Genomic DNA, 120,550 nt, shown 5'->3' with positions numbered 1-120,550 from the left:
TCCTCAAGCACAAATCCAAAATGACCCGCAATTGTGGCGATTCCAAATTTCTCCGGCATAGTCTGGACAGGACCTAGGACTTCAAGCCTCCGTTCAAGATTGGCAGCTTAGTTTATCTTCAATCAACGGAATAGTTTACCTACAAAAATGGTCGGAACTGGATCTAAATGTATTGCGAAATTCCAGTGCAAGGCTTTTCAGTTGGTTAAATTGTTAAATTCTATACTGAGGAGATCTTTCTCCAGCCCGAATGAGGTGATCTTCGTGCTTTTAGGGGTAAAATTCGTGACATATCGTGGCTCGATACCACTCAGAGGTGGGCGTCTTGGTATGTAAATCTAAAATAACCATATGTTGTCGAATATGGACATGCTGCGGGTTGATAGCCCCGTAACAAATCATTTCTTTAAAAATTATACTAATTAACCACTAGTAACTGAGTATTTGCTGGAAATAAAATACATTATCAGTTCCAGGGTCTTCCAGCAAATACTCAGTTATGTACAAGGTGTATTTTGATGTCAAAGCAATTCTTCTTACAAAGAGTGTCTGATTGACAAGACTGACAGTATGAATAAAAAATCAACTTGAGTGACATCAGTTTTAAAAACTTTGTATCTTTGTTGCCAGAGATTTATACGAAGGCCTTTTCTCAGTTATGTACATAGTGTAGTTTAATGTCATCCTGTTACAGCAATTCTTCATGTAAAAATGCCTCATTGACAAGTACAATAGGCATTAAAAAATCAACTTGGAGGTTGGGGTTTAAAAATAAGGAAGCAAACAAAATAAGGAGCTGTTTGTTATTAAACGGGATGAATTTTTTTGTTTGATTTAATGTTTTATGTATTTTTATATACATTGTAATTTTTTTTCATACTCGGTCAGTTTTTGTCTAGAAGCAATCGGGAGAGCTATTGCTCAGTTCATCCTCGAAAGTTTCTTGCTCGCTTGGAGGGAATGCAAAATTGCAGTTAAGTTGCTGTGGGTTTACTCTATGTCCAACAAATCGGATTCTTTTTCCGTGGATTCTCGAGGGAAGCCTGGATTTGAACATTTCTTTTAATTGCTTGACGATTCGTCGAATCGTCACAACACAGCAGTAAGCAATGTAAATGAAGACAGCCGCCACGCCTCCAAACATCAGTATTGGGACTGCAACAGTGAGGAACGGCACCAGTGATATCACAAGTACTCCTTCGAATACTGTTAGCGCTGTAAAGAAGATGACCACAAAGGAGCCAAATACGAACGATAAGAAGACGATTATAGGGAGGAAGCCAAAGCCGAAGACGACAGCCAGGAAGATTGCGATCACGGGATGTGAGTGACTAAACTCCTTGGCTTGTGTGTATCTGCTCAAGGCTGGACAGTTCTTCAGGTTGTCCAAGCAGTGGGCTTGATAGATCTGCAGGCTCTCCCAGTGGTCAGTCAGCCACTGTAGAAGGAACTTGTCAATACCCATGAAGAGAAAGAAAACTTAGGAAGAGAAAGAAATTCACAGTTATAATGGTATTATTAACCACGTTCGGAAAATATGGAAACTGTGGTAACATTCCTAAAGCATTGACCAGTAGGAGAGGAGCAGTTTTTTCACTTGAAAACAGGACAAAAAGGAGCAACTGTGTAAGACAAAATGGAGGCTTTTTGTTCTTCTTTCTTTCATGTGCCGACTCATCGGGTGCACGGAGCGATTTTCGTGTTCCCACCTTACCATGAAGGGTTATAAACGTTCCCTCTAACAAATCAAGAGACTCCTAAATTGGAACTGATTTGCATTCGCAGTTTGAGCGTTTGGTCAGATTCCATCTTACCTTACAATTAGTTTTAGTTAGTTTATTGTAATCATATAGTAAATTAACTTAGTAATATATAGTTCTAGTTAGCAATTAATTAAATAATTAATTTTATTGTAAATCTAGGAATTGTAATCTAAACATTTTAATCGTAATTTTAAATTTTTAGCAAAGTTAAATTTAAATACACGACCCCACAAGCTTTTAGCTTTAATTGTTATCGTGTTTAAATAAAGTTTATCTATCTATCTATCTATCTACCTGACAGTGTGTATGATCCCACGCTTAGAAAACTCTCTTCTCTTTGTTATAAAGCTAACTATAAAGGACTACTCCAAAAAGTGACTTTGCTGGATAACCCGCGAACTAAGCCGAGAGGAATGATTTGATTACGATATTATGATTCATGACGCACAGTTAATAATTACGCACCTTTTGGTCACACGTAACACCACGCACGCGCAGCGTTTTGATTTTGGTCGAGCTGCGATCCTGTTTCTAGGTAACCTAGGATCAACCTTTCCTTTACCACTTTGAAATGAAGTAACAAACGAGGGTAACGTGTTCACACGAGGAAAAACCAAGGGTAGAAGAGGGCAAATGGAGTGCGACTTTTGTACAGCATTGTATTTCACCAGAAGCATATCACCTCGATGTGGTATGCTTCTGATTTCACCCAATCAACGACGCGCGTTTTTCCGCCCCTGGCGATGTAGACTTGCCCCAAGCACCAGAAGCACCAGAAGCATATCCCCTCCAGGTGATATGCTTCTGATTTCACCCAATCAACGACGCGCGTTTTTCCGCCCTTGGCGATGTAGACTTGCCCCAAGTCTACCTCATGAGTTTCGGGGTGTAATAACTAAGCGAGCCAAGGGAGCTACGAGGTTTTAGGCGGCTAAGCGGCTGTGTGATTGTGAAAGTCGCGAAGCGGGTAATGAATAAACAAGACGAAGGATTTTTCTGAAAGTATATTGTATGTCGAAAGTGTCACGTGATTGGCTATTTCCACGCGTGCTTTTAATTAAAGCAGATCGCCCACACGAATCGATTATCGCTTAAGACCGTGTTTGACCTCATTTCTAATCACCTCAAATGTCGTCAAAAATATTCCGCAACGTGTCGTAGTTTCCACTCTCCTCTCGGTATTTGGAAATGTGGTCAAACACGGTCTTTCGTGTTTGATATATTACTTCAAAAGAGATTTGCAGAAACATGGGTACAAGTTTGAATAATCCTTTTGGTTCCAATTTGAAACTGATGATTCATTCATTTGGTAGATTACAACTGTGAAGTTTGCCAAAAGCGAATGATTGCACGCGAGTACGTACAAACAGAACAATATTTTTACCTCCCAAACGAATCATGACATGATCTGAATTAGGTGAAAATGAGAATGTAAACACATTATCTGCATCTGCCTGTTATGTTAATAAAACCCACAAGTGCTTGACCAGTTAAATGAAAGCTGTTGAGTAATACTTTCACGAGGCCACATTTCTATATTTCGTACCCTGTGAAACAGAGAGTTCCTTCTGTTTCTGCTCTGCTCATGTGGCGACAATTTTCAATCAGTTTTGGATTTTGATCATTTCAGTAAAACTGAGTTCATTGCAATAGCTTAGTAACCAAGGTGACTGAATAAATTTTTATACTTTAATAAGGTTTCTAGAAGCAGTTAGTTAACAATAATTATTATAGTTTGTGAAAAATAGCAAACATAGTTTGTATCACAGTCTGTTTTAGCAGTATTTGGACATAAGGGTCTTGTAATGTCCAAGAATGGAATTTACAAGCTAAATTAAATTGCTTGTTGTTTATCCTCGCGTGTATTTTCCCCATATGTGAAGCATGAAGACCGAAGCAATGAACAACAAACTCATCACCAACACAGGTACTGGACCCCTATGAAGTACACAAAAAGTAAGATGTTAGAGCTGTGAAGTGACAGTAATGTGTATACATGAACATGTGTATGTAGATTCCAGAAGTGGATCCAATCCTCCATAGGAAAAAAGATGGCGGCTGTACATTTTACCACAATAGCATGTGAGCTTAATACAGCCCGTAAAGTACATATTTAAAGGTATCCGTTTTCGTCTCAACCAAAATGAGGCAAAATATTTTCAACCACACTAGCATTTTCGTTTGTTTTTACCTGTCCACACAAATTGATTTTCATTCAAAAGCACATACTTTTTGATGCATTTTCACCTATCACCCACACTAAGATACCCCAAAACACTGATGGAAATGACAGCATATGACGCTTTTTTCTGAACCATTTTCAAAAGCCTCCATTTTCACGTAACCACACTAGAAACTGAAAGTTTTAAAACTATGCGTTTTCAAAAGGCTCCACTTTTGAAACCATTTTCAGAAGCCTCCATTTTCATCAGTGTTGTTGATCATTTTAGTACAGATGATAGGCAATGATAGGTGAAAAAAGTATACCTTTTCAAACAAAAATGCATTAGTGTGGTTGGGGCCTTACTCACATGTTTTCCCAATGCTTAGTATGAGCTGCAATTAAATGTATCTGCTTTAAGCTTTGATTGGTTCAATGGATTGTTTGGGTCCTTTATGATCGGCCAGAGTGACTGCTTTAGTTTTGGTTTTATAATACGTAATTGAAAACCCCTCAAGTAAGACCACCCTAAGAAAACGTTGTTATGCCATAAGGAGGATGAACTTACACTTTGAGTCCTGGTGAGTCTTCAGTGTAAAATCTCCACATTCCACTGCTACTGGCTGCTGTGCGAGATCTTGCTGCTGGTGTAGTGCTGCCACCTTTCCTGTTGATCAACAAAGGAATTCTCATTACCAATTGGTATAAATTCATTTTAATGTTAGTTTTGACAGTTCATTGGTACATCAAGACAGTTATCCACTGCTGACTAATTACAGTATTCTCATTACCTGTTTGTTTTAAAATGCATTTTATTGAAACGAGAATACATTATTAGAAGTTGATCACAAATTAGAACTAAGCATAAAGTGGCATTTCCACACATTTCTGTCCTTTGTAAAGGGCTACAATGGAGAATGCTTAAAGACGAACCAAAGTGGATGCGAAGAGAACATCAAAACCTTATGTGCCTTATGGCATGGAGAGATATATAGGTGTAGGTGTGGGCAGATAAAAAGGTTATGCCCGTGCTTAGCACAAATAGACCCTTTTAGCTTGGGCAGTTTGTTGCCCCATTTCAGATCATGTGATGATACTCTTGAGAATTCTTGCTTTAAAATGTTCAAATAGTAGCGTGTATATGAATAAATAATATTTAGATGAATAAAAGAACAATTTTCTAGAGAATATCACATGGTCTGTAATTCAAAACAAATCGCCCAGACTAAAAACATCTATTGACCACCAGCACCAGAGCTAAAGCCGGTTTCTGTAGCTTGCTCACGAAGTAGGAGTTTTGTGACTCCTTTACAAGGGAGGCTAGTTCACTTGCAAATATCCCTCAGTAATTGGTCAGATTTCCCTAACAGTTTTACTCCTCCGAGAAGAGAGACAGTTAGACAATAATGAGTCCAGTATCTGAAGTCTAGCACACTAGGTAATAGATCACTAAAATGTGTCACAGCTTTGCATTAGTCTTCCAAAACCCAAGATAGCTAAAGATCATGTGAGCTTAATTCCAAAGATTGGCAAAGCTTCACCAAAGATTCTGAAGATTTACCAATGACCACCAGATGACAATGAAAGATTACAACAAATGTTTGCATAAGAGAACATCAGTCTACACAAAGAATTAAAACCTAGTTGTTCTTTACTACACAGTAAATGTGAAATAAACAAATCATGGCATGTTGAAAGCCTATACATTTTATTTCGTCTTTTAATATCATTTGCTCACTACACTGAAGGCTTGGCTTGCTTGCAACATGGCATTAAAAGTGCATGACGAAGAGCAGTGTCAAGATCTTGTCATATAATAATCAGTATTTATTACATGTTAAGAGTGGATATCAAAGTGACCATGATTTGAATAAAATCTATACAATCAGCAAAGGACTATTGTATCATTTCCCCAGAAATGATAAACTGTTACTTCACTGGTTGAATAGACATACAAGAATCCTCACTCACTCAGTCTTGCTTGTTTGCGATATGGTATTAAGAACTTGTAAATATGAATAACATGAGGCTCTTTGTCTGTGATAATCGAAATTTATTTCTCTAAAATTGCCTGGAGTCCAGTCTAGTTAATTATACTATTGATTGAATCTTTCATTTCAAAATTCCTACGAGTTATTTTCAATCAAGTTTTTTTGGTGGGTTAAGAGAAATTGTCATCAATTGTAATGAATAAATACCCTAATGACGACCACAACAATGTCACTTAAAAGGCAGTCAGTTCTTCAGTTAATACTGTAATAAAGTTCATTACAGTTGCCCAGATCTTGTGTATAAACATTGAACTGAAAAAGTTGACCTGAAAAACACCTTGGAAATGGTTCATTTCCGATATACAGCGACGTTTAAAATTATTTTTCTTCTGGAGTGACAAAATCAGCACCAGCTATGGTTTTGCTCGAAAATAAATTTCCCAATTTGGACCGGTACAAAAATTGCCTTTTTTCCCAACTCACAAGTTCGAAGAATCACGCAAATATGAAGTCAGCAAACTTGAAAAATAAAATACAAATTTAAGAAATGGAACCATAAAGAGCAAGAAAACAAGGTTGACTTTATATTTTCTATGTGTAATGACTACGTGGATCTGAGAAGATTTACGAAATGATCACTCTTTACCTTTGCTTCACTTGTGAACCGCCAGACGAACGAGGGGTAACAGATTTTGAGCCCGATCTACCGGCTCCGACGCTCGTGGAAGAAGCTGATTGAACCTGTAGTTGAACAAGAGAAATACATTAAGAAAATGCCTTAAATTTATAGATTTATCGTGAAGAAAGCCGTGATTTTCTTCAGTTGTAATTCAACGTTCTCACCATTGTGATGACTCGTCTTTAAGCACACAAAGAGGAAGAAGAAACGTGACGTCAGGGGTCTCCCATCTGTCATTGCGATACGAGTGCTGGTGGGGATTCGGTACCAGGCTTCCGATTAGACTTCGTACTGTTGGTTCCAGTGTTTCAAAAAAAAAAAACATATTGAAGATGTTATACTGCACGTACCTCGGTCCGCGGATTGAAGTACTTTAAAAAGGATTAAATTTAAAATATGCGCCAGTTAAAAACATAGGCCAATATTTAGTTTTTGGCTGTAGTGTGCAATCAGTTTACACTATAACGAGGTATCAAATTTCATGTTTAACTTCTTTTTTATTCTTTTCTTCTAATTTTCATTTGTTTGCTCAAGACTACATTAGCTCGTTTCTGAAACCCATCTATTGCAAAGATTCTGCAGGGGATTGACAAGAAATTTCGCCACCCGTTCATATTCATCTCTTCACACTTTTCATATGACCGTATAAAACCAATTTGAACCAGGCGGAGTGTTTCGGCTAAATTATTTATCAAGGTTGAGCTATCTGAATGATCATGGACACGAGGTGTAAAGACAAACCTGAACGGATGTTTGTATCGACATGTGAAATCCAAGTAAGTCTTATCGAGACAAGGAGTTTTATATCGCGGTCTTCGCGCGCAAGCTCTTATTGGCTAGAATCCAACAAGACAGTTGTCCCTACCGTGACTTCTTTCATTTATCACCTGTTTTCAACTGCAGCTCAAAATGCCAGCTAATCAAGCAACTCTAGGCCGACTGGAAGCCGTGTTGGCTCGTTTGGAAGTCGTAGCGGCTAAACTGGGCGTCGAGGGATCTTTCAAGAAGGGTAGCTCCCAAAGCGCGTCAGATATCAAGGCCTTGGTCGAGCGCCTAGAAGCTGCCGCGGACAAACTCGAACAACAATCTGCTTCAGGCGGTGAAGGTATAGATATTTTTTGTCTTCGGAGGTTTCTTTAATTTTATTCGAAAACAAAAAAATATAACCAAGAAGAGGAAGCGTATTATAACAATTTTTAATTGCTTCTTCGCACAGGATCAGGGAAGATCGTTGAATACTATGACGAGGTGAGAAGTGCTTCCGAAGAGTTGTGCGTTCAGCGTCTGTTTATAATAACCAACTTCACGGATAAATTATAATTAAAAATTAAATTTCTCTCATTTTTTTAACAATGTCTTGTAGTTTCTGAAAGGAAAGCTCCAATCCTTTTTCAAGTTATCGGATGAATTGGGAGGCGATGTGAAAACCCAGGTATGAAGATTTAACTTGCGTGACTTGAACTGTCTAGAATATTTTCATGATGTTTATTTCACTTACTTCGCTGTTTATTTCACTTTCAGGCTGATTTGGTAAAGAAAGCCTTTCAAGCACTGAGAGTATTTCTCGTGAAAGCTTCAAATACAAAATTACCGTCTAAAGTAAGAGAATTTTATGATAAGTCAGAGTAAAAATCATTAGCCAGCAGACATGCGAGGTATTTAAATTAGGGTGTCAATAGTATGGTAATGTTTTCTTCCAGTTTGTGATTGGCCAGTTTTTCTGGTCACGATAACATCGTATTAAACAACGTCACGATGTGATGCAAAGGAGGCGAGCGTATGTGAAAGCCGGAGCAAGAAAAAAGAAAGAACTGGAAATGAACAAATGAGGTCCTGATCCTCGGTTTCTTTCGCGCGCAGCCGTCGTTTTAGTGTCTTCATGTAACGTAGCCGTTCGTGGGGGAGGAAAGTCCAAAGGGCTTCTACGTAGGACCGTATAGTCTGCAGAACAGGCAAATTAGCGGGGCATAGAGCGAAACGCGATACACGAGCAAAGAGCGCGAGCACGAGCGCGAAGCGCGAGACGAAAGAAATCCATTTTCTTTCGTCTCGCGCTTCGTGCTCGGGGTCGCGCTCCGCGCTCGTGTCTCATGTTTCGTTCTCTGCCTCGTCAATCTGCCTGTTCTGCAGGCTAAGGAGTGTAACGCTACCTACATACGTTTATGTGGGGACTAGTAGGTGGGGCGTTGCGTGACGACCCTACTCGGCGGTGTCAAAAAAAGAGAAATTTTAGAGTTGAAGTGAATTAAATTGAAATTATCACCAGCAAAAAAAAAAATAATGTAATAACGCGTTGGCTGTTTTTTTTCTTTAAGAGACAATATTTTCTATAAGAAGAATTCAAAGCCTACATGCAGATATACAAATATAGTTTTTTGTTCAACTAAGTTTACAACTTGTTCCTTTTTTTTCCAGAATGAGCTAGTATCAATGATACAACCCATTGCTCAGCTGAGAGAAGAAATAGAGGTAGTAAGCGTTTATTACTTGTAACTGTCTGTTGGCCAGATGGGGTAGTTTAAATCTTCCACTTTTTATCAGTTCTCGTACCCAGACGCCTTCACGCTCGGTCAAGGTCTGTGAAAACTTGATGCCAGCGACCAACCGCTGATCATTAACGAGCAGAAGACTCTAAGGGTGACATTGAAGTGGTTTAAAGAAGTAGTTTTGCTATTAAATTAGCTGAATCGTCCTCATTTCTTTCGGGCACGAAATGAAAATTGAGTTGTACTAATGTAGTCCCGGAGCGCTGCGGAGTCAAACTCGGTTCTGTTTTTATACATTGAACTCACTATCTCTTTTCTGATTGGCCAAAAGCGCACAGTGAATTTTCGAAATCGGGGCCTGTGAGTCATCTAGCTGCTGATTATACAATAATCATGTCAAGGACACTCAAGGTCACGGGTAATCATGTCATTTACATGATTTCTAAGAGTAATCATGTCAAGTTCGCGCGTTTTGTGTTGCTTGCCGTCAGTGAAGAAGCAAAAACATGACTTCCATGTCTTGTTTTCGTTCAATGTGTAATAAAACAATCATTGGATGAGGTTTTTGTCATATCCAGAATAATCAAAGTCCGGGAAGGGCTATCAGCCTCAGCCTCCGGCTTCAGCTGATAACCCTTAGTTCGACCTTGATTATTCTGGACATCACAAAAACTTCATCTAATAATTGTTTATAAACAGAACATACTTCCAAATGCCATTGATAAATCTAAGATAGAGCTTTAGGTTTTAACGGAATATTTTTGACAAAAATGAAGCACTTCCCTTCCTCCCAGCTTCCGACTAAATCGTTGAGCACAGTTCAGACAACGAAACAGTGCTCGGCAGTAGTCGGAAGCTGGGAGGAGCCACCGAACATTTGATTGACGGTAGAGAAAAACGCATTTGTCGGTTGAGCTTTGAATTTTAGAGTCCGCATGTTATTGAAAGGCGAAGTAACGCTAATCCAGGATTAAAAGTTAAACAAGTATCAATTTTTCTTGTATAAAAATTTTTATCACTGCTTACTTGCTAATTTTTTTATTTTGTTTTTTTTTATTTTTTTTTTTTTTTTGCACTTTGAGATTATTCAAACTCAAAACAGAAGAGAAGACAATAAAAACAAAAAACCTCACCGAAAAGCTGCAAAACTGAAAACAAAATTCTCGCTGATCCTGTGTTAGCTTAATCGGGCTTTGAACAGCCCGTATACGCTTTGATGGTTGTTTGACTACCAGACTTGGGAACAGCTAAGTCAGGCCCCTTTTATATCGTAGTTATGTCGAACGAGGACAAATAGAGTGCTTCATCTGATGAGCACTATTTCTTATTGTAGGCTTTCCGTGACCATAACCGTGCAAGCAAACAGTTTAATCATTTGTCCGCAGTCAGTGAAGGCATGGAGGCACTTTTATGGGTCGGGGCGGTAAGTTTTGTTCTCTCCTTCAGTTTTGTTCAACGATTTTCTTTCACCTAAACTTCTGGTTACAGACAGATGATCGAATTTCTAGGGCGAGTGGACTGTTAAAGGTGTTCAGGTAGTTAAAAATTGCGGAGCAACGAAAAGAATCACTAGGATCAGAGTTAGGTAAACATGTGGACCGGCACACTGAACGAAAGCCGACTCCATATCGGCACGATTAAAAATGTGGTAAATAGTGTACATGAGTTATAAGTCATCGGCTCCAGCAAAGTCTAGCTTGTGCATAATTGTAAAAGGTAAAAGAAAACTTTTGTGAAGATTAGATCACTGGAGTCAAAGGCTCTCTTGATGGAGTCGAACCATCTCAGCTCGTAATTCGGTCCCATCGTCACCAATATTTGCTTCCTTTGCGATATCTATACTGCACTCGAGAAGGTGAAATAATAAATATTATTTTTTCTTCTGCAGCCCGGGAAACCTGACATCTTCGTGAGGGACAGGAAAGATGGCTCTGTTTTCTACACGAATCGGGTTCTCAAGGACTTCAAAGGGCAAGTTATTCCAGTTCAGATAATCCCAACTTGTGTCATTTATAACTAGACGGTGGTAGTTTCCTTTCTTCCTCTTTTTATTTTCTTTTCTTCTTTTTCTTTAACTTAGTCGTGTAATAATGATTTTTATTCTTTGATTCTTTTGTTTGTTACAGGGATACACAGCACAGTGAATGGGCTCACACCTTCATCGGAGCTTTGATTGAATTACAACAGTATTGCAAAGAGTTTCACCCAATGGGAGTCTCGTGGGCATCATAATCATCAAAATTATCATAATTTTATCATAATTATCTAGGATGTGAGCAGTTTCACTGTATACTATCACAAGTCATGCAGTATTATCTTGGCGAGGTAGTGGGGAAGAGGAAGGTCAAAACTACAGCTAACCTGTTAAACTGGTTTTGTGGAGTAAAAATATTTGCACTCACTTTGTAGGTTATTTCAGCACCGAGTACAGTTGAATAATAAAATGGTAGTGGACAACAAAACGGTAAACGTTATAGGGGTAGCATAAAACTTCGTTAGTTTAACAGTATTTTAGGTTTCGCTGGTTTTTTTTTTTTTCGTAAAAATAAGTATTAAGTCGAATCATTTTTTTTTTTAACAATATAGACTACGAGTAGTCTTTCTTTCGCTTAGTCCGTAGAGCGAGACCGTAAAAAGACCGCAAGGAAAAAAATGACCGCGCGTAATCTATTAACAATAAGGAACCGTTTCTGTAATGGATGAAAATCTTTTCTTCCAATAAAGGAACTCAATATAAGAGGAGCTGATGAAATTCTAGCCTGTTCTACTACCCACATTTTATCTACTGTTTCCGTGGATTCTACTGTGCAAACCTCCCGTCGTCATGAAGCGCTAGGAATGAATGATTATGCTGATTCAAGTAGCCCTGATCAAAATAACTACAGTGCTGTGTGTTTAATACCGCTGGGCAGCCTAAAAACTAGGCTCAATTTCTGCCGCTCTCTTGCGTCCAGTTTTCGTTCCTCCCTGAGAAGAATGGGAGGCGGGCTTGTTCATTTACTGCTGTTTGCTTGCGATTAGCATTTATTTACTGTTTGCTTGCGGTTAGCATTTAAGGAAAGAAGGAGAAGGCGAATGTATGTGTCCAACCATGAATTATACTTTTTAGGGGTTAAAAACGCGGTTTGTAACCTCAGGGGGGGTATTTAGCTACCCAGGGGCCCTACTCAGCGTATTTAGCCTCAAAAGGTCCTCAGCGAGAGCTTTTGCGTTACCTTTTAGGGTATTGAGCCAAAAAAAATATGACAGGAGATGTGTCAGGTAAGAATTGGTGCCTCTTAGGGGAGAAAAATTTCTTCAAGCCACGCCCACAAAACAGGATCTTGGTACCTCTCAGGGGCTCTTTTCAAAATTTCCGACGACCACCCCCGTCTTTTTCATATGGGAGTCCCCCCGGAATTCACCTCCTTTGTTACGGAAGAGCCGGTATTTCTGATATTCATACCAAAACAGTCGGCAAATCAATCAATTAATCATTCAATTTACTTAAGTGAACAGTACGGTTAGCTTCTAAACATGTAATGTAATAGCAAAACAGAATATTTTTCCATAACATAGATACATACACACATACAAACTTTATTGATGCTCCCTAAGTGGGTTTTTCAGCTCAATACAATTACAATTACAAATTTAATTGCTTGCATATAAGCGACCAGTTGCCTCTGCTTCAGGGCCAACGTCTGCCTTGATCGTCTTGTGAATCACCTCAAAATTCAACTACAAAGGCAAAAAGTATCGTCAGTATTCCCTGCGCTAACCACGTCACAGTTTGGGTTCCAGTGATATTTAACAATGGCTTTTGTCGCTATGTAGCACGAGTCATATTATCAAATCCAACTTCGCATTGGCCATCACGACTTGCAAATGAACAAACAAAGTTTGGGAAGTATTAAGTATTATTGCATGGCAACTTGTCCAAGATGAATAGCCTGATCACACACTATAACACGTAACTCGCTAACGCAACCACAAGTTAAAAACTAGAAATCTCACTTGCTCCCCGTAAGAATTTTGCGATACAGACCGTTCGTGAATTAGCCAGAGGCTGGTTGTTTCAAAACTTTGCACAAAATAAAACAGCTAATATAAGCCTCTTACCGACTGAGCGTGTGGGTCGTACTGGAGAATACTGACCGAAGGACGTGGCAGTAGACCCTGCACAGGTCCTACAAAAACGAACTCCACCGAAAATATTTTCCAAATATGTGGACCCACGTACAGACATGTTTATAATCCATCAAATATTTTTGCTTGCACGCGATTGGTCCAAACGCATCACATGACTGAATATGAATGGGGAATATGTTGCAAAATACATTTGAAGGTTAATATACCCAATAGCCTCCATTTGACTCTAAAAATATGAACGTTATTTGTTCCTCAAAGCTCACAGTTTTTCTCGAGCTTTGCTCTTGGAAAACTGTTTGCCTCTGGAAACAGAAAACGTCTGCAGACAAATATCTGAGCATATTTTTGCACCAAATGGAGGCTATTGTTTATATATGTAGTATTTTTAAAGATATCTTACTTGGTCGAAAAAAGTTTGTGATTGGCAGCCCATGCAAGTCCATTGACAGGGAAGAATGTAGTTAGTAACTCTGCACTAAGCCTGCCAGCTTCTTTCTTTCCAGGCAAATAGCCTGCTTGCAAGCTTTTTCGAGTAAATAAGGTACACGTAACATATATGCTGGTCAAAATTTTGAGGAAAATCTCTCAAGGCATAATTTCCTTGCCATCGTACGTTGTTCCTGTTGTCTTTACTCCCTACCTCATCCAAAGAGGTATAAAAGCACGCAGCAACTGAGAGAATTTAAAATGAAACTCGCTGGGAGATAGCAAAATACTAAAACATAATTTTAAAACCCTAATTAAGTACAAGGACTGATTCACATTAGATACAGTGTGCTCATCCCAATCTTCATCCTTTTCTGTGCTTGCGCTCACTCTGAAAAGCCATTATTTGGTCCCGGAGGGGAAGGGGGTACTCCCAGAAAAATTGGGTGGGGGTGTGCGGACAAAACCCTTACCCTATTTAAGACCAAAATCTGCGATATTCCCTACCCTATTTATGACCTGACCAAAAATTCAAAACCCTATTTATGACCTGACCCTTAAATCAAAACCCTGTTTCAGACCTGCGTTATAATTAGTTCCCCAGTTCAGACCAATGTTAAATTACCGTAAACATAATTTGTGAGCAGCTTTTGTTGATTTTCTTTTCAATAATGATGAAAAAGTGGCTTCTTCTTAAAAAACATACCCATATCAAGGCTAGAGTCCAAAAACCATACCCTATTTATGACCAAAATGGGCCAAATCAGCTAAAATCGATACCCTATTTATGACCAAAACGCCTGAAAAACCATACCCTTTTGGGGCCGCACATACCCATATAGCCCATATAAGGGAGTACCCCCCACCCTCCCCCCCGAGAATTGGGATCAAGAAGACCAGAGCAATTTAGTGGAAGCACGCCATTATAAATAAACATCAAATGCTTCCATGCATAGAAATCATCTCACCTAAGCCATAATCATTCTCTCGATCATCCTCTGATTCCCACAGGTCTTCGGAATCTGCATAATCAATCTTGGAATTCTTTTCATCTACAAGGAAGTTTAAAACCTCTAGCTTGTTTTCACTAGTCTTGCCATCAAGCTGCTATGGAAGTCTGATTGTTGTGCTCCTCCCACTGGTGCAGACCCCTGCAGGCACTGTGATTGATTGATTCTTCCAATTCTGCTTCTAGCTCTGACAATCTAGTTTTTCACAAACTAAACTTTCCTACTCTGATTCTGTCGAGCTTAAAAACTCCCCTTACAACTCTGTTTTGCTATTCTCACTGATTAAAAAGAACTCTTATGACTATGACTATGTTGCTATAGTGACAACCAGCCTTTTGATGATGACTGGTGACCTGTGTCAAGCTGAGTCACATAGTTACACTGGGTTTGTTGTGTTGCATTTATGATCAAAACAACTGAGTTTAAGACAGAAGGTTCATAAACAAAGTTTCTGAGAGGGGTGTACTGAACACATCCAGATTGATTATGTGTTCAGTGTTACAATTAAATGTAAGTTATATGTTGATCATGAAATTCTTTGCAATAATGAATCACAAAACAGTAATGTTTGATGTTTTTGTGGCAACCATGGTGTTGAAGGTTTCGATAAGTATTCAATATATACCTTGCCTTTTTTACTCTATCTTTCTAATTTTTGGGTAACTAGGGATAGAACATGCATGTCATGGTTTAATGAATTACCGTAAACTTCCCAAAGTAATGAACCTCTTTGCTTTCCGAATTGGCAGCCTTTGGGGCTCTTTACTTTTTGTTTTGTTTTGGGGGGGGGGTTGGTCGTTACTGTCAGGGGGGTGCTACTTTCTGGGAGCAAAAAATGTTACATGAAGTTGGTACAATAGAGCTCTTTTTTACAAAATTAAAGATGGAAATTTGTAAATACCATTTTTAAAACATCAAATTAAATTCTTCATTTCATTGTAAAGCTATGTTGCTGCCACAAGGGTCGGCTCTTCATGACTAGACTGTGTTGTCAGTGGTCAGCACGAAAGCCAGGCAGATACCATTAACTGTTTCAACTTCCTGATGCACTGCTGTGTTTAAGTCTGCTTTAACAATATCTCAGTGTGTTGGTTGAGTTTTCAATTTAATTTGAAGAAACATTCATTTTACATGTAATACGCTCTTGTTGAAAATGATACAGAGTCGTCAATTTTAGTTTAAAGAAAAGTTCCTGTTAGTACATTCCTGTTACTTGATGAAATTCTACGGTTTTTGTTTTAACACAGCGTAACCTGAACTGACAAAGCATGAATTGACATTTTACGTACAACGCTTCATGGCATAGGCGAGACCTTCCTTTGTTGTAGAGTGCCTGAAATCAAGTAATCGTATGGTAACTTTCAGCTGACTAATGATTGGAAGAATAAATATACCACTGAACGTTGGTCTCATTATTTTCAGGTTTGGGGGGGGGGGTGGGGATTTTGTTGGGCTTGCTACTTTCGGAGGGCTTGCTACATTCTGATGTTGCTACTTTTGGGAGTTAATAGCCACCACAATTTTTTGACATCACTTTCAGGAGCTGCTACTTTTGGGGGGTCATTACCCTCTGAGGCTTACGGTAAACCCCAAAAATGTTTTTGTCTACAAACCATTTGAGTCATAAGCATCCTCGTAACTGACGAGAGCTTCTTCTGTTTAATGGAAAATATAGAGGTAAATGAGACACTAAACTGTATGTCCCTTCAAAACATACACATAATCTTTGTATTTATCTTCTCTATTATAGGGAAAACTCTGTTAAAGTGCTACTATAATCAAATTTTTAACCCTGGAAGTTTTTAGCTGCCTATAACATAGAATTCCACAAAAGATTAAGATTACAGTAAAAATATAAGAAAAATGTGTCTGAAAATAATATAGTTTAAAAAAACATATTATAGGACGATGGCATGCCATACGCTAATTTACAAAAGTAAGTGACTACTTACTTCCAATGGCCTCTCTTGCATTACATAATTTTACTGACTGTATGTAAACAGGTTTTTCAAACTTGTTTTAAGTAAACTCAGTCTTAGTAAGCCTTGTATTAAGCACGAAAAATATAATCTAATTTTGGCTTTTGATTTTTGAAATGTGGCCATATGAAAATGTCCTGATTGAAAGTCTAAAGTAAACTGAAGACACACCTTCTTCTTCTTCTTCTTCTTCTTCTTCTTCTTCTTCTTCTTCTTCTTCTTCTTCTTCTTCTTCTTCTTCTTCTTCTTCTTCGTCTTCGTCTTCGTCTTCGTCTTCTGCTCCTGCTTCTGCTTCTTCTTCTTCTGCTGCCTCTGCCTCTGCCGCTACCTCTGCCTCTACTTCTGCCTCTACCTCTGCTGCTGCTTCTTCTTCATAAACAAAATATGAATTGTTTTCATAAAAAATGCAAACTAAGTAACTTAATTTACACAAAGAAACTTTGTAAAAAGCTGCCTACTCCATTTACATTGGCTCCCTATAGTTTTACAACCAAGTGCATGTTAAGAATGAAAGCTTCGCTGTTCTTTGCATGCTCAAGGGAAAATCCCAACCTGAGGATTTTTTTGATATTTTATAATGTCAGCAAGACCACAAAAAAGCTAATAAATTGAGGTTAAATTCAGTAAAATGTAGCAGCGGCCTGGTTACAACTATTTTCCTTTTCTTGTCGATTATTCTATCTGTTATTTAGGTTAACAAAAAGGAAAAAGACATGAATAAAAGGCAATTAAGAACCTGCTAATACAATCTCTTCATTTATCATGCTTAATATTTGTTAACTGGCTGGCATGGAATCAGTGTACAAAGAAAATTTTGGATGATTTCACAGAAGAAAATTCACATCCATCCCAAGATACCCAATCTGAGTCCATTTGTCTAAGGCATTTGATGAACAACAGCAACACTGAAATAAATAAATGCAGAAAATAGCCCAAAGAGAGTAAACTCACTGACTGGTTAAAAATCGTGTATCTATTAAACAATTAGGTTATGAGCTCAAGATTTCTACCACACATAAAAGTCGAGAGCATATAATCTAACTGTTTTAGAATAAATCTACTAGTCATTCAAAACTTTATCTAAAGACTCTCCACAGACACTTCGAAAACGCCAAGAAGGGGACGTCATTTTGTGAACAAGGGTACACTGCTAAGCCACTCACTATCTATCACAGAATAGATAGTGATTAACGTAGCCAATCAGAGAACAGCATTCATGATAGAATGCTAGTAGATTTATACTAAAACTTGATAGAAACACAGAACTAACATGAGCTGTTGACATAATGGTGTGAGCAACGAGAATTTACATTTTGATGATCAAAGTAAACAAGTTGTTTTCTTTTTTCAACAGGGTATTTTCTAAAAGAAATAGAAAACTTGTTCTCCATGTTAATTAGTTATAGAAACACTTGTGAAAGTTTGGGAGAGCTTGAAAAAGCTGAGGAAACACTCACCTGTCAGCTCGTGTTCCCACAACATGTATGTTTTCTATTTCTTAAATAGACCTTTTCATAGAGCTTTACAACTGTACAGCAATATATCTTTTTTCTTGTGCTCTTAAAAACCAAAACTCCCTCTGTGTTTTTTTGTTACACTGACTCTTGAACTACTAACATTTCTGCCGGCCTTTCAAGAGTATTGCAATGGAAACTAGTGTTAACTTGTAAAATACTCAGGGCTGCAGGGCTCGAAAAAAGAGCCATCCAGTTGTCTGGGACAAGTAGATTTTTCTCTTGCATGGGCAAGTAACTTTTCATTCTCACTTGCACACTGGGCAAGGGCCCAGGCAAGTTGTCTGCCAACTAAATTAACAAAAATGTAGACTAGGACTTGCCCGGGACAAGCAAAAATTGGGTGCTGCTTTTCCCAAGGGCAAGAGCCCTGGCTACATCATAAAGCTAAGAATTTTCAAAATAGTGCATCCTGAGTCAATAATAGTTGCTCCCCCTCAGTGGTTCTGTGCACTTGGGCACAGGTGCATATTTTTTCCTCTTTCATCTAAGTCATATACACTGCAATATTTACACCACGCACCCCACCAGATAAAAATTGTCAAAACAATGTGCTGATCAATTTGAAGTTTCAACATCCCTCCAGGCAACCCACAAGCATTTGACTGTCGTCCGTGCCCAAGCAGTAGGGAATTTGATACAAAAGGCCTTCTCAAGGGTGGAGAATTTGAACCCCGCCTGGGTGGAGTGGGGAATTTGAAGTCTTTCCAGTGGAATGCACGTGGTTGTTCCAGGTACAGAGAAGTTTAAAGGAAAAATGTGCACTTTCATTAGTGAATGGTTGACAGGCTGAGGGCTGCAAAAGCTTTGCAGCATTTTTGAAGGTGTGTTTAAAAACTAAAGTGTATTTGAGTTATGTGATCCTCAGCGACCAGTTTTCCAAAATACCAAATGTTTCCGAGTCAAATCACTATATTTGGAACCTCTTGTAAGAAACCACACACATTTTTAGAGCTAGAAGTTTGAAATTTTCTTTTGCTTTAATAACCTCCCATAAGCAACCACTTGACAGAGAATAGAGCAGAAATTGGATAGTAAGGCATTGTAACATAAGCATATTGCTGGTAAGGAACAAAGCAAAGTGCAGGAAAAAACGAGTTCCAAAATTAACTTTTTACACGAATAAAACATTTAAACTACGAGGTAAGTCTCTGTAGTTACCATATGCTAATGAGGCAAACTTTTGACCCAATACGGTCTAAGCTAGAGCTCGTAAGCGACCACCTAGGCATGGCATTTTGGGTGGTCGCTTACAGGAGGTTCAACTGTATTACTATTACTATTAGTTTAATATATTACTATTACTATTATTATTATTATTGTTATTGTTATTGTTGTTATTGATATTGTTATTGTTAATGTTAATTTGTTATTGTTATTGTTATCACTATTATTATTACTATTATTATTATTATTATTATTGTAAATTTATTATTATCATTATTATTCATTGAAGTCTCATGATCAACCTCTATTCTGGGAGTTTCAATATAGCTACATAAGTTTTATTTGTCACTTGTCCAACATAAGTGACAATGATAGCTAGTCTGTACAGGATTATCTGTTATACTATTAATCTTAACAAAATAATAATAATAATAATAACAGATTTATATAGCGCTAAAATTAAACAATATTCTAAAGCACTTTACAATGTAAGATTAAGATTACAGTAAAAATATAAGAAAAATGTGTCTGAAAATAATACAATTTAAAAAAGTAAGTGACTTCTTACTTCCAGTGACCTAAATAAGTGACTCCTTACTTTCAATGACCTCTCTTGCATTACATAATTTTTCTGACTGTACGTAAACTGGCTTTTCAAACTTGTTTTAAGTAAACTCAGTCTTAGTAAGCTTTGTATTAAGCACGAAAAATATAACATAATTTTGGCTTTTGATTTTTGAAACGTGGCCATATGAAAATGCCCTGATTGATAGTTTTAAGTAAACTGAAGACACACCTTCTCCTTCTCCTCCTTCCCCTGCTCCTCCTCCTCCTCCTCCTGCTCCTGCTCCTCCTCCTCCTCCTCCTCCTCCTCCTCCTGCTCCTGCTGCTGCTGCTGCTGCTGCTCTTGCTCCTGCTCCTGCTCCTGCTCCTGCTGCTCCTTCTCCTGCTCCTGCTCCTTCTCCTTCTCCTCCTCCTTCTTCTTCTTCTGCCTCTGCCTCTGCCTTTACTTCTGCCTCTCTCTCTGCCTCTGCTGCTGCTGCTGCTTCTTCTTCATAAACAAAATATGAATTGTTTTGATAAAAAAATGCAAAGTAATTTAATTTCCACAAAAAAACTTTGTAAAAAGCGGCCTACTCCATTTACATTGGTTCCCTATTGTTTTACAACCAAGTGCATGTTAAGAATGAAAGCTTCGCTGTTCTTTGCATGCTCAAGGGAAAATCCCAACCTGAGGATTTTTTCGATATTTTATGATGTCAGCAAGACCACAAAAAAGCTAATAAATTGAGGTTAAATTCAGTAAAATGTAGCAGCAGCCTGGTTACAACTATTTTCCTTTTCTTGTCAATTATTCTATCTGTTATTTAGGTTAACAAAAAGGAAAAAGATATGAATAAAAGGCAATTAAGAACCTGCTAATACAATCTCTTCATTTATCATGCTTAATATTTGTTAACTGGCTGGCATGGAATCAGTGTACAAAGAAAATTTTGGATGATTTCACAGAAGAAAATTCACATCCATGCCCAAGATACCCAATCTGAGTCCATTTGTCTAAGGCATTTGACAAACAACAGCAACACTGAAATAAATAAATGCAGAAAATAGCCCAAAGAGAGTAAACTCACTGACTGGTTAAAAATCGTGTATCTATTAAACAATTAGGTTATGAGCTCAAGATTTCTATCACGCATAAAAATTGAGAGCGAATAATCTAATTGTTTTAGTTTAAATCTACTAGTTGTTCAAAACTTTATCTAAAGACTCTCCACAGACACTTTGAAAACGCCAAGAAGGGGACGTCATTTTGTTAACAAGGGTACACAGCTACGCCACTCACTATCTATCACAGTATAGATAATGAGTAGCGTAGCCAATCAGAGAACGGCATTCATGATAGAATGCTAGTAGATTTATACTAAAACTTGATAGAAACACAGAACTAACATGAGCTGTTGACATAATGATTGTGTGAGCAACGAGAATTTCCATTTTGATGATCAAAGTAAACAAGTTGTTTTCTTTTTTCGACAGGGTGTTTTCTAAAAGAAATAGAAACATGTTCTCCGTGTTAATTCCACTGAGTTATAGAAACACTTGTGAAAGTTTGGGAGAGCTTGAAAAAGCTGAGGAAACACTCACCTGTCAGCTCGTGTTCCCACAACATGTATGTTTTCTATTTCTTAAATAGACCTTTTCATAGAGCTTTACAACTGTACAGCAATATATCTTTTTTCTTGTGTTCTTAAAACTAAAACTCCCTCTGTGTTTTGTTACACTAACTTTTGAACTACTAACATTTCTGCCGGCCTTTCAAAAGTACTGCAATGGAAACTAGTGTTAACTTGTAAAATACTCAGGGCTGCAGGGCTCGAAAAAAGAGCCATCCAGTTGTCTGGGACAAGTAGATTTTTCTCTTGCATGGGCAAGTAACTTTTCATTCTCACTTGCACACTGGGCAAGGGCCCAGGCAAGTTGTCTGCCAACTAAATTAACAAAAATGTAGACTAGGACTTGCCCAGGACAAGCAAAAATTGGGTGCTGCTTTTCCCAAGGGCAAGCTGGATATTCAGGGGTTTCTTCGAGCCCTGGGCTATATCATAAAGCTAAGAATTTTCAAAATAGTGCACCCTGAGTCAATAATAGTTGCTCACCCAGTCTTTCCAGTGGAATGCACATGGTTGTTCCAGGTACAGAGAAGTTTAAAAGAAAAAAGTGCGCTTTCATTAGCGAATGGTTGACAGGTCGAGGGCTGCAAAAGCTTTGCAGCATTCATGAAGGTGTGTTTAAAAACTAGAGTAAATTTGAGTTATGTGATTTTTAGGTTTTAAAGCTTGAGCAGCCAAATCAATTGCTGGTCAATGTGTAGAAAATCACGGCTGCTGATCTTGTCCCATGCATAAAAAAGTAGTTGTCCCCAGAGGATGAACTGCTTTATATGAATAGCGAATGAACAAATGCTGTAAACATTTTTCACACCGTGGGATGATGCTTGCATGTGAAAACCCTACAGTGGTGCCAAACACTATAAGTGACTGCTAAATTTTACAACATTCGTTGATCACACAAGTAATTCACACAAAGAATCCTTCAATTAAAAATTGTTCAAAACGCATTTGTTAGAACCAATCTTCAAAAGTTCAAATGCCCAGGGGGGTCCCTGAGGGGGATGTTGAAGCTTCGATTTGATCAACCCATAAGGTCATTTACCTTTGGCATTATCATTGTCATTTCCTTCAACTATCGTTTTTCTTTGAGAGGGTGGTTCAGCACCTACACAGAATGAAGTACATTAAGTGTGTGACATGTAATACAATAACAAAAAGCATAATTCGGTAGCAAAATTTCATAGGTCATCATCACCATCATCATCAGAACCTTTGGCATTGTTACTCTCGTTCCTTATCTTTTTTCTTGTACAAGGTTGTTCAGCATCTACACAGTATGAAGCAAATTAAGTGTGTGACATAATACAATAACAAAAAAGCAGTATTTACGGTAGAAGCAAAATTCCAGAAGACGATCGGAAAATCAGCCGCTTCCAACAGCAAGACCGATCGGAAAATGTCAAAACGCAAACAAAGCAATCAACAAGAAGATGCAATACCGAAGAAGAAGCAATCGACTGTGTCTTCGTACTTTGTAGTTGATTTTTCCATCATACGAAAATAAAATTTCAAGCAGCCGAAACAATTCCGCACGAAAACTTACAGCTACGTTTAAAAATACGCAAGGGTTGCACACTTTAGAACTGAAAACCTCACCTCTTACTCCTTCTTCCCGAGTATTATGTTCCTCTAAAATAGAATCCTGCATATCAACAGCATTTAAATCTTCCTGCGACCACAAAATTCGACGGGCCATTTCGAAAAGTTCACGAATCAAAATACAGGTCTGGAGGAGGTCTCCGTGTCACCGCTTTATTCCCTTTTTTCTCAGCTGATGGTCCACTTTGCCGCGCGCGAACTTTCACTCGACAACATGCAACGTGATTGGTTGATTAGATGTAAACCTTGATTACCACTGCCTATATGTGGTCATCCTTTGTTCTTACTTCACGTCAGCGAAGTTGATCGTAACATAGTTAGTAGAGGAGACTCCCCTACCAAGTCACGGCATAGATCGCTGTATCGTGGTGACATCTGGTGATATATAGGCTTGTAACTACTGGAGCACAGAGAAGAAACATTTTCTTGTTCTTTTGTATGTGCCTGTTTCTTTTTTTCGCTTGAAAACCAAGCTGCGACCATCTCTGCGTATCAGATGATTCAATGCAGATTTGATATCTTGCAAAGCCGCGCCATCATAATTCGTATAAAGTATTCTTGAGACACTTCCATGCCTTGCACCGTGTTAAATGTTGTTAAAAAGAAGTAGAACTTGTACCAGTTTCCTATGGTATTGAAGAGGCCCAGTGGAATGACTTTACAAGCGAGCACTTCACTGAAAAACTCGATATAACACAAACTAAAACCTGCTGTTAAACCTGCTCGGTTCAATCTCGTTCCCAGAGTCTTCGTTCCCCTTGACCAGCGGTCGGAAAACGAGCTCGCTCTCCTCGTCCCCAGAGCCCACCTGTCTTTTGGTCAGCGCCAAGTCACGGCGCATGCATGGCTTAGGTTAAAACATGGTAATCTCGTTCCCAGAGCGCACGTGTCTTTTGTACAAACAGCGGATCTTTGCAAATGGCTATTTGTCTGCATGGGTGCTCACTGTAGCATACCTAATAACAAGTAAGAAAGGATATAGAGCAGTTTTGAGTGTCGTGAAACTAAAACCAATGTAATGCGTCTGGCCAATTATTAAGGACACAGGCAACCCAATGAACCAATCAAAACTTGACGTTAAAACGTTGCTGACGCGAAGTGCGGGAAAAGTTTGCGAACGAGTCAAATGGCTTTAAATTTACTTCGGATTAAATGAAAATGTAGTGCGAGTCTTTTTAAGGGCCCATGAACCGATTCATGCGCGCGCTCGCGCGCGTTGCTATAGAGGTGAAATTTCACTTCGGGTCATTTACGTCAGCCTGAGCACGGAATATAAAAACAACTCAAAAACTTGCAAATTCGCATCCATTTTAGATGTTTTTCTTTGTGTTTCGCAAAATGCAAAGTATAAAAAGTACAAGCAAAGACAAAATAAGAGAAAGACAGAAAAACAAGAGCAATAGAAAGAGAAAAACTAACTCCGTGTGGCTTTGTTTGATCTTACCAAAGTGCGCTGGAAGTAGTGTAAATTGCGCACGCGCTGATAGGGTAAATAAATATCGGGCGCACTTCCGGTTTCTTTAAATGCTAAAGGAAACGCGGTTTTTCATTAAATCCAGCCTTGTTCGACGAATTTCGATTAAAGCCAACGTTGGCAACATAGCTATGCATTCCTTTTTCGAAATCATGCTTTTTTCAGAAAATTACGAATTTTTCAATATTTTGAAATGCTCTCAAAATCTGACCTTTTAGAAATGAAACAAAATCGATGCATAGCGTAATGAGGATTTAAATTAAAACATTAAATCAATAAGAAAAAACCGAGAAAGTAATTTGCCTGGGAGCCTTTGCATTTTTTCTGTATTAGTCACATGACCATGGACGTGGCCTGATGACGTCATCACTAGTGTAACTGGTCATGAAAAAGTTGAAATAACTCTGAACTAAATGAGGAGGTTAGATGAGACTAAATTTTCCTTAGCAACGGTTCGAAAAGATCGGTTAATGGCCCTTAAACCAGGCACGCATGCGCCGTGAAACCGGAACTCCTAAAATCTTGGAGTCTGGAAATTGATTGCCGGTTTTCACATGACGTCACTAAAATTCAAACTACAAAACTGTTGATCCTCCTGACATTTTATTTCCATGACGTATAAGAGCAGCTGAAAACTGATATTCATACAAATTTTTGCTTCGGATGGGTTCTTGGTTTTGTGATAGACTACGCTTGAATTTCTAAGCGTTTGCGCGATGCGGCATTTACAAGACGGCCGAGAGAGTTGTCGTGCTGGTTAAAAATGTGACTTAACTCGGGTAATTTGGCTATCTGAACAATTCTTAGCTTGAGCTCCTCGAGGAGCTCAAAAACATTTTAATGTTTTTGAGCTCCTCGAGAGATAAATTCACGCTTTTGTAGCAAAACTCAGTGACAGGTGTTTCTGTTGGTTTCCGGTCGCCATGTTGGTGCCCATCCGGATGGGCATCAGCATGGCGTCTCCCTACAAATCTCTATAAATTTGTGTAAAAAGTTTCTCCGCATATCTTGCATAAGAAAAATTGCTGAGACCTGAATCTTGACGAGAGTCTGCGCATATTTATTTTCTTCCTTTTCTCAGATTCTGGACTTTATCTATTGAACAGTTTTGATTTTTATTTTGATCTATTTTGAATGGCGTGACACTGAAAACCAACAATTATTCCAGAGCTCCGTGTCTTGGCGCTGACCAAAAGACACGTGGGCTCTGGGAACGAGATTGTCCCAGAGCGAGCTCGTTTTCAGACCGCTGGTCTAGGGGAACGAAGACTCTGGGAACGAGATTGGCTCGGTCCGCACAGCTTCAAATTTCCACTGAGCAGATTACCATAGTAGACACGGCTTCTGATTGGCTAACTGCGAATCGGCGAGACGGAAAACCCCGGGTGGAAAACGAGAGATGGGGCATCGGGATCGGGATCCAGGTATCCCGGGAGTTTGTGGAAAACACGGCGTGTGGAAAACATGGGATGCGGACGGAAAATACGGGATCTAGGTGGAAAACAAGGGGTTTCTGCGGAAAACACAGCGTTCCGCGTTTTTTCGCTAAAATATTGTTTTGTTGTAGAAAAAAGTAGCACGCAGACTGCGCGGGTGACAAACACTACGATAAAACGTATTGTTGAGAAAAAAAATTATCTTGTTTGATTTTTATGAAAGTAATATTCAATTATTATTAAATTTTGTTAATCGATTCAGCATCTTCGTGAAATAAGTTTTTTGATCAAAAAAGCGACACATTTTGGAAAAATCTTGTCTGCGTACTTTTTCTGTCCTGTATTTTATGTGAAATGTATGTTCCTGTGTATGTTACATGTCCTATAAAATGTAAGTCTGTCCGGAAAACGTTTTTCTTTTCTTATACGTGTTTGCTATTGGCTGTATGCCGGGTTTTCTCTTGTTCTACCCTTAATTCAAAATACTCTAAATGCTATCTTGGGGGATCCCGGGCCGGGGACGGCCGTTTGACTTTTTCCTGAGCCGACTATCTGCCCCTGGGGCGGTAAGATGAGAGACCATGGGAACGAGGTTGTGGGACTCCAAGGATGGGGGATTATGGTCCACCGGATAAATCGCTATACAGCGGATAAGACAATCTTCTCCATCCTTAACCATCCTTGTTTCTTTATGGTTTATTAATTAATTATTATCTCTTTGGTGTTTCTCTATCTCTATTTTCAGGTTTCCCTCAGTTTAGAGGTAATTTTGCACGAGACCAAAATATCTCAAAATACCGTGATTGAGCTCCTTTAACATCTAAGAAAAAGCATACGGGACTAGTTTCCTTTTATTACATATTTCTGTTTTTATTATCGTACTGTTGAACCTCTCTAATGCGGACTCCGATGGGAGAGAACGAATCGAAGTGTCCGTATTAGAGAGGTGTCCGGTCGATCCGTATTGGAGAGATCACTATCATGACGTCACTTTGAAGTCTCCACTGACAGTTTGGAGTGTTAAGTAACTCAAATCAGGCGCAAAAGTGAGTGCCTTGCGAATTTCTGATTCTAAATTGATTAACTTAATTGTACTTCTCAGTTGCGTGCTATTCATACAAATTTTGGAACAAAACGTATATTATCGACACCTGGTCCCCGGAGTGTCCGTTATAAAGAGGTTTTTAAAATTAGTATGAATTTGCTCCCTAGGGCCGAGATTTAGTATCCGTTGTCCGTTTTAGAGAGGGTCCGTATTTACAGAGGGTTATTTTAGAGGAAATGTAGGAGAATTTTGTCGGTACATAGGAAACTGTCCGTGTTAGAGAGGTGTCTGTATGGAAGGTTCGACTGTCAGTATATGGTTTAGCAGTCTGCTGTCCAGTCTCGTTTTCAGTACCGAGCACCAACAATCGTCGGGGACCCCTGGGTAATATCGGAGGTTAATAAGAAACAACAAACTGCGGTGACAAACACCTTTTCCTTAAAATTCTGAGAACCAGCGTTGCATGGCTGCTGGCCATTAAGTGTGTTTAGACCATACAGTAAGTTGAGCTTGATAACGAATTTTTCGTCAAACACATGCAATGATAAAGCGTTTTTACTCACGTGGCTGGCACATGCAAATTTATTGAAACAAAAGAAAGCGTTTACGCGCGTGAGTCTAACCTTAAATTTGTCGAGAACATGGCAATTTTATGGGTCGAATCAGCAACCTCAGGAAATTGGTCAGGTAAAAGACCAAAATGACAAACATGACAATAAAAGGCATGTCGGAAAACAAAATTTGTCAGTTCAACTTGACGTTTCGTATGTTTCGACATACATGTTCAGAACTGACCGTTGAGAATAAAAGTAACAACTAAATTTTAATTTTAAGATAAGTAACTAATTAACAATAACAATGACAGTAGTTGAAAAATTTGCATATTACAAGATGGAAACTAATAAAGATAAAGCTTTTCAGAGATCTTTCTTTATTAAGATCTTGCACGCTTCTCTCGGTCAGTAGTGGGAAGAGCTCGAGCGATATTCTCCCAGAACGGCCAACGCGTTCGTCTCGAGTAATTATATTGACTTCTGAATCGTTCTTGACCATATGTAAAAAAAAAGTCGGTACACGCGGAGTCCGTTTAATGGTAGTGAGCCAATGTGAATGCGTTGAGTGGGACTGGAGAAAGGCGCTGAAGTTTCAATTCTGATTTTGCCTTGTGCAAAGCCACAAAATGAAATCTGAAGTCCAGAAACGCCAGAAAGGAGAGAGACACTAACCAGCCAAAAATGTAGTGGCTAGTGTTTTTTCCTTCTTCTTCTTCTTCTTCTTCTTCTTCTTCTTCTTCTTCTTCTTCTTCTTCTTCTTCTTCTTCTTCTTCTTTAAGGTTCTTCGATTAATTCTTAACTCGTCTCGATCTTTCAAAATACTTTCCATTTTGGCCATTATTGGTTCATTATTTGCTTGTTAGTACTCTTCTACCTTTTTAATTTAATTTGTTATTTTCAGGCTTCTCCCTATTTAAAGTTAGGTTTGTGCAACGCACAATGAATTATAGATCGTGGTATTGCTGACTTACTTGGTTGTCAGTGCTTATAGCGCATCCAATTAGCTGCCGTGATATATTAAATCCGATTAACCAATCAGAGAACTCGTTGTAGAACTTGTTTCATATTTTGTTTACCAAGTAGATGTCTCTGTAGGAAGGTGGCTTTAATATCACGTGACCTGGGGTGCTCTGTTAAATAAACCATTTGTCAAAGTCATGGCTGGGCATTAAATATATCTGTAAGCATTGTCGCAGGCCGACATCACGCGAGTGAAAATGTCAGAAAAAGATTCAAACACTCACATAGAAGTTCCAGTTGTTAGTCAAATGGAGTACGAAATGCACGAAAAAAGTAAGTGCATTGCTTTGACAACAATGTTGTAGGCAATTTTAAACATTGTCTTTCATTGGTCACTGTATTGTAGAATCACAGTCGTAGTGCAAGTATGAATAAGACGTGTATGCGTATAATTCGCTCGGTCAAAGATATTTGCGTGTTTCGTAGTTATTGTGAAATTTCTCCATTTGCTGGGCAATTTAGCTCAAAAGCTATGCGAATTTGTCTTCTCTTTAGTGCAACTTAGCTTGTACTGATTGAAGTCATTTGCGATGCACGTTTAGCCAAGCAAGCAGGCACACGAAAAGATAGCAATTTTGCAGGGACCTTTTATTGGTCTTTATAAAAAAATTGTCAATGATAAAACTTATCTATTAGAGGTAGAAACATAAGCTACAGAATGTGGTTTACCATTCCTAAAAGATTGAAGATTAAATAAATGAAAGTCAGGCTACATCACTGGCTACCCTTGAATAGATCGTTAAAGTTTCCGTTCCGTTGATGGGCTTCGTCGCGGTCAAGGAAATAAACATGGCTTGTTTATACGGCACAGTTTCATTTTACTGAGTGATAAGATTGACCAAGTTTAGACTTGACCAGATTATTAGATACTGCAGTATATATTTTTCAGGCACTGTTTCGATAATGGCGAAGACAAACCCAGGTAGTAGTTCTTGTAACGGTATATTGAACAAGATTACCAACAAACTTCCGAATTAAGAATTTACAGCCGGTGTGTCACTTTGATTACTTATACTTCTCTGAAGTAGACAAATCAATTTTCTGCTTTCTACGGAAAGGCGTTTGGAAGGTATTTCATTAGAGCAATTTTTACGTTTTGCTAAAACTGAAATCCACGATAAAAACCCGAAATGACTGAGGATAATAATATTTGTGCACTGGCGGCACACTTTTGCATATGATATGTCGCAACGTATTAGCAAGGAACTGAACAATATTCCTGGTTCAGTTGAAAGGCAATTTTGCCACCGTAGTCAAATACATGTACACAACTTGATGGAGGAATTTTGATTAGTTAATATTGCTCAAAAAACTTGAGTGGCGCGTGATTGACAATTGCATTGGTTTCCTGGCAAATCATGTCGGGTGAATTAAGATACCGAGAGAGCACAGCGGTAAACGTATAACTTTTTTTATCAGAAGGATAAATTTCACGGGATACAAGAATTTGCCTTACCAGTTATTTGCAAATCGATTTTTACTTGAAAAGCGATCTATATCAATGCTCTTAAGTTGCCCAGTTTGTATAATATCAGATTTTGTCGGGCACTGAGTTTTGTTTAAAAGTTTCGGTGGATTTCAAGTTGCCTGAACAAGTCCAAATCGAGCATGAATTCACATTTCGTCAAAATCTACACAATTATGGCGAGCTTTGAAAACATCAGTTCTCCACAACATGGTATCAGCAGTTTTTTTCATTGTTGATTCTCAATATAGCTTTTACGCAACTCAATATTGCAATGTAACGATGAATGCCAGCTTGCAATCTTGATGAAAATCTTTGATTTCCTTTTAACTTGCTATTGTTTTCTACTAAGCTAAAGACTGTAAAATAAATGTATGTTCAAATAAACTTCCGTGTCTTCAGTTCAGAAGTCTTTTCCAGCCCAATTTGGTGATTTAGAGTAAGTTTGTTTAAGTGACGGTAAACAATTAAGGCAACATCTTGTAGGTAGAATTGTTGAGATACGCTAACATAAAAGTAATGTAATATCCAGCGAAGATGTCATTGGCTTCCAGAATTCTGGAAAGAGTCAACAATCTTGGTCGAGATCATTGTTGTACAGTAGCAAAGAGGAAAGCTTTCCCTCGCGCACCTTAGAATTAACTGAGAAACAACGTACTTAAAAGATGGAAAGCTCTGATCCAAACAAACACGGTGATTTATAACTCCAGTAACTTTCTTCGATATGCTATTAACAAAAGGCTTTTAACAAAGTTTTGATACCGATTGAGTTTTGGTTGATAAACTGACATCGCGATGTTACGACTGTTAATGTTTGATCCAAGCATGTGTAAAATATAAATAAATGAATCCATATTCCAAATCACATACAATAATAAACCATTTTGAGTATTGAGCGTGAACGCTGTTGCTGTTAATAATAGCTCTAAACTTCCTGAAGAAAAGAAAAGAAAAGAAAAGAACATAACGGTAGTTGTTAACAAATTTGTAATTTACGTCAATTAAAGCTGTCAAATTTCAAAAAAAGAAGTTATGGACGTAATTGGTCGTAGATAAATAATATAAAGAATTCAATACACCATGCAAGTCTAATATAAATATCTGCGTTATGCATGACACGTTTTCTTTTAAAATGTACTTTGAACACGCCAGCTAATACTGAGACTGTGACTGCATAAGGAATTAAAAGGAAAAAAAATGAATATTTGTGAGTTGATTATTCTCAGTCCAAAAAAAAAAAACTTTACCTTTGACCCGCTTCTTTCAGTCAAAATAGTTGGATAATAACATTCAGTGTATTTTGACTCTCAAGTTTTTTTTAGCTTGTTGAGGTCCCCGCGTGATCATCGTAAACCACAAGTGTCAGTGTGTCAGGGAAAAATTATTCCTGGGTGTGGGCAATATCGACTTTTATATTAGTAATTCCTCCAGTCTTTTGTTGAGTTACATAAGATAGTATGTGCATATAATCAGTTCGCAGAGCGAGTATAGTCACGTCACAAGCTTTGTCGCGGATCGAACACCATCATTGCTTGACGCCGAAAATGTCCGACAAAAACAGAAATTCACTAATTAACATTACTTGTAATCCCATCTCTTACTCAGCATCTCCAAAAGGGCGCAGGTCTTCGCAGACGAGAGGAAATCGATTGGTAAACAAGAGCGGTAAGGTGCACTTACGTTCTTCCAAAGTACCTCAGAAAAGAGAACGATTCCTGGCCGATTTCTTCACGTCTTTGATCGATGCGAAATGGCGATGGGTTATCGTGTTGTATTCTGCGGGTTTCATCCTCAGTTGGTCGTTGTTCGGGACTGCTTGGTTTGTGATCTTTTGGCTCCGGCTTCGATACGACAATGGCGTAGTCTGTGTAGATAATGTTGATTCTTGGACATCGGCGTTTTTATTCTCAGTTGAAACGCAGACCACAATTGGATATGGTGGACGGCAGGTATGAAAACCTTATTTGCACTTTATGTCCTTTGTTGAGTTCAAGTGAGCAGTTCACGGGATGTTTTCATCTTCACTGGGTTCAGCTGTTCTTGTTCTAAATCTGATTAGCACATTTCAGGAAGTGTTCGACTGGAAGAAAAGGCTAAATTCAGGCCCCGTTAATGGTAATTTCACTCTAAGCTGTGTAAATCTGTCCCCTCTCTCTCCGGCTGACATGTCATTTTATGGTCAGATAGTTCAAACACGCATAGTTCTCACTACAATGTACAAAAACGCGAGATTTGTCATTTTAATTTGAGCTAGCTAACCAAGTATAGTGAGTCAGACTACGAAATAAAAATTAGGAAATTATGGCTGCTAAGAGAGCGTTTAAACCAAATTTTATACAACTTTTCGCCAAGGATTTTCAGGTCTAATGACACGGGTCTTTTTATTTTTGTTGAGTTAAATACGTGTTGAAAGTCTACGAAATATTAGACGAAGTAGTTAAATTCGTCCCTCTAGAATTATCGGCACTTTAGATATACCCACTTGAGCGTAAAAAAAATACCGAGAAAAATGAATGTGCGAGCGGAGGTTACAGTCGAACAACAGGTGCAAGATGACTCACAAAAGTGTGAATAAAAGACAAATAAAAAAGCCGTGCTTCTACGTGAGAAATTTGCCGCCGATATTGAAAGAACTGTGAAATTCAGAGAAAGTTGAGACGGTACTTCTAGACAAGTAAGGGTTATATTGAATCAATGTGCCAATATTACCTTAATATTGAGGCAATATTGGTTTGTTTCAATCATCACAAAAACAGCAGCTCAGGTTCTTTGTAAACTCAGCGAAGAAATTGAAGATAGTTGGGCAAATCGTTTTTAGAAAGAGTTTCAAACGTATGATAGGCAATGATCATATTTAGAAGTGCGAGAAGCAAACGAAATTTCAAAAACTGATAAGGATCGAACAGTAATTAGCCAGTATCAACAATGATGACGTTAATATGTCCCTAAGGGCTGTTACGCTGTTATTACAGCTATTTAGAGTATTGCCTTGATAAAATCATAGTTCATCTTTGTTGCCGGAATCGCTGCATAATGTTTGATGTAGCTTCGATGAAAGTGTTCTTCGCATGCTAACATAAAAGTGACTGCTGATTAGAGGCATTACCAAGTTTGGATCCATTTTTTTTCTCTGTTTAATTTAACAATGAATTAGATTCGTGATATTTAGTCCATGATGCGAATCTTGTCTGAATGAAGTGCTTAGGCATGTAGAAGTCTAAATCCGCGACATCTTGATGAGACCAGAAGAGGGGACTTGTTGCGACGACAGTTTTCCTCGTGTGACATGCTGGTCCAGTTCTTGTCCCTCTCTCTGTCACGCAACGCTCCGTTCTCGGAGAGAGAGGGCCCCTCCTCCGAGAGCGGAGCGTTGCGTGACAGAGAGCGGGACGAGAACTGGACTAGTGGCCTGCCCGTTTTTGCAATAACGTGCTGTTGCGGGGACAAGATTTTTTCCCAGCAACATGTTGCGTGAAATTCAGCTGATTTGAATTCGTGGGTCATGAAGCAGGGACAAAATGGCCTCAATTTTCAATGTCGCACGGTGTACACTGCTCTCGCAAACTGTCCCCGCTACAATATAGAAATGAACCAATATGCGCTTCCAGTGCACCAGCTTGCGTACTTTTCCTGCGAACATGCGTCCTGTGGGTACACACGAAGGCCCTTGTCCCCACTGCAAGTCCCTGCAGTGTGTGCCGACCTTTACTTTGAAATTGTGCCATCTGATTAACTGTGGCTGAATATTCCTGTGCGTGCAATAAACAGACACTCTTTTCTATTCTTTTGCAGATAACCCCACAATGCCCCGAGGGTGTGGTATGTCTTCTGCTCCAGTCTCTCACGGGCTTACTTTTGTCTACGTCACTCCTTGGCCTCATTTTCGCGAAACTTTCCCGCCCTCGTCCTAGGTCCCAAACGGTGATGTTCTCGAAGCACGCTGTAGTCGCTCCGTACGATGGATTCTTATCTTTAATGTTTCGCGTGGGAGACGCGCGAAAAAGTCAGTTACTCGACGTGGCAATCTCACTTCACTGTTTCCGTTTTCGGACCACCGCGGCGGGCGAAGAGTTCTTGGTCTCTCAGCAAGAACTTCCAATCACCACGGAACATGGTATCGAGATTGGCGAGCAGATTAAGCCATTCTTTCTAATACCTCTGACAGTCGTGCATGTCATTGACGAGCGCAGTCCGCTGTACGAGCTCGGGGCTCAAGAACTCGCAGCTTCCCGGATAGAAATTATTGCTGTTCTGGAGGGCGTCGTGGAATCAACAAGCATGGTTACCCAGGCCAAGACTTCTTACTTAGCCGAGGAAATTCTTTGGGGTCAGCGGTTCCATCCTATTTCGCTTTGTCGAGGCAAAAAAGCTGACTTGTCATCTTTTGATAAAACGTACCGTGTGCGAACGCCCCCATTTTCGGCCAAGGAGTACGAGAGATCAAACCAAAAAGGAATAAAAATCGACGAATACAAAACGTCTGTAAGAGAAAAGGGAGAACTATCAAATGGAGATGATTATCAGGTTTGGATTCCCATAAAACGAAACCCAGAATCATCGACGAAAAACGAAACTAATTCCAATAATAACTCCGACATAGTTTAAAGCATGGTGAACCAGCCGACATATGCCATGTTGAAAGAAGAAACTTGATCAAAATGATCACACAGCATTTTATTCTAGCTGATCATGAAAGACGTCTTTTTTCAACAGTGTATGGTTGTTTAAAACTAGGTATTCTCCTCAGGAAAAATCGGAAAGAGAGGGAGAGGCCAACGGAAGAAAGGAGTGTATATTAATGGCGTGCAACTTCAAAAGTGCCATGAAAATGAATCGGAAATGAAATGCCCCTTTGTTAAAAAGAAAGTAACAGCAGTAACAAAGAGCAAGACTTTTTTGAATTTGGATAGAACAAGCAGAAATCTTGTAAATAGGTATTTTTATAGCCATATTTTATTGTTATATTTTTTAATGAAAAATGTAGCCTAAACACTCTCACATTTTAAATGTGTTAAATTAGTTTTTCGCATACATGTACATTAAAATAAATAAATTTTAATAACGGCGTATTTTTTTTCCTTAAATTAGGGCTTGGCACAATTTAATTTCATCTTAATTATACTTGTAAACTAAACGTACAGAGAAAAGAACTATATTTTATAAGTGGCAATAACAACAACAAGGATGTTTTCAAATAAAACCTGTTTATACATCAAGTCCATCAAGGATCACTTACTCAATCACTCTGCTAGCCCGTGAGGGAGGTAATAACCAAGGTTATCACCCCCATCCCCCCCCTACCCCACCCTGACATTTTCCTAAGCGATACATATACAAACAAGTGATGAAAGCACCTTTACAAGAATTCGATGAAACAGAAAGAACAAGTTCAAATTTATGAGCAATGAGAGTGATAACTTTGTTTGCTTGTGCCTATAGCAGCGAAACACCTAGCTGATCTCACGGTCACCCTGACGAGCAAGCGAGTGAGTGACCGTTGGCAGCCATAAATCCTAACAACTATCTCCCTAGTTACATAACGCGTTCAGTTGACGATAGTTCTAGCATAGGTTACCACCTTCATTATTCGAAATTTATTTTACAAAGCAAGATATCTGCGCATTACCATAATACAATTTTACAGGCGCCACGATCAAGCTGTAGCAAGCAGTTCAATTAAGCATGCATCTTATCCCAAAGCATTCCTGGCGAAGTTTCCTTTATTGGTCTAACTTAATTCCTCTCTCTACAGACAGAGCCGGGTAGAACTTTTTCTTGCCATATTGAGCTATTTCTTCTTCCAATCAGACTACTGAGACCATCGTCTTCAGTTCACGTCAAAGCATTTTCTTTATTTTGCAACAGCTTTTTCGCTTCCTTCATTCTCCCGACTCAGAGTACATTGATGCTAAACCGATGTCTTACAGCTACACAGGACGAAATCACCCGATCAGCATCATTCCATTTCTGTCGTTTCGTGTAGGTGGCTTCGTACAAGTCGTCCATCTCAATAAGTCCTAGTCCTCATCGTCTGATAAGTCTTCGTCAAAAGCGTGTCTCCGATATCCTTCATCTAGAAAGACTTAAAAGAGAGTCATCAGGCTCCTCTGTACACTCTAGTAGGTTAAATGAACACCAACAGTGTTTGGGAATATTGTTAGTTCATAAGATATTTCAGACTTAAGCAAGTACTGGAAAAACCAACGATCTAATGTCCCAACGTTTCGACGACCTTGACGACGCCATTATCAAGGAATTAATAAGTTAGAACGCGTTCATAAGAGGTAAGACCAGTAGATTTACATAAATGAAGTCAAGTTAGACAAAGGCTTAAGCCCGGATCGAGTCTGTTTGCACATCCAAGCATGGTCTTAATTGTTTGATGTACAGCATTTCGTTAATTTAACAGTCACATTTATTCCAGCATTTTTTCAACACTTTGAAACAACTCTCATTTATTCATTCCTTGATAATGGCGTCATGAGGTCGCCGAAACGTCGGGACATTATGTCGTTAGTTTGTTCTTGCTTATGTATTTCAAAAACATTGTTAATAAGACTTGAGACACTGAGGAGGAAAATGGATCTTGAACGTTACTAGAGAAAGAGACTTAGTTGGGGTGAGACGTAACGAGCTCGCCCCAAGCCCACTAACTAGACCTCTATCATTTACTAGTAGAATTCTACTAGTATGCTAATGCAAATGCTGTAACCTGATTGGCTGAGCCATTGAACACTATTAGTGTGCATTGGCTGGAGGTCGTCTAGGAAATAGCGACGTATTTTTCGTTTTTCCAAAGTTTTGGAGGAAAGTTTGATGCAATTAAATTATTAGGAAGTCTAAACGAAGGACATTTACGGTTTCTTGACTTTTAAAAAAGTTGAAATTATTGAAAAAGCTGATGCGCGCTTGCACACAACTTCAATTTTAAATGACAATTCAATCCGAGCGATCTTTTTCAGGCGCAAAGTTTAATAATACGTCAAGAAATAATTGGAAACCGTTACTTGAAGTAAGTTTTAGTAAGAATTCTACTAAAACAATTAAATTATTCGCTCTCGATTTCTATGAGGTGGAAGTTGATGAGGCCGACCTCATAGAAATCTCGAGCTCATAATCTAATTGTTAATTATTTTCACTACAAGATCAAAGCTTTTGACGTTAACTCACCTGAATCAAAGCCATAGTCTTCATAATATTTTCTGTCTTGTGACGAATCTGACCACTGCTCATCCTCATCTGGATAATCATTCCGCCAGTTTCCTTCATCTAGAAATTTCAAAGTGTGAAGATTAAATTTTGGGGTTGCACTTCAGTTGCCATATTTAATAAACAACACAAACTAACATTTCAGCCTTAGCTCGTCCCAGATATCTCGAGGTTACCAAAATGTAACATCACGTTAAATAAAATGAACAACGATTTCAACCTCTAATACGACACGCTTTTAAATGATTAAATACGACAAAATACAGTAAAAGCCTGGTTACAAGCCTCTCTGCATATCCGCCCCCAGCCCCCATCCGCTTATAGGTCCAGCTGTATGTTGCGGTTGATAACTTTTCCCGAGTAGAAATCTCCCCCCCAAAAAACAACGAAAATATTTTCTTTTATTTCTTACTAGCACATAAAGTAAGTTAACACATAAACTTACTGTTGTTTTTGTCAGTCTATTGCGAGACATTATCTTTTTATGCTGCTTACAGAAACAGCATCTTTGTTTTAAAGCCCTCTACCCTGTTTGTAAGCCCGAATGGAAACGCCTTACTAAGTTACGTACAGTAGGCCTAGCGCTTATAGCGGTAATTCTATGAAATTAAAACAGGTTTAGCTATTCCAAGCACAAAAGTGTTGTCTACCAACCATTTGAATCGTCCTCGTCGTCATAAAGTTCACCAAAATCTCCCTCCAGGGTTTCGTGAACGAGATCAGAGTCAAAAGGCAACACTTCAACTCTACAGAAAAATATTGCAGATTTAAGCGAAGATTTTCTTAATCAGCTCTTATTTTTTGATAGGTTCACAATATAAACTTGTGGGAGGTGTGTTGGCTTAACCCTAACCCTAACCCTTAGTGCCTTTGACTCCAGAGTGAGCAGTCCAGCTTCAAGCTCTAGCCGGGGACATTGTGTTGTGTTCTTGGGCAAGACACTTTACTCTCACAGCGCCTCTCTCCACCCAAGTGTATAAATGGGTAACGGTGAATTTAATCGTGGGAGTTAACCCTGCGATGGACTAGCATCCCATCCAGGGGGGAGTAGAAATACACCTAGTTGCTTCATGCTACTGAAACCGGGATAAGCTCTGGAATGATGAGCCACTTGGCTCGTATGCAGACTTTACCATGCCTCGCAATATAGACTACCTCCAGCCTTGAGTGCTCTCGTGTTTCCTACCGTTTTATTTCCTTTCCCCAACTATAACTGAAACTTTTACTATTGCCTTAAGCTCTCATCCAGTTCCTTATAAAAATTTTAAAAAAAAACCTCCCTCAAGTGCTATACTCAAATACACAAGATAACATATTCTTATAGACAAATGTGTAATACCTTGCTGATGAGTACCACATTCATGCAGCATTGACAAAAGAAAGTAAAATACTTACATATCACCCAGTCTTCCATAATTATCACTTGGGTAATAAAAGTCATAGACATATCCCTCTTTATCTGACTTTATCTGTTCTGTTCTTGGTCCTAACGCAAGGTATTCAAGACAAGCTTCAGTTAATGAAACGTGCACATAATGCTACAATACAAGTGTTAAGGTGTTACTTTCCACTGGCTGAGTGAAACAAAATAAGTGGAAAATGTTTTTCTCATACATTACTGTGTTGCATCTGCCATTACTGACCTTTTGGGCTTTTCTGTCAGATAAAACTCAGTTTGTGCTGCACAGTCCAAGGTATATTCAGTCTCTAATACCATGCTGAGGGAGGGAAGATGTTCAAGGCCTAGCTCATGAGCTTTTCAGCTCTTAGAGCCATACAATAGGAGCCCAGCTGGGCAATCTCATAGTCAATTGTCACACAGGAATTTGGCCGAGTAAACTCATGGCAGTCAGTCCGGCATGGCTACTAGTGGTATGTCAGAAATTCATTTAGTAAAAACACACAGATATCAGAGATAAACATCTCTGAGTCTGAGTCAATATCAAGTGTATAAATAAATTTGTGGAGGAAGGAAAACCTGATAATCAGAGAATAACCCAACATGTAGCTAGGGGCAAGGACAAAAAGTGGACCAACAATCAGTTTAACCCACATGGGATGCTGCAAAGAGGATTTGAAACAGGGCACATTGCTGAAAGGTGAGCATTCCTTCAACTGTGTTATCCCTGCTCCCCTGAAAATGTTTGCACAAGGCGGCAGATTTCCAGGGTTTTTAGTGTCTACATCTTTCAAAAATCTGCAATTATCCAAACAATAAACTATCATTTACCATCAGACACTGTTAACTTTTCTCGAATCATTTTCACTGAGTTACAAAGAATAGCATTTGTATCTTCAGCCTGTTTTGCCTTCCTTGCTAATCTTTCTTGTCGTTTGGTGTCACTGCAATGAATAAGACATAGCATGCACATGTAAACAAAAGAAAACTACAGTGCCTATTAAGTGATGATGAACTTAAGATTTGAGGAAACAGTTGAACCAATGAGAAGAGACCACCCATGAGGTCAGGCTGACATAGTTGCATAGAGAGGTCAGCCTACAGGGGAGCTAAATTTTGAGTGGCAGCCTGCAGTTGTTTCAGAGGTTTATTCTGCACACAAATGCATAAGTAAACCCCAAACTGCTGTATTCAAATCTAGTAATTTGAATATAATTCAGTGCGTCCAGGTCTGATCTCAAAGTTGCAACATTAAATTAATATCAATAATATCAATACAGTGGAACCCCATCAATACAGTCACCAATGGGCCATGAAAATTTGGCTGTGTTAACATACGGCCATATTAAATTGGTAGGGTCAAATTTCACGACAAGTCTAAATTGACTGAAGTCTCAACGGGAATTTCACAATTTTATTCCTAAACAGCTGTTATTTAAGAAGCATCCAGGATGCAGATACAATTTTAAAAAAAACATTGAAACTTTAACCAAAAAATTATTAAGGATTATACAGGTTTAATGTGGCCATTGGCCTTATTAATAGGGTGGCTGCATTAACAGCCAAATTGGAGTTTCAAGAAGTAGTGCGATGTGCATACGTTTTTATCCCTAATTTATTCCATTCTTTTGTTATTTAAAGAACAAAACAAAAGAAGAGAATAAATTACGGAGGAGATTGCACATGCACTGAACTTATTCTTGAAACTTTGCTTTGGCTTCAAATGATAATAAAATCAGTTTAATATGTAGTAAAAATGTGCTCACCTACTGAGTGACTCTTCATCTTTGACAAGATCATAAACACTCAGAAGTCTTTGCACTTCTAAATCAACATCATCAACGGCTTCCTCTGTTGCTGCATCCGTACTCTGTGCTTCCTCAGACAATCTAGTGTTACTATCTGATTTGCTGTTAATAATAATAATATTTAACAAAATAACTTGAGTAATCTATTAAACTCAGAGAACCCTGGAAAGCTAGCAGTTGGGTGCATTTTTGGGGCAATAGGGGAAAGAAGTACAGTTTTTAGCTCTGCTAATAGTCTGTATTAATGCACCTGGTTTGTGTTGTGCAAGAGCATGATGTGGACTCCTATGGAAACAGTTACAACTATTGGGCACTTAGAAGAAGGAAAATCAAAGTGGTTAAGTGTAATATATTATGCAATTTTTGAAAGTAAATCAACTTGATTGAAAAAGCTGTTATGGAAATATATGTAGCTAACACGGCTTGCAGTGTAGTTGCACGAAAATAACACAAACAAGGTTTGTCAGTTTGTTTACAATAACCTTCCATTTTCTTTTCTCTCTACTACTAACATTTGCTTATATGTCTTCTCTTGTTGTTTGATACTAGTTGTAAGTTGTGTGTTAAAATAGATAAATAAAGAAAATTATTCCATGTCAAATAGACTAGAAGGAAAAGACACCATACCTAGCTGAATCTGTTCCATTTTCCCTGTTTGAAGAAATGACTTTGAATCTGGCTTCCTGATCTAGAAGCTAGTAAAAAGACACACAAAGAGGTTGGCATTAATTAAACCCTGAAGCCAAGGAGAAACATTGCACATTTGTATACATCACAACAGCAAAGGGTGGATATATTTCCTTTTGATAGTATTTTTATTTTATTGAAATATAAATCATGTATTACCATGTTCAGTACAAATGTAAATTTTTCAAAATAAATTCTTTGCATGCTTATCAACAAAGTAAGGGCATCTATATTTAAAATTAATTAATGCATAGAAGAAATACCTTCTTCTGTTGCCGCAGCCTATCTTGTATTGTTTGTTGACTGTGGATGTGAGATTTGGCCAGATTTTCATGGCTTATTGACTGCTTATGAATCTTGGCCTTAAACACAAAGCAAAAGCAACAGTCAAAGACCTTTGAAGTAGTATTTGAAATCATTGCAAACAAGAAATTATATTACAACCAGTTTGTCACCTATTCACGGTTGCCACAGGCATAATTTTTCAAACTTTCCTGACTCATCCCTCATAAAAATAAAATTTCCCTGACCAAATAAATACAAAATGTCAGGTACAATAGTGGCCTCTAGCCTCATTTTACAGCTGCCCTTTCCACTCTTTCTGATAAGTTTTCAACAACAATATCATTAAGATCACAGTAACCCAAAATGTTTATACAAGCCTTTAATGGTATTAAATTAGCCATGTTAAATTATTTCAATTTTCCCAAGGCATTTTCTTTTAAATGTCAATTTCCCCTGACTCAAAATAAAATTCCCTGACTTTCCCTGACATGGAAGAATTTTCCTCAGTGATTATTTCCTAACTTGTGGCAGCCCCGCTATTACGTGATGATTTTTAGGGCTCTGTGGAGTGTTACATTCTATAAAGAAATATACAGTAAAAAAGAGAGCAAATGTTTCATTTACAGGAGAGCCTTCACTAATGGACACCAGCTATTAAGCAGACATCTCCTGAAGGTAGACACATGAATGTATGGACACTCCATCTTAGACCTTCAAAAGGCAGACACCTTTCCTAAGCAGACACATTTCCCAGGTCTGAAGGGTATCTACATATGGGTTGGAGTGTCAATTGTACTTCTGGGAATACATACCAGCAAGTCTTTTCTCTTAACATCATCTCCTTGTGGCACACTTCCAACAAACTTGAAAACTCGCTCAACTGAAATTAATGACATAAGACAAGATATTGAAACAAAGAGACTTTCACTTGTACACCCATGTAAATAAAAATATAACAAAAAGAATTGAATGCACAGTCACACAATGAAACCTCGCTTTACACTCAGCTTGTAAACATAGCCACCTTCTTGAACTGCCTAGTACATGAAATTATCCTTTGTGTATGTAATAAAATTCATTCTTTCTCTGCTCTCTGCCTTCTAATATGACGTATGTAACAATTACAGTGATTAGTAAACCTACATATTAATATAACTTAAGTTTAGGTTATCATATACATGTAGTTCTGCTTATCAGCTACATGTGAGAAATTGGTCTGAAAGCAAGACCTACAGGTAGCATATGAATGAAGTTTTTGACCCCCAGGCAAGCTACTCACAAACAAGTGTAAGCAGTAAGGGTTGAAAACTACAAATTTCTTTCACCATAATGTCAGCGGTCAAGATGAATACAATTTTTATTTTAAATTAAAATATAACACCACAACTACACTAAATTAAAGTAAAAGTGAATAATAAGTTTACACCTTTGACGATTACCAGAACCTTACGTATTTGTTCAATATTATGCAATTTAATAATTACAGCCTTTGCCACATAGAAATAGACTAGTTAAATTTCCTTGTCAGACCCTAAAAATTGCTAGCGAAACCTGCGATGGATATAAAGTTACTATTAATCGCAGCATGGGTATTAAAGTTTAACTGGAAGAAATCTATACAGAATAAACGATGTCGAAGTTACTAGGCACACACCTGTTGATGTATCACTGGTTTTCAAATCAGTTATTTCCTTTGCACAGTCTTCGTTCTTTGCAATGTGGGGTTTCTTGAAAACTTGAGCGACAACTGGAAAATATGACCAGGCAGTGTGCTCAATAAGCTTAATAAACACTCGTCAGACGAGCAAATTTATAAGGGAACGACTCAATTCAAGATGCAACATAAACAGGAACTTCTTTCAAGTTTTGAATTGCAAAGAAATAAAACAAAATGGTTGAGAATCAAATTAATTATTTTACTTACGTAGTGCATCCAGAGCATCTTCCGTCCTTTTTCGTTTTATTCTCAGGACCACAGATCCATGGTCGGCCGCCATCTTGGCAGCTCGTCTTGCTGAGCATGATGGGAAGCTTGGCTTCCAAAATTATACGTAGGCATGCAATGCATCCACGCGATGATAAAATTGTCTCTGTACCCGTGGTACATAAAAATTCAAAAGAAAAAGAATAGAAAACTGATGAGGTAGAAAAATGTAAAAAAGTGTCATTCACAAAATTATATGGATTTCAAGAGTCACACGTCTATCGGAGAGAACAATTTATTTCTTACTGTTCATCCTAAGCATTTATTATTACTATCATCATCATCATCATCATCATCATCATCATCATCATCATCATTCATTCATTGTGCTCGTTGCTGTTAAAGTTTGCTTAATCAACTCCCTAAATCCGAATAAACGGCCAAATAATGAACAGCCAAACGAGCACAAAACAAACGAAAGCCCGGCCGAACAAAAAGACGGCTGAGGGTGCTGAGAACATCTCTGCTATGAAACGAAATCAAAACATATAAAATTATGTTCCCGCCATTTCGTCTCAGGTAGTTTCGAGAAAGTCGCCTGGGCTGTACACGCATCGCGCGAGTAACATCCTTGGAAGAACTGGGTACCATGTCTAAAAATAACTTAAGAGGGATTACCTTAGGTAAAGGACATGTATGGGGGAGTCACTCTCTCACCTTGATAATCTCTTGTTTACACCCATTCTCGACCCCAGAGCTCTTCTCTTTCGCGCATGACGAAAGGCGAGAAAAGCGTTCGCGCGCGGTTAAGAAAGCGAAGAATCTGGGGTCGAGAATGGGTTTACACCAGGCTCCGGTTTTTCGAAGGCTTGATAACGCTATCCACCGAATAAATTGCTGTCCACTGGATAAGTGTTGGCAAAACAAACCACGCTATCCATTGGATGGTGATTTATGCGGTGGAGAACGTTATTCATCTTTCGAACAATCCGGGCCAAGGCGGCACCAGCGCGGACCTTTTTTTCCGCCTTGTTTACACGCCACATGCGCACTAAGGTTGACATTGACGTAATCAACTATGCTACCAAGTGCGCGACTAAAATGAAAGCAAAATTTTCATCCCGTGACCAAATAAATTTTAATTAACCTGTACTAAAACCAGGAACACAAGAATAGTAGCATATGCCTAACCACTTTTTCAAAAAAGCTGAAAACAACTCATTAAAATTAAAAAACCCCTGTTTATCCCTAAAGTTTATGTCATGAAATGGAAGTGGCCAGTTTATTCAATGCGTGATTAGTTTCTGGTTGTGAGGAAAAGCTATTTAGACCGTATTTTGGCCGCGAAACCAGGGAGTTGTCAGGGAGGGTTTATTAGTTTACAGCTGGTGGGAAATCATATTTCACCTCTCCGTCTTCTACCAAACGTTTACATGAAAAAGTTGCCCTATCTTTAGGATTGACCGAACCAAATTGGTCAAAATTGGCCTTCTGAGTTTCGAGTACAGTCGAACCTCTCCACAACAGTGACCTTGGCAACAGAGGAAAGTGGCCGTTGTAGAGAGGTGGCCGTTGTAGAGAGGTGGCCGTTGTAGAGAGGTGGCCGTTATGAGGTGGTAGGGGTGTAATATCATGATGACACCGGTTTTTTTCTTGTTGTCAACAATTTACGCGCATTAGTGGTTGCTGCCGTTGGGGAGAGTTTAAATAAGAGTGAATGTGTGGACCGTCCGCCGGGACAAAAAAAAGTGGTCTTTGTAGAGGGCTGGTAGTTGTGGAGAGGTGGCTGTTAGTGGAGGTTCCACTCTATACTCTGTTTCTTGCTACTTGTCTCTGATAGGCCAAACAAAAAGTTATCAGGGATAATATAGAGTTAAAAGGTGCCTTGCCCCTGGGGTCGCTCCACCTTCAAACGCACTGATAATCCACCCAATCCCCAGAACCAACTTTGTGATGTCAACTTTAATTTTTGCTACAGTTAGGTCTATAAAGTAATGTACGAAAAGTTCTTTCGTCTGTGGGAGGTGGTTAGGTATGAGGAGGGTTAGGGTTAGGGTTAGGGGTTTAGGGTTAGGGTTCGGGTTACCTATGAGGAGTGATGCTTTTTCTAGAGTAAGCATTTCCTCCAGTAAAAGGCTTTAACTGATAGGCAGCAAAGTTCAGAGTCTTCTGTTAGTTGAAAGCATTCTTACCGACCCTTACCGTATCAAGGAAGCAGTGTTTGCGGTGAATTTTTGGAAAAAGAACGGCTTTGTCTTTCTCTGCTCACATTTATAAATGGTAATGACTTTGAGAGCAATGGCAAACCTGAGAGTTGCATTGCCACGATGCACTGGGTTGGAAACTCTTAGCCGCCACATCCATTAGAACAGATCTAGATTTTTCAACCAACTGAACCTATAGTGTTTAATAACCATGCTCCCCAGGTGTTACCTGTAGCTTGGTGATTAGAGTATTTAACCAGTGAGAAGAAGGTCTTTGATTCGACTCTCTTGGGGGACTTAGTAGTTCTTTGTCCCATGGTCCTGACAACTAAATTTACGTCTTACTCAAATTCAATTAAGAGATTGCAAGAGAAAGCGTTGTCTTTTGAGCTCTGCCCTCGAGGGGACTGTGTTAACACTAAAGCGTGTTTAGTGCAGTGGATCCCCGTTAATATGGTCACCAACGGGCCATGAAAATTTGGCCGTATTAACGAGGTGACCGTATTAATGGGTAGGGGCAAATTTCATGACTGGTCTAAATTGAGTGACGCCTTAGCAGATACATTACAGTTGCACTTCTAAATAACTTTTCTTTGATAAGCAACAGAATGTAGATATAATTTTCAAAAATGAGACTTCAATCAGTACATACTAAATTTACAATTAGAAAACATTCCTACGATAATATGCGCGCTGATTGGTTTGAAATCGTGTTTCTATTAAACAATTAGATTAGTTGACTCGGGCTGCGACCTCGTCAACTACCACTCGGGCTGCGCCCTCGCCAACTATCACACGATTGAAATCTCGAGCTCATAATCTAATTGTTTATTAATTAGTATAAATCTACTAGCGTTCTATTACGAATGCTGTACTCTGATTGGATACGCTACTCACTATCTATTCTGTGATAGATAGTGAGTAGCGTAGCAGTGTCCGCTTGTTAACAAAAGGACGGCCGCTTATTGGCGTTTTCAACTCGAAAGCCGGCCTTTTCCCACTTTGGCAAACACGACAAAAAAGCAATTTGACGTAATCTGTTGTCTATACAAAATGAAGCAATCTCATTGGTTGCTATGCGTGGCAAAGAATTGTGATTGGTACAGGAAAATCACGCCACTGTCAAACTTAACTCGAGCGTGGCTGCTTCTTACACCACAGAGAGCACACAGTCTTGTTGAGTAGGAAGGGAGTAACTACGCCTTTGTCTCATGTCGCTTCTTACGCGAGCTGACAAGGTAAACCGCTACCTACATGTCCTGCATACGTCTTGCATAACACTGTAGCACTAAGCCTTTTCGCGTTGTGCAAAAATTTTTTTGGTTTACAAATAACATTGACAAGGGAGGCAACTCTTAGCCTCCGAGCAGGCTCATGTTTGAGTCACGTGCGCAAGCGGAGAGCATAGCGATCCGCCGGGAAGGAGTCTGGTGAAGAAGCTTTGCCGCTTGATTTCACGCTCGCGCCTACCCCGCGCGCGCTTGTGCTTCAACGTAAGCCTACTCGCGGCTATTTCGCGAATTACCACCCGTATTGCAAGTGCCGCAACATAAATCATTGACCATCATTGCGCCGAGCTATACACGACGAGTTCATTTTTTTTTGTAACATGTTGCCGCAGATTATTGCGACACAACTGATAGTAAGCACAATAACGCTTTTCAGCTTGTAATGCAACAGTGTTGCGCAGCAAGTTTCAAGAACGAAGCTACCCGTATAAATTCGACTTAAAGTCCAATCGGTGCAAACTTTCCATCTGAGGGATTGGGGCAATCAAATAAGGTTTTATCTCACTGATGAAGACAATGGCAGCTATTTACACATGAAAGGTTAAAGAAAGCTTTTACTTTAATAAAAAGTACTTCGGTCAACTATCTTGGTACAATCAAGCTAAACTAAGCCAAAGAAGTTGAGTAGTTTTAGTCGGGCAGAATATTTGGAGACTACCTACTTTTAATACTCTGGTAGTACCATATCATACATACGTCTCGTCTAAGAATAAACCACACACAAAACATTTTTTTGGAGAAAAAAATTATATGGTAAGTCACCTACACCTATGACTACGAAGGTGCGTGAATAGACTACTGGAGTGGCTAAACGCCTCGTTACATTGTGGACACTGATATGGCTTTTCACCTGTGTGAGTACGGAGGTGCTTGGTCAGAGTACCAGACACGTTAAACGCCTTGTTACATTGTGGACACTGATATGGTTTTTCACCTGTGTGAGTACGGAGGTGCGTGGTCAGACTACTAGCCTGGTTAAACGCCTTGTTACATTGTGGACACTGATATGGCTTTTCACCTGTGTGAGTACGGAGGTGCGTGGTCAGATGACTAGCCTGGTTAAACGCCTTGTTACATTGTGGACACTGATATGGCTTTTCACCTGTGTGAGTACGGAGGTGCGTGGTCAGACTACTAACCCGGTTAAACGCCTTGTTACATTGTGGACACTGATATGGCTTTTCACCTGTGTGAGTACGGAGGTGCTTGGTCAGAGTACCAGACACGTTAAACGCCTTGTTACATTGTGGACACTGATATGGCTTTTCACCTGTGTGAGTACGGAGGTGCGTGGTCAGAGTACTAGCCTGGTTAAACGCCTTGTTACATTGTGGACACTGATATGGTTTTTCACCTGTGTGAGTACGGAGGTGCTCGGTCAAATGACTAGCCCGGTTAAACGCCTTGTTACATTGTGGACACTGATATGGCTTTTCACCTGTATGAGTACGGAGGTGCGTGGTCAGAGTACTAGCCTGGTTAAACGCCTTGTTACATTGTGGACACTGATATGGCTTTTCACCTGTGTGAGTACGGAGGTGCGTGGTCAAATGACTAGCCTTGTTAAACGCCTTGTTACATTGTGGACACTGATATGGCTTTTCACCTGTGTGAGTACGGAGGTGCGTGGTCAGAGTACTAGCCTGGTTAAACGCCTTGTTACATTGTGGACACTGATATGGCTTTTCACCTGTGTGAGTACGGAGGTGCGTGGTCAGATGACTAGCCTTGTTAAACGCCTTGTTACATTGTGGACACTGATATGGCTTTTCACCTGTGTGAATACGGATGTGCTTGGTCAGAACACCAGCCACGTTAAACGCCTTGTTATATTGTGGACACTGATATGGGTTTTCACCTGTGTGAGTACCGAGGTGCCTGGTCAGATCAATAGAGTGGTTAAATGCCTTGTTACATTGTGCACACTGATATGACTTTTCAATTGCATGAGTACGGAAGATCTTATTCCGATGGGTAGACTGAGTCAACGTCTTGTTGCATCGTTTAGACTGACACTGCTTTTCATCTGCATGAGTACTAGTATGGCTGTTAAAATCATATAACGATGTGAATTTTTTCCTACAGAGTTTACATTCCCAGATTTTTGCAATTGTTCTGGATGAACAGTAGTATCTCTTGTGTCTCTGTAAAAAGTTTAAGGAAGTGTACATCCTTTCACAGCCCTCGCAGGTGTAGCCAACACCTAAAAATAGAAGAATCAATTTTTTACATGATAAAAATAGACATACCTTGACAGTTTTTGTCTGTCGGAAATATCCTTATCGTGACAACGAGGACATTTCGCATTGTTTAACTCTGCACAATCATGCCATTAGAATTGATTTTGATGTCTAAAGTCTTGCACAATAAGTTAATTTCACGGTAGAAACGAAATCCCTCCAGCTGGCGACATCTGAGTGTCAAGTAAATTTGAGCGCTATACACCTCTAGCAATAAATACGCATACCTTGCTAATTCTACTACTTGGTGATTTTGTTATCGGCAGTCCTGAGTTCAGCCACTTGGTACTTTCGTGAAAACAGCCAGCTACTGTGCTTCCCGACATAGAGCAAAATGTCTTGTTCCATTACTTAATGTTTTGTAACAAACGAATCGTAAGCAAAAATGGAAATGAGATAAATACAGTATTGAGTTCGTTGACTCTGTTGGTTTAATACCTATTGAAATACTGTGGTCCTGATTATCACAGGGGGATATTCCTAAATCTTGGGCGTAGCTCTCTCCGTACCACACCAGTAGCTCTTTCCCTGGAGTTACTGGCTTGTAAGTACGGTAGTAAATCTCGCCTCTATACTGATAAGCAACCAAGTTCTGCTCGTCTTCACATCGAGAGCAATTTACAAACCGCATCCAGTTGCTATGGCTTTCATCTTGACCATCTAAGAAATGACTGAACTTGCCATCTTTCACAATCTGAAAAAAAATTATACTATAATGCTGCGCCTGAAGCCTACAGTAGCTGTATACGAAGAACATACATTCACATAATTCCAAAATTCCATCAGAGTCAGGAAAGGCAGGAAAATGATAAATAGTTAATTTCAAAATCAATGATGCATTGAAAATATTTACTGTTCAAAAGCACCATCACGTTACAACCGAACTCCCCGAAACTGAATAACTCGGAGAGAGGTCTCTCCAATTTTTTTTTCTTTCGGGTTCACTTGCAATATCTTAGGGGTGTTCCTTCCCGGCCGGAGTGTAACGGTTGATCATCGGTACTTCGGCGATTCACTGCGATGTTTCACTACGAATCGGTTTTCGGTTTGGAATTCAGAAATAAACGCGGAACAGTTCAGAAATTAGATTACCGAGACTTGAACGATGCAGTTTGTAAAGTGATTTATGTCCTACCGGGAGCCATAATCGGGGACGGAGACCGTAAGTCTTGGGATCCGCGCGCACCTATGATATGGGACAATTTTTCTATTTTTAGAACAAATTGCGCCATCCTGATGTCACATATTCGCGCGGATGCACGCACATGTCGGAGGCTCTCGCGTGGATGTTGTCGCGTTGCGTGATCAAATGGTGAGAGTTGAGAGACCTCGCGAGATTATCTTGCGTATTTTTCACAGCGATGGCAGGGAATAAGGCAGGGAATACGAACCAGGGCGCTTATATGTAGTTATATGCTCTGAGCTAACGGAAAAGGTGGGTTTTTCAGGGTCGAAAACAAGACTTCAATCTCACGCTGGGAATGAATAATAAGATCTGTTCGCGCTAGTTTTAAGCTTACGCGTATGTTTTTGCGTTTGTTCTGACTTAGCAAGAAAACTCTCTACTCTGGTATCGAGTTAATTTGTGAGTTTCTTAGACAATGGTTAATCATAACCAAAACCTGTTTTGATGGTGTCATAACCAAAACCTGTTTTGATGGTGTCTTTTTGTTTCTGCTTGTTTGGTGAGTTTGCAAAAGTTTTTGAAAGGAAAGTCTGACGCGTACAATTAGCTCATTTGCATAGTGCAGCTCGTGCACTTTCAAGTCCGAGTCGGTGTTTTCAATTGTCAACAAATCTTGACAAAGATTTCTTTCGTTATCTTTTGTGCTGAGATGCTGCAACAAATTTCACGAACGCAAAAAAGGCTACTAACATCATGTGTGTTTCTTCAACATAAGCATAGCGACGTTTTACACTGCGAAAATGAAAATAGACAAGGAGTTTTGATAACTCAATCAACAAAATCGAAATCGTTATTCGAAGTTGATTAAAGAAGGCGTCATCGTAACTTTGCTGATTATTTCTGCTTTTTTAACATATTTTCAGCTTAGCTTTTAATATGTTCTCAAACATTTATCAATCTTAAACATATTTAAAAACTATAGAGTTATTGTTTGAGTTCGGTATACGCTTTCACACGAAAGTGCGGCGGAAGTACAATTTGTCATGTTTACTGACTGTACAAAACACGTAACGGCGGGCGCTTTCATTCATCGACAACGGAGAATTTGCTGGATTTTTACACGAATAAAACTGAGCAGTATCTGCGGACGTAAAGTTATTGGGCCTTGATGAAACATCAAGCGTTGCTTACAATTCAGGCGAAACTCAAACTAGCGATAGACTGGCAAATTCCTCGCAAGCGTGTGGCAAGAGGAGCTAGGAAACTATGAAGTCCTGAAGCTCTGCTATATCTAAATGTATTCAGCTAGTTTTTTGCTGTGTAATGGAAAAGCTGTTAATCTTCAACATATGTGAAATTTAAAGTGGAGTAATGTACAGCTCACGTAAAAGAAGCATCCGTCGGAACACAACTTGGTCAGCGATATAAGCTTAAAGCGAAACATACCTAACTTCGACACTGTCTTACTTCACTCAGACTGGAGCAGCTTACGACGAAAATACTTAAGCAAAATTCCAACAGACGTAAACGCGTTGAGTTGTGGGCCAAAAACATGAAAGATTTCGGGAATTTCGGACGCCATTTCCTCCGCGCGACATCCACAAAATCCTCGCAGCATGTACGCGCGTGTGCCGCAGGCGATGGCGCAATTTGTTCTAAAAATAGAATTATTGTCCCATGTCATGGGGACAACCCCAATACTAGAAATGGCGCGCGCTTACGGTCTCCGTCCCCGATTATGGCTCCTGGTCCTACATTAAAAAGTCATATCTGGTCCCGGTAATTTGTCCGCGAATTTTAACTCAACATGTGTTCTACGAGCAAGACATGACCTAAGAGAGCTTAGGTCCTTTACAAACAGTTATTATGATTACTTTGCACATCATGATGATAACGCTACCTCCCACATGTAACTCGTATTTGTTTCGTCTGAGATGTGCTCCCATCCTATCTTTTTTCCTTTATAGGGACCGAATCGTACTCCTTTTGGAATCTCAGATGTACTGAAAACGCCTAAACCAGCTCCAGGAATAGATGACTGGCTTATTTTAAGAACTGGCGGTAGTGAAGCCACTGCGGATGACAAATTAGAATATCCTTCCATAATCTTGTCATTTATAACCTGCAAAGGGCCATGCACTGGACAATCACCGAAATGGAGGTCTTGACACTCTTCACAAACTAAACAATAAAAAAAACACAAATTGATTTCAAGGTTTAATAAACCGATAAGGCTCAAGTTCCAAGAGTGAAAATGAAGAAATTGGAAAACTCTCTGTTCATTAGAGGCGATAAATCACCTTACGCGCCTTGTATCATCAAAAGACCGCGCAGAAGGTGATGTGGGTATGTGCGGGGAGCGGAGTGGGGTGGTTTCTTACTACTCGATCGACAAACCGAAAGGATGACTAGAAGAGCTTATTTCATCTTAAGTATCACGAGGATTCAATGGGGATTTACTGTTTACTAAACACAAGTAGTCTTCTTGACAGACTTAAGGGAGAGAGAAATGTTCTCGAGAGCCGGCAATTACTGAATTTAAGCTACCTTGTACATGTCAAAACATGATCACAGAGCAGTCCAAATGTACATAACGGATGAGCAGCGCTAGCATTGACTTGGATTCACGATTTACACTAGTGTAAAAGCCGTAAGAAACCCACCAGGAGAAACAATTACTAAAGTATTTGAGAAATGATAAATTATTCCACTCACAAATGTAGTGGTCATCATCTGGAACCTCAGGCTCACAATAAGAGTGCTTTTTCCCACGAGTGGCATACTGAATACGTTTCTCGAGATGTTTATTTTCAGTCTTCTTTCTTTCCCTTCTTTTACCAGTAACCACAACAGTTTCTTCTGAAATGAAGTCCATTTCTTCGCCTAGTTGACCCAGCTCATCAAATGCGCTCGGGAAAACGTTTTCTTCGTTCTCCACCTACAAGTTTTGAAAGACGAAAGCACACAAACAAACATCCGATAGCATATACCAGTTCGTGTTTTTCTTTTTGAAGGGAGGGTTAACATAGCATGAGTCACAGGGTCTACAAAGGCTTGTAATTTGGCACTCTAACAGTCTGATGTCAATACTTACTGAATTCTACATTTCTTCTTTTGGTCTTTTCTAAATGGTAGGAAACCGTCATCCATTTGTTTTGTGTTCCTGAAGGTTACTGAATGGGTATGGTCGTCTAGTTTGGCTACTTGTACTTAAATTAAATTATCGTAACATTACCAATTTGCTGGTTTCCTTTTCTCTTTTCAGAACAGGAACGGTTTGGGGTTTTGGTCTAAAATCTATAAAAAAGGAAAACGACGTATGTTAGAATATAGAGAAAGATGAAGAGAAAAATGTAAAAAAAAAAGAACGGGAAAGAGGGGCGAAGGAAAGAGGAGTCAAGAAAAGAGAAGAGGTGAGAAAATATATCTAAAACGTGAAGAGAAAAGAATACACAGACAAGATAAGAAATTATAACAATTAGTTGCTTTCCATAGAGCAGTTTTCGATTGAGTGTGGTAAAACCAAAACCAAACCTCAGTATTACTTACCAAATCACAAAACTCGCACCGTAGTAAAACCAAAACAAAAGTAACTGACTGAATACTTTCAACACTCAACGGAAAACCGCTCTAATGTAATTTTAATTTAATTGTAAGGGAGAGTGGAACGCGCGGTTACCTAACGGTTGGCGCACTGACTCCGGGTTCAGGTCCTGGCCAGAAGAGGGAGGGGAGAGGAGGGAAGGGGAGAGGAGGGGAGGCGTGAGGAGAAGGAAGAAACCAACAAAAGAGATTTTGAATCGAGGCACAAACACCACAGCCACGCAATCGCCCGGATTAACGAATTGATTACATGTAAGAGTCTTCCCTGTTTCAGCCAGGAATAGTTGGTCAGGTTTCGATTATCTTTTTTTTGTGGAGAAAGTGAATGAATTACATGTAAGACACAGCGACTGCTTTTTATATCGAAACTAACCAGGGATAAATCTCTTTATCATTTTATTTCGTCTTCTAACTTCTTCTGATCCTGGAACCCAATCCTCGTCGCTGTCATCACCACTTTCACTTGAGCTTTCGTCATCTTGACTAATGGGTACCTCCTTCGGTTTTTTAACAGGCGTTTTGCGAGGGCGACTTGGAAGACCAGCGGGAACTGCGGGAACAGGAAGTCCTGAAAAATTGATAATAAAAAGAGAAGTTAATCTAATAAATCGAGAAAGTTGATCGGTAAACACGTTGATATATTAAAGTAACCTCAGTTGTAAATAGCTAGGGAAGTAACAAGTCATTAATTATCTATTTACCATCTTTATCAATGTTTCTATCCTTGGGGAATGAAATAAATTCTCTGTTTTACTGAGCTCAAATATCGAAAACTGCCAATACCCTCACATTTTACAACAAAAAAGGGACAGCGAGCCTCCAAATTTTCCTTCCCCATTTTAGGCACTGGTACTGAACAAAACCGATGATAAATCCAACCTAGTGTATTTGTTTTCACTCCTATAGAGAAAAAAATTGCTTAATTAATAAATATGGCCTGTACATCGTTCTAATTAAAACACTTACCAAGACTTTTCATGAATTCATGGTTCCTCTTTATGTTTCTCAGCCGAAGAAGCTCGTATTCTGATAAAGCCCCGGCCATCTCAGGTAACAAGCCTATTTTGATTCAGTCCCTAGTCTCCGCTGTCGACAAAGTAATCTTTAGAATCAGATACTAACTTCTATTTATGGTCGATAAGCGTAAATAAACTTATAAGATTATTGTATAGGTTTTAATCCTGTGCGCTTTCAAAGTTAAGCTTATATGCTTGCTTTACTTTCATCTTCACATACTTGGAAAGTGGCTTTGTCAAAACGAATTATTTTTAAAGTCTTAGAAACTGAACAGACCCAATGATTAGTTGTGACCAGCTGAACACAAGGGTTTTTCAGCAGGTTTTTTCAGCAAGGTTTTTTCAAACTATCAAGTGGCAGTTTTCTTGTCGGATCTTTTTCTTCTTCTACACAGCGTCCTACATAACAAAATTAACTTACCTCTTTTTCAGCGTACTTTGTTCAAACACTGACTAAGTATCCAAAGTATCCAAAACTGATCTTTTAAGTTTCTTCTTGTCGATTTTCAGGACTCCCAACACAGCAATGTCAAACTTTTTTAGCTTTTTTTAGCAATACTTTTACGTAAGAAAAGCACAGAAAAGAAATAATTTTTTTCCCTCGATCAACGTCATAAGCTACAAAGCGTCTGATTGGTCAGCGACTCACAAGCAGAAGAAAAGGGCGCGAAAATAAACCGCGGGTTACACAAGTGACATTTTTTTCCCTTCCGGGGGATTTCCAGGGTAGGTAAGGACACGGGGAAGGGGAAGTCAATACGATAGCATATTGCTATTTCTTCTGAAAAGCATTTAATTAACAACTAAATTCAATTTTTAAAAAACGCTTTTGATGGACACCGTTCTTCACTGTTCAAAACCACGAAACCATTCAAGGCCGTTCCCGTTTTGGATGACATCAACGCAATAGGACTTTAAACTGTACATGCTGCAAACCTGATTCAGGAAACGGGCTCCCGTCGCGCCACTCCCTTCAAACCAGCCAATCAACAATGTCGTTTCCAGATCCCTTGCGTAGCGTAGGGTAACAACATGGCCGCCGAAGGTGTGCTCTTTCAATATACGATCCTTTTTAGTTTAGCCACCTTTTGCTCCCTAGCGGATGAACCGATCCGTGAACACGACGAAATGATCCGTCACATTGTACTCGAGCCATCCCACGTAATAAAAAGACGCAGTATTGACCAGCCATTGCGGATTTCACTGGATTTTCTCGACATCAACAAGTTAGAAAATCCGACGATCGTTAAGAATATTTTACGTGAAGCACAAGAGTACTTCAGAAAAACTTTGAAAGTCCGAAAGACAACATCCAAGATTCTTCTTCAAAGAAGTTGTTCTAACAAATCTTTCTTCACGAGAAGCGCCGACGGAAAACGTCCTGGTAACGTTCGATTTTGCCATGAGGCGTGCAACTCTTCTAGAACCTTATGTGGGCCGATTGATATTCCAGAACACGATTTAGATCAGTGTAGAATATGTGATCAAAATGGCCAAAATTGTCAGAACGACACACGTCCAGGTTTTACTGCCGGTGAAGGGCACAACGACACGGATTTTATACTTTACGTGACAGCAGTTGCCGATAGTAATTGCAACAGCATAACAACACTAGCTTATGGTTCTGCTTGCCAACAAGAAAGCGCCTTAGATCGACCAGTTGTGGGATTTATCAACATATGCCCAGGAAAGGTCACCGCAGATGAGCTTAGAACTAGCTACAGTGAGGTACTTGCCACGATAAAACATGAAATATTTCACGCTCTTGGGTTCGCACCATCACTGTATGCCTTTTACCGGAGTCAGAATGGAGATCCGCTGACTCCACGATCGAGTAATGGACTACCAACAACAGATGAACGTGTTCTAAAACACTATAAATGGAGCAAAGAGGTAATCCATTATGCATGTCTCTAACACACTAGTGTAGGGATCTGTCTTATTGGACTCACATACTGTACATATACACTGGGTGAGGTAGCAAACAATGTCCCTAACCCTAAAACAATAACAGCTGCTATACCATGATGACAAGCTTACAGGCGCTGCTATTCTTCCGTATACATCGGTCCTGCACCCAAAATATAGAACGCTAAGCAGCGGTTGGAAGGTTAGTTACAATGTTTGCTGCACTGGTGGGTTAAAAATTGCAACTGGGTGCTTCAGTAGTTGTTTACTGCATGAAATATACCATTTTGCAAGGCTTCTAAGCAGGTTCTCCCATTTTCTCCTCACACTGCCTGACTCTTAGCACCTGCTATCATGTGTTCCATAACTAGGGCTGGTTTATCAGTGTGTTGTAGGGGTTTGATTATACAGTGGAACCTCGATTTAATGAAGGGCCAAGGGTCTGGCAGAATATGTTCGCTATAACAAGGTTTTTTTATGTCATGGTTCTGTTACATATATATTTTACTATTACTGGGGCAAAGAATACCATTCGTTATACCAAGGACTTCGTTAAATAGAGGTTCATTAAATCAAGGTTCCACTGTAGCAAGGACTTGTGTTGGGCTAGAAGTGACTAGGCTTGAATGTGATCATTCTTTTTCTATCACCATTATTTGTTTGTCATACCGGTATATCTTTCATTTTTCTTGCTAGACTGCAAAGGAAGTGACTAGGACTGACTGGTTAACACGGACTGGTGCTGTGCGCCACAATGTTCACATAATGGTCACACCAAGAGTCAAGGAAGAAGCAAGGAAACATTTTAACTGCTCAACATTAGAAGGAGCTGAACTTGAAAATCAGGGCGGTGAAGGGACTGCATTGGCACACTGGGAAAAACGCCTGTTCGGAAATGAAGGAATGACTGGCGTCTTCACTCAAAACTCTGCATTCTCTAGGCTGACGTTAGCACTGATGGAAGACACAGGCTGGTACAAAGTAGACTATAATATGGCAGAGCCATTGCAGTGGGGGAAAAACTTGGGGTGTATGTTTGCTAAAAACAGCTGTGGAGCTTGGATGAAGGCACAAAAAGATGCAGGAAAAACCGTGGCTCCATTCTGCAATAACGTCAAGAAAAACAGTAATTCCAAGACTAGTTGTACAGTTGACAAGACATCTGTTGCAAGCTGCAACTTAGTCGAGTATGAACAACAGCTGCCTGGTGATTTTCAAAATTTTGTCGCCAGTTCTATTCCAGGAGTCGCTGGATCAGAAGAGAATTATGGTGGATCCGTAGCTTTGGCAGATTACTGTCCATATTATCAAGCTTTCACGTGGACTAAACAAGGCAAAGATGTTAGAACTTCTTCTTGCATCTCGTATCACAACAATCTGGAGCAAGACAAAAACTATGCTTTGGAATCGTATGGGACTAACTCACGATGTTTTGAACAATTGGGAAAGTGGACTAGGCAGAATTGTGGTGTGCGCTGGACAGCAACAAACTGGGGAAGTGGTTGTTACAAATATTTATGTGAGCCGGACTCACTAAAGATTGAAATTGTAGGCTATAAATTCAAGTGTTTTTACAAAGGGCAGCATATCAATATTTCTGTACAAGATAATGACTGGGAATATCATGGAGAGTTAATATGTCCTTCTTGTCAAGAGGTGTGTCATGATGACATATTTATTTGTCCCACGGAAGTAAAACCTGCCCCCCAAAATTCTCAACCAGTACCTAAACTTTCTCCCGCAGCCTGCTCTCAATGTTCTATACTGTTCCAACAGGTTTTGGGTCTTGAAATGCTTCTAATATTGGTTTACAATGCTTACTTCAGGCTGCAATTTTAATGGGTGTTTTATCCAAGCTACAAATTTACAGTATCTACTCTGAACTTTTTTTATATGTCTGTATTTAATATTTTATACTCATCTGAAAAGAGGTTTCAAAACATGGCTCAAAATTGTTTTATGTAATATTTTAGAGTCAAGTACTACCCTGGCTACAAAATATGTATTTAACAAGGGAAAACAGAACAGCTCTACTCACAGTTCATTGTTTTCTAGCATGACCATTATTAAAAAAAATGATCTAATTTTGACAGTACGCCATTTCTGAGTTGCCTTTTACCTCTGTCTCAAAACAAGTCTCTGTGCGTGTGCAAAAACGTTCATATGAAAATGTGTTTTGCCTACAGGTTCATTTTCATGCAAATCAAACTTGTTTTCATATGAAAGGTTTTGCCCCAAAATTGTTTTGAAACAGAGGCACAAGGTAGAAACATCAGTTATGTTACAAGACTGAGATTAAAAAAAAAAAGCTGGTTTACGTGTTTGCCGTGTGGGAGTACAAGGAGGACATTAGGCAATTGATCTCATTTTTAAAGGTAACTCAGAAATGGCCTATAATTGTGAAGTGTTTTGCAGAGTCTTAACATGTCTGCATTTTCAGCTGTGCGACTGTAAATTGCTTTGCATCAGCTTCAATGAAAAAACAAATGTAAATAAACTGTCTGTAAAAAGGACCAAAACCAAACCAAAACTGCTGAATAATGCTTTTTTTTAGAACACTTTATTTAAGTTTTATTTTAACAATGAATGAAATAAATGGCTTTACTTAATTTACTTGCCCTTTGATTGTATTGGAACAGTTTACTTCCAATGAGTGAGCGAGAAACATCTGATTTCTCCCTACAATATCCTTGCACTGCCAGCAAACAACTACATGTAAGTCACATTGTCTTTTTATGGCTTCTTAAACATAAAACAAATAAAAATTTCCAAGGAGGGGGTCATTGGGTTTTGGGGTATTGGAGAATTTTTCTTGTGGTATTTCGGTAATTTTAATCCAGAAATGCGGTATTGCAGTATTCTCCAAACCTGCAGAATGCGTTTTTTTAGCATTTTGGACAGTATTAGAAATTATCCTACAAGTCCTCCAACATTTTCTGAGCCTGTCCCAGTTTCCAATTGGACATTCCCACTGAAACTTAGCTCTCGTGGTGACAGAAAACTGAAATTTCTTGTGTCACAATCAGAAAAGGGTTACTTATTTTTTGTTAATTACGGTCTTAGCTGGCCAACATGCCAATGGATGTTACTTATTTTGATTACATATTTAAGTAAATAAAAAATTACCTGACAATGTTCATTAACAAATTCTTAATTGCTATATTTGCTCTGAACGTAACATACAGATTAGTGGTTTCGGTGTGACATTGAGTTTTGACTCGGTATTGAAGTATTGTGGTATTTGGCGATTTTATTGCCATATTACGGTATTTGCCCAACTGTTTGTGGTATTGCGCTGTCAACTCCCCCCCCCCCCCCCTCCCATGTCCCACTCTGCAAGGCTAGGTGGACAGGTTTCATTTGGACTTTTGCTACCTTTGCTATGCCTTACCAATTCCGTAACAGAGACAAAAGAAGTTATAGAAATATAATACATTAAATGGGTAGAAGAAATTCCCATCGCTGAGTGTGTAGGCCCAGTCTAAACACACTGATGTGAAAATACAATGAAACAGATGTCCACTTGAATATTTTTTTTTGTTTCAGGCTCTAAAAAGACTGGGATGTTTTGCAATATGTAAATCACTGGATCTTTCTATTATGCAAGAGGTCTTAACTTTGATTAATAAAAATATCTCATGTGACACATATCCTCATTAGTGATGGTTGTAACCTGTGATCGGAGTTCTTTTTTTTCCCCATTTGCCCCCAAAACTCTTCCTGAATGCAGTTTTAATAGTTGTAACAACCTGAAGGTACATCATGCAGTGATTTAAACTTTTGACAAAAGGTTTTTATGGTCAATCATGTATGGGCTGAGCATGGTAATACATTATCTTGAAGGAAAATATGTCAAATTCATTTATTATGTAATTTGAATGATCAATTCTTTAAAAAATTGCATTAATCAGTTCCTTGTGAGTAACAAGAATAAAACATAAGTAGTGATATTAAATGATGTTCGTAATTCTTTTTTAACGTGACATCTAAAGATTCTGAATTTTATTTACAATGAACTGAAAAAAAAAGTCTTGTCATAAGATTCGCTGTTCATGTCATCATGGCCATGATAATTACTGAGGACCCAGAGAACTCTGAGGTAAAAGATCGAGATAACTGAAAGAGAAAGAAAGAGAGAAATCACTTAAATATCGTAGTATTGGATTTGGGAAGTACAGTCAAACCTCTCATATGGAACAGAATAGAAGGAAAAAGTATATGGTGACATCTTTAAAGTGACATCCTCTAGAAGGACTTTACCGAACTCCACTTAAAAGTTTTACTAAAAGTTTTACTCTCTCTTTTCAAGACACCATATTACCCAATGTAAATGAAGCCATGTTGAAATAAGATCTCTCTTGATTCAATCTCTCATTAATATTAAAATCTTACTTTCATATATATAATGGAGAAGAGAGTTAACAAAAAGGTGATGCAGATCTAAACATAGCCTGTTGCAAACACAAGAAACAGCTTGGGAGAAATCAAAGTTTATGTATACCCAAGCCACAGAGGATGAGTCTGCAAAACATTCTCAAATTGCTTCCATCAGGCTTTGTAAAAAATGAGGCATTTTCTATTCTTTTGCTAAAATAGTGCTGACAGGATGTAGCTGCATGTCATAACCTAGTTTACAGTACAAATGCATTGCCTTATGCAAAATGAGTAACAATCAGACACACATGCATGATGTGATGAAAATTGTTTACCTTGGGTTATACATTTCTATTCGTCCTCTCAATATTGATGGTCCCAGCAGTGTGCTAAACTGAGAAAGACACTCAGAAGCAGCTGTTGATGTGAGGGCATTATCGCTTTTCTGTAAAAATAATGTTGATATCAATGACACAGTGAGCTGGGCAATAAAGAATACAAACATCTCATTGAAGACAATAATACATGTACAACCATGTGAAGATTTCTGCATACAACAGAACCTCTACTAATCGTCTCTATATGGCAGCCATATATCTATGATGGCTGGTAGTCTTCATTGCAGCCATTTGCCAATCCATTCTTTTCACTCTAATCAAGACCTCCCCTTAACAGCCATCTCTCTACAATAGTCTGACAGCTGATTCTGTCCCAATAGGTTGGCCATTGTAGGGAGATGGACCTTGCTACATGTATATCACACTCAACTCAATCTCCCTTGGATATGCTTTTTCAGCTATTACCATCTGAAACCATTGTCCACTTCCCTTGAGAGTTAGAGATACTGGGGTTCAACTGTAATTTTATTTAATTTATTATTAATAGCACCAATAAATATCCCTGTAGGTTTTTAACTTATAGATAAAACAATTACCTCTATATGATACCTGTTTCATGAATGGCAATAGAGAGAATTCCTACTTTGCTGGAGAATCTTCTATAACAAACGGTTTAACAAGCTAACACGATGAGTTACACTTACCAGGCTGTAGAATATTATGTCAATAAATAGCTCAAAGTGTCTTTTAAATTGATTCTTTCCAATCCCTTTGGCTACAACTGGTAACTATGCAACAAAATAAACACAGCAAACAGTCAGACATTTTGAAGCATCAGTACACTTTATTTAGCGTATTTCGAATGTTTATCATTTATCATAAAATAAAGTTACAGTCGAACCTCCGGTTGTGACCACCTCTCCTCAGCAATCAGTTTTCCAAAAGTTTCCAAGAAAATTCTCTATTGTTCCCTCGTACTATTACCTCTAAACTTACATGTAAGTACACAGTAATGACACATTGTTACTGTGAAGTTGGTTACCTGTGTACACACAGTTTCCAGCAGATGCAGATGTTGTGTGTAATGTTTGAAATGGGCAGCCTGTGCTACAAGTGGAATTAAACTAATCACTTCTTTTTGAGCCTTGGGGTTCTGCGACAGTTCTGCAACCAAGTCCACACACCTGAAGAATGGAAAATTGAACAAATGTCTACTCTACACTGCCCGTTCAAACGTAGTCCTACGCTCGTGTACATTGATCACTTTGATGTCTCTTTCATGACACAATTTTGCTAATAGTGAATGTGGTCAGGCTAACTACTATCATATGGCTTCTCTATTTTGACTAGCAGTAATCTGTGATAAACAGATCCAATTTTCAGTCATCTCATGTGAAATAACTCACCCATCAGCCTTTTCCCATGGCTCAGCAGGTCTTCTAAACAAATGATCAGCACAGCCACCTCCTCTTCTCATCTTAGGAGCTAGAGATCCACAGGAGTACATCTGAAGAAATCAAAACGAGATATTCCTACATACAGTGTAACTACATTTCTCAGTGTGCAGTACAGTTTTATACAACAGCAAATAATGTACATGGTCTGCAAACCAGATAGATTTTGGGTTGACATTTGTCTTATTCATCTGACTGTGTCAAAGCAAATAACGGAAAATAAACTAAGATAAAAAAATTTTGGATATTAACTTGTATGTAGATTTGCCCTAAATTTGTTCTTTTCAGTTGCATTTGGGCTGCCTTCCAGGTTTGTTAAAATACTGTGAGGTCCTAAAATTATCAATAAGATATAATGTGTTGGGACACAAAATATCAGCCCTAAATTACATGATACCTGTCTATTTGTATGCAGTTCCATGTCATTGTCTCGTAATCTTTTGATCACACCAAATGTAGCAGGACCCTTTTCAATTCCTGCATACCTGAAAAATAAATCACAAAAAAATGTGGTGAGCTTATCAGCCTTTACTCATAATGGATGTCAGATACAAAGAAATAACATTTATTTAATAATTATTTGGCCGATGATAATTTCTAACAAAACTTACTTTTCTGTAGTAGCTTCCTGTTTCTCGACTCCTTGTAGACCTTCTGTTACTTTCTTTATCACAGTACCTAGGGCACTCTCACCTGAAAATAAAACCAGTAAGAACTTAGATCAAACAAACACCATATAATTATACACACGGTGATTGCAGCATACATGAGCTATTTCATCTGTATGTTTATGTAAATGAATTATTGGTGAAAGGGTGCACTGTATTGCATACACTCTTTACAGTCAAACCAAGTGAAGCATACCCTTCAAGTTTACATTAATGAATTGATTATTTGAATATTGAACCCACTAGTTGTTTCAAGAATGCAATAATGAATTGATTTTTTGGAAAATTGAACCCACTTGTCATTCCAAGAATATGGCTAATGTGTTTAATGTTAAAAAAAATAATCAATTTTATATTGATTTTTGAAATGACTAGCAAGTTCAATATTCAAATAATCAATTCATTATTGCATTCTTGAAACAACTAGCTGGTTCAATATTCAAATAATCAATTCATAAATGTAATCTTGAGAGGTACCCTTCACTTGGTTTGACTGTAATACAGAGATATTATAAAGAGGCTGGAAATTAGAAAATCAACTCTACTTATTTTTAAGTGCTGGGAAAATGTGCCCAATAATAATAATCGTTTTATGTTAAAGATTCTTACTTCAGAATCTTCTACACTCTGTACCTACCGTAAGCTTTAATAACATTTGCCAGTGACATGGCAGCCCCTTGTCTGACTGACGGGATGCTGTCTGACAGATTCTCAAAAAATAATGAGTAAAGTTCATCCATGCTGGAACTAAAAACAAGATATGACATAAGTCACAAGATTGATCTACCTAAGAAAAAAGTGTAACAGTGGAACCCCACCTCACAGCCACCTCGTCATTACAACCACCTTGTTATTGTAGCCACCTCGTTATTGCAGCCATTTTGTTCTGGTCCGAACAAAAGCTTGGGCAGTCATTTTCTTTTTCAAACAACCCTTTTTAATATAGCCACCCCGACTAGGTTTTTGTGGCCTATTGGTGACTGCCTTAATGGGGGTTCCACTGTAATTCCTTTCCGTTTGAAAAATGTATTGCAGTTGAAAAATAGTCCATCATCTCAAGGTACTGCTTGAAACCACCAGGTGCATATGCATAATCACAAAATTTTATGTTAACTTTACAATTCAAAGTGCTTGTCAAATTGAAAATGCAATTAACATTTACTTATTTTATTACTTCAACTTACCTGCACTCTTGAGGAAAACAGAGAACAAAATTCCCACAAGCTACACAAGCAGCTAGAAATAACAGAACTATATTAATCTCTAAATTCTCCAGCAATGGCTGTTCTTTTATATCTAACTTCTGTTAATCAAAACGAATTTTTAACAAATTATGACCTAATGAAGTATTTCATAATAACTTTTAAGTGCAAAGAGGTTTGCTAAAAACAATATTCTCCAAAAAGCAATGGAAAATGTGTGAAAAATGCAAGAGAAAATATTAAAATATATGCTTGAAACATCTAATTAAAAAGAATTTAAGGAACATTACTGTCAGACATACCATCCCTAACAGGCCAGCTGTCATCTTTGAAACAACACACCAAAGCTTGTAGAAGATCTGAAACATGTGGCCGTAAACTATCAGGGTTCACCTAAAACAATCAAATGAAAAACACAATTATATTGGTATATATTCTTGATGTAAATTATATTGGACAGTTGGTGAAATCTATATGATCTTGCTAACCCTTCTCAACATACTAGTAAGTTTCAAAAAATGAACCATATAGTTGTTGTGGATAATAACAAAGCATTTTTGAGACCAGATGTCCTTCAATATAAAATCACTGATGATAATAGTTACCTAACCTTAGTTCCTAGTTCAGCTATGCAGGCACAAGCAGCCTCTCTGACGGCATGGTTATCTGCCTTGGTCTGACTTATATAAAATTCCACCTGTATTTAGCAAGCAGAATAGACATCCACATCATGAATACAAGAAATTGTCTTAACTGATCAGATTGTCAAACTGTTGTGCTTATTGAGCAGGGAAGCAAACACACTTTTGTTAAGTGAGGCTCATTTAATTTTGCTCTCAAGTAAACATACAACTAGTAAATTATTATCATTGTCTTTTGAAAATTGAAATGGAACATATACCGCAAAATATACATTCAAGTAAATTATATATTAACAACTCTTCCTACCCCTATGCTAAACAACAATCCATAATTCACACATTAAATATTTTAATTACAGACTTCATCTGTACCAAGTAAAAAAAATCCCCTGGCTAAAACTCTCACATCTCGAAATTATTGTTAACTCCACTTTCCCCTGAAATTACTCCTCCAAGGTTGATATTCATGAACAACTTGAGACACCATAAAGTATTTAACACAACACAAAGAGGGTGAAGGAAGAAACAAAACTAAAACATGAAGTTCTTCAACTAGTGTATGTGGATATTGCTGCCTGAACAAAGTCATATAGCATAAATGACTGTTACCAAGCAAAAAACTCTGCACTCACTGTTTCAGTGATGTATTTTTCCACCATGTGCTTCCCTTCAGTTCCTACAACCATTTTCCAGCTTTGTTGGGAGTATATTCTTACACCTTCTGCCACATAATACCTTCAACAAATATCATTTATCAAAAACAGTTGTTTCAAAGATCAATACAGTTCATTTCTAGCATTGTCACAAAGTTTTGGTATAAGTGGCTTTATCGTTGGCATGGACACAGTTTCTTCCCCGTTTATGGAGGCAACATGCACATCACCCATCCCCCCTCAGTCCCTTACCCTACCCCTGCCCAAAGATCCTGCTAAGAACTTCTTAGATCTTGATAAACCTTGCAAAGGCCTTCACAAGATCTCTCTGTCATTTCATATTCATTTTGTAAGATCTTTTGAAGATCTTTTAATGATCCTTGAAAGATCCTTCCCTTGTAAAATCCTCAAAGATCCTATAGTAGGAGTTTTTCACCAGGTCACCCAGCATATTAACAGCCAAGATCTAATGACAATAACGTTTAACATCTAAAGCTAATATGATCTAACCTGTTAAGACACATGGCTGGTAAAACCTTAGGGTAAAATCTTTCTCTTGATTCACTGTTTGGCAAAGTCTGCAAAAACTGCCTGGTAGCCACAGATGCTGCAAGGCGAACCTAACATAAAAAACATTTGATGTAAAGTTGAGAGCTTTTTTCATTGAGACAGAAGTAATTTGTTTAAAAAAAACACACACACAAAGGATTGCTATTTATGATAATCAAGCCCATCTATTTTGATGATATCTAAAATAATCTGTGTATTTATTTTTACTAGATTTGAGTTCTGAGAGAATACATGTACATATTTTTGCATCATTCACTCCTAAATTTCCTAACTCTTACATTAGTATACGCTGAAGCTAGAAGTCAGAGAATTGAACAGAGTATGAACAATTTTGAGGGAGCTAACTTCAAAGTGTAGGACTTAACAGACATAATTTGACAGAACAACAGAAAAAATTATATGTGGAAAATAATACTTGTCTAGAAGCCAAAGTGACCTCCAGCCAGGCTTCTCATTTTTGACATCACAAAATTATTCCTTTACTATCAGCCCTCTGACATATTAATGAGCATACATTTTTTATTTGAGACAATGCAACAAAATTCTGGTGATCAAATATTATGTCTTGTTACATAATTCTGGTAACAAGTGCTTGATTAAACAAGAGCCTTTCTGTAATTGGTAAGTTTAAGTTACTGACATAAATTTTATGATATGTTTATGGAACTGAATTTTTGCAAATAAATATTAGAAACAGTCATGTGTCATTCCACATATATCTTACTTGACTCCAGTTATCAGACAATCCTTTTTTCAGATAATCTGCAAATTGTTCTCCATGCTTAAGAATAGCATTCTCTTCAATATCTACCACCATTGCCTCTGCTGCTTCAGAGATTTCATCTGAAACAAACACAATGGAAAAATGATGTTCAACACCACTAGAAGCCACTTCAAGCTGACCATCACAGCTAAACATTTGCGACTAGTTTTAAGTCATCTTCTAAAATGCCATCTTCTTCATAAAAGTGATCTTCAGGTTGAAGAAAAAATGAAGATGTCTTAACTAGTTGAAAAATTCAGTTTTTTTTTTAAATTTTAAATTTTTTAGTCTTGTAAATGGAATCTTCTCACATACTGCTGGGAGCGATGCCAAGCTGAACCAAACAGCCTGACCTCTATTAATGTAGCAACATAACATATTAACTGTCTTACAATGGCACAAAAAAGTGACTAGAAAATAACTGATTCACTGCAACTAAATAGACTCTAAAAATACTTGGGTGGGTGGGGCATGTCAGGCAATGGCAGATGGCAAAACAAAAACTGAACCATGTACAAGCCATGTGACCTAAACCACTTCATACACTTGTACCCAGACTCCCAGCTGTGTGTGAGAAAATTGTTTTCCACTTCATTCATTCCTCAGCCAGCAGAAAACCACACATCACAAAATTTAAAATTTATATATTTTTTGGAAATTTTAACAAAACTTTGAAATCCTACCTTGCTTTCTTCCCAGTCGAACAAGTGAAGCACAAAGTTGATAACCGGTTTCTCGCACAAATCTGTTTGTGTGGTTCAGAGCCTGGAATATGAGATCCAGAAGATTCTGAGTGATGTGCTCATTAAATGCCTTGCCACAGCCTTCGATCACCGACTGAAGACATCTGAAGAATAAAATGTTACTTTTAGAAATCTTTTTTTTTCCTTGACATACACTGTACACATAACTAATCTATAATAAGTCGTCACGAATGGAATTTAAGAAAACACCATATGAGAATGTGCAGGGCTTTCATTAAGATCTGGGCACCAAGCAAATTGACCGTCTGGATTGAACATCTACGGAAACGTTTTTCTCATAAAGATGTTCAATCAAAAAAGTTTTGCCCTCCTGTTGAAAACATTAATGAAACCCCTGAATGTGTATGTTGATTATGCAAGCTGTTTCTGTGCCTCTATACAGAAACTATGAAACTCCAGACGTGCTTACGTTTGGAGAGACTCAACTGAAAAAAAAAACAGTGGAAACACTCGCCTTAGGGGATTGTGTCACCACAGCATTTCTTACAACTCCACAAACCTTGCAGTTGAGTACATTTCTATAACTTTCCAGGAACAAGAAAATCCTTGGTGTTTCTTTATCAACTTTATAAAGAGCTTTAGACAAACCTCATACTCGTCTCTAGATGTTTCCAGCCTGCTGTGTCATGGAATATCTGAGCTGCATCTGCTTTCTTGTGCTAGGAAGTTGCAAGAAAAATTTTACAAAAAAAAGAAAAAAAACATAGCACCAGGCCACGTGGTAGGGATCATTGCAAGATGCTGCCTTAAAGTTTACAACAGCACATTAGCTGAGGACAAAACTTTATCAGCTGTAAATATGCTTGCACTCAAAGGAACCATCAAGGTTTCCCAGCATTTCATGATGTCAACATGACCACAAAAAGCAAGACTGAGAGTGAATTTCCTTGCATATCCTTAGACAAATTTGGTGAAATCTGGCAGACTGGCGATAAAAAATTTACTTTACTTGGAGCCAGTTTTTCAGGGAAAACTATCTGACCAGTTTTTACACAGTGGGAAAAGACTAGCGTTACAAAAATTGAAAAAATTGTACATGCAATCCCTACGCCTACTTTTTACATATTACATTCTTATCCTGGGTTATACATGGAAGAAGAAGAAGCTGTTAAGGATGTTGATGACAATCCTACAAAGTGCCAAGTAACAACATGCAATAGACTAGCAACCCATTTTTTATGAAAAACTATGCTTTCCCAACACATCATGTTAAACTACAAAAACAGTCTATTGCCAAGGCATCAATAGGCTTTAATAGGCTGAAAACAGAGCTTCCTGCAGGCTAAAGAAGATGACCAACTCTTTGTTCCTGACACTGTTAACTCAAGCTAAAATACTTACAGTATCTTGTTCTGTGTCCTTTTCAGCACCAGTCAGTTTATAAACAAGTCCCTCAGCTACCTCACAAGGATCAGGCAGTTTCCTCTCCAGATTTTCACTGACATTTTTTAAAATCTCATCACGACAAGCTATAAACACTGCTGGTCCTTTTGCTGCACAAAGAGCTCCAAGCACCTCCCCTTTTAAATCAAACAGAAAATCACTTAATAAGGGTTGACACTTTTATTACAGGAGGGAGGAACTGAGTTAGGGCCAAGGAAACATAACTGGATTAGAATTCAAAATTCATACTCAAAACTGTACTCAAACTGCTATCTAAGGGATGGAGCATTATTTTTTCAGGGGGGTGGTGAGTTGGGTAATTTCCAATGGGGAAAAAGGTCAGGCAAGTGCTTTCTACTAACCAGGTCCTGTGTTTGACTAAAAAAAAATCTTGCACGAGCTATTGCTAAAATCATGCACAACCTAAAGGTGAGAAAAAAAAATTCATGGCCCAGACATGAATTTCATGCCAAACAACCCCTCAAAAAATTCATGGTCCATCCCTAAAGGCCTCTAATACTGTATCCCCCCCAACCTCTTCAAAATAAATATTAAGTAAACCAGTTACACAAACATCAATTCCTATAAAATGGCGTCGGCCAGGATTTTGAGTACACAGTATATAATTTTAACTTTGGTTTACAGTTTAGTGACCAGGGTTTAGTCGTTCAGGAATTTTTGACAGATTAAGCTCAGTCAGCAAAATTTTTTTTATATTGATCCGCGTTTATAAAATCTGAATTGTGAAGTTCGTTTTACCTGAAGCAATCCTGACTCTGGCTTCGTCATCGTGCATTAATTGCAGTGCCTGTTTTCTAAGGTTCTCGCTGAAATCCTCAGAACCAAGGTTGTTCAAAATTAAAGCCTTTGATCCAAGCAGCCCTCCTTGCTTTGTCTCCCAACCTCGATCAGTCGATGTAACAAATTCAGTTAAAGAGTTTTGCAAATCCTCAACTTTTTTAAGATCTGAAGTGAAGTTTGAAGAGTCTTTCAACCTCTCCTCTAAAGTTTGAAGGCCCCTGTCTCTTTCAAGCTTGACGTGACTACAAAGAACTGCCAAGATGTCATCTATAGTTTTGTCCGCCATCTTTCTTTGAGTATGATGAAAAGGATTGTGGGTAGAACTTGCTTATCTTTCTACTATGGCCCGGTAGGGTGGGGAAAATATATTTTGGAACTCCGTGTTTAAATAAAAGATGCTGTTGTTGTTGTTGTTAGTATCTCACCGAAAACAGCCGCCATCTCGTAGCTAAATCTTACAGTGTATTGTAATAAACAGGCGTACATCAAGCTTCGTTATTTTATCAAGCTTTTCCACACTCTTGCGAAGTATTCTTTTAAGTACGTTGTGCCAGTTTTGTATGACTTCGAACTTGACGGGGGACGGAAAGAGATTGGAAGAGGGAGATATGGGGGGTTATCTTCCCTTTATTATGCCACCGAGGAGCATCAGAAATGTATGATTATAGATATTTAACGTACATAAATTAGGCCCAATACCAGGCAATATCAGGGCCGGAGATTTGTGACTTGATATCGCAGAATATCAGGACTGCACGGAGAAGACAGGGCCCCTGTATGTATGGGTATGCGCCGCTGTGAAGGGTATGGTGTTCAGGCAGTTTAGTCTGGGCTAGGGCGTAGAAATCAGACAGTACTGGTCTATAATAGGGCATATTTTAACGGAAAAGTGGTAACTGTAGAAATAATTTAGTCTAGAACAGGGGTTCTTTACCCGAGGTTCAATAATAGAAAGTGACACTCGGAAGTAATTTTGTAAGATATTGGTTTAGTTAGGGTATGTTGGAGTACAATAGTGATAAGGGTTCTGCATGGAAGATAACTATTCTCGGATAGGGCAGTGGTTTTTGGTGCCTAGTCTAGAATAGGGTTCCAAAACAAGCTGATCATGGTTTAGTGTAGTGTAAGAGTTTCAGTGTCCCAGCGCCCAAAGGTTGACAATATACCTCCCCCCCTCCGCCCGAAGATAAGGCCTCGATTGCGAGTACTGACAAGATTGTCCAAGGAGCCGATTGAAAGGCGTAAAGCAAGGCAGTTTGACATAACTGAAGCTCTGTTTAGTTAAGGTTCAATGACTCACCCAAGGATGAACAAAAACCACTGGAATTTTCCACAGCAAAAGATTGAGCTTTAATTTGCTACTCTTGCATGGCATTGTGTTCGTTATTTAAAATGCTGTCAAAAAGTTATATTCAATCTACTATTGTACATAAAATATATAAAACCCTGAATTTCAATACAGTTGGTGTAAGGTATGGAAAACAACATATTACAAAGCATTTCACAAGCTGAATATTTCATTTGTCATTATAAGACAAACGATTGATACACAGTAATGTCTTCAATGATCGCTAGCTACCGAATTCGAAAACTGGACACACCGTCAAATCGCAATGGTTTTCAAGAGAATGAGACATTATCACTGAGAGATTTGTTCCAAACAATCAATCAAACAAACAAAACAAAACAAACAAACAAACAATAGAAACGAACAAACCAAAAGCAACAGAATTACACTCGATTTCCAACGATCAATTAAAGCAGCCTTATAAACAACAATTACATTTCTTTTCTACATTACATTTCAATTAATTTCATTTCAGTCTAAGGAATACAGTTGAAACCTGCAATCTTGAAATTTCAAGGGAAATGAAATCACTTCCCGTGAGTGGGGTAGAAGAGAGCCGATAGAAAATAATTAAAAAAATAAGGGAAAAAAGACGCTTTCGAAATAGCGGGGAGTTCAAGATAGCAAGGTTAAACTGTACCTAACTTTTCACTTCTCTTCCCTTTCATTTACAATGTAAGTGAGTTGAAGCTCCCCCCCCCCCCCCCCCATCAAGTCAATTGTTTTCATTTACAATTGTGGGCTGTACTGACTTAAAACTGACTTTGAATTACAGTGACTCTAAATAAATGGAAGATTAAAACTATATCGTCCTAAATCTCTGAATTATTAAAGATCCTTACATAATCATTACAAGATCTCTGAAAAGCCCTTCTTGCTTACGCAGATACCCATTATAAAGATTCTGACAAAGAGATTAAAACCCCTACAAGAATGAATATTTTTGCTTACTTTACAGCGAGGTTTTTGACATGCTTTTTATTCCAGTGACCTGCCAACTTAAATCTGAGATCTACTTTCGAGTCAACCTACAACAGTGAACAAAAAAGACTGAAGAACCAATTGAAAAACGCTCGTCTCTACCTACATTCTCAGTCTACGACCAAAACAATCACAATCCAGATGGAAAGTGCCAAAAGTAAGCACAAATAACTCATGTTTTCACTAAAATTATTTCGAATTGGCACACTTTACCGGTTCTCTAGTCTTTTCATTCCGCGCGGTTTTGTTACCTAATTGCTAAGGAAAGGTTTTCCCAAACGATTTCACCGTAACTGAAAACATTTACAAATCTGTATAAATTTATATATAAGGCTGCCAACAAATTAAATCTAAGCCCGCTCTCTTGCTTCCAACCCTAATCGAACCCTCATGATTCTACAAATAAACTCTATTCCATATAAGGAGAAGATCACTATATTAAGGTTATAAACCAGCCCTGCCGGTTGATCACATGTGATTATCACCTGCTGTCATGGTTCCAGACCATGCCGGTGTGCACACTCGTGTTTGAATCGACGCAGATTCGTCCAATCACTAATAGAAATCTTTTCAAAAACAATGTGAAAATGACGGACTTTGGATGAATAACTCACTTCATACATGTTAAAAAACAACGCAACCTGTACGAAAAAAAAAAAAAAAGAAAACATAATAACAGTTAGATCGAAGAACACCGGTCAGAAGTAGAGAAGATTAGAAAAATGGAGTAGGCCTAAGCTAGTTATTTGCCGCTCCCCGGCTCTAGTCTGGTTTCGCCCCACCCCCTCTCTCTGGGGAAGGAGTGCGGGCTCCCGACCAGCGGCTGTTAATCATCGAGAGACAGCCTGTGTTTGCAAGCTGAGTAAGCACATCACAAGGAAGATCATATTAAAATAATTTTATGTAGAAATCATATGGTTAGAGCTGTAAAAAGCAGCCTAAGAGAGACCTTGTGAAGACTAGTACACAAGGAAAGGGCGAAGTTTGGCTGATGCCACGATTCTGTACGAAAGATCGAGAAACGCGGAGAGAGAAATTGCAAAAGGAGATTCCAAAATGAACAAGAAATTGTTGAGTTGGTTCAAAAGAAATAAAAGTGAATCACTAATTACCTGTTCTGCTTGGCAATTCCATCAGAATCTCGTCGTATCTGAAAAATTCAATTGAACACTGCAAGCATGTTAGTATCACTAAAACAGTGATGTTTGGGAAACTGTAAGTAAAGGTACGCTGAGAGCATGAAGAGTAAAAGAGTTAATTCCCCAACATTAGCCAAGTTATTTTTAAACATGGTACCCAGTACTTCCGCGGTTGTTATCACGCGCGTTACGTGGATATTTTCGCGGAGGACAAAAACGCTCGTAAAGCCACTTGGACTGTCCACGTGAGAAACTCCTCGTCACAGAATTGGCTATTCCTAGACTCTCCTAGAATATCCGAAACCCATCTTACAAAAGTTTAAGAAGGATAACCCTGGAAGTAAGCTCTTTACGAGGGATTAACTCTCTCATCCTTCTTCCACTCTTGTTTGGAGTTGATAAAGGTAAAGTAACCGGCGTTGAGACATCGAATGTTAGCGCTTCAATTCGTCAGAGCAAAGTGGCGAAGGGTTAGTGTTTGAAACGTCAGTCAGCTTCACGGAATTGCTACGGCGTTTAGTTAATTCACCTTTATCAACTCTATTACATTAAAAATAAATGACAATATTTAGAGAAGAAGCCACATCAGCCTTCGTTGGTTTCCATGCAGGTCCTCTATATCCTGGTCGAATTGGAATTTGGAGATTTTGGTTTCTGCTTACTATGCCAAGATTTGCTGCTATAGATTAATAGAAAAGAGCGCTTAAAAACGGACTGCCCATCATGTTTCATGTATTTTCGCTGGCAATTAAACAATGGTATTTATGACTGATTAAACGGCTTCAGACTTTAAAATGTTAACTTCGGGCGGTGTGATGACGAAATTCTTTACAGCAGTCTGAAGACAAAAATCTCGTCACAGAAGCCTATAGTCCACCATACAAAATATAGCTTGTAGAATACCCAAAACGTCTGAAATAAGTCCATTTTCAGCATATCCTTGTCCCCCACTGAATTCGGATTGGAAAATATTATACAATGGATAAAAAAAGTTCCTCGAAGCATGGGAAGAGAATTGAAAAACCTTCAGAACGGGCAAAAACGCAGCATATACGGGAGGGAATAGACCGTTACAAAACCCACAAATAAGAAATAAACACTTGAAGTACTGTAAACACTTTATTAAGGTTTTTTTTTTTTTACAATTCAACGAATCTCCGATTTCGCAACATTTACGTGACCGCCAATGAAAACAAATCAACCACGATCACGTGGTTAGAACAAGGCGCCCTTTTCCCGCCAAAACTTAGCATTGACAAACCCGACATAGGAAAAGAAACCATACACTTTAATGTGAAGATATACGCCACAACGCATTTTCACTGTAAAAAAACTGATATAAGCTTATATATAATAATGTAACCCAAAATTGCCTTTGGACAAAATAATTAAATATGAAAAATTGTACCACCTATAACAAGCGATATGAAATATAGAACAATATTTTCTAGATTCAAAACAAAATTATTTTAGAACATCTTTCTATAGATCCAAAACATTACAACTTTAGCCATCTTCTTTATTTAACAGCCGTCAAAAACTATAGCTTTCTGTTCGTGCAAGCCGATAATATTTAGTCTTTGCAATTCTTCGTAGTCGTTATGGTCGTCACACAACCTTAAGTGACACTTGTCACGCAACTGGGGCAGAGAACCGTTTGCGTTACGACCTAAACGACAACTTATGAAGAATCATCCCAATTTGAACCAAAATAGTATTTTATCTTTTAAGTTTTTCGATTTAACAACAAGACATTTTAGGTTTTAGGGATAAATTCTTCCATTAGCCTTTGGGCAAAGTAGAAAAGTATTTATAAAGTAAAAATTCATCAGTTTATTTCTAAATTCAGCCACTCGAGCCTTTGACAAGTAACACAGCTTCCTTCAGTCTGTGGGGAGAATCAGAAAAAAAATCACCGTTTAACCCTCTCAATCTTAATGTCAACAACGAAATTCTCCCAAATACTTAATGCACAATCATGGTAATTCTTTTCAGGAGAATTCCGTATACAATCATGCATTTATAGATGGCTAGATGAGAGATCGCAAATTTTATAATCTGCATAAGAAATGATTAAATAATGAATCAGTGTTCGATGCTGTAGGATTATAAAAGAAAATGAACTAGACGATATTGACATAGATGCGTTAGAATAACTATTACAGTGATTATAATACATGGGTTAGTAAGAAGATTGGACGTTAAATTATTACAAATATAGTAACATAATTATGAAGATGTACAAGATAATTAATTAAAGTAAATAGCGGGTTAAATAAAGCGAAGACGTTAAATACGTATGTTAACCACACCGAAAGGCCGAAGAAAGGTGAAGGTGTATGTTAATGTAAATGTTACAAAACAGAAATTTAAACTTAGTTTCATTTAAAGTTTATCATATGCGATTCGGAAACATATACTACACAAACTGAATGGATAACATTTCAATCAATCACTCGTTTTTAATGTGTCGAAGTTTAGATAGCCGAGGGTTTGTTTACACCTGGTTTTATATTAACGTTTTATCTTATATGATTATAGCAGATTTGAAAAACGAACGTTTCAATATTAACTAATTGGTTTAAATGGTTAAAATTAAGTTAATGTACTTTAAAATTTAATTTTAATAATTTCACATCAAGTATTAAACTCGACATTTACGTTTGAAAAACATTTTAACTTTGTTTAACAATACTGTCATTATTATCGAGTGCAGCAAAACAAAAATGGATACTAACAAAAGAATGTATCTTCTTGTAAACCAACACGAAATGTCTCATATAACTGGCCCAGCCTATAAGCCTTTGTTAAGTAACGGTGGAATGCTGACGAGATGCCAAACGAACAAGTACTTTGGCCAAAGCGTTAAAAAAAACTTGGCAAAGAAAAACACTTCTGCCGTGAATGACGAATCGAACTAAGGCAAAATCAACAAGCGTAAGATGTGACTATGAAACCCTGTAATTTTCATGGTTCGCTTTTCGGTGTGAAAGTTCCATTTATTATCTTAAAGCAGCATCGATGAACCAAGCGAAGACTTCTTTATAGACTCTACACGGAGATAGCCTCTTCCAGGCTCTCGGTCAATGGGGACGATCAAAAAATTGAGCGGGCGCCCGCCCGCTTTTTCCATCATCCCCAATGACCAAGAGCCTAGAACAGGCTAACACACAGAGAGAAAGCGTGTATTATGACGTAGCGACCTCACGAACAAGCCGGAGATATACCTACGCGACTTGCCCCTTTATCCTCGTTCCTCGTAACTTTCGCGTGCACTCGCGTGATCAGTTTTGGGAGAAAATTCCCGACGAGTAGCAATTTCATAGCACTACACAAAATGACTAGAGACAGTTTGAATTTTTCCAGCATGTTTTGTAAGTGAATAATTTTGGTAACGAGCATTTTCGTTGCATCAGGGAAGAATTGCTCTGTTGCTGAAATTAAAAATCGCACGGCAATGCGAAACGAGAACAGAGACCTTACGCAATTACCACCGCGACCCCAAGGACAACGCCTAGTAAAACATGAATTTATATTTAACCTTCGAAATTCGTAATTGTCTAGATCTGTTCAGTGCACCTATCGGTCTCAGAGCCTGCTCAAGCTAACCATGTAACACCAGCGTTCAATTCCAAATGAAAATAAGAACACATTAGCCACCGTCATTTGCATTTCCCAAAATACGCAGAACTTAATCATTTCACGATGTTGTTGTGCAGAGGACAAAGAAATATTCATAGATTCATAACGCTCGTGCACAACCATTGTTCTACTCATTAAACCTTTTGTTTGGTGGCGTTCTCGTTGCAGTTTCCGTTGTGATTTGCTTAAGTTCTCTAATACTTATATATGAACAGCCCGTCATTTCAAAACCAACAAGAGCCTGGTACCTACCAGTCTGGTGATGTCACGCCTTCTTCTTGACTTCCCAGCGGTGACACGCTCAGGCCTGAGCTGGACCCTGAACCTGGTGAGAAATGCTCTCAAGATCAACTTCTAAATTCGCATTAATACTCTGAATACCTGTTACATAATTTTTTGTGAGAGAATTTAGCATTCATCACCTTGGAATTCTTACAAGTCACTGCCGTATGAAAATAACCCAACAAAACAGAATTTATTTTGCGGAAGCCTGAGCCTGAGGTGGGAATTTTACTATCAACGAGAATCTGTTCGAAATCTTTATTCTCCTCACTGATCTTCACAAGTTCCCTTAAACGTCCGTAGTCCGTAGCTCCGGGGTCGAGCGCACTGACCATGAGGCCACCGCGCACCCCATAATTGACCATTCTCTTTTTTGCCTTCACATGTATGCTGTAATTTGTATTGTTATAAATAGTAAGACACTGCACTGCAAACGGGCCAATGATTGGTACTAAAGACTGCGAGCACGTTACCGCATCCACAAGGCAATATATAAATTTAAGAAAAAAAATTATGTCGCTGAAAGAATATTATCTTCACAAACCTGTCGAATGTCTCGGTGAATCACTCTCGGGGAGATTTAAAAGATCCTATAAAGCAAGATAAATTAACAGTTACTAGAAACGCTTCTAACGGCAATTTCCGTTCGGGCATCAAAACAAAAGAGTTACAGGGCGTTGGGCTGCCTTGACGAGATCACTGCTTTTAGGCATATAATGGCACAACATCTTGGCTTTACACCAAACACTAAGAACGTAAAGAAGTCACATCACTTAGTTCTAAAGCCTTACAATTTGACTTTCAAACAACATTGAAGACCCATGGTGTAGCAAACCTTTAAAAATCGAAGTAGAAAGCCACCACAGCACCTTATAAAGCCCCTGAGTACAGCAAAGGCCCCAGTGATAAAGATCAGCGAGCAGACCTAAAGATATCGCTTAGGACAAATTGAAGTGACTTGCTGTGTGCTCGGTGCGACTATCATAAAAGCAAAAAAATTCTATCTCCTATCAGGTGGAAGTGCTTTGGGCAAGAAGTGCAAAACAACTAAGATCAAAGCTGAGACAACAATACAAAGTCCCGGAAGACAGACTAAGTTTAATCGGTTGGCAACTGCGCCATTTTACTTGGTTGAGTGGTTAGTACAAGAGTTCGAGAGTTTGCACAGATAAACGGTTAAAAGGGCTTAGATTCGCCCAGAAGATACACAGCTACTGAAAGAACTACTTAGTGAAAACTTACGTTAGAGACAAAGAAATTACGTTCTCAACACGGAGAGAAACTGTTTTATATAAGAGTCAGGGTCCCAATAATTTTAGTAAAACTGTAGCAAGTAAACCATGAAAAAGGCAAGAAAACATTAGAATGATACCACACGAAACCGAAACTTATCCCTGTTAAAGAAACTAAGAAAGACGAGCATCCAGTGTGGTGAAAGGTCAAAGAAAAGGTTGGAATAAAAGTACAGAAAGATTTATCAGATATCGTTTTATGCAATACACCACTGAAATAGTTAGTTGCACTGTAACGCAATCCAGACGAATTGAACGTGACGAAAAGCTCGCCTAACCATCGACTGAAATCGGAAACGCTCGGATTATTTTCGGAATACGTAGGTCTTCGCGATACTTCGGAAAATTCTTCAAAACCGTGACTTGGGTTGCTGCCTCAGCTTTCTCCGTCAAAACACCAAATAAAAGAGTTACTATCTAGGGATGCCGACCCGTGAACCTCTGCCTCTACTGCCGCCATTTGTCAGTTCAGCTTCAGCCGCCGCATGCCTTTTGCTCAACTCTAGAGCTAAAGCCAACTGTCTCCGTTCATCTGCAACACTTTTGGGTCTCATGGTATTGACGTACTAGACAAGAAAACAGCGCTAATATCAGCAGCGATATTCCTCTTGTTTCTTCCCAAACCTCCTTATATTTTTCAGTGGAAGAGCTTGGCAGTGTTTCCGTAGATAATGTACCATTTAAGTGTGTGAAGTAATGATAAGCCCAGAAAAAAACCAACATAAAAACAGCAAAGACAAATAATCCTGAGAAGCTTTACAACAGGAAGCTTTCCAATTAAGATGTAGAAAAGATTAGGGACAATTTCTCTACACCGTTAAAAGCAACAAAACACAACAGTGTCCATCTTTTGGCAATAACTTTTGTTTTAATTTGAATTAAGCGTTAAAAGACTCGTCACACATCCCTAACTTGGCTTGTCAACTAGCCCCCCAACGCAGGTGCTTTTCGTGCTCGTCACACAACCTTCCTTCGTGGGCGAAGAAGATTGCGTGACGAGGCCAAAGAACGTCTGCGTAAGAGGCTTCTTGTCACCTAACATTTTCCCAAAACATACTTTGGATGGGAAATATCATGTGACAGACCAAGGAGTGACTAGGTGACAAGCCATTTGAACCGTTCATAAATGAGTCACGCAGTCACTCCGTGGTAGAAAGGTTGTACTTTTACCCTAGAACTCCCCTTCTTTTTACACTACAATCCAAACATCAATTTTTTTACCTGTGCGTAATTATCGAGGTCAGCGGAGAGACGATTTGAGCCATTCGTTACGCGCGTGTCATTTGACACATCATCAGCTGACTTCGTCGATGATGACCGAGGTCTCGCGACTGGCGGCGAAGCGTCAGAGGCACTAAAAAGAAGAAACCATTGTAAATGTTTCGTTCGATTTTAGAGCAAAACAAACAAAAAAAAGCCGAATACCTATTTACAACATTCGTAGACACTGATCGGCCATTAAGCATTCCTTGTCCCGGCCCAGCTGGTTTCAGTCCCTTTGCTGCTAAGTTCGGCCGTTGCATGAGAGTGGGATTGGCCGTGACCGCACGCTTAGACCTGGGACCCACTGAAGTTGCGCGTGGGATCACTGGGTAGAAAAAGAGATACAGCAACAAAATCAGAGGAATGCGATATTTTTGGAGGAGATTTAATTTACACTTCTCTGTTTCTACATACTGAATAAATTACAATGCTCTGATAATTTACTAGGACATAAGGTTTTGCAAAACACTTTGAAAATGAAAAGAATTGAGAACGAAAATCAGCGATAGTAAAACAGATCGACGTTTATTAATCAATGTAATCTTGTAACAATTCCTGTAAACTTCACGTTTCAAACCAAAGACTTTCAAATCCCTGCTCTCCCTGTTAGTACACTAGCATTGCTACTTTTAACTGTTTATATCTGTACCTGGTGGAGGTTCCTCCTCAACGCTCCGGTGACCCTGAAACAATGAAATACTTCATTAAAAACATGAGTCTAAAAAAGAGGCTGACTTTTGGCCAAATGACAAAGAGGCCACCCAAAACTCTCGTGATTCTAATGAGACAATCTCGGCCAGCCGCATTAGCAAGGTGTGCTAGGACAAAAACTGTAAATCTCCCAAGTATATCAGATCTCATTTGGGTAAAAAGTAAATAAAGTAAACTACTTTTTGACCAGGTAACCGGCGGTTTCCCCTCAAAACTATGTCATCCATTTTTCCATTGTGTAATTGTTAAGCCTGGGTTCTCACTAAGACATAAACACATGTATAAGCAAAACGGTAGTGAGGACGCCCACAACCCAAGCATAAAGAAAAGCAGAAGCAAGAAGAACAATTTTCTTCTTCTTGTGCTTATGGTTAAGTCAAGTGAGAAAGCACTCCTGAAAACATAAGCATTAGTATAAGTCCGCCATCTTGTTTGTCTGGATCGAGAAGGTATGGAACTCAAAATATGGTAACTATCCATTCTGCGCATGCTTATAGTTGGGTTGTGAGGGTCCTCGCTACCGTTATGCTTGTGTTTATGTCGTAGTGAATACCAGACCTTACATAGCATATACTGTTGTGACAAAATGGACCCTGCTTACCACTGGTAAGTCTTTTATGATTTGAAATCCATCCCCAGGCCCCATATGCGAGATATGGTTGAAGTTGGTTGGGCCCGAAATAAGCTTGGAGCGAATATCAGCGTCCATATCCGCCAGGCCTCCCTCTTTAACTTTGAATCCAAATCGATAAGAGCTACTGTAAGGATGTAAGAAAAAAAAAGTTAATTGGTAAGTGCAGAAGTACAATTAAGGACACGTCCAAAATCTGCCGGAGAAATTTAAAAACGCACTTTATTCCTACGGCTAGGCCTACCGTCCATGCTAATTCGTCACGAAAACGGAGCTTTTCGAAAACGCTCTGCAAACCGGAAGAATTTGAAAACGCCGGCTTTACGTTTTAGCGTGGACAGAAAACATTTTGAAAACAGAGCTTAAAATCGAAAACGATGAACTCACGATAATCATGTAATTTCTCTGCCCGAGCCTTCCTCAAGCACAAATCCAAAATGACCGGTGTTTGTTGCGTTTTCAAATTTCTCTGGCGTAGTGTGGACGGAAAACATTTGATGTGCTTTCAGAGTGAAAACATCGTTTTCAAATTTCCCCAGCGTAGTGTGGACCGGGCCTAAGACGAGCGAAGATATCTTGATTGAGACCAAAACGTCAATTCTTCTCACCGATTTACAATGCATTATCACCAATGAACGTTTTAGGAATTTGGTGGTATGACAACACCTTATACCCTGGTTGACCAGTTTCTTTATTCTACTCCTTTTTCGGACATAATAATGCATTTCAATTTTAAGAAGCTAAACAAACCTTCGCTTGCTGCTCTTTAGTCTCAACATGGCCGCGAGAGCCTTCTTTCCTTTATTGGGATCAGGAATTATCAGTTCCTCTTCTGCAAGGAGACACCAAACAGACAACCATGTCAACATTTATTTCAGAGTCAGAGAAATGGATGAAGTGCTTAGTTAGAATATCGTAACTGATAGTTCATTAGGTTTGCCGTTTCTAGCAGCGACGGAGTCATTTTCAATGTTTGTTGTTTTTTTACTTTCAAGTACCAAACGAGAATACTCACCCTCGTATAATTTATTCTTGAGGTAAATTAGATTGAATTGCTCCGAGGCAGTGCACAGCGCCAGCGATCCATCATTGATTAAAGCATGGCACTGAAGAGAATAATCGACATAATGAAATTAGAAAATAATCAGTTTAGCTGAAATTAAATGTTAAAGGAGCTCAGTCGCGGTACTTTCAGTTATTTTGGCCACGAACAAAATTACCTTTAAATTAAAGAAAACCTGAAAATAATAGTTTACTGAGATAGAAAAACACCAAAGAGATAATAATAAGCCATAAAGGAACAAGGATGCTTGAGGATGGAGAAGATAGACACGGATTACAAACGACGAATTTAAAAAGTTTAGGCTAGACTTGTCAAGATGCGCAAACTTTACGAAACTCCTTTCAACAGTGAGAGGTACAAAACATTGTGGGAATAGACAGAGAACCTGTAACTTTACATTTTACTACGGAAAGGGGTCGGCTTTACTGAACAGTTGTGAACAACTAGAAAAGACTCACTGGCTGCTTTGCCAGTCTAGGGAAATTTTAACTACATATACGGATCCTTTGTTTTTCTTTGCAATGAGAACAAATCTGTTTACAAGGTTCGCAAAGAAACCTGGAATTGACCAGAATGCGAGTGTAAAAGTACTAAAAAAACAAGCCTGCTCCATTATTCAAATTTTACCTTCTTTAGGGGAATGGTCTGAAGCCATTCTGCTGTGCTCGAGTCAAACACATCGATAGCTCTGTCGCTGAACGAGATCACATACGGGTGAGAATACCCTGCAAACATAAAACAGCAAACAAAAATAACTTTACATCAAGAGCTCTATCACTCTGCTTTTGAAATCACTAGCCGATTATTAAAGCAGCACAAGAAAAGACAGAATTTTTGAGCTTTCAAGGGTAAATTAATCCCTACGAAAGACAAAATAGGCATTTTGTGTGGCAGCCAGTACACGACGTACGCCATTTCCAAAACCTCCCCGCTACTGAGCGCTGTAAGAGTGCAAAACAAAATTTGATTGGCTAGCCAGTAGCCTGCAGAGCAGGCGAGATTTTTTCGAGCGAGCGCTCACATCGTAAAAAGTTTAGCCGCCATCTTGAATTTTTCATGCTGTGGAAGACTGGGGAGAGAAAGAAAGTTTTACCAAGGGGGTGAATGATAGGCAAGAGGAAGGATAGGGGAGGGGTGGAGCGAAGAAAATCTCATTTTTCCCCTCCCCCATCCCCCACCGTCTAACATGGCAGTCTAACATGGCGGTCTAAAAAGGCGGTCGCAAGGTTATAACGCTAACTCGCCCCAATAAGACGCCTGCACTGCAGGCTAGCTAGCCAGAGAAGTGTTGCACGCTCATTGGTCGCAACAAATCTAGTGCCCTGTTGGGAGAGCAAAGTTTTTTTTCTCTGAAAGTCAAAGAAGCCTTGAATTAGTGTATGTTTTTTTTTTTTTTATCAACTCACCAACATTTGTGGGGGGTGACGGCCACATGAGTTCGTAGCGTCTCGATCGATATCCACTGGATTCGACAAAGATGCCCAGTACTGAAAAACAAGTCGGAAAAATTAGATTTGAATATTTTCATGCTTAAGTAATAGTTTAATTCTATGTTGTAGCACACAACACGAATCATTGGATGATTTATTTATTTATTGATTCCGGCCGGGGCTTAAGCCCAGACCTCAAGGAGACCAACACTCAAAACAACGGCTCAACACTCCTCTTACGACGCGATTAGAGCGGTTTTCAATGGAGTGTCGAAAGTAAACAGGCACTATTACTTTGGTTTTGGTTTTACTACGGTTCAAGATTGGCTGAGTAGTCTAATTGGTAAGTAACTGGTTTGGTATTGGTTCTACGACACTCGGTTGAAAACTGCTCTAACGCAAGACGATAAACGTAATAGGCCATTTCAGAGTTCCCTTTTTCCTCTGGGCAAAACGAGTCTTAGTGCGAAATCATTCATAGGAAAATGTGTACGACTACAGGTTCATTTCCATGCAAATTTGACACCTATGAAAGGTTTTGCACGACTCGTTTTGAAACAGAGACACAAAGTAACCCAGAAATGGCCTATTCACATCCACAAATTTACAAATTATAACTACATTAGGTTGTACAGTTCCACTGAGCAGAGCCTCACTTACAATTGAAACACAAGAGGAACTCTTTGTTAGGCTCTATTGCCACAGCTAGCAAAGCATCAAGTGGGTTGTTGGTGATAAAATTCAAAGTAGGGTCATCTGAATTCACAAGTTCTAAATGGAAGCACAAGAAAAGCATTAAACGCTATGAAACCTCAGACGAACACTGTTAGCAATTTAAACGAATGATGTTTGTTATCACTGATTTATAACACTTTGTGGAGCTCAGAACACACTTAGTTCCAGTAAAGTAAGGCCCTGTACACACTTCGCCGAAGAAATCTGAAAACGCAGCTTTTTTTCTACGGTTAGACCTACCGTCCACACTAATCCGTCACGAAAACGGAGCTTTTCGAAAACGCTCTTCAAACCGAAGGAATTAGTAAACACCAGCTTTGCGTTTTGGTGTGGACGGAAAACGTTTTGAAAACGGAGCTTTTAGAAAGCGATAACGCCACGATAATCATGTGATTTCCCTCAACGAGTTTTCCTAACACCCAAATCCAAAATGACCGGTGATTGTTGCGTTTTCCATTTTCACGGGCGCAATGTGGACGGGGCTTTAAGCAGGGAAGGTTTGACTACACACATGACAAACAACCACTGGGAAGAAAAGATTACAAAAGGAGTCAAAGATGAAAAACGCATTACGATATCAACAAACTTGAAAACAACAGGCTTGAAATTTTAGCATGACATTTTAGACATTGTGCACAAATATATTCTAAATTTCGATTTCATATTTCTGTAATCAGTTTAAAATTTCGATTTTCCACGAGTGTCTCTCTCCGTGAGTTCGGAAAATGTAGTTCAAAATAAAAAACTTTTCTGCTGAAGTGATGATTTTTTTCATCTGCAATTCGCTTGAGAATGTATAAAGATTCCAAGGAGAAGTTTGTTACGTGTTCATCGGTCAGTCACACACTTACTCTGAGGTCTTCCTTCATCTGTAATACTGAAAATAGCAAACCCAGAAACGTAACCAACCAGAAGTTTTCCAAAGGAAACGCCTAACCACTGGACATTTTGGCTCACAGGCATTTCCTAAAAAAGACAAACACAAAACATTTTTCTTTAGTTAACATCCACCCTTCAAACACGCCATACTAGACTAACACTTGAAACTGGTTTCGATGCTCAATGTTTCTCACTTTGGTTTATGAGAAAAGATACTTTGAAAAACTCTTTCCTAGTATTTGGCCAATTAGGTAACAGTGAAAACCATTTGACTTCCAAAAAGTTTACCGCACTCGCTACTGGTTGCACCTTTTCCCGCGCTTAATTAAGCGCGCTTATCACGGGATAAACCGCTATTTCCTACCAAGCGAAATTAGAACCCTCCCATCACTATTTAGTTTTAAACATCGTATCCGTAAATCTGATCGAAGTGTTATGGTAGAGGATGACAATTGTTCCAACTGTATCCTTTGTAATTCTTAATTCTTTTTAACAATTTATCCCATTAGTTGATTGTCAGTATTAGAAAATAGTTTGTTGGTTTTTAACTATATTATATTGTTAATTATATTGTTAGGCTTTCTAATAGTAAATTAGAAAATAGTTAGTAGGTTATTAATTATATTAAGTGTCCCAAATTAGTAGAGGGTTTTTTTCCCCATCGGCTAGATGTAAAGACATGTTAATAAAGTTTACATATGTATGTCCCGCCAAGTTTTCCACGTTTTACATGAAAATCCAGCACGCTGTATCAAACTCGACACTACAACAAAACGCGTTACCTTTGTAAAGAAACTCTATTTTCACGTACGTTTGTGTAATAGCAACATCAAGGAAAGTTTACAACGGTTGACACGAAAAAACGAAGATTCTACAGTTTCCGACCATAACAAAATTAACGGCAACGTTTCGAGTCCCCTTCTAACTCAGTTGCGTACGCATCAGATAAACAATTTTAAGGATTGCCTTCTACAAACATTCACGTATTTTCAACATAGTCACCTTGATTTTCAGATGCCTGTACTTTGTTCTGTTGAGTTCGTAGACATATATATGGCGCTTTACTGCCACACACAGACAAGTTGCTGTGTTGTTATGGATGCTACCAGTCGCAAACATGTGACAGTTTTTAGCTTCAGCAATTTTAATAGGTTCTGTGTCGTGGCCGTCAACGGCGGACAGTGGATAGAGTTTTACTTGACGATTTCTTCCTGCAATAGAAAGGTTTTAAAACTATTTAGGAACAGCATTCTTCACAGTTCAAATCAAATTAAAGCTGCAAATCATCCACAAAAAAATTCGCGTGAGAAAAGAATCGGTGCTGGAAGAGTAGGCTAATGTGCGAAACTTTAGAGCAAGAGCGATCTGCTTAAGCAAAAGAAGGCTTCCAACGATTGCAAAGAGTTAAAGTGCACTTAGTTTTGGGTCTAAAGAGAGAGGGGGGGGGGGGGGGGGGAGGGTAACAGGCCAGTAAGACTTGTGCAGTATGCTCTAACCAACAAAATCGGAATTCTGTCTTCTCCGGTTGTAGACCATTTTTAGAACCCGTTCACATTTTCCCGCCACATGACTTTCACGTTTTCCCGCGGTTAACACAGATTGCACGTATTTTTTCCGCTTTCTAATTGGCTGATACTGCTTAAGCAGAAGAGTGACGGCTTTATGACCCCTTCTGATTCGCTTTTTAATACAACAGTTTTTTTTTTAACCGCCTCTTAAATGTACACATAGTCGACTTTTAATGCTCCAGCGAATGATAAAAACAACAACAACAACAACAAAATTCACGGCACATTTCACGACATATGATGCATCAAACTTTACCTGATATTAGAACCAGAAGCTGTTCATCAGGCAACATCTCTATCTGTGAAACCTTTTTATTGTCGCCAATACGAGATAGACCTAACAGAGAAAACATAACAAAGTAATAATTAGATGTAAGCGCTGAGAAAGTTGCGTTTGTAGTCTGATGGTCAACAGGGTTGCCACCCACCGGAACAAAAAGAAAAGTCCCTGACTTTTCACCGACTGTAAATCAATTTTCACTGACCCTGCAGGATGACTATTCTGGCCATGAATCAACAAAAATAACAATGGCTCAGATAATTTTTACAACAAAATTGCTTCGTCTATACAAAAACATCTAATAAAATAATTTGTGACTTTTCACTGACTTTGAACAGGGATTTAGAAACTCCCTGACCTGATACAAAACTCCCTGACTTTTCCCTGACCTTGAATAAAATCTAATTTTCTCTGACTTTTTCCTGACCGTGGCAACCCTGGTCAACTATCCGTGAAAACATCATCAATTTTAGAAGGTAGCTTCGACGAGCAAAACTCTCAAAGACTTTCACAAAAAGCGTTCGAGGACAAAAGTGCTTTTCCTTAGTTTGCTTATTTTCGACTCTGGTCTACATCTCGTCAACTCTCACTGACTCCTCGTCAAATCTCGTTGACTTCTCGTCAACTCTCGGCAACTTCTCGCCATCTTTCGGCGACTTCTTGCCAACTCTCGCTGACATCTCGTTAGCTCTCGTTGACTTCTCGTCAATTTGTGTCGACTCTCGTCAACACATTCTCATTTGGCTCCATATTCTTGATTTAAACTTACTTTCTTTCATGAGCTCGATACAGAACAATCCATCCTCTGTACCCAGGCACACTCGGTCGGTGTCTATTATCGTCGCACAAAGCGCTTGTTTGATCTGTACATTGGACTCAATGACCTCCTTAGCCTGGTACACTTGCTGTACATAAAACATGAAGTAATAATCAAATATGAGAACATCAACAAATTCGTTTGCTCAAATCGACAGAGAGAAGACAAAAGAAAGACTTAAACCTACAGGAAATACGATGGAATGAATAAAATAGGAACCTAAAATTTAACGCAAAAGCTCAAAATAACTTTGGACTAGTCTTGCGTCGAAAGGATAACCTCTCTGTTCAAAGAACTTACCGTCTTGGATATTTCCTTACTGTCCTTGAGAACTTTGTGTAACTGCTGTAAGGCAGTCACCCATTTGACTCTCTCATTTTCAGTTTCAGTTAATATCAACTGCGTTAACGACTCCCCGGGGGGATTCATCTGAGATGCTGTAACCTGTTATCAACGAAAACACAAATTAACCTTCTTTATTGCATACAGTTACAATCAGAATCCGTTACTACAGTCACGACCATCTACAAAACACTTATACCTTTGGATTCTGTTGAAAGATAATCACTTACTCACTTATTCTGAAACAGCTTATGTTTAACTCACAAGAGTGTTCGAGATAACGATGTTCTTCTGATACTTTCGTCTGTGCAAAAATATAGTTTGTACGTATATACTGAAGTGTCTCGATTTTCTATTTGTTGGACCCTATGTTTAAAACATTCGTGTGACGTGTACCAATTTTCCCGCGCTTGGTAAGGGTTGCGTAATTTTCCCGCGCTTAGTAAGGGTTGCATAATTTTCCCGCGCTTGGCACGTTTGGGTGTTTTCCTGCGCATAGCACGATGAGCTCTTTGCGCTTGCCAATTGAAAACGGTAAGCGCTGCTAATAAATTAATTTTTTAAACAATCAAAGTTGACTTCAGGTAACAAACTTCTAGCAGAAAGAGTGGGGTGTTAAGTACACCTACCCTGAAAATACACTGCAAATCTTTCCTATTTGCATGAATTACATCCGCAGCAAGCACACCACTGACCGAGAATTCTTCATCTCTGCAACAAGGACAGAAACTGTTGAACACCGTTCTATCACTCAAGTTACGATTTGTACAAGGTGGTTCTAAATTTTAAGTTTCTGGACAAACCCTAGTGTGTGACCATTCAAATGAAAGATGTTGAGCAGTTTCTTTCATGTGGTACTGTTCATTACACTATATAAAGTGGTCTGGGACAAGGCTGAAGTTAAACCACTAGTGGTTAAACACGACGGTTTTAGCTAAGGTAACTCCTACCTCATGTCAATGACTTGAGTTGCAGATTGATTAATTTGCGGGGGTTTGTCGCCAGTAACGTCAAAAAGAAATAATTTGAAGTCACAGATGACAGCGAATTGTCGAAGCCAACCTTTCTTGATACCACCGGGTTTTGGAATCTAAAAAATACAAATAGGGTTAGAAATTTTAGCACAACTGGCAAGCATACAGATTCATTTCAGACTTATGAAACGCTGAAATATTCCCCCCGGGCACAGAATTTCTCTCTCTTACACAACAACAACAACAACTCAGGACCATCAAACTGCTGTACTTTGTGAAGAAACAGGAAATGTAATGAAAAACTTCACTACCTGGAAAAAATAATGTGGCATATTTCGTTTACCTTTACAATTCCTTCTAAAGCAGTTCCTACTCCTCTTTCAGGATCGATTCCAAGCGGTCTTTTGTTCACTGGAAACAAGGACAAAGACACTTTGTCAAGCACTAGGGTCAAAATATAACGAGCCCTTAGTGATGTCTGTTTATTATCAGACATGGTAAGACATTCTCTAATCAAATCATGCAAAAAACAATGTAAGTAAGTATTGAGAAACTCGATCTACAGACAAAGCTGCAAAGTAACGTCATCTGACAACAAGCTTAGCTAACGTGTCTGAGCATTTCCACAGTTACTGTTAATAAAACAAAATAACCAACTACTTGAGTGTTTCCAAAATGAATTAAAAGAAATGAGTTTCAATTTCTAGCCAGGCATTTCATAGATTCTATATCACGTTGCGACACAGACGAACCAATCATAAGAAAGTGTTTACTTTGACCGTGAGGTATTGGGCACACAGGCGGAGCTTGATCAGTACAGGACACGTGACATGCGTACTGACACACTGAAATAACAAAGAAACAACAATAGGTTAGTATGATAATATCATGAGCAAGAAGTTATGTCACCTGACGGTGACTTGAGTTGGTGTCTTGTTCCCTTTACCCGGGTAGGCAAACATAACAGAGAACATAGTCCTTACCATCGCATATCGAGCCTTGCCTCAGCAAGCCAATCATAAGCGATGTGCACTGGTTACACTTCGTAGGTGTGGTGAAAGTTCTCACCGAGAATTTGTGCACACGGGGCTGTAAAGAGAGAAAACATTTTATGAGCTACAGGTGTTTTGGAGTGTTTGATTTTAAGTCTAACAATTCTGTAACAACTAAAAAGTGAATAAATGAGAAAATGTAATTTGTTTGTGCTAAACTCAAAACGTGCTGTCATAACACGGCTAATGATATGATTGATGTTTCGAGACATTACTACAGGTAGGGAAGGTCTCAGTTTGTGACTGGCTTAAAATCTCGCACCACTTCTTAATCCAATCAGAAGTGAAAACAAAACCAATTGTGACTCGCTCCCAATCGTTTTCCCGCGCATCGCGTCAGCTACCTGTATTCACTTTCAGTTTTGATTGGTTGATTGTCTGCGTCCTTTGCAATTGGCCAGAGCGATTACGCAAGTTGTGCGACGCTCGATTTACACCCGCTATATCTTACTCTGCGAAAACAGACGCCTCTAGTTACATCCTTAACCATTCCTCTCCTTGACTTAAGAAGCATCTGAGATTCAACGTGATAAATAGATTTCTAAGGCGATCATTGTTGTGTAACATGGTTTTGGAAGATTCCTGTAGTCGTAATAAAACGATCTCTGTGGAGACGTGTCATCATTCAGGGAAAACGTTTTCGGTTGAATCTCACAAAAGAAGGCAGTACAAACGGACAATAATATTTTTCAGGATTTAGGCCTGTCCACAATACGCCAGAGGAATTTGAAAACGAAGCCTTATTTCTACGGTTAGGTCTACCGTCCACACTAATCCGTCACGAAAACGGAGCTTTTAGAAAACGCTCTTCAAACTGGAGGAATTTGAAAACGCCGGCTTTTCGTCTTCGTGTGGACGGAAAACATTTTAAAAAGAGAGATTTTCGAAAACGATGACGTCACGATAATCATGTGATTTCCCTGACAGAGTTCTCCTGAAACACGAGCAAACCCGAAATGACCGGTCATCGTTGCGTTTTCATATTCCTCGGCGTAGTGTGGACGGAAAACACTTGATGCGTTTTCAGAGTGAAATCTCCGTTTTCATATTCCACGGGCGTAGTGTTGACGGAAAAACTTGATGCGTTTTCAGAGTGAAATCTCCGTTTTCAAATTCCTCCGGCGTAGTGTGTACGGATAACATTTGATGCGTTTTCAGAGTGAAATCTCCGTTTTCAAATTCCTCCGGCGTAGTGTGTACGGAAAACATTTGATGCGTTTTCAGAGTGAAATCTCCGTTTTCAAATTCCTCCGGCGTAGTGTGTACGGAAAACATTTGATGCGTTTTCAAAGTGAAATCTCCGTTTTCAGGGTGAAATCTCCGTTTTCAAATTTCTCCGGCGTAGTGTGGACGGAAAACACTTGATGCGTTTTCAGAGTGAAATCTCCGTTTTCAAATGAGTGTAGATGGGGCTATAGCTATCAATACACCTTGCTTTTGTGATAAAATAATATGATAATTCACCTGTGGTGGTGCAATAGATGATACTGATGAAATGGATGATCTGATTGAAACGGTCTATCAAAAAACACAAAAACAAAAATAAAAATGTCAACATGTTAGGAATCACAAGCCTCTATAAATGAGAATGGATGACCAATAATGGATGTCTCGAATAACAGTCACAAGACTTACATCAGGAGCACTGCTAGCACCAGATGGTTCACCGCGGGAAAGCTCCCCAAGTTGACTCTCTGTTTCCTGTTAAACAGAGTAACGATTCGACCAGTTACACAGTGTAAATTAATGGTTCTTACAAATTGACCTGCTAATTCATTGTGACACAAGTTTGCACGGGAAAGAGGAAACTGAAGAACTTAATTTTTATTTTTTCGCAGCATTGAGATACCTAAGGTTTGCAATGTTCCTGGCACTGCTAAAAGGAATCTTTGCCTTGGACAGTAAACAACGATGTTGTCTAACTAGCAAGATATTTTATTGTGAGAAAAATTCTGTGTTAGAAGGCAAAGATTACTTGCTGAATAAGAAGTGAAAACGAAAGACGAAAATTTGGAGTTGCTGTAGTTATTTTAAACCCAACTGGTTAAGAAACATGTGTTTTTATGCATTTCAAAATTGTTACTCGATCAAAATTTAAGGGGATCAAATCATTGTAATTTCTTTCGCACTCTTTACACAAGAAATCTTGCAATAACATACAAGTTTGGTTTGCAATATTCTAATATGTCCAGAATTCCAATTCTGGACATGAAATTACCCTACTATGGACAGCCAAAAAAATTCTGTTCTTGTAAGATTTGGCACTCATGAAATGAAGTTGCCCCAATCTCGTTCCCAGAGCCCACGTGTATTTTGGTTGGCGCTGACCAAAAGACACGTGGGCTCTGGGAACGAGATTGCTATGTTTTAAACCAAGGCACGCATGCACCGTGAAACCGGAACCCCTAAAATCTTGGAGTCTGGAAATTGATTATTCCAGAGCTCCGTGTCTTGGCGCTGACCAAAAGATACGTGGGCTCTGGGAACGAGATTGAAGTTGCCCATAACTTCAATGACAAGCAAGTTATTATCGATTTTTTTACATTTCCCACTGTTGAAATGTTACCTCAGAGAGACTATCAAGTCTTGAGTCCCGTGTAGATTCTTTAACATACAGGAGAGGGAAACCATCTGTCAAACAAACAAAATTTCAGTTCTTACCTATTGTCTAGACCCCAGAACCTAAACCAACACAATAAATTTGACGAACGTAACCTGCTTGGAAAGCAAGGGCTCCTAGCTTTCTGTTTTCAATCACTGCGTGACAGATGCTAATCAAAGGGATGCTTATTTTAGGACTTAGATTGAATTTTCCAAATCTCCAAAGTCACATTAACCCTTTTACTCCCAAGATCTCAACATTAATTCTCCTTACTGTCTACCCTACACCACTTATATTGTCAATTATGAGAATTCGGTGTTCAATCAAACAATAACATACCTGCAGACCTGCCACCAGCTTTCAGTTGCTCAATTTCTGTTTTGAGTTGCTTGACTTCTTCTCGAAGAGTGTTGCACTGTGCTTCTGATTCTCCCAATTTCCTACGATCAATACAAAACATGTTAACAACAACAATTAACGCTTAACAGTAACTCTGTTAAAATGCAACCCCATTATAGTCAATCCAGTCGTGAAAATGTGACCCCATCCAACAGCACATCCCTATTAGCCTGCTAATAGGAAGTATCCCCTCAGGTTTTTACCTCTCATTAGCTACATTTGCTGCTTTAATTTTGTTCATCTCTTCTGAAAGATATTGCTTGGCTTGGATCTCGGCTTGGAGATTTGCCTGCAGTGTTAATATCTCTTGTTTGTCAACTTTCTGCGATCTCCTCATCTGCCACTGGTTCTTCTCACCCTGTAACACGTGTAAGTATAAAACTGATATAAATTCCACTTCCAGATTACAGTCAAACCTCGCTTGTATGGACACCAAAGGGGCGGAGACCGGTGTCCATATTATGGAGGTAAAGACTGTCTATGATGGCAAGTCAACTGTTTATAATTTATTCATAAGGTTTGTCTGCACCATACTAGGGCTTAGAAATGGTACCTACAAAATCTTGAGTCTCGGAAACTTTTGATTTGATTTTGAAATCTTGGAAGCATTTCTGACGTTTTCATACGGAGAGGTTTGGCTGTACCATACTAGGGCTTACAAATGGTACCTACAAAATATTGTATCTCCAAAACTTTTGATATGATTTTGAAATCTTGGGTGCCTTACTGACGAGTCACAACGTCCCTTTTTCATTAGTTTCCAAGTCTAAAATCCTTTAAGTCTTAGTCTCAGACCCTTTATACAAGGGTCTCAGGTGACCTCTCGGCTAGTCCTGGATTTTACCATCCATTGCCCTTCATACTTTCCTAAGCTTTAGATAATCAAAAGTCCATTCCAGTCAAACAAAAAAACAAAAAGAAGCCAGGTGGCTAACATATTTCTGGTTTAAAAAAAAAACAAAACAAAACAAAACAAAACAAAACAAAAAAAAAAAAACAAAAAAAAAAAACATATTTCTGGTTGACAGAGAACTTCCTTGTACATACCCGTGGTATTGTGGCATATCCAGACGATTTGAGACCTTCTAGTTCCTCAGTCATCTTACTTGCTAAGGCCTGGAGATAACCTCTCGCCTCTTTCTCATCACTCACCCTGAATAAAGTATGTATGTTAACATTTTACTTGACCAGAGCAGTTTTAAAGTTACATGTATTTGCATTACTACATTGATTGATTTGCTGAAAAAAAATTGCATAACTTTCTTCTTCAATCAGAAGTAAAATCAAAACAAACTGTGACTGGCACCTACACATTTTCCTGAAGTTCGCATCAGCTACATGTTTGCCTTGACTAATGATTGGTTAACTGGACTCTGTGTCCTTAGTGATTGGCCAGAAAAATTTCTTTGGTTTTGGATTCAACACACTAGAGCAGTTTTCAATTGAGCGTTGAAAGTAATTACACAATTATTTTGGTTTTGGTTTTGGTTTTACTACGGTTTAGGATTGGTTGACTAATCTAATTGGTAAGTAATTGGTAAGTAATTGGTTTAGTTTTGGTTTTACGACACTCAATTGAAAACCGCTCTAAACCAGTTTTAAGTTCCCGTAAGAACCCCCAAAATCTTTATCCAAGCCATTCTTTTTTAATTTTCTTTTTCTTTTTTGTAATTTTTTTGTCCTTATGCCATTCTTGAAAGCCAAAAGTGGGTAAAACATACCACTGAATGATTTCAGCAATCTGGGCTTCCCAATGAGCGACAGCATCTTTCTTTTCATTGCTATCTCTCATCTCTTCTTCAAGTTTGCGATGAGCAGAGACGGTACGTTCCAATGTCCCAGTCAACTAAAGAATAAAATTAACATGGCAATTAATATCCAGGATTTCAAACTCTAATTGATTGATTTATGTAAGAAGATTATGGAGTGGATCAAACGTTAACATTCAATGACACGAACCTTGTCAATGTCAGCTTGAAGTTTCTTGTTCTCTTCTTCAAGAAGTGTCTTGTTTCTCTCACTTTTTCTTTTCAGTTCTTCAACTGCTTCTTGATGCTCTCTATGACTGTAACAAAGAGACAGGCTTAAAAAAAACAAAACAAAAACATCCAAGCAGCACTTTCACATGGTACTGTACACAGTAACTCTAGCTTTTGAGTCTGTGGATGAAACCCAAGTGTGTGACCATTCAAATGAAAGCTATTGAGCCGTATTTTTGTGTACTGTTTATTATTAGTGTGTAACATTAAATTAAGGGATATTGAGTAGTATTTTTACTCATTCAGCACTTTTTGTTATTACATACCTGTCCATTCTTGCTTCATTCACCTTGGCAGTTAATGCTGACACCTGAAAAATAAGCCAGATAATTATCAGCCATTCCACTGAAAACCCAAGCATATGGTGACAATGAAGACTAGTGGTTGAAACGTCATGATCTACATCACAGGTGTCCACTGCCTGAGACAAACAGTCAAACTTAATCTTTATTGTTCTTCACTTTGAATTACCTCATTCTTCAAGGCCACTCTGCCTGACTCCATGTCAAGAAGCTTCTCTCTAAGTTCCTGAAAAAAATGAAAATAAACACAACAAAAAATCAGTCAAGAACACTAACACAACTCAGATCCTTCATGCTTATGTAGGAAAGAAAACAAGATAGACACGATCAAGAACACTTTATACTGTACCATTTTGCTATTTATACATCACATGAAACTTGCATATTATGCGATTAAACATACCACTCATTATAATCAGAAAAATTTAAAAACAGATAGACTTACCTTGACTTCATTGGAGTGTTTTTGTTGCTCTTGTGTAGTAGTTTCCTCATATTCCAGTTTGAGTTTCTCAATCTCTGCTTTCAGTCTGTGATCAAACAAGCAATCAAAATATTACAAAGTCAAGTGTATAATATTCTGTTCTTAACTTATTTTGCAAAACACCAAGACTGTAAAAACACCAAATTAAATGAGTGAAAGCCAAATTCAAGTTGGACAATACACTTTTAAAGACAATCAAGAAATAAGCAATTATTTTTTAATCAAATTCCATATGGTGTCCTTGTTCCTCTTTTTAAAACTTGCTATCTACAGTTCGGATCGCAATAATTACAAATGGATCAGAGATTGCAGAACCAATCAGGTATCAGGATTCAGCTTGTAACAAGCATAATGTAATACCTTGTAATTTCCTGCTGTTGCTCTTCTGCTGTTGTGTCTGTGGCAAATGGTCTCCCCAGACTTCTCTGTTTGGCCTATGTAAGTAACATAGCATCAGCTAAAATTATGATAAATGACTAGTACACTACCCATGTTTTGAATGATGTTTTCAAAAATGTGTAATAAACAGCACTGTTAAGTTATCAAATATTACCTTCAAGTATTCAATTTCTTCCTCGAGTTGTTTTGCATTCTGAAAGAGGGAGGATGTGCTGTGTTATTAACATTGCACAGTTATATCTCTAGTAGAAGGAAACTTTGCATCTGTCATAGATACCAATTAAGGAGCAGAGAAGCGCTAAGAAAACCAGGGCAATGTAACGCCACAGGTCTTCAGAATCAGCACTAACTGTACTCCAGTTTTCTTCAGCAACTGGACAGATATCTCTTTAAAGTTATAACCTTTGTGTTGATTTGAAACTTGAAAATAAACACACAACATTTCTCTTTTTGTGACATTTCAATAGTGGTTTCAGGCCATCACAATCGTATCAACACAAAATTCGCTATGAAGATACATCTTGTAGCATCAAGCACAAGACAACTTGTACAGAGGCAGTACTGACACAAGGCAACACAATAAACAACATCTAGCAATCCTAATCAGTTATTAACCTGGTCGCTCCTTGCTCTAAGTTTGCGTTCCTTGTTAGCTTCAGCTGACATTTCCTCAACCTGAGCTGCAAACTGAGAATAAAAACACTTCCATTTGTCCCAAGCTCAAAATCTAGACTCTCCTTAGCCATTGTCAAAAATCCACTTAAAAGTTAGTTGCAAGAATTTGGTGACAAATCAGATTAAATCAACATCCTGAAGTTGACAAACTGGTTAGAATGAAGCTCGTTGCCATTTGAATTTCTGTGTTGACAACATGAACACTCAACAGCAAATTGCTATTTGGACTGGTTACAACAGCCAAGGGAAAATTTCACAAAATTAATAGGATACTGCGTGTGAAAAGTGAAAAACTCATATAATGCGTTTTCAATGACAAAAATGTTTTCAAAAAGGACTTACTTCTCTTTTCTTTCTATCAGCGTTTCGCACTTCTTGCCTGAGACCATCAAGCTTTTGTAATGTTGATTCTGTAAAACAGTTAAAAGACAAGGGTTAGAGCTGTTTTCAGTAGTGTCAAAATAAGTAATTACTTTGACCAATCACAAAGGACGCAGAAAATCCAGTGGACCAATAAAAACTCGAAGTAAATCCATAAAGCTGACAAGGAGCATGGGAAAACATGTGCAAGAAAGGGGAGATTGATTTTGGATTTACTTCCAACTGGATGACAAAATAGCATGAATATCGCAAGCCAATCACATAGCATACTGATGACTTTGGTTTTGGTTTTACAACACTCATTTGAAAACTGCTCTATTAATAATATTTTACAATTAAGATTCAGTAATCAACAACAACAGTTAAAAGGAAACCAGCAAGTCCTTACCCATTTCTTCTTCCTTTTCCCGAAGCATTCTTGACACCTTGGTTTTTTGTGATCTTATATCAGCCAGCTTATCGTTTAATTCACTAAACTCTGCCATGGCTAGTTTCCTTTGACTATGTGCTTCCTTCAGTTCCTTCTGTTGTGCAGCTATTTTTTCATTCGCCTCCTGAAGAACCTGAAATTATCAAGCAGGGAAGAAATTTAGATTCTCTTTTCTCAAGTTCACTTCCACAGTGAAAATATAGATCATCACCATCATCTGTCCTCATTGCACCATCGGACACATAAGCCCTTAGATGCCAGTGGCTTAAACATTTACCAGAGAGCTGTTGGAGGTGGAGGGAAGGGTTGCTTCAGGGTTAAGCCCTTAACTCAGTGTACTGATTCTCCCTCTGCCATCAATACATCTACCTTTGTTCTTATTGGGACAATTTTGATGAAGAATGGCTTCCTTTTGGCCTATGTTCACAACGTGCATTGCTGATATTCTGAGGAGAGCATTTAAGTGCTAATCAATATCAGAAGATCCGACTTTGCCTGGCCTTTTTCACCTCTTCTTTTCAAACATTATAGTTTAATGTTAGTAGTAACAAATACAAAATCATTTTCCACAGAATTTATACAACATTGCAACTGCTTGGCGAGAAAATAAAATAGAACCAACCCTTTCAATATCCTCTTTCTCCATTTTCAGGCCCCTGACCTCTCTGTCCAGAGACCTCATCTTGGAGCTCATTTCTACAAGAAAAGAGAGCTTCAGTGAACCTAAGGTCTTGTCATTAAATAATATACACTAACATCCCGGTCACCAAGTCACAGTTACCGCTAAACTGTAAAAATGTTACTATCCTTTAGTAAAATAAGGTTACCTTCATTGTTTGACTCCAGGTCTTTCCTTGATGTTAAGGCATCTTGAAGTTCTTTTTCTAAATCTGCGGATTGAGCTTCATACTCTGTTGATTCAAAACAAAGTGAATTAGAGACAAGTATCAACATGTATGTACATAAGTAATTAACCTTACTTTTCTTTGGTCAACATGGCTTTTAACTCATGCAACTAACTCTTTCAATTCATTCCGTGATTTCTTAGTGCTACAATCACAAATGAGAGAGTTTCTGTTGGTTTAAATTCTGCAAAAGAGGTTGAATTGGGCAGTTGAAGAACAACTTGCTCAAACAGGAAACATACCCCAACCAAGGTTCTACTCACCCATAATTTTTTTCTTCATTGATGTCATTTCATCTTTCAATCTCTTCACTTCCACTGAATCCACCACGTCACTCTTGGGTCCATCAACTGACAGCACTTGATCTTGTAAAGCTTTTGTTGATTCTACATCAGCACAGTATAGCAACAATTAATCATACCAAACAATTAATCATAAGGACTAAGCTGTAGATGAAGCATGGAGTGATCCGATCTGGTGAAAATCAAACAAGCATAGTGGGAAGCAGAATAGAGATTCCACTTATGACTTGTTGCTAAAGATCTACTAATTGTAAGAGATGCAAGCAGAACCTGAAGAATAAACCAATCACAATGCTTGATTCCAGGCAGCATGATTTCTTGATTCTTTCGCATCTGCTTCAGACTCTGACAATTTCATGTTCACTGGATCATAAGTGATGGTGTCATACAAGGAATTGGTTCCATCAAGCTTATAGCTCTGCTCATGACTCCAATTTAAGTCATGAGTTAACTTACAACTCCAACTCCATTGCTACTTAGTGAAAGCAGCCTTTAACTTTTGATTGAAAACAATCTGCGAACCTAACAGCAGTAAGTGACCATCCACTGTAGTCATATTTTGTTTTCAAACATTGTGCAAAGATAATGACTTGAACAATAATCCAACACACCTTGAAGCTTCCTGACAAGCTCCGTTCTCTCTCTCTCAAGTCTCTGTATTCTTCTTTCATAAGCTTCAACAGATAGTGAGCTGGGGACTAGACAGATTTTCATATCCAATTAACATACTGCTGAGATTAATTTTACAGATAATTATTACCACACAGATTGGCTTGTCAATGATATTTTGTCTCGATGCGTGAAGAATATTGTGACTCAACGTTCAAGTGTTATTTTCCACATTTAGTCAAACCAAGTTGCAACTCATCTATCAAACATGTTGACTTTTTGTCTTTTATATCACTCCAGCAACTGCACTGTACATTTTTGTTTCAAAATTGCTCAAAAATTTTTTGTGTGTGTCAGTGGGTCAATGTTTTGACTCTATAAACCTTTCCAAATACAGCTAGCAGTATGCGAGAGAAACATGTAGTAAATGAAAACAATGCATTTGATGTCTATAATTAAATTATTTGTCAAAGGTGTGAATCTATGAGCATGTTCCTTAAGACAAATCATAGACACATATGCAGTGTTGACAGCTAACAAATTTTGGAACTTCACTGATTAAGCGTCAAGTATCACTTAAAGGACAGGAGAGAAAGCACTATTTCTCTAGAGTTTGCAAGAAACAAGTATTTACCATTGTTGGCAACAGGCTCCAGAGTGATATCTCCAGCCTCCTTGACTACAGTTTTAGCTCTATCAGACAGCCGGCTAGAGTGCAAGAAAAAATATGTATAAGTATGTATTTCTTTTCCGGCTTAATTTTAACTTGTATTGCATTATTTTCCACTGGGAATCGCAGTGGAATCCCAGTTTTTCAAACCTCCAAGGGAAAAAAAAATTAGTTTGAAAAAATGGCTGGTTTGTGAAATTCGGGGTAAAATTGGTGTTTGATTGAGGGGAGGGGAACAAATTCTGGTTAAGTTATCATGGTGTTCAGAATATCAAGGGCTCAATAACTCAGGATTCCACTGTAAATGAGATGTTTTCTATTTAGCTGAGAGAAGCAAAAGAGAAAAGAAGACACATTATGCAGGGTTTGACAACTCCACAGCCAGTTCAAACTTTTCTGCATGAAACAGATTCCTACTTCCATGACACCTCCTGCACTCCCAAATTCCAATTTGATCCAGAAACAGTGAGCGTGGCACTGCTATTTCCAATTTCTTTCATGTTATTGTATTTACTTATTTCCTCATTTGCTTATTTGTTTCACCTGTTCTCAGTAAATGAAAATCCAATAAATGGCAAATGATGTCCAGTGAAAGGTGACACAGAGGATGGCCTCACAGCATCCTACAAAAAAGTGTTGTAATCAAGTTTCAATTCATGTATCCTAAGAACACTTAACAACCTTGACAAATTGCACACAGAAACCTATAACAAGGTAGCAAAGAACAGAGAAATTAAATTCACAAAATCTAATCATGTCTTCCCCTGGTAAAAACCCCCCTGAGATATTGAATTCTCAGATATGATAATTTGAGTCTAACTGAAAAACTACCCCATCCCTTTGTGTAACAAAACCTTATGAAAGTCAATGGTGAATCTTCCCACATGCAGGTAATTTTTTATGTAGCAATAACGTCACATCATTACAAAAAAAGGAAGTTCTCTGCACATACATTTGCTCTTGAGTCGTCAATGTCCACATCAAAATTTGAAGTGTCTGATGGACTGCTGACCTCAGGAATGTATGGAGCGACAGCTGAAACAACAACAAGACAACAATAATTAACGCCCAAGTTGCTAGAGGAGGGAAGGTGCCTGCGAAGCCCGGGGGCTGCAACCGCAGTCACATCCTAAGGCACTAGAACACCCGACTGGCCTGCCCAACCTGCAACCAAACCACAAGCCCCCCCCCCCCCCCCCCCCTTCAGGCACCCATTACACTCCAGCCAGATAGCTCAGTGGAAAAAAAGACTGCTGAAAAAAGGGGGGGATAGGGAGGGAAGGCCGAGAACCGCTAAACTACTATAATTCAACTGACAATGCCATGCTAACAAAGCAACGAACACACTGCAAGCACATGGGACAACAACAGACGTACTAACCAAGAATACCGCTGGACAATGTCAGCCCCAAGGCTCCCACAACCATATGACTGCAGCAAACGCTACAGAATGCAACAAACACTTAACAAATGTTAACAGACGGCCAAGACGCTAACAAACACCAACAAAAACGTTACTACCCAGACTAGCTCCTAGTCATTAACTATGTTAAATTCCATTTAACTATATATAAACTGATTCTGAAACTTTTAACAAATCAAGCCAAAAGTATCAACAGTGTCATGGTGTTCTACTGAGATTAACTGCTTTAGGTTGGTCAAGTTAGTTATTATATGTACACACACTTGCCCAGAGACATGGTAACACCTTCATATGAGCCATGTGGCTCATAAAGCCAGAGCTTATCTTGGTCTCTGTAGCATGAAGTGACTAGGAGTATTTCTACTCCCCCCTGGATGGGATACTAGCCAATCACAGTGTCTTGCCCATAAACAAAACACATTGGCTTGAACCCAGACTGCCTGATTTGGGGAAGAGTGCACTAACCATGAGGCAACCATGCCTTCCACACCAAGAGACATGTATATTAACCAAAACACTTTTTCCTGCCCACAACACATCCCAACTAACTTTAAGTGCCTCAGTTAACCCAATCAGATCAACAAAAACTGACTGCAGTTTAAACAGCCGGTCTCAATCAAACACAACCTATTTTTAACAACATTAATCCACCAATCATAAAACCATAAATTAATGACTTCCCAAAATGAAACTAAACATGGTATATTCCTAATGAAAATATAAAATATTAATTACAACTTACTATCACCAAGGTTGTCCCAATCAATTCCCTCAAAGAAAGGGTGATTTCGAAAGTCGTCAATTCCATTTTGACCTAATCGCTGCTCCATTTTGCAGCACAGTCTGAAAACAAAACAACAACAAAATAAGTTCAATATTGTGAATTCTAATCAAATTTGGAAGAGGATAGGTGGGTGCAGAGAGACTCATTACTTGATAAAATACCATTTGTTTGTAACTACATATATGGAGGCTAACTGTGTTCATCAGGCCAGTACTTATCTCCAATTTCTGTGGCATTAAGCAACAAGGAGTATTATTATATGGCTAGCTCTGTGAGTTGGCCAGATGAACCAAATCCAGCACTGTGATTGGCTAGATGCAGGCAAGATTGTGCTATCTTGCCCACTTCAAATTACCTACCGTGTCCCGCAAGAAAATGGTGTTATTTTGCTACCTGATAAATCCTTTATTGACACAGTTTGTTCTTTTAAGATGGCTGAATATTGACTTCATTCCTATTAACTGTGTGATTATGGACCTTGACCTTGTCTCAGTCCATAAACACACAAAATATGAACTTAGCCAATATCCAACCATCTTGACCTCATGCTTGGTCAATAACCCAGATATACAGTCCCCTTAGTTCATTGCAGGGTTACACACAGCATTAATTTTCCCAGTACACAATTATACACCTGGGTATACGTATACACCACATTTATACACCACTGCAAGTGTCTTTCCCAAGAACATGACACAATGTCCCCGGCCAGGACTTGAACCCCGACCACTTGATCCGAAGGTGAGCGCACAAACAATAACCCACTGCGCCACCTGCCCCCATGCCTGCTGTGATGTAATAAACTAGGAAAAACATATCATCTAAGTGTAAACAGACACTAAAACTACTTGACTTGAATAAACTAACCTCTGCATTAGATCTCTTGCATTATTAGACACTTCTACATCAGAAGGAAAATTGAATTTGCCCTGTAAAAATAATACATACTGGTGAGAAAGAAATTAATGATTGTTTTACAGTGATTCCACTCCAAAATGAGTCCTTGACAATAATGTGATGGACTTCATTTTGTTAATCATTACCATAGGTACACCAAAAGAATCAAAATTTGCTAACAATATTTGGCCTCAGTCATAACTGCAATTACTCAATATTATGTGAATTCATATAAATAAAACAAACAATACATGGAAACTAGAAAGGTTTTTGATAAAAGAATATTGCAGAATTAAACAAGAAGATCTTTAAGATCTTACAACCACGCTTTTAAAAGTTAACTGTTTTGGTAGCATGAGTGACCCGAAGAAAAAAAAAACGAAAAAAAAATATCGGTTTTGAACCTATTTCCAGCAAATTTGGCACACTGGAAGCTGAGAAAATTACTCTATTTCCGGTCATCATTTTTCAGCTCTTTTCGTCATATCCCCCCCTCGGGAGGGTTTTGTAAAGTTAGCGAATTAGTTGCAAGCCACCGTAATGGTGATTGCTGTCAGCGAAATATTTATTTGCTAAAAAATTGCGGCCAAATCTTTCGGAGATGGAAGTCAGGACATTTGTAAGGATACAGAAAGTAATTTGGGACCAGTTGCTGACTTGTAAGGCTGAAATTATCCAGAAGTAAGGTTTTTTTAACGTGAACGTAACGAAGGCCACGCGGTGAATAAATTATTGGCTCTTCTCACTGTCTCGTTCTGTTTTTTGTTTCGTTCTCTTTTGGAGTCCGCCGAGGTCATTTTTTCGTCTAAATAACTTGAGAAAAGTTCGAAAAAGATGTTCCTCTTGAATTTTCAGCTTTCAGGCAATAATCCTGGATTTTTTTGACCGAAATGTAGGTTCACTGGTTATGTTAATGTGTTTCGGTGGCTATGGGCGACCGTCGCTTCCTTTGTTGACTCACGCAATGAAGCTAGGTTACAAAAAAAATCTAATAATATTTAGTTCTGGTTTTGTTCGATTTCGTGAAGCTGGATTGTCAACGAATAGATTTTAATACTGCCGATATGAGGTAGCTATTAACGCTAAAGTGATATATCGCTTCGATGTCAGGGTTTTGAAGAGATTTTTTTGCAACGTGTAGGTTCGGCGTGATTTTGTAATCTGAGATTTCTGTTGACCCTGAAGAAACAAAGTTTGGCGAGTAAACATTACAGATTGCGTAATTCAAAGTTGGCCGAGTGGAGATCTGCGTCTGGTCTCCGACAAAAAAAAAATTAAAAAAAATAAACCAAGGGTAGAACATGAACCACGCTCGGCCCATGGCCGCGCGGTTAATAATCATTCAAGCTCAAATAACTCTTAAGGTGGTCTTCTACCAAATTCTCAAAACTGATATACACTGTATATAGCAACTGGTAAAGAGAATCACTATTTTGAACTTACAGTGTGGCTCATGATTTTGCTGTATGTTTCCACCAGTGATTCTGCATAAAAAGGAGTTTCACCAAACAACATTTCGTACATACAGACCCCCAACGACCACCAATCGCATTCAACACCATATTTCCCTCTCCCGTCCTCCATGGCCTGTGCACAGAAAACAAATGATTACAATTAATTAGAATTCCATTTTAGCAGCATCAATGTAGTTAAGGATGGATTAACACCACCAGGCCTCAGCATCCAATTAACTCCTTGAGTGCCTATATGGTGTACTCAGCACGTCATGAGTTTTGTCCCTGAGATGCCTATATGACATACTGGGTATACTGTATAGCCAAACTTCCAGCACAAAGGAAACAACTTTTATTGGCATCTGAGATTCGTAGAAGGTTTTTCAAGAGACTGCTAATTTCCCATTGCTGTGATGTCATATGGATATCAAATTATGTCAACCTCAGTGAAATTACCCACATTGAAGAGACAATTCTATAATCTTTCAGAAAATGCATTCAAGTCTATAGTTTAAGTGAAAAAGTTTATGGCATATGAAGGTTTTTACTACACACCCATTTTCAGTGGAAATGGTATGGCACACAGCATTCAAAGCGGTCAGGCACTTGAGGGATTAATTACCTCAGAATTACATGACAGATGACACATTAACAGACCTGCCAATCTCTGATAAAGGGAAATCCGGAGACCCATAACAAAAATCAGGAGATTCTACAAAAGTAGCGAGACTCTTTTTTCCTGATAAAGATTTAGTGATAAAGATACAATGAACCCTTTTTTATATTTGATCAGATTGCGACCGCTTCCCTGTGCTGTGCATGCATCATGAACTTGCGAAGACCACAGGGAAACTTGGCATTGAATCAAGGTCCATTTACAAGACCCAAAGTGGACAAGGCTGCTATGTTTCTATGTTTAAAATGCTATGTCGTAAAAAAAAAAGTTAAATAATTATTCAACCAAATAAATGCTCCAAGAGTACCTGCAGGATTTCAGGAGAGATGTAGTCAGGGGTACCCACAGCAACTGATGACCTAACCTGTAAAAAGATCAATAACATGGCAGAGTTTGCATAACTGTGCACCTTGGTTACTATGTTTAAACAGCTGTAAAACAAGTTAATTAAAAACTAATTTCTGTTTAAGCACAGATCCACTTACAGTGCCGTTTTTGCCAAGCTTTGAACAAGAACCAAAGTCTGCCAATCTGATGTGTCCACTAACATCAAGAAGAACATTGTCTGGCTTGACATCCCTGGAAAAAAAAAAAATATCGGTACGAACTTCTGAAAGAGCAGTCTGCAGCCTGAATGTAGTTACCTGTAAGAGCCGGCAGCTGGCTAATTTCACCAGCTAAGTGAGAGCCTATCACCGGCACAAATTTCACAAGAAAACAGAGTTTTGGAGTAAGTCTTTTAAGGCACTAAGCCCAGAGAAGCCAGCGCCTGTTTAGTGTTTTCTTAGCAATATCCCAGGATATACACAGTGGTATGTGGAATTTAATTAATAAATGGTATGTTTATTTTCATAATAATAATAAACCTAGTCCTGAAATTGGCAAAACAATGTCCAAGTTTTTGTGTTTTTTTTTTGTGTTTTTTTTTTTCTAAATATATCTTCTTCTAAGTTTCTCCTTTCTTCATTCTCTCCTTTTGTTATCTTCATCAGACAAGTGCGCTTTTTTCAGCAATGCATTAAACATCTATGTGAGTCCTAAGAGTATTAATATATTTATTATTAATTACAAATGTTAATTATACTAGAAATAATTATTATAACAATTGTCAGTATAGAAACAACCAGTATTATAATATTATTCTAATATTGACACATGATATTTTAAAATGTGCAACTTGCATCACAATTATTTATATGTGTGAATACCCAGTGGGAAACAGCTCTTAGACAGAACTAAGTGACACTGGCACTTAGTCTAGACATGATTATCTTGTGTTTTATTATTTTTTAATTTTTTTACCACACCTGTGCACGTAGTCCATTTTATGGATAGAATTGACAGCTAGCACCACCTCAGCCAGATAAAACTTGGCCATTTCCTCCGGTAAATGATCTTCATATTTACTTAAGAGAGTCAAAAGATCACCTCCGCTATAATAATCCATGACAAAGTACTGCACAAGAATTAAAAAAAAAAAAAACACTGTTAAAACAGATTTAAAGTAAACTCTTAAATACTACATGGTTGTATTTACGCCTTCAATTTCCAGCTGAAAATATGATCACATACTCCATGACAGAGCTGACCAACCTTCTGGTTCCTTTAATTGTTGGGAAGGATTGTAACAAACTTAACCTTTACCTGAATGCATTCTAATAATTATTATAAGGACTGCTCAGCACTAGTCTACAACTTAAGACATATACAACAATTTCCACAATTCTCTTTGGATGGGGTGCTAGTGAATCAAAAGTTAACCCAACGTTTTAATAAGGTTTCCTGCCATAAGCTGCTACCCTCAACATGCCTGGGTGAAAAGCCGCACTGTACATTTAAGTGCCTTGGCATAGAACACAATACACTGATACTGGCTGTCCAGAGTGCCAACACCCGAGCTGTACCAACCACTCATTCGAACACTGTGCCTCTTATTTTCCTAGACACAGCATTGTTAAAGCGGACAAATCAAGCTGCAGCTTCTTACCAAGTAATCAGCATCTTGAAAAGCATAATGCAAAGTAGTGATCCATCTCTTATCTCCGTACACGAGGACATCTCTTTCCTCTTTGAAGCACGCAGTCTATTGAGTAATAAGTAAATGAAAGCGTTAACACACTCTGCTTTTTCTCGGGGTCTGCACAAGAAAGGAAAAGAAGCCAAGTCTGCAGAGGAGGGCTTTTTCACAGCTCCCACTGTTAATACCCTCTTTTCTACCAACACCAAGTTATGGTTTGAATTTTTATGAACAGTTACAGGATTATTGACAGGAGATCACTGGATAATTAACACTGACCTGGATTACTTGAAAATTACTGGCGATATAGACAAAAAGTATGTTCTTCTAGCATGGGATTCTTCAATGTTTTGAACAAGTCTCACAACAGAGAAAGACTCATGAACTTATGATTTCTATTGTTTGACTAGAGTTCATAAAATGTCATCCCATGAAGCGTAGCAGTACAGTAGTTTCCACATAGAAAGCTGTTTCGAGGAAAAAGTGTGCTGCAAAAAAGTTATATCTGTGCAGGGCTCCCAAAACGTGTCGACGGGTTGTCTGGGACAAGTAGATTTTCCCTCTGGGCAAGTAGCTTTTAATTCTAATTTGCCTGATAGGCAAGGGATCAGGTAGTCGTCTGTCAACTGTATCATTAAAAGAGCAAATGAAGACTAGCCCAGGCAAGCAAAATTTTAGAGCTACTTGTCCCAAGGGCAAGCTGGAATTCAACTTTTTTTTCCAGCCCTGCTGTGATTCTAAAAATAATTCAATTTGCAAAACCAGTCAACAGAGCAGAGATCACATGGAAACAACCTTGCTTTGTGAGTAGAAAGCACAAATTAGAAAATATGCTAAATTGAACAATAACAAAGAAAAACTTTATTGTGCAGCAGACCAAGCTTAAAAATCTCTTCAAGTTTGGGTAATTACTCGCTATCCTCAGGCTACATGTATTAATTAAAAGTAAAACAGAATTATAGCTTAGTTCTTTCATGGCTCAAATATTCTTCAAAATACTAAATAAATCCTGGAGGTATGCACAATGTCTGCTATATTTGAACCTACAATTCTAGTTTTATGAGCAAACTAGCTTATACAAAGCTCCTGCACATGTAGCACTAGCATAAAACCTGAGCGTTCAACCAGTGTGCAGAAATTCAGAGTTACGTAATGACTCCTGTTGTTGTCGCGACAAGCGCCAAGGTTCTGACTAGTGCACAACATGAACTGTTCGGTGAAAATTAAGACTAAAACTATGCAAGTGAAACATAGGTATGTTTGATTTACATCTGATCATGACAATTCTTGTTATAAGGTTGTGTCAAACTTCCCACATGCAACATAGGTGTACAACTAAAATCAGCACCAAAGAGTTTCAATTAGCTTGTGCAACTAAGTGAGTAACATTTTTCAGTAAAATTCGCATTGCTACCATGCATAACATATTCCATTAATTCTAAGCAACTTATCTTACTTCAGATCAGGAATTAACAATCATTCTATATATTGCTGTGTCACAAGTGACCAGACTGGTGGATTTATAATTGGCTATTAATTTGAAATAACAGATTCTGTTCCTGATATCACTGACTTTAGTAAGAGTGAGTGAGCAGATTACGGGCATGGTGATTATTGATTCAAAGAAAAAGACAATGATCTCTGTATCTGGTGGTCACAATAACAGGGTAGTTAGTATAGGAAAGCAGATATTTACTCACTTGCCCAGTAAATATTACAGAGAGATCGCATGCCCTAACATTTCAAGTCAGGAAATTGGAGAAAAGTAGCAAAACTGTAGAGTATATTTTTTAGTCTCCAATATGTTATTACTTTTTCAGAAATTTCTGTTGAAGTAACCAATAGTACAGAAAACCCCAGCACCCAGCCCTGAGCAAATTCTATTGGCAAATTACGTTCAAGATGTTTGCTATCAAAGTATCACATGGGCTGCGGACACTAATTAAGAAATAATTAATTAATCACGTTATGTAATCACTGTAAGAAAAGCCAAACCAGTCTGCAGAGAAATATAATCTTAATTAGCACTGGAGTACACCATGCCCTGTACTGTACATACCACAAAGTGAATTCTCTAAATGAAGAAAATCAAAATGCTCAAGCTTTTTCCTCATAATTCAATATCCTGTCTTTAAAACTTCAAAATCTTCTAGAAATTCTATTTTGGAATACAACGCTCTGCTTGCTTACTGATTAAGAAGTTGAAATATACAGGAATGAAAAACTACACGATCTACGTACTTATACATTAATTATCATTTATTATAACCATCACTCAGGGGATCTTATAACGATTTTAACAGCAATATGATCAACTTGATACAATTAAATAATTAAGGCAAGTGCCATAATAATAATAATCATCCATACTATTCCTGTAAAATATCTTTAATTACTGCTTCATGAACTTACATATTTTCATTACAAGGTCCTTGTTGATCCTGATTATTATTAAAAAATTCAACACCTTGTAAGTAACACCACAATGGATTCTTATCAAAACTATGTTTGTTGAATAAACATCTGATGGTGTTGAAGATAAAAATCTATCATTTACATACAGCCCCAGTCCTGTAATCTAAATACAAGCTAAGCCTTGAGATAAGAACAAACCAGAAATTAATATTTTGAATATTTAAACATGAAAACAATTAGAAGCAAATACCAGGAACACTTTCAGCAATCTGTTGTAACAAACAAGCAGGAAATTAAAAATCATCAAATTCTGAGAAGCTGTCAAAGTTGATCTTGCAATCTTGCATTGTTTACACAAAGAGAAACATGAAGTTCATTGTGATCATGGTTTCAATCTGGGAATCATGCCGTGTGGAATATAATCTCTTATTTCCCAGACAGCAGGTCAAAATAATGCCATAGCAAATCATCATTGTCTATAGCAGTGTATAACTTTCACGCAATGAAGAATCACAGCAACAAGTGGTGAAACACTTGAGTTTCTCTCTCAGAAAATACAAGGAGCAGTTTATGTTTCTGCCAGCTCGTACTTCAAAAGGGCTTTGGATAACATTTCATGTCAAGATATTTCACATCAACTATGGATGTCCTCACAACGAGAAATGAGTTTATATCATTTATAGTCTAAATAGAAGACAGTCTTGTTTCAACTTGACCTATCGTCACCTCTTTTCCCTTTATGTGCAAGAAATGTGCAAGAAATGTTCATGAAATGGACAACGCTGTACGTTACAACTGTAAACGCGGAAATGATGTTTCTAAATGGCATGAAAATATAATTTCAGCTGTCGTTCCAATATCATTGAATTTGTAACAAACCAATTACTACCCAAAGAAAAGTGAACTTCACTTGAACAACAGATATGTTGGTAGAAGGTAATAGCTTTAGACGCACTTGATTATAACGAAAGGTTTGCTTAGATCTTCGATTCTTTTACCCTATTCCACTTTTGAACTTACGGGTCCAGAAATAATTGCACATTAACATGTATGCACACACACAAAAGAAGTCGATCTTATTTCACGAATGACAGCACAAGAATTCTATGCTCAAGACATGCTAAAACTGGGTTTCGGAACCTGCATGGCCTTTTCTAGATCATGCAGCCGACAAAAATAAAACAAAGAGAATACCGACTTTTTATCATGAATAAATCTTACAAAATAAACAATGCTAAATATTCTGAGCTGTGTAAACTGCTGTTAAAATAGGTTTGACAAGACGTTTTTTTTATTTATTATTCGCATGTATAAATTCCATAGGAAAGCACATCTCGAATTTTAATACAGTCAGATTTGTACCTACATGACAGCCTGTTTCGCTCGTCGCGCATTCGTTCGATGTTTCACTAATCAACTTTACCTCCTTTTCCGCAAACAGAATCGAAAGATAAAGTTTGTCGAATAATCAACATTCGATCAATGGTAAAGTCGCTTAGTAAACGAACATAGGAGAGAACCTTAGCTTAGTCTCTGCCTCGCTTCACTAGCTGACTTAACTTGCCATATCTTTTTCTACGCTACAACCAGCCATGCAATTTCATCTCATCTAATTTCCACAAGGCCTGAGAGGAGCCAATGGAAGGATCGGGCTAAACCAAAAAGACTAAACAACGCTGAATGAACACGACTTTCAAGTCTTACCTCAGCTCTTTTCAACATCTCCCATTTGTTCAGAGTCTTCATGGCAAAAATTCTATCATTTGACTTCATGCGAACTACGGTAACCTAGAAAAAGGAATAGACGAGAGTGGGAGAAGTTTCACGTGTAAACGGATTAGAGAAGACCATTTTAGCCAAACGACACTTCCTATACATGTACCTCTCCGAAAGCTCCTTTTCCGATAAGGTTCAACGGATCGAAGTCTCCTCGCCGCAGTCGAAGTTCCTTGATTTTCGTTGCCACTGGTTTAACTGAAAATAAATCGACAAAGGTCTCAGTAAGCGCGCAGAACAAGACTTCTCTCCTTAATGGTATAAAATCCTTACCATGCTCAATAAATTCACTGACATTCTTGTCCCTACGCAGAGTGGAGTTGCAACATTCATCGTACAACAGTAGCAAAACATCTAACAAAGTCTCTACGCTATAAGAGCCTTTCTCTTTGCCGCCATAGGAGAAAAGGCTTTCGAGTTGCTTGAGTCTCTCCTCAGCTGCCTCAGTAGCCATAATTTCTATTGTCCTTCAGGCAATTACCGATTGATCTAGTAGGGCGGACTACCACGTAAATTCGCAAGAATATTCCACACCGCTTCCAAATTGCTGCGGCATACTGAAGTCGAACAAGCGTCAAGGGATTCCTCAAGTGCCTGGAAGTCAAAGCAAATTCCTGAAGCTAAGCCACCGTTTGGAAACCCTGGCCTTGAAAGATATCATAAACTGAGTAAAGCTTGAACTTTTAACCAATCTTCGACCGATGTTCCTGCGCAAAAACAATGCATCAGATGCTCTCGAAGAAAAGTCGGAAATATGGCCGATGAACCGCCAGCTGCATCATGGGAAAGCCAAGCCTAACATACCGGTGACGTAATGTCATAAAAAGCCACATGAGAACTCTGGGTACTTTTACTACTGACTGAGCTATGATTAGTACTATAAAGTACGTAATTAGTTTTTAAAATCAATAGAGGTCACTTTTGGGGATAAAACAACCGGTAACCCATGAATGTGGGAAAGAAATAACATCCAGAAAATTCTGCGACTTAAAGTGCATCGTGAGACTATTCGTTGCTAATCATTAACGTCCCCTTCCGGTTGTGACAAGTATACTCCGTACACACTCAAACTACTTCCGGTCACAAATATTAGTTGTTTGATTTAGTATTTCGAGAAAAAAAGACAAAAAAGCATTCCATGCCATATTTTAGCTATGAATTGTAACTTGACATTGTGTCAAAATTTTCTCATAAACTTCTCCAAGTTTTCAACTTCCGACATAAAACTAGTGGTTCACTCGAAAAGAAACCGAAATGCTATTTGTCCTATTTCCTTTCACGTAATGCACCAAGAATTTTTAAGAATTTTAAATCTGAGCCAAAACATAAAAAAACGTGATCCTCACACTTCCGCCTGCACATGTTCTAATTGTCTTTCTCTCCAGACTTTCCGATAATTATATCTGTCATATGACTCATTTGTAATTGTCACCGAATACTGTTCTCCAATTCAAAATCAAATCTTATGGTTGGATTAGGTATGTTTTAGATTTCCGGAGCTTCTCGCACAATATAGTAGAACGATGCTAAAAGCAGATGCAATCCTTTATAAGGATATTCGAGTTTCTTTTCGACATCTTCCTGTATCGCTTCTTCTCACTGAGCTGATGAACAACTTCGTAACCATAGCGCTTTTCCTCTGAAAGTGCGCGTCCTTCGAACTTTCGAAAGGTTGCAATGAGGTTGGACCCCTTCCAGACCCGAATGTTGTTGTTGTTGTTTTTTTTTTACCCAAAGCAAAATCCATCATTAAGACGCTCCTCCGAAAATCATGGGGTACTTCCCATACTGTACCATTCGGGGAAGCTTCACCTAAAAGAGGTACTTTTTTAAGCCCGGAGCCGTATAAAAGGGAAGTTATTTTACGAGTTGAAGTATATAAAAGGGAGGGAAAACTGACAACTAGGCATTCTGAAAAAAGCTGTTCCCAATATCTAGAACCAAAACTACTAACGGCAGTCATTTACATTGTGAAGGAATGTTCAATCGAAGAGTTTACAGAACGGGAGAAAGGGGGTCATTTTCTATGGAAGGTATATGGCAGGGTCTTTTGTGTAAAAATTGGAATTTTACGACGTGCAATTAGTCGTTAAGTCAAAACAGATGTAATCAATTAAAATTCGGATTCACCTCTGTTATACAGAAGTGATTAAATATCGGGCAGTCTAAATGACAGACCATACTGTTAGTAAGAGATCTGAAATAAAATTATTTGGGAATCTGTTTATTAATATCGGGTAAATTTTTGAAGCCACGCAAACTGAGCAGGAGGTAAAGGAGAGAGAGTCTGGGACCGAGGTTTCCACCCGTTAATTACTTGAACTAAGAAACTAGGGCAATGTGTGGTAGCCTAAAATGTCGAGATGACTGACATTGCAGCCTAAATGTGTGGCTGAAATTAAAGTCAGTGGATTCAGTTGCCGCTGCAACTCCTAGCTTGGGGTAGATTTGTTGCACATTAAACACGCCCCGAGTAGGATTTGAGTCCTTCACACGAGTGCACCCACAAAAAATTGCAGAGGGCCCAAAAATACCAATTATCCCACCTCCGCCCCCCCAAAACCCAATCCCCCCTACCTCGCCACTACGTTCTGTACTGACTGTTGAATCATAACGCTCTGAAAGAGTTCTTTGGAAATTTAGAACCACTACTGATAAGGAGTGAATAGGGCTGAAAAGAGGAAGAAATTAATTTGAAAACAAAAATTATCTGTCTGAGTACTGGTCCTTCTCCCATTCTGACACGGGGAACTTCAAGGCATCCCGTCAAAAGTCCAGTCGGAACGGAACTATCTCTCATCCGGCATCCATAATTGTGGAAATAATATAAGGAAAGTGATTAAAAATTTACCTTAATGTGCTTTTTACAAGCCGCAAATGGTTAGCAACTTTTCGGTTTTTTTTTTTTTTTAGCGACTTTTGAGAAATCTAGACTAAACAGGTCCAAAAACATATAGTCTTTTACTGCGGCACTTGCCCATACGTGAGGAAACAAAACTGGTCAGAAGGGCCGTCACGAAAACTTATCGTGTGAGATCGTGATAAGGAGCTCTTTGGATAGATTAGTTAAACCACAATACAGAGGAGTGTAATTAAAGGTCAATAAAATGTCTCTTAATCGGCCAAGCGTCTAAGATTAAAAACATGTATTGTCTCCCCGGCCTCTTATCGAGGTCTATGTGGCGGCGCTTAGCCTGCTAGCCGCATATGAAGATACCGTGGAAGAACTCCCAGAAAATGTGGGTGGGGGTGTGCCTCCCAAAACCCTTACCTTGTTTATGATCAAAATCTGCAATTTTCTCTACCCTATTTATGACCTGACCAAAACTTTTATACCCTGTCAAGAGAAGACCCTGTTTATGACCTGACCGTTTAATCAATACCCTGTTTCAGACCTACCTTATGATTAGTTACCAAGTTAACACCGATGTTAAAGGCATTGTGAAGGGCTTTTGTTGACAGTCTTATCGATAATGATGAAAAAGTGGCTTCTTCTAAGAAACATATCCGATTCAAGACTAGAGTGCAAAAACCATACCCTATTTATGACAAAAATAATGGCCAAATCGATGCCTTATTTCTGACCAAAACGGCTGAGAAACCATTCATACCCTTTGGGGCCACACATACCAATATAAGGGAGAACCCCCCGGGATGAAGATCAATCTACTCAGTGTTCAGCCTGCGCAGTGTTGTCATGAATTAAAGGCTGGATGTAGCTGCTGATCTGTCGGTCTTGAAAACATGTCGGTAACTTTACTGTCGGTTGCTGAAAAGACTTTGCGCTTAGCTCGTTTTGGCGCCGATCGCGTCAAAACAACGACTGACTTGATATCGGTTTTTGCGGCTTCTTAGGCCGGCGCGGGCCACCTCAGTGAGAATTTGACCATTCTCGTCCCCAGTGCTACTCGTGACCAAAAGAAACGGAGGCTCTGGGGACGAGAATGGAATTTGACACGAACGCTCGTGAGAACCTTACGATGCGCATGTCTGCATCGTTTCATTAGCAACCGACCATTATTTTTTGAGGGGGGGGGGGTGGGGAAGTAAATTCTCCCGCCAAAATTTCCTGCACAGTAAAAGCTGCTGAAACATTGAAAAATCATGCAAGGAGAGCCACCAGAAAAAAATCGAGCAAGTTCTTTCCAATATCATTATTTTGATTTTTGATGTTAAAAAAATTAATTGCACAAGCTATTGCCCAGCAAAAAACACAATCCTGCCAAACCTTAGGGTGAGAAAAAAATTTCGTGCCCCAGAAAATTGCCCAGCCCTGCCTCAAAAATGGTCCGTCCCTTATCAGTAGAGACCGACTTGAATATCGATCGAGACTAATCCAATACTGCTAACATGGGGTTTCAGATACTGACGGTATGATGTTTAGGTGTAGCGGAAAAAATCCTGCTAAAATCCGTGGGATGCAGATCTGACAATGAGGACATCAACTTTTTCCCTGCTGCGTTTTGCAGCAAATGAGGAAACTTGATAACTGTGGCGCTCTGTGATGATAGGCTGCTGGCAGGCAGTCTCGCGTCTCGTCCCAATCCAGCGACCTCGCCTCATATTCGAGAGACAAACAGACAGTCAGCAGTCTAACTTTCATTTATCATTATGAGCCTCAATCCGAACAGTTTTGTAACAAGTTCGTTCATCGATGCATAAGTTGTGATTGTCGGACGGAAGCATGAAGGTCGGCACACACGAAGGACTAGACCCGGGAACTGGTCCCTGCAAGTAGTCGCGGTCTCAAGTCTCATCGTGTGAACTAGCCATTTCTACCACAAAATCTAGTCGCAGGGAATGAAATTTGGTCTTTACGACTAGTCACACGAATTCAAACTGGTTTGAATTTTTGGGACAAGTCCTTGCGACTTGGTCCTCAAAACGCTTCGTGTGAACCGTTCTTGGGACAAGTCCCTCCGACCAGTAACTTCGTGTAAACTCTTCAGGGGACTAGTTGAAGGAAGTAGTCCCCTCGTGTGTGCCGACCCTAATCTAACATCTTGATGGAAGATGTTCCGAGATTAGAGTGGGACGTTGCAACCTCAGTTACCAGTTAAATTTGATTTCTCATCTATGATTTTAACCAGAAGCATATCATAAGTTTGTTTAAACGATCTAAAGACTCTTGGATACTCTCTCGGATCCAGACTGCATGCAGGTTTCGCACCAAAAAGGAGCATTTCTTTACCATCAATCAAATATACATTTCTTTTATTTCTCCCGTGGTATTGGTCTAAATAAGTCACGTGACGCACCCAAGACTAGAGACTATTTTCCGCAGCCTTCAAAAATCCGAGGCCCTTCTCCTCCGACCACGTGAACCGAAAACGATTGACCGGGGGAATATCTCAGGCATTTCATTTGACACATATCACCCAAGCTTAGCTATCTTTAACAGGAGCTTTACCTTGTAAACAGGCTCCCCTACGCCGAGAAAAGGAGAGGTGTTGCGACTCCTTCCTGATTCACGCGAACGAGAATTATCAACCTCAGATCACACCACAACAAAAAAACTTTATTATAAGTCAGTTGACGGCATATTTCGTACAAATACTCAAAATGACATATAAGAAGTAAATAATTCTTTACTTTGTCACCAGTCAAGTTTTTTTTTAATTTTTATTTTACAACGGCTCGTGGCTTTTCTAACAGTATTACGGTATTGTCGCTTACGGTTTTACTAGTGAAGGGGGGGGGGAATTACAGGAAAACGTTTTGGGGAGGGGTGGGAAGTGTTTGAAACCTCAACACAACAAATAAACTTGGCTTTGCCAAGTACATATCTACCTCGAAATATCACGTTTTCCAGACAGAAAGCTGTCTTGATCAAGAACTTAAAATACAAAACTACCACTTTTATTACCATTCGAATGACCGGCTTGCGTGATTGTTCAAGTCTTTAAAAGTTACTCATCAACAGTAATGCCAGGACATCAGCCTAGCGGCATTTGAACTAACTGTACACTGTGCCTAGGGAGTTCACTTTCGGGGCATATCCCACCGATTGGGAGCACTTTACGACTTTCTAGTTCTTTGCTGTTTGCCTATCTCTGAGTGGCTTGTCTCCTGTTTGATTTCATTCAACTGCTCGCAAGTCACCACTATGACAAGAATTTTGCATCAGATTCAGCAAGGAGGGCTTCTAAAGTCCTAGTCATTCCTTTGAGGGAAGAAATTCTGTAGGGAGGAAACACCACATTTTAGTTGTAGTCCCGCAAAAAACAAACAAACAAACAAAAAAAACAACATAAAAGACTCGGGAGGTACTCTACAAAGTTGTGTACAGGAAGGCTCCTCCCCAAGGTCCATTTTGATGGAAAAGGTACCCATTTCGTATATCTTTTAGTAAAAAAAGGTTCCCCTTCCATGAACCTACTTAAGAACACTGCATCACTTTTCTGAACACCTGGAATGAAGTGGAGAACACCAAGCAACACCAGATAAAGCCACAAGGTGCATCAAAATTTTAATAGGCCTCTACCCCTATATATACCTGAAACCTAGGAAAGGTACCTCTTTTGGAAAGAGCCTTCCCGTATAGGCCATGTACAGGAAGTACCCCCCCCACTCCCACCCCCCGGAACACCAGGACAAAGTAACACAGCAAAAATCGAGGAGATCAAAACCCTGCCTTTTTGTCCCTTCATTTCCCGTCCCTTCTTTGTCTTGCCCTATCTAACTGTCCCTGGGTCTCCGAGGATACAAGATATTCTGCCATGAAGCCATCTCTTGATTTAATCATGCTGCCAGCTGTATGTTTGGACATGTGTTTGTGTGTGCAAAATATTAATTTAAATTTCCTTTCCAGTCAAATCCATTTCACAACAAAAAGAGCAAGGTGTTCAGAAACATGCAAACGGATCGATGACTACATAATTATACATAGTTTGATTTTGTGTCATCGACTTCATCCACAAAATTTCATTTACGTGACAACTTGACTTAAGCATAAATGTTATGTTTTTTTATATTATTTTGGAATATTCCAGATAGAATAAAGTAATTGAAGGCTTTCGTTCAAAAAGGGCGTATATAACATTTTGGGCCGATTTTTATTTTTTGCAGGATCAAGCTAATTTTTGGCAGAGTGACTTTTTTTGACGTGAAAAACATCGTTGTGTAATTGTTTTTGTTGATTTGTGATTAGTTTTTGAGAAATAATGTATGCAAAAAACTTCAGTTTTCCAAGCGGTATCTTTGCATGAAAGCCTTCAATTATTTCCTTTAGCACATCATATTACAAAATAACTATAACACCCCCACTCCCAACAAGGAGCTATTTCTGAAAGAAATGGTCTTTCATTACCTGAATGATTGGGGTGTTAGAAACACTTCTGCACGTTTACACACCACATTGTTTCATTTGGCTTGGAATCACTTCGGTCGTCAAAACTTTCAATTTTCGACATATCTAAATTTTATTTTGTGTTTGTGATGATCATTTAAGCAATATGTGAACAGCGTGTGTTCACCAGTTTATTTGTCTAGTTAGAACATGTTTACATTGCCAATATGCCATGTTCAATATATCAATATTTTAACATGGCTCTGAGGTTTTCGGGTCAAAATTGTAAATTTTTTAAGTTTCTTTTGTCTCTCAAGTCCCAAAAGAGACTTGAATACGAAGAAAACAACACCAAATATAGAATTTTGTCCTGAAAGCCTTGGAGCCATGTTAGAATATTGATATATCAAATGTGGCCTATTAAAAAAAATATATATATTGCCATTGTGTAAGCAGTCTATCCTAATAGCCAAGACAAGAAAATTTTACAAGTTCTGTGGGGATGCCATAAAAGTGTTTTACAACAGCTAAAAATGTTAAGGCTCTTTTAGGAAATATGATTCTCACCTTCTACTTGCTGTCTCTAGTCTCATTTCCATAAAACCTACTTCTGACTGCAGTCGAATCTGCTCTATTTTAGCTTTATCACTGTCATTTGAATAGCAGCTACTTTCTTCCCAAAGTTTCTGTAGCTGAAACACAACAGCAAACTAGTGAGAAAATCTCAGATAGTGCAGAGTGTAATTTACATCTCTGATGCAGTAGTCACACAGATCCTCACCCCTGCTGTTCTCTCCCTTGGTAGTCACCTTTT

General features: G+C 38.6%; 9 protein-coding genes and 1 pseudogene across 17 annotated transcripts in view; 3 read left to right on the top strand and 7 right to left on the bottom strand.

Moving 5' to 3' along the window:
• Positions 1–3,438: 3,438 nt before the first annotated feature.
• On the bottom strand, positions 3,439–6,919 carry LOC110053815 (protein transport protein Sec61 subunit beta-like; annotated as a pseudogene). The gene is made up of 4 exons (XR_016206860.1): positions 6,759–6,919; positions 6,562–6,656; positions 4,493–4,591; positions 3,439–3,701 (listed from the first exon to the last, which is right to left on the bottom strand). The product of XR_016206860.1 is annotated as a protein transport protein Sec61 subunit beta-like (transcript).
• A 119-nt stretch (positions 6,920–7,038) lies between these two features.
• LOC110053814 (adenylyl cyclase-associated protein 2-like) lies at positions 7,039–11,832 on the top strand. Its single transcript, XM_020760100.2, has 9 exons — positions 7,039–7,370; positions 7,498–7,699; positions 7,811–7,842; positions 7,958–8,026; positions 8,116–8,193; positions 9,010–9,063; positions 10,414–10,503; positions 10,969–11,051; positions 11,207–11,832. The coding sequence occupies exons 1-9, from the start codon at positions 7,305–7,307 to the stop codon at positions 11,310–11,312; spliced, it is 780 nt and encodes a 259-aa protein (XP_020615759.1). The 5' UTR covers positions 7,039–7,304; the 3' UTR covers positions 11,313–11,832.
• An 807-nt stretch (positions 11,833–12,639) lies between these two features.
• LOC110053813 (uncharacterized) lies at positions 12,640–23,860 on the bottom strand. Of its 2 annotated transcripts, XM_089287922.1 has the most exons (8): positions 23,075–23,860; positions 22,689–22,745; positions 22,521–22,583; positions 20,104–20,358; positions 16,798–16,995; positions 16,261–16,296; positions 14,606–14,689; positions 12,640–12,800 (listed from the first exon to the last, which is right to left on the bottom strand). In XM_089287922.1, the coding sequence occupies exons 1-8, from the start codon at positions 23,172–23,174 to the stop codon at positions 12,790–12,792; spliced, it is 804 nt and encodes a 267-aa protein (XP_089144048.1). In that variant the 5' UTR covers positions 23,175–23,860; the 3' UTR covers positions 12,640–12,789. The 2 variants fall into 2 exon arrangements, with proteins under 2 accessions (XP_089144048.1, XP_089144049.1); XM_089287923.1 differs by lacking the exons at positions 12,640–12,800; positions 16,261–16,296 and adding an exon at positions 15,937–15,980.
• A 4,894-nt stretch (positions 23,861–28,754) lies between these two features.
• Positions 28,755–35,287, top strand: LOC110053807 (inward rectifier potassium channel 2-like). The gene is made up of 3 exons (XM_020760094.2): positions 28,755–28,879; positions 31,677–32,020; positions 33,864–35,287. Exons 1-3 carry the CDS (start codon positions 28,804–28,806, stop codon positions 34,674–34,676), a joined length of 1,233 nt encoding a protein of 410 aa, XP_020615753.2. The 5' UTR covers positions 28,755–28,803; the 3' UTR covers positions 34,677–35,287.
• On the bottom strand, positions 35,003–43,496 carry LOC110053808 (putative RNA polymerase II nuclear localization protein SLC7A6OS). Of its 2 annotated transcripts, none has more exons than XM_089287921.1 (11): positions 43,384–43,496; positions 43,114–43,206; positions 42,272–42,339; positions 41,438–41,536; positions 41,115–41,182; positions 40,446–40,589; positions 39,511–39,623; positions 38,676–38,766; positions 37,935–38,026; positions 37,242–37,340; positions 35,003–36,153 (listed from the first exon to the last, which is right to left on the bottom strand). In XM_089287921.1, exons 1-11 carry the CDS (start codon positions 43,454–43,456, stop codon positions 36,089–36,091), a joined length of 1,005 nt encoding a protein of 334 aa, XP_089144047.1. In that variant the 5' UTR covers positions 43,457–43,496; the 3' UTR covers positions 35,003–36,088. The 2 variants fall into 2 exon arrangements, with proteins under 2 accessions (XP_089144047.1, XP_020615754.2); XM_020760095.2 differs by having other exon boundaries at positions 35,003–36,144; positions 43,384–43,495.
• A 3,393-nt stretch (positions 43,497–46,889) lies between these two features.
• Positions 46,890–54,953, bottom strand: LOC110053796 (uncharacterized). The gene is made up of 7 exons (XM_089287920.1): positions 54,812–54,953; positions 54,219–54,413; positions 53,478–53,539; positions 52,958–53,180; positions 52,143–52,423; positions 49,555–49,810; positions 46,890–49,079 (listed from the first exon to the last, which is right to left on the bottom strand). Exons 1-7 carry the CDS (start codon positions 54,888–54,890, stop codon positions 47,635–47,637), a joined length of 2,541 nt encoding a protein of 846 aa, XP_089144046.1. The 5' UTR covers positions 54,891–54,953; the 3' UTR covers positions 46,890–47,634.
• Positions 54,954–55,854: 901 nt separating this feature from the next.
• LOC110053795 (leishmanolysin-like peptidase) lies at positions 55,855–59,378 on the top strand. Its single transcript, XM_089287932.1, has 2 exons — positions 55,855–56,754; positions 57,466–59,378. Exons 1-2 carry the CDS (start codon positions 55,894–55,896, stop codon positions 58,606–58,608), a joined length of 2,004 nt encoding a protein of 667 aa, XP_089144058.1. The 5' UTR covers positions 55,855–55,893; the 3' UTR covers positions 58,609–59,378.
• Positions 59,314–70,701, bottom strand: LOC110053794 (uncharacterized). Its single transcript, XM_089287931.1, has 18 exons — positions 70,339–70,701; positions 69,538–69,716; positions 68,785–68,855; positions 68,116–68,279; positions 67,394–67,512; positions 66,610–66,719; positions 66,079–66,181; positions 65,416–65,502; positions 65,108–65,198; positions 64,788–64,839; positions 64,241–64,350; positions 63,547–63,628; positions 63,333–63,420; positions 62,888–62,988; positions 62,524–62,665; positions 62,186–62,269; positions 61,479–61,588; positions 59,314–60,885 (listed from the first exon to the last, which is right to left on the bottom strand). Exons 1-18 carry the CDS (start codon positions 70,664–70,666, stop codon positions 60,843–60,845), a joined length of 2,064 nt encoding a protein of 687 aa, XP_089144057.1. The 5' UTR covers positions 70,667–70,701; the 3' UTR covers positions 59,314–60,842.
• A 1,005-nt stretch (positions 70,702–71,706) lies between these two features.
• LOC110053793 (serine/threonine-protein kinase MRCK alpha-like) lies at positions 71,707–113,216 on the bottom strand. 5 transcript variants are annotated; one of them, XM_089287924.1, is made up of 57 exons: positions 112,722–113,216; positions 112,555–112,646; positions 112,377–112,460; positions 108,228–108,323; positions 107,548–107,696; positions 106,726–106,819; positions 106,548–106,604; positions 105,554–105,697; positions 104,081–104,142; positions 103,172–103,272; positions 101,959–102,041; positions 101,550–101,629; positions 100,971–101,044; positions 100,339–100,425; positions 99,689–99,811; positions 99,348–99,431; positions 99,143–99,216; positions 98,479–98,653; positions 98,052–98,119; positions 97,650–97,721; positions 97,189–97,227; positions 96,996–97,069; positions 96,597–96,681; positions 96,321–96,377; positions 96,116–96,159; positions 95,770–95,875; positions 95,532–95,656; positions 94,858–94,963; positions 94,014–94,168; positions 93,751–93,851; positions 93,376–93,440; positions 92,445–92,510; positions 92,274–92,327; positions 90,741–90,846; positions 90,531–90,602; positions 90,101–90,168; positions 89,734–89,873; positions 89,413–89,494; positions 88,742–88,885; positions 88,394–88,529; positions 87,601–87,681; positions 86,779–86,987; positions 85,749–85,863; positions 84,823–84,933; positions 84,139–84,219; positions 83,360–83,457; positions 82,685–82,775; positions 82,420–82,501; positions 81,640–81,796; positions 80,977–81,010; positions 80,490–80,652; positions 80,286–80,418; positions 79,496–79,630; positions 78,317–78,362; positions 77,743–77,815; positions 73,822–73,879; positions 71,707–73,350 (listed from the first exon to the last, which is right to left on the bottom strand). In XM_089287924.1, the coding sequence occupies exons 1-56, from the start codon at positions 112,900–112,902 to the stop codon at positions 73,843–73,845; spliced, it is 5,451 nt and encodes a 1,816-aa protein (XP_089144050.1). In that variant the 5' UTR covers positions 112,903–113,216; the 3' UTR covers positions 71,707–73,350; positions 73,822–73,842. The 5 variants fall into 5 exon arrangements, with proteins under 5 accessions (XP_089144050.1, XP_089144052.1, XP_089144053.1 ...); XM_089287926.1 differs by having other exon boundaries at positions 73,822–73,859; XM_089287927.1 differs by lacking the exon at positions 79,496–79,630 and having other exon boundaries at positions 112,722–113,215.
• Positions 113,217–117,945: 4,729 nt separating this feature from the next.
• Positions 117,946–120,550, bottom strand: part of LOC110053806 (uncharacterized) — a 16,267-nt gene continuing 13,662 nt past the window's right edge. For both annotated transcript variants that reach the window (XM_020760093.2, XM_020760092.2), the window contains exons 12-13: positions 120,304–120,428; positions 117,946–118,628 (exon numbers count right to left, since the gene is read on the bottom strand). In XM_020760093.2, the coding sequence (XP_020615752.1) occupies positions 118,553–118,628; positions 120,304–120,428 (201 nt within the window). In that variant the 3' untranslated portion in view covers positions 117,946–118,552. The remainder of the gene's footprint in view (positions 118,629–120,303; positions 120,429–120,550) is intronic.

This window comes from Orbicella faveolata, unplaced genomic scaffold (assembly GCF_042242905.1).
Source record: "Orbicella faveolata isolate gen_17 unplaced genomic scaffold, um_ofav_v1 contig_15, whole genome shotgun sequence".
Taxonomy (NCBI): domain Eukaryota; kingdom Metazoa; phylum Cnidaria; class Anthozoa; order Scleractinia; family Merulinidae; genus Orbicella; species Orbicella faveolata.
Note: the sequence above shows the minus strand (reverse complement) of the source record. Positions and strands in the feature narration are given on the sequence as shown.

What these genes read in the sequence shown, in the direction of transcription:
- LOC110053814 (XM_020760100.2), top strand. Translation starts at nt 7,305, where the DNA reads ATGATCATGGACACGAGGTGTAAAGACAAACCTGAACGGATGTTTGTA. An exon ending in TCGTTGAATACTATGACGAG is followed by an intron (nt 7,843 to 7,957) that starts GTGAGAAGTGCT and finishes AATGTCTTGTAG; the next exon opens with TTTCTGAAAGGAAAGCTCCA. An exon ending in GTTCTCAAGGACTTCAAAGG is followed by an intron (nt 11,052 to 11,206) that starts GCAAGTTATTCC and finishes TGTTTGTTACAG; the next exon opens with GGATACACAGCACAGTGAAT.
- LOC110053813 (XM_089287922.1), bottom strand. Translation starts at nt 23,174, where the DNA reads ATGGCCCGTCGAATTTTGTGGTCGCAGGAAGATTTAAATGCTGTTGAT. An exon ending in TGACAATGATAATGCCAAAG is followed by an intron (nt 20,359 to 22,520) that starts GTAAATGACCTT and finishes TTGTTTATGAAG; the next exon opens with AAGAAGCAGCAGCAGCAGCA. An exon ending in GGATGCTTATGACTCAAATG is followed by an intron (nt 14,690 to 16,260) that starts GTTTGTAGACAA and finishes ACTTCCTTGTAG; the next exon opens with ATGAAAAGAATTCCAAGATT.
- LOC110053807 (XM_020760094.2), top strand. Translation starts at nt 28,804, where the DNA reads ATGTCAGAAAAAGATTCAAACACTCACATAGAAGTTCCAGTTGTTAGT. An exon ending in GTACGAAATGCACGAAAAAA is followed by an intron (nt 28,880 to 31,676) that starts GTAAGTGCATTG and finishes TCTCTTACTCAG; the next exon opens with CATCTCCAAAAGGGCGCAGG. An exon ending in TTGGATATGGTGGACGGCAG is followed by an intron (nt 32,021 to 33,863) that starts GTATGAAAACCT and finishes ATTCTTTTGCAG; the next exon opens with ATAACCCCACAATGCCCCGA.
- LOC110053808 (XM_089287921.1), bottom strand. Translation starts at nt 43,456, where the DNA reads ATGGCGGCCGACCATGGATCTGTGGTCCTGAGAATAAAACGAAAAAGG. An exon ending in TTAAGAGAAAAGACTTGCTG is followed by an intron (nt 41,537 to 42,271) that starts GTATGTATTCCC and finishes TTTGTGTTTAAG; the next exon opens with GCCAAGATTCATAAGCAGTC. An exon ending in AGACTATGGCTTTGATTCAG is followed by an intron (nt 36,154 to 37,241) that starts GTGAGTTAACGT and finishes CTCTCTTTTAAG; the next exon opens with TCTTTCTAGATGAAGGATAT.
- LOC110053796 (XM_089287920.1), bottom strand. Translation starts at nt 54,890, where the DNA reads ATGGCCGGGGCTTTATCAGAATACGAGCTTCTTCGGCTGAGAAACATA. An exon ending in GATAAAGAGATTTATCCCTG is followed by an intron (nt 53,540 to 54,218) that starts GTTAGTTTCGAT and finishes CCTTTTTTATAG; the next exon opens with ATTTTAGACCAAAACCCCAA. An exon ending in AAAAGGAAACCAGCAAATTG is followed by an intron (nt 53,181 to 53,477) that starts GTAATGTTACGA and finishes CAAAACTTGTAG; the next exon opens with GTGGAGAACGAAGAAAACGT.
- LOC110053795 (XM_089287932.1), top strand. Translation starts at nt 55,894, where the DNA reads ATGGCCGCCGAAGGTGTGCTCTTTCAATATACGATCCTTTTTAGTTTA. An exon ending in ACTATAAATGGAGCAAAGAG is followed by an intron (nt 56,755 to 57,465) that starts GTAATCCATTAT and finishes TTTTCTTGCTAG; the next exon opens with ACTGCAAAGGAAGTGACTAG.
- LOC110053794 (XM_089287931.1), bottom strand. Translation starts at nt 70,666, where the DNA reads ATGGCGGACAAAACTATAGATGACATCTTGGCAGTTCTTTGTAGTCAC. An exon ending in AGGACACAGAACAAGATACT is followed by an intron (nt 68,856 to 69,537) that starts GTAAGTATTTTA and finishes GCAACTTCCTAG; the next exon opens with CACAAGAAAGCAGATGCAGC. An exon ending in TCGACTGGGAAGAAAGCAAG is followed by an intron (nt 67,513 to 68,115) that starts GTAGGATTTCAA and finishes TGTTTGTTTCAG; the next exon opens with ATGAAATCTCTGAAGCAGCA.
- LOC110053793 (XM_089287924.1), bottom strand. Translation starts at nt 112,902, where the DNA reads ATGGCTACTGAGGCAGCTGAGGAGAGACTCAAGCAACTCGAAAGCCTT. An exon ending in ATTGCTGAAATCATTCAGTG is followed by an intron (nt 94,964 to 95,531) that starts GTATGTTTTACC and finishes TACTTTATTCAG; the next exon opens with GGTGAGTGATGAGAAAGAGG. An exon ending in CAAGAATAAATTATACGAGG is followed by an intron (nt 82,502 to 82,684) that starts GTGAGTATTCTC and finishes GTCTCCTTGCAG; the next exon opens with AAGAGGAACTGATAATTCCT.